This window comes from Indicator indicator, chromosome 2 (genome assembly GCF_027791375.1).
Source record: "Indicator indicator isolate 239-I01 chromosome 2, UM_Iind_1.1, whole genome shotgun sequence".
Lineage (NCBI taxonomy): Eukaryota > Metazoa > Chordata > Aves > Piciformes > Indicatoridae > Indicator > Indicator indicator.
This window is the reverse complement of record NC_072011.1, coordinates 36,381,765-36,503,660: the sequence shown is the minus strand read 5'-3', so window position 1 is coordinate 36,503,660 and position 121,896 is coordinate 36,381,765. Positions and strand designations below refer to the sequence as shown.

At 41.0% G+C, this 121,896-nt stretch overlaps 2 protein-coding genes across 2 annotated transcripts; one reads left to right on the top strand and one right to left on the bottom strand.

Moving 5' to 3' along the window:
- Positions 1 to 5,896: 5,896 nt before the first annotated feature.
- On the bottom strand, positions 5,897 to 21,251 carry DESI2 (desumoylating isopeptidase 2). The gene is made up of 5 exons (XM_054392496.1): positions 21,213 to 21,251; positions 14,103 to 14,175; positions 8,540 to 8,633; positions 7,739 to 7,880; positions 5,897 to 6,130 (listed from the first exon to the last, which is right to left on the bottom strand). Exons 1-5 carry the CDS (start codon positions 21,249 to 21,251, stop codon positions 5,897 to 5,899), a joined length of 582 nt encoding a protein of 193 aa, XP_054248471.1.
- A 25,735-nt stretch (positions 21,252 to 46,986) lies between these two features.
- On the top strand, positions 46,987 to 93,948 carry ADSS2 (adenylosuccinate synthase 2). Its single transcript, XM_054392485.1, has 13 exons — positions 46,987 to 47,154; positions 62,965 to 63,067; positions 65,281 to 65,349; positions 65,955 to 66,005; positions 68,170 to 68,236; positions 76,476 to 76,583; positions 76,874 to 76,955; positions 79,601 to 79,727; positions 82,676 to 82,830; positions 83,211 to 83,335; positions 84,477 to 84,574; positions 92,301 to 92,450; positions 93,199 to 93,948. The coding sequence occupies exons 1-13, from the start codon at positions 46,987 to 46,989 to the stop codon at positions 93,249 to 93,251; spliced, it is 1,356 nt and encodes a 451-aa protein (XP_054248460.1). The 3' UTR covers positions 93,252 to 93,948.
- Positions 93,949 to 121,896: the final 27,948 nt, after the last annotated feature.

Sequence of the window (121,896 nt, the reverse complement as noted above, 5' to 3'; positions counted from 1 at the left end):
GTGACTTCTTCACACAACTGCACAGGCTAGAAGCAGCACAAGCAAGTGCAGCATGCAATGAGCCTTGAGGACTGCAGGATTGACACACCACTCTGAAAAGAACATGAGAACTGCTCCCCACCCATCTTCTGTCTGACGAAGGAGTGGTGTTACCTTAGCGCTGCTTGTCCTGGGCTGCTGCTCAGGGATGGATAGCCTGACTAGTGTGTTTAACATCCCTTTCTAAGGATACCCAGAGATAGATAATAGCCCTCCATTATCCCCAAGACAAGCTAAAAATGCTCCAGTGCAAGAATCTTACACTTCTTTATGGCTAAATCATGGTTCAGATTGAGATATGCTAACCAGATCATGTAAGGAAAATGGCATTCCTGCTCTAGACCAGTAGGAATCAGTTACTGGTGGAGTACAGCTGTTTTCTCAAAGCAGTGCCACAGCTACCCTGACAAGTTGTTATACTGCAAAGTTTGTTTGCTTTAGATCAAAACAGAGAGTATCAGAAGTCAGAAACTGTCCAACAGACATTTCCATTGCATTAATATGAAGCAATGTGAAAGTATTTGTTTAGGGGGAGTGATATGACCAAGGTGCCCTCAGTTGTAATAAAATTTGCCTGTCGAGAAGCTGTTCTGATGACAAATTCATAACATAAACCCTGCACACCTGAAGAAACTTTTAGAGGATTCATTGGAACAGTTCCATTAAACTCAAGCTACTCAACATTAACAAACAAGGCAACACATAGTTATGTATTGATTGCCTTCCTGTAAGTGGCACTCCTGGCCATCAGACGCCACCAGCAAGGTTACTTGGAACTCTCATTAGTTTTAACTGATGAACTCTGTAAAATTTGTTGTTTCCTTTCAATAGGTGCTGAGTTCCTCAAACTCTTGCAGCTTTGCTAATGATTAGCATCCAGTAGCAGTTGGGAAATGAAACACACATCAACCTTGGCAGTTTCTCCAACAGGCCATGTCCTAGGCAATCTTCAGTAGCAGTGCACAGAGAGATGCCAGGCTCAGAACACAAAGCAAGGCAAAACATGTCCCCTTCCCAGGTGCTGGGTAAGAGGGACAGGGCAGCACTAGCTTTGACAGCCACAGGACAGTGCTCCAATTTGTCAGGATCCTGAATGCATAGAGGAGCATCTGTCCTATTAAAACATGTTACTCATCTGCCTTCTGTGAAGCCCAGAGCCAAGGCCACTGGGCGCTAGCAGAGCCCATTCTCAAGTGTGGCTGCCAGGTCTTTGCCTGAGCTTAGGATGTTTGGGGGAACTCAGGTTTGCTGGCTGGATGTATTTGGTTTGGCTGAGCTGGAGTTAATTCTCCTCACAGCATCCTTCTAGTGCTGTGTTTTGCAGCAGTAGTTGATAACACAGCAGTGTTTTGGCTACTGTTGAATACGTATCTAGGCTGTGTCTTCTCAACATTTCCCTGCCTCAAGAGTATGCTGAGGGATGGGCAAGATCTAGGGAGAGGACTCAGCTGAGCCAGCTGACCCAGACTGGTCAAAGGGGTATTCCATGCCATATGACATCAGCTCAGATGTAACAATGAAGTGAAAGAAGGAAGTGGGGAGATTTGTCCAAGGTGTCTAACCTCCTAAGGAACCACCAAGCTTAGAGAGTCCTGCTTCCCAAGACCGACTATTGTCCTGCTGATGGGAAGTAGACACAAACATCTGGTTTTGCTTCTGCACTGTCCATTGCTTTTTGCTTATTATTAAAATTGCTTCTATCTTACTTCTGCCTTTTGTTATATTTTTTCCCCCTTTACCCCTGTCCATTTAAGAGGGGGACTCATAGAGCAGCCTAGCCTCCAGGCCAGGGCCAAACCAGCACGCTGGATCATCATGCAGCCATGCCACTACATCCCACAGCCAGCATGGCTGCTCGGAGCAGCCAGCTCTGCTTCAAACGGCTTCAAACAGAAGTGCAAGGGATTGGGCTAACAATTCAACTGCTGGACTGCCCTCTCAGGAAGATAACTTGGCGGCTTTTTAATAGAATAGCCAAGGGAGTTTCTTCAACCTGGATCAGCACTGGGCCATGCCACCAGTAGCACTAGCAGTGGACAAGTGGGCACAGCACAGGTTGCAGTGGCTTAGACTGGCATTGCCATTGGTACTTCGCCATAGCCTCGGTACTTCTGCTCTGCTCAAAGGAACTGTCAAGGTGTACAAGCAGTCATGGAGCACACAGGGTCTGCATAGTCAGGTGCAAGTCCAGATGAGTGAGTTGGGCTTTCAAGCACATCTGCAGAATATGGCACATAATATCTGCAATGCTACCCAAGCACACCAAGGTATTTGAATACCCAGCATCTGTAGTTAGCACACCAAACCTGAAAACATTTCAAATGTAGTCTGCTACAAACTAGTGGCTCTTAATGATGCCTCAGGCAAAGCAAACTGGAGCTCCTGATGCCCCTGTTGGAATACAGCCTATAGCTTAATTATAGGAACCCCCTGCATTGTTACTGTCCTTTGGAAGCATCTTTCAGAACCAAAGATCAGCTCAGGTGGCACTGACAAAAATGAGCTGTGAGTACCAGGGGAATAACACACACAGCCAATGGTCTTTTTTTTATAAAAGTATTTTTAATAAACTGATGGATTTAAGTTTCAGATGCTAGACAACTTGTTGCCATGTACAGGTAACAAAAGTCAAATTTCTTTGAATTTTATACAAATACTATGTAGTACAGTAAACTTGAAAGCAAGTTTACAGAAAACGATTCAGTGATTATTCAGTTTGTAACCAACTTCCAACAGTGAAAATGATCATGTATCAATGGTGACCAGAATTCCACTGAAAATTTTAGAAGCAACGCAACTATGTTTTTACCAAGCGACTCTGAAGTTACTGGTGCACGCTGACAGTACATTGGATTTTTTTTTTTGGCTTGCTGAACAGAAAATAGCATTTAAATAAGGTGATGTTGAAGAATACATATAAAAGTACGATCTGACAGAAAAATAAACGAGAAAGTAAACGGAGCAGAACCCTGAAATAGTGGTATTTTTTTCTACCCGTTTTGATGGAAAAGACTCCACAGGTGTCCAGCTTTCTCACAGCATTTTGGAGTGTTCTAGTCCTAGCACAGTGTGGTCATTAGTAGACTAAAGTAATCCCTGCTTGGCAGTAATGCTGGTGAAAGGTAACTTGCTCTATTGCTAACAAATCAGAGTAACCACTGGCAGGGTGACTTCTCAGAGGCATCCAGTGGAGGCCAAGTTGACAGTGTGCAACTGAAGTAACAGTACTGCTTGCTTTGATACAATACTCAATAGCCTTCAGGGTTCAGGTGTCAGTTTTGTCACAGGATTTACAAATAGATGAAACAAACAGAGCATGAGACAGTATTTTCACCTGTAGAGCTACTGCTAAAATGAATGTTTTTGTTACGAACTTTCCAGTCTGCTTTATAAAAAATAGTCTTAGTTTTACTTCTAAATAAAAACTGTGCTGTGATCTGTCACAGTCTTGCATTGCACATGCTATAGTTGTGTGTTAATGAATGTGTAGAGATTTGTGACCTAGCACTGGATGTATCAAGAAGCCTAAAAAGCTGATTTTGGTACATAGAAGTTAGGTAGCAATGAAAATTAATTCTATTTATTTTTCCTAAAACCTAGGAAAAGCTACAGTACATTGCTAGATCAGTGGCCTCAACCCTGAGCTGAAGTAAAGGACCTGCCTTGGCCAAGAGATGTAGTCACATTACTACCACAGCTGCACCACAGAGACAACATGACCTGTGGCATGTTGTCTTAGCTGTAAGTAGCACAAGATTGAGTTCTGTAATGCTTGAGAGTTCACTGGAGACCACCATATTCATTTTCACTACAAGAAAAAGAAGAAAGGAGAACTCAAATTCAGAGGTTCAAGTGAAAAAGCACTCAACAAGGAGAGTCAGTATGTCCAGCTTCTGGAGACCAGAGAACATAGTGGCTGACTTGTCTGAAGTGTTTCCCACTGGTAGAGGAAATTATTAAACATGTACCAAACTACAGTCAGATTTCTACTATTATCCCGCTCTTTCCAGAAAGGGTCTTGCTTGATTTTTCTCCCAGAACTGTCTCTTATCTTTGTACCTACACTGCATCACAGGTGAGTGGAAACTTAAGACTGTATGCCAAAGGATTCAACCCAGTGCTGGCAGAAAAACATCATTGCATTTCCAACATCTGAGTTGGCAATTGCATGAATTCTTACTAAGATGCAGCCTATTACACCTTCCTGTAGGGTTCAATGGCACCACCTATCCATCACTAGGAGCACTCATAAATATGATGCATTCTTGCCTCCTAAGAGGACTTTTTAAACAGCAGAAACTGTAGAATCAGAAATTAAATCCAGCAACAGACTAAAAATAAAGCTTGTAAGAGTCCTTTGTACTTCTAGCAATGCACACCTCTTCGTGAGCTGATCAGTTTACAGATGGTATGGGTTCTGTTAATTTAAGGCAGCAAGTCTTTCAAAATACACAAGCTCACTTCCCTCGTTTTTGTGCTACTGTATCCTTCTGTGCACAACAGAACCCTCACTAATTTACACTAATGACTGGAAGAATCGTTAATTCTCTTGGTAAGTGAACAAGAATAAGGCATTCCATTATATATTCTGATCACGAATTAAAATTTAGCTCTAATTACAATCTACCAGCAAACATACTTCTGTGTTTTAGAAAATAACATCTCTTACCTTCAGATATAATTATGTGTGCAGATTAGTGGGTTCTGCTGTGTAAACACACAGGTGCATAAGCAATTTTCAGGTTTTTCTTCACTACATCTGACAAGAAAGTTAATGCCACAGATAGAGACCGTGGGAACATAAATTGGGATTTCTCTATTAATTTGTGCAGATATGCACAACTGGGCAGTAATTAATAGCTCAAAAAACCCAAACAAACCCCAAAACCCAAAGAGGACACATGTTTATAAACTCAAATGAAACAAAATCAGCAGCAAAAAGCCAGGCCATTACCCAAACGTAAGTGGCTTGTATTACACTATTGCAAACTATATGAAACAAACAAACAAAAACTGTATGGAAAAAAAAAGTAGAAGTATTAACTTTTATAAGTTTGAAATCAAGTGAAGCAAACAATGAAAAATTTGCTGATGCTTCTAATAGATGATAGTCACACGTCTAAATCCTGTTGAAAGTAGACTGAACATAGACCGAAGACAAAATGAAAAGTACATGGCTGAGTTAAAAAAAAACGCGGGGGGAGAGGAGGATCAATGTGCATTGTAATGAGACAGAAATTTCCCTTCATATGTGCAAAAATCCACAGTTTCATTAATGTAGAGGCCATAATTCTAGTAACAGATCTTAGACAAAACCAGTCTCCCTACATCCTGGAATCTATGTGTTTACATCAGCCACTTTAAGTGCACAGTACCCTGTTCACATATATAGTATTCAGCAGTTCCTGGCATTTTCTCAGAAATTTAATGTTCACCTGCCTTAAATCTTGAAAACCAAAGGGAGAGTTCATCCAGGGTATGATACCACTGCTTTTGAGTTATACCAACAGTTAAATTCTCTCTTCTTTCAGGGTGGCAGGAGTCCTTACAGGACTTGTAAACAGCAGTACACAATACTGTAAACAAATAATTTCAGTTCCGCTTTATACAAGATGTTAAGCTAACGCAGGTCTACCAAACAGGTGAAAATGAAAAGGGTGGCTTGACACAAAATCCCTCCCTTTTCTCCCAGCAATTCTTTTCACTACATAATCCTGAGCTGAAACAGTGGCTGATGAGAGCCTTTTTTGCATAAAAAACAATCTTCTAGAGTCAGCTCTCATGTTCTGTCAGGAAGTCAATTGCTGGAGAAATCAAAATTCAGTATTTCAAACCATTTGTTACTTTGGAGGAGGACTTATAATTTGGTGTGGCGACCAGTTCTAGACCCACATGCTGAGCTTGCCAAAGAAGCTGATGCTGCGGCATCCTCAGCTTCCTCCAGCTCATCATGTAGCTCCTGGCTAACGCTGGACTGGAGGGCTGCGGGAGTTAGCCACTCCTTCGGCAGGCAGCTCTGGAGAAATGGTATACAAGAGCTGAAGTAGGCAAGGCGATTCACCCATCGTGGAATCTCTTTTCCACACAGAATCTAGGCGGAAAGGGAAAAAAAAGGATTAATTTGTCTTCTAGATTCAGCAGTAACAAAAACACAGTACTATAAATAAAAAGGAAAGGGTGCAGCAGTCGTACTATTTATGTATCACAAACAACAGTCAAGAAGCACTCAAGTTAGCTGCATCAGGACAACTTTATCCATCAATAAAAGCAGCATCCAGTGTCACACAAGGAGACCTGTTTTCCATTGAGAGAGCTTGATTCATGGTTCTACACTTTTTTTTTTTTTTGTAACAAGCCCTAAAAAGTCTAACCACCTCACTGTCTTTTATTAACTTCTATAAAGACACAGAAATGACTTAAGGTATGGTTTCTTTTCACTGCCTATTCCTCAGAAACAGACCCTGAAATCAAGCAGTCAAGATGTCAGTGTTAATACTGTGGTTATGTGAGTTGTGCATACAGCTGAAGCTATTTACTGTGGTGGCCTCTGATAACTTTGCTCAAGACATCACTATTTAACAGCCCACAAGCCAAGCATACACACTTAGGTTCACTGGCTGCTATGCAATGCAAAGCTAGTTATCTCCTCAGAAATACATAAAGCTGCATTAAATACTTGGTTTTGCTGCACATTGGTCACTAAATGGTTTCACTGTCATTATTAAAGGAGTGAGCTGTTTTACTTAGCTATTTCCACATTCACTTCTGGTATTACTTACTCCAGTGCATCATCTCAAAATTTTCCTGTACCACTCAAAGCTCAAACAGTCTCCACACAGGCTACACAGTAAGCTTGCCGTTAATTATTTTGAAAGAAACAAAAACCAACCAACCAAACCAAACAAGTTTTATGGAAGTTCACCATGGAAAAAATAGCCACCCTTTCTTTGGTGTGCTTCAGTGAAACATTAAAATAAATTCTCAAGCACAAAATGCTAACTACTGATAAAAATCACAATCACCATTCCTCTCTTTGCCCTGGGTTGCTTGTTTGTGACCCATTCCCTGGTGTTGATACATGACTGATCAGGCATTCAATGATATTGACAAACCAATGACATTAAAACAGATCTGAGATGAAAAAGCAAGGCTCATTCAACTCCAGAGTCAAATACTTTTCATGTTCACCAGGTTACATGACCAGGATGCAGGTGCTGGCAGACCAGTAACTTGACAAAAGCTTCTCAAGCTTATCATTGAAGACTAACAGTGTGAGACTTCAGTGCCTTTTTATTCTTTAACAGTAGGTCACGACTTCAAGAATTATTTTCAGTGTGATGGCTCTGAGGGGAAATACTGATAAAAATAACATGTGGTTCTATCTTCAGTAGTGATCTCTCAAGCATATGAAATGATTTTGAAATCCTATTAGTACTTCACTTACTAGGTCTCTCAACTAGGAATACACTCCTACTCAAACACAAACTATGTATGACAACACTATTTAGCATTTTTGACAGTAAAACATTGTGCTTTGGCTATAAAGACAAAATGTGAAAAATGGTGACACGTGCACAAGGCACAGAGATTACAGTTGGATAACAGTTTGAAATTTGATCAAACATTCCAAAGGACAAGGAGGAGATAGAACTGTAGCCACCCAGGAAGCACTTTTCTACAGACCTTTGTGTTTGTTTACCTCAGACAGAGCTGAAGAAAAGTGATTGCAGTTTTTGTGCATTAGGTGATAAGCATTTCCTTTGAATTCTTTTCCAAGCTCTTCTACTATTTTTTCTATGTCATCTTCCATGAAATCAGTGCTGCCTAGAACCACAGCCTCTCTAGAAGAGAAAGAGAGTAGATGGTGATCAGCCTTCCATGATACAGATTAATTACTGTTTATACATTGCTCAAAGGTCACCCCATTGTGCATAGTGAGATCTTTCTGCCCTCCTAGACTAACAGATTCTTTCTATTCCATTTTACAGTACTACTTTTATCTTTATCATGAGAGAGTATTTCCTTGCTGATCACCCACATGCAGCTCACTGAAGTTCTTTGCAACTTTGTCAAGCACTGGATGTATTTTCCCCTACTCTCCAAAGGATAGTAGAGACAGGTAAGAACAGGTAAGAGCTTATAATGCAGGTCAAGGCAATCACAGTTGAGAAAGCAGAAGAGAGACATGGGGAAGCCCTGAACAGCCACAGTTTTCAACTTTTGCCTTGAAAAAATTACCCTGTTGTAAATACTGTACAAATAACAAAAACTAGCCACAAACCCACATAATTTGTCCACATTTAGGGAATTTAATGGTATCCTAAAAATAATGTTCTATGTTGCAGCCTGTCTTATCACTCTGTCCATATTTCATTTTTAAGTAAACACACTAATTTCTCAGAAAGTCAGAAAACCTGTAGTATCCTTCAACACATCTCTCTTCAAAAATAAATGTCTTTTTAATACTTCTCAAAAGGAAGAAAATAGGTATTTTTCTTACTTAAATTTAAATGTCTCTCCTAGCTCAGAAGCATTTCCTGGTGAAATTTCAAATATTCCAGAAAAAGGGTACGGATGACCACCATAGGCAAATTCTGAAACAGAAAGCTCAGATTTCACAGAACTGGCATACAATGACAGTAAAGAACAGCAGACCTCACTAGTTGGTATCACAAGAATCTAAAGCTAGAAAGCAGACATTTTATTTACAGGGGTAACAAATCCAAGAAGCTGGGAATAAATAGTTTCACTAGTTACTAGTCAACCCAAGGGACAAAAAAAAAAAATTTCCTATGTTAGTGTACAGGTTTAACTTGAATCAAGTTTATAGTAAGTATATATTGTTTTCATTGTGTAAGTGAGGACTTACAATTAAACTTGTAAGTCTTACTAATGTTCTTTATACATGCTTGTCTTTAAAAGGTGACTTACATACTTAAGAGTTTAAGGATTCAAAGTGCTGCATCAAAGATCTGATAGAGATTCTGTTCAGTGCACACCACAGTGGTAAGTGCAGCAGTGAGTAGTAGCCTAAATAATTTTAATTTCCTGATTTCCAAAAGTTCAATTATCCAAAGTTCTTGACTATAACAAGAAAATAAATCAGTGCATACATGTGCAGTCTACATGTAGCATCTGCTAGTATAAGCACTTGCAGCACAGGAAAATGTCATGGTGTGCTTTAGCTTCCTTCTGTGTCTTTAAGATAATGCAGCAAGCCACATCCTGAGTGCAATAAAAAGCTGTAAGCATGACTTCAAGCTTCCTTTCCTCAGAACTCTTAACACATCATCCAAGTCTGGCATTCAGCTCTGCAGATAATCATTTTTACAACAGGTTAATAAATAAAGTTTGATGTACTTTGAAAAATGCAAGTCATTGTTTTAGCAGGGGTATGAGTTGCTGGATGAAAGAGTTGTTATAATCTGAACAGCATGGGAGGCACATGCATTTGGTACAGCTCAAGAACTGGCTTTCAGGCACAGTCCTATTAAGAGTCAGGTCCTTCTGGTTTGGGTTAAAAGAAATTTTAAGCATTGATTGTATTTTGTCGTTTCCTTGTTCGCAAACCCAGTTACAAAGTGACTGTTAGAGCAGTTGCAGCATCTATTGTGCAACCTGGTCTTTGGATCGCATGCCACGCTTCCCCTCACCTCCAAACACATTCCAAAAAAAATAGATTTTTCTTCTTTAAATGAACTACTTTTAGCAACACTATCACCTCAGAACATTATTGTACTGCTAAGCAGTATATGGCTGAGCCTATGCTACAATCAAAAATGAATTCAAGGCTCTCAGTCAATTGATTGATGGGGCAGGAGCTCAAGTGGTGTTCTGCTCAGTTCCCTCAGTGGCAGGCGTGTACACTGACAGGACCAGGAGAACCCACGTTATCAACAAATGGCTCAAGGGCCGGCGACGGTAGCGGCATTTTGGGTTCTTTGATCATGGGGCAATTTTCACTGCACCTGACCTGCTGGACCTAGATGGGCTGAATCTATCTAGAAAGGGCAGAAGGACTCTGGCACAAGAGTTGGCAGGGCTCACTGAGAGGGCTTTAAACTAGGTTTGAAGGGGATGGATTATAAAACCAGTCTCTGCAGAGAGGAGACAGAGGGAGGTAAACTTGAGTCAGTGGTGGACTCAGCAGCCCAGCTGAAGTCCATGTACACCAATGCACACAGTATGGGTAACAAACAAGAGGAACTGGAAGCCTTGGTACACCAGGAGAACTATGATGTAGTTGCCATTACAAAAACATGATGGGACGACTCACGACTGGAGCACTGCACTGGATCATCCCTGGCTTGCCCCAGGACAGCAAGTTGAGAGCTCTTACTAGCTCTCCATCTCTCTGCCTGTGGAGAGCTGCCACGCTATTTGTCACAAGCCAGCAGGAGGCTATTAACCCCTTCCCCCTTCAAATCTAGTTTAAAGCCCTATCAATGAGCCCTGCCAACTCCTGATCCAGGATCCTCTTGCCCCTCTGGGACAAGTGCATCCCATTAGTTGTTTGCAGCTCTGGTGCCTTGTAAACCAAGCCGTGATTGCAGAACCCAAACCCCTGTCAATGACACCAGTCCTGGAGCCATGAATTGACCTGTTGGCTCTTCCTATATATTCCCTCATCCATCACTGATGTTAAAGGGACAGAGGAGAACACAACTTGAGCTCCTGATCCCTTTAGCAGTTGCTCTAAGGTCCTGAAGTCTCTTTTAACTGATCCTGAGTCTCTCATTGTTGCACTGTCCCTTCCAACCTTGACTGATTCTATGATTCTAAACTCTTTAGGTGAGACAGGCAAGGCAGAAGAGGAGGAGAGGTGGTCCTGTATATTAGGGAAACTCTCAATGCCACATAACTTGAGGTTAAGGATGAATGGATTGAGTGCCTAATGGTAAAAATGAGAGGGAAGGCTAACATCCTGGTTGGAGTCTGTTATAGGCCACCCAACCATGCTGAAGAGGTAGATGAAGTATTCTACAAGCAGCTAGAGGTTGTCTCAAGATCACCAGTCCTTGTGGGTGACTTTAACCTGCCAGACATGTGCTAGAAACTTAACTCAGCAGAGAGGAGGCAGTCCAGAAGGTTCTTAGAGTGTATGGAGGACAGCTTCTTGACACAGATGTTATGTGAGCCTACCAGGGGTCAGGCCCTGCTTGACCTGTTGTTCTCAAATAGAGAAAGACTGGTGGGAGATGTGATGGTAGGAGGCTGTCTAGGGTGCAGCTATCACGAAATAGTGGAGTTCTTAATTTGCAGACAAACAAGGAGGAGCAACAACAAAATCCTTACTTTGGACTTCTGGAGGGCAGACTTCAGCTTATTTAAGCAACTAACCCAGAGAGTACCCTGGGTAGCAGCCCTTAAGAACAAAGGGGTCCAGGATGGTTGGAGCTACTTCAAACAGGAACTCTTGAAGGCACAGAACAGGCTGTGCCCATGTGCCAAAAGATGAGCTGCTGGGGAAGGCAACTGGCCTGGATGGGCAAGCATCTCTTGAAGGAATTAAGGGAAAAAAGAGGGTGTGTCACCTTTGGAAAGGGGGGGAGGCAACTCGAGATATGTTTAAGGATGTTGTTAGATCTTGTAGGAGAAAAATTAGAGAGGCAAAAGCCCAGTTAGAACTCAAACTGACCACTTCTGTGAAGGACAATAAAAAGCATTTTTGTAAATATATTAATGGTAAAAAGAGAGGCAAGAAGAACCTCCACTCTTTATTGGACTTGGAGGGGAATATTGTAACTGAAGATGAGGAAAATAGCAGAAGTACTAAATACCTTCTTTGCCTCAATTTTCAACAGCAAGGCAGGAGGACTTCAGGATGACTGGGCTCCTGAACTGGTAGATGGGGTCAGGGAGCAGTATAGTCCCCCTGAAATCCATGAGGAAGCAGTTAGAGGCTTGCTGAGCCACTTGGATACTCACAAGTCCATGGGACCAGATGGGATCCATCCAAGAGTACTGAGAGAGCTGGCAGATGAGCTGGCTAAGCCACTGTCCATCATTTACCACCAGTCCTGGCTCACTGGAGAGGTCCCAGATGACTGGACGCTGCCCAATGTGATGCCCATCCACAAGAAGGGCTGGATGGAGGAGCCAGGGAATCTACAGGCCTGTCAGCCTGACCTCAGTGCCAGGCAAGATTATGGAGCAGATCATCTTGAAGGCAATCAAAGCACACCTGCAGGATGGCCAAGGGATCAGGCCCAGCCAACACAGATTCAGGAGGGGCAGGTCCTGCCTGACCAGCCTGATCTCCTTTTATGACCAGGTGACCCATCTGGTGGATGTGGGGCAGGCTGTGGATGTAGTCTACCTGGACTTCAGCAAGACCTTTGACACCATCCCCCATAGCAAACTCCTGGCCAAGCTGTCAGCCTGTGGCTTGGACAGGAACACTCCACACTGGGTTAAGAACTGGCTGGAGGGCCAAGCCCAGAGAGTGGTGGTGAATGGTGCCACTGCCAGCTGGCAGCCTGTCACTGGTGGTGTCCCTCACGGACCAGTGTTAGGCTCAATTCTGTTCAATATCTTTATTGATGATCTGGATGAGGAGATTGAGTCCACCATTAGTAAGTTTGCAGATGACACCAAGCTAGGGGCAGGTGTCGATCTGTTGGAGGGTAGGAGGGCTCTGCAGAGGGACCTTGGCAGGGTGGACAGATGGGCAGAGTCCAACAGGATGGCATTTAACAAGTGCAAGTGCCAGGTTCTGCACTTTGGCCACACCAACCCCATGCAGGGGTACAGGTGGAGGACAGAGTGGCTGGAGAGCAGCCAGGCAGGAAGGGACCTGGGGTGACTGGTTGATGGTAGGCTGAACATGAGCCAGCAGTGTGCCCAGGTGGCCAAGAAGGCCAATGGCATCCTGGCCTGTATCAGGAATAGTGTGGCCAGCAGGAGCAGGGAAGTCATTCTGCCCCTGTACTCAGCACTGGTTAGACCACACCTTGAGTATTGTGTCCAGTTCTGGGCTCCTCAATTTAAGAAGGACATTGAGATGCTTGAACATGTCCAGAGAAGGGCAACGAGCACAAGCCCTAAGAGAAGAGGTTGAGGGAGCTGGGGCTGGTTAGCCTGAAGAAGAAGAGGCTCAGGGGAGACCTTATTGCTCTCTACAACTACCTGAAAGGAGGTGTAGACAGGTGGGAGTTGGTCTCTTCTCCCAGGCAACCAGCAGCAGAACAAGGGCACACAGCATCAAGCTGTGCCAGGGGAAATTTATGCTTAAGGTGAGGAGAAAGTTCTTCACAGAAAGAGTAATTGGCCAGTGGAATGGGCTGCCCAGGGAGGTGGTGTAGTCATCATCCCTGGAGGTATTAAAAAAAAGACTGGCTGCAGCACTTGGAGCCATGGTTTAGTTGTCAGGAGGTGTTAGGTAATAAGTTGGACCTGAAAATCTCAGAGGTCTTTTCCAACCTGGTTGATTCTGTGATCATGCTCAGAAATATCTTCTGGCAGTAAGGGAAATTCAAAGTGGTCTGAACAGATCATGAAGCTGCATCCCCAAGAACCACCTATTTAGCAAAACTAATGTATTGATGTATTTATCACAAGTGTATCTTTTGTAAACAATATGCATGACACCCCCTTTAAAAGAAACTGTCTCTTGAAAACAAACCAACCTATAAGTAAGGAATAGACAGTTTTTCCTGAGCATCATGCAGTTTTAGGTGCCTATCTGCAACAGACTTGCTTCTGTAGTTGAAAATTAACTCCTTGCACTAAATGCTGGCCAGATACTGAGGAAACAATTCGACCATGCTTACATGAAGCATACATTTGTTTTAACAATAAGCATTTCAAAACCTAAAATAATAATTTCTATGCCTAGCTGAATAAATTACACACTTTTTCATATCTGCATAGCTTTATACAAGAATTCAAGATGACTACCAGATCATTTGTATCTGAGGTTTTTTTCAATAGGCAGAAGAGATGAGAACTTTAAGAGAAAACTGATGATCAGTTTTAAGAAGACAAACTTTCCATATGACCTGAAGAATGTTTTTTAAATAATAGCATTACCAGAAAATAAGTTATGTTTCTCTTGTACATACCTCGGCCATACACCTCTATACCCGAATGGAACACTCCAATTCCAAGGGAAGAAGTATATTCATTCATCCAATACTGAAAGAAAAGAAGAAAACAAAAAAAGACTCTTGTTTCCATTAGGGATTTGCCTTCTGATAGCAGACTCACACATATTCGTCTTGCACACCAAAAGCATGAAGTCCTACAACAAACCACACAACCCATTTTATGAGAGCAGAACACACTGTTAAAATTCCCCAACTGCATACAGTGAGTTAATGCCATGAGGTTCTGCCCTGGTGCGTTACTGCTGTCAATGTCTGTCAACCAAGGAGGCTGGAACTGGGAGAAATCTCTATCAGCTTTCAATTTGTCACCGAGTTACAAGTTTTCACTTAGGTGGAATACGTTCTAGAATCAAGTGTAGTTATTCTACATAAGCTTTTTTTTTTTTTTTAATAACATCAGAATGTAGGAGTGTAATACAAACACAGCAACTGTCATTTATACCAATGACCACATTCATGGTTATGACCAGAAAAACACGAGAGAGTAAACCAAACTAAAATTACCTTAGTATATTTTGCCTTTGAATACTCAATTGGTGGTCACCATAAAAGAAACTAAGCTCTCTCCAGGCTCCTGATGTATGTATCACCATACATCAGGTATAAATCTTTTGCATAGGTCTAACACTGTTTCCAGTATATCGCTTCTGTTGTAGCCAACAAATAACTGTATTTCAAAAAGAAACCAGGAAGTTATAAAAAAACCACAAAACAAAAAACCACAAACAACCAAACAAAAAAACCAACACCCCCAAACCAAAACCACAAACAAAACCCCCCAAAATAAAACCACAAACAAACAAAAAAAGAAGAAACCCCCTCCTTTCCTCCCTTCCTCTAGTGCTTCGTCTTTTCTTTTTTCACCACTGAGTGCCTGTCAGGAGCTAACTATTATCCTCAAGACTTTAAAGATGCACAGTTTTGGAAAGAGAAAACCTCAGAATTACTGTATTTCCTTGGCTTCATCACCACCTTCAAAATATCAGTCTCCAAGCAGTAAAAAGTTTCAAGTGACACAGATAAAATGGAAATTCAAAGGCTTAAAAAGAAAAAAAAAAAAGGCAAGCCTCAGTTATGTTCTTAAAACTGGAATAGGCTAGCAGGAAAAGCCTCTCAAAATACAAAGAAAGCATTATTTTGCCATTTACTCCAATAGTGGGCTCTTTTCTCCTGGATGATCTGGTCCCAAAGGGCAGCCCTTTGAGCTTCTACAAAGGAGACTTGAAAAAGTCATCTCTCAGGCAGAATACAGACTGAGGTAGGACCCCCAGCAAAGTAATAGCTGTTTAGCAAAAAGAAAGAAAAAGCAGCTATTTTCTTTACACAACCTTTTCACATAAAGGCTTTCTGATGTGAAGTCACTATTAAACCAGTACAACTGATGATAAAAATGTAAAAAGGTTACAGATGTCACACTTTAAGATGGGCTAGCTGGAGTTAGTGCGTAATTTACAGGACCACTACAAACATTATGGTGTGTAATGTGCATTTCTGAGCTAGTTTTGTTCCAATGCAGATACACTGAAGTCTGGATTGAGAAGCTACCAGTGAAAATCAAGACAAGTTCAATGACAAAAAGAGCAAGTCAGGCCAAGAGTTACAAATTTTCAGGCATGAGATAAAGATATGTTTGGCTTTTACAGTCATCTTTATTCTAAGTATCATTAAAGCTAAAATAAATGGTCCCCCAGATTCAGTTAGTAGCAGCTGCCAAACATCATGACTTTTCCAGAGTAAAATTCACAATTATGCTAGCAGCCACAGAACACAAAGGACCATCTGGGTAACAAGATGCTGAGGATTTAATGTTCTTTTCTACAGACATGTCAGTTGTGGGAAATTTTGTCAGCATGAATTACCAGAAGACAGGTTTTACTGCCTATAAAGTTAAGGCTCACTGAGAGCTGAGGACAAATTTTGCTTAAGACTGAACTTTAGCCTTTGCTTTAATTTCTAGCTTTGTCAGTGCATTGCTGTTAGCTAGTGGGGTACAGATGACTATACTAAATTATCACCTTAGTCTATTTAGAGGGCTTCACAGTTCTTTCCTTCCTCCCCCCAGAAAAGAGCAGAGAGCTAGTCTGTACCATCAAGCTACATGCAAAAATATATTAGGTTATAAATATCTAGGTTAGATTTACCTCGTAGAAAGACATAGCAGAGGGAGAGAAACAGAAGAGAGGAAGGAAAGAGAAGGATGTTTCAGACTACCTCACTGAATGGATATGTGAGCATAAAGAAAACATGGATTCTGTTCACTGAACTGAAATCAAAGCCCCCAGGAAAATGGAAGAGCTACTTCATAAACCTGTTTCAGCTTTGAAGCTAGTCCTACCTCACAATTTACCGGCTTTCAAAACAGTTTTAGGTTTATATTTATTGTCAAAACTGTAAGTACCTTCAACACAGGCTTGTTAGTATAGGATTAAAGTGTGTTTGTTTAATGAGGAGATGTATCCAAATGAACCTAATGTAGAACTGAGCTAGAGAGCATCCCTGGTGCTTCTCTCTTCTCTGCTGGACACCCATTTGGCCAGAAAACACTGGGTTCAGCTTCTGAATTCCAAATAACTTACACATCACATATACATTGGATCTCTTAAATGGAACAGAAGTTACACAACATATCCCGTTCAGGCAGGAAAAAAAAAATGGGAAGAATAAAAAAAGAAAAGAAAGAAAGAAAATAAATAAATAAACAAACATCACACTTCTCCCCTCCAACAACTCCATGAAATCTAATGCAAGGCACAGTGAGAGAACAGAAATGCAGGTCACCAACCCTCCTCCATCAATGCATACCAAAGCATAGAAATGCAATGGAAAGCTGCTCCAACAAGGTGCTCACCACGTCCAGTGCTATTTAAAGCACACACTCCTCCTTGCTGGTGGCACCTAAATACATGGGATTCACTAGACTACAAAGCCTGAGCACTGGTAGCAAATTAAACAAAAGTCAGCAACTTTGGAAGAAGTGCCTAAAGCAAGATGGTACTTCATTCAGTATTTCCAGGAAGAAGAGAGTAGGTTATTTGGAGACAAAAGAATTTCAATAAGGCATAATTACTTTTTCCCTGGGAACTGTAATTATATCTAATTATTACTTAATCCGGATCAGCTATTGGAAGGTTGGTCACATTTTCTCATCAAACAAAATGCCTTATCTCACTGAAAAAAGAAACGTTGGACAAATGCAACTTAAAGTATGCTGAGTTTGGATACAGATGAAAACATTACATACAATTTACAAAATAAAGATTGCAGATTAAATTTGAGAGAGAGTGTGTGAATGTGCTTGTTGGTTCAGTAACATGCCCCAAGTTCTACAATCCCGAACCGATCCCAAAAGCTACATCTAAGCGCCCATTAAACAAACTGCATCCCCTTCATGCAGTCTTGATAGAAGTTCCACCATAGTAGATTGTATACAAGCACAATCCCATATCCTCAGTATCTTGCAAAAAGTCAGTCTTCTAAAACAAGAATTTAATGCAACTATCACACAAAAATATTAGCGAAGTATTTTTGTGTGCACAATGAAGTCATGACTGAAATGAAAGAGTATCCCAGTGCGTCAAAAATATCTTCATTACCTTCTTCAGAGATTTCATTTATGTTAATACTTTAGATATTTATATGTGACAAGGGAAAAAAAAAAAGCCATGCTACTCTGCACACACACAAAAAGCTAGACTCCTAAAAATAGCAGTTAGTTAAGAGGAAACTATAAAGTATTGAGGTTCTCAAAACATGATGTATCAAAGTCTTCACCCTACCCTGTTAATGATCATAAAAAATTTTCAAAGGCATGAGATGCAGATTATGAATACACCCTTCAGCTTCTCTCCCCTCTGTAAAGTTACCAGTACTTTACAAGTCTCCTTTCTCCCACAACACACACACGACGCCCTCACCCATCAGTTTTATCAAATATTTTTGCTTTTTGAAGCCCTAAGGACAATGAAAGGGTAAACGCTCCAAACCCAACCAACTCACTCCTGTAAGTAGTTTCAGCAGTAGCAAGGTCACCTAGCATTCCCCTGCAAGCCTGAGCAGCTGTCTGGGAAATTAAACTACACTTAGCACTCAGGCTAAAGCACTCATGTTAAAATACAGCTGTTCGTATGACTGTTGCATTATAGTAGTTTTGATTCTGTCAACCAGGTGATTAACAGTAGTCTCTTGTTCCAAAAAGAGAAACAAAATCTAAAAATCTAAGCTAGGCAAAACCCCAAATCCACCTCCAAGTGGCATGTGATGTCAGAAGCAAACAGTAAACTTGTTGCTGTCTCAACACACAGTTGTCAGGATGTGATGAATAACCAAACTTCAGAACAGCTACTAGGAAGACTCTTTCCTTCTCCCCCCAATTCTTAGTGTACCCAAACAACACTGCATCCTTGATTTCAGCAGGCTGTCTACATGCAGTAATGTAAAAGCTATGCAACATGAAAGTACAGCTTTAGTTTAATCTCCTGCCTCAAACAAGTTTAAAATGGACATAAGTGGAAGACTTTGACGCTGGGTGTACGCTGATATTGACAGTTTTCCAGACACAATAAGAACCTTACTTTTTTTTCCGGTTTAAAGAAAATCTGTTTTTCTAATGCTCAACTGATACAGGCATTACAAAACAAACAGATGAAGTAGGATATAGCAATACTCTTGGCCAGCAATCTCAGCTTTTGCTATATATAATTTGTGGTCATGTACAGCTTCAACAAATACCACAACTGCAGACTAATGCACAAGAAAAATCCGTACATGTGATCAAACATCTGCAAATAAATTGCATGCTTCTTTTTAACCGCAAGTTCCTTCCACAGCGGCTTTAGAGACTATGCTACTTCTTGATGCATGCAGAATCCCACTAATCACAAAAGGACCGTGAGTCCCCCAAGAAGGCCTAAGTAAAAATATAACTCTAGTTTTTATGAGCACAACCTTTCTGTTACTTGTTTCCCCCTCTTGTCCTGTCAAATGTCAGCCTTCCTTAGGATGGCTGGAGTAAAACTGATCACAGTAACTCAACTCTGGAGTTAAAAGCAGGATATGGGTTGCAAAGACATCTAAAGAGCAAGAGATGAAGGAGAACCATGTGAATGAAAAAGTAGATCATCACAAGAAAAAAGAAAGGGCATGCTGAAGTCACACCCCACCAGTGCCATCATCACAGCAATGATTTTCTCACAAACCATGGCATTCCTTTCCAGGCAGGCACTTACATAGGTGGACAGTCCATTCTGTTAGTTTTCACAGCCTGCCTGTGAACTGCGTGCAGGCAACTCTTGGCATAGCTTAAGCAAGTTGTTGTGAGAACACTCGGTCTGCCTTCCTAGTGAGTCGCAAGTGCATCAAACCCTGACTTCAAAGATACTACCTTATATAAAAGAGTCCTGAAACTTAAGTCCTACTTCTTTCTTTGTACAAACATGTACATAAAGCCATCTCTTTTCATGCTAAGAGCTTCTCCAATGTGTATTTTCGAACGGTAGTCCAGAGAAGTCACACATATCCATGCAAGAGAGCATCCTTCCCCCAAGTCTAGTATAAATAAGACATAAGACCTTTTGTCTTATCAGTAACATGTATGAGCTCAACCAAGTGAGCAAAAGACCCCCCTGCTGCTATTTTATTTTATTTTCCCTTTCTCTCAGAAAAATCACTGTAAAGAGACTGCCCCTGTCTCCAGTCTCACTTCATCCTCTGCAATGAAGGAAAACCAAAGCAGTAACAGACTTATATGTGCTGGAGACAGAACTGACATACAGGAGGGTAAGAAATACTTAAAAATCCTTTGAGAGGGACATTGATTTCTGTAAGTATTAGGATATCAGGCTAGTTCATATAATCTCATAAATAATTTTAATTCCAAGACGGTTAGCTTCCTATTGATTGCTATTAAATATTCTAGCATTTAGGCCTGAGTATTCACAAGAAAGCAAGCTGTGTTTTCTGACTAAAGTCTACCCTACGCAGACCTACATCTTTTTAAAACACCAAAAGTTCACTGTAAAATGGTGGTGGTTGTGGTAGGAAAGCCTATCCAAAATACTCTAAGTAATGCAAACAGTTTCCCGAAGTTAGTTGTCAATCTTACTGTCCTTGCATCAGTAGACTCAAAAACAGTCAGAAAACCAGTAATACTTTGTTCTAATTTCCAGGGATGGAAACGCATTAACGGACAATATATTCTTAATATTACTTATCCACAAGTCCTTTTCTGTGCAGGTACTTACACCTCATTTGTTACCATGGCACTTGAGCAGCTTCCAGTTGAACTTAATACAACAGTTGCTGTAGATGCCACAGAAAGACTGCCCCAAAAGGTGGGAAGGTGAGCTCATAGGACTGCAAATCAAGCTGGAGCAATTTCTGTATTTCTACCAAGTTCCATCCATACCAAAACAGTTCCAAAACTCTGATATAGAGAAAAATAAACATTTCTGACACATAGCTAAAAACCTCCTAACCCTACAGAGACAGTGGTTATCCCAAACTACTGCACTAATGGAAAGCCAGCCACTTCTATAGTTTTCAGAAGCAAGAAAGGCTGAGCCTCTCACCTGCTGTGCCCTGGGAGCATTAACAGAGGAGGAACAGTTCGGGGAAATGCACTTTTCGCTACTAACTCACAGCAGGGGCAGCACTTACTCTGCGACAGGCAGTGGTTCTACCTGTCACTGGAAGCTCCGGCCCAGCACCACAGCAAACTTCATCTGCTGGTCATAAAGGATCTGTAGAAACTGACAAACGTCCCAGATTGTCGCCCCTGCCCCGGGTTCGTAATTTTTTCTGTTCCACCGCCCCCACGGGCGGAAGCCCACAGAGCCAACTCACGAAAGGACAGATAGGAGAAAGGCAGAAAAAGTTTGTCCGCTGCCCCCTCCGCCCTATCCCTGCCCCCACAGAACGCTCCGCGCCGCAGACGCCGCGGCTCTCCTGGGAGCAAGATCAGGACCCCCGCCCGCCTGCACAGGTGCTGGGCCGCGCTGCCTCCATTGGCCCCGGGCCGGGCAGGCCTGGCCGCCGCGGCTGGCCCCTGGCGCTAGCCCGGGCGCTCACCATGTCGTAGACGTTCAGAATCACCAGCTGGTTCGCCATCGCCGGCGGCCCGCGGGCGCCCCCCGCCCGCTTGGACGTTCCCACTGGGCGGCGGCAGCGCTGCTCACGCCGGCGGCGGAGCGTTAGGGACCCCCGGGGGCCGCTTCCTCCTCGTCCTGCCTGTTGCTGCGGGGCGGGGGTGGGCGGCGGGCACCATGGAGCCGCCGCCGCGGAGGGACAGGGCCTCGCCCCCGGAAGACGCGCTCAGCCCACGGCCGGCGGCGGGGGCCGGGCGGTGCGGGGGAACAGCGGGCGCGGGCCCGGACCGCCGCCGGTCGGCGCGAAGAAGCGCGGCGAGGCGGGCAGCGGCTCGCGCCCTGCCTGGCGTTGGCGCCGCCGGGGCCGCGTGACGGCCTAGCCGCGCCGCCAATGGGCACAAAATGGAGCCTCGCGATCCCGCCCCCACCTCCCGCAAGGCCTGGGCCAGCACAAACTACAGCTCCCGGCGCGCAACGCGGCTGGCTACGGCTGCCGGGACGGACGATGACACTTGCAGCGCGGGAAAGGGCAAGACTCTCGTGTGCTGCTCACTGTGCGCGTCTTTTTTCCCGTCCGCCCTGGGGAGGTGTCGGGTAGGTGAGGCGGACGGAGACTTCCGGTGCGGGCGGCGGAGCCCACGGCGGGCGGCGGTTCGCACTCATCGCCGGGGCTGGCAGACGCTATGCCCGCGCCGAAGCAAATAGCGCAGCGCTTTCGCACCTACTGGGCTCTGGCAGGCTGCTCTGTTTGATGTTGAACGTGACACACATGTACGTCAAGGCTCTCAGTTTCCAGTGGCAGGAAGGTTTGTTCGGGCCATTTGGGGAGCATCCCCCAGTACCGCCATTTTATGTTTCCGTTCAGTGAAGAATGGGGAGTTGAGCTAGCTTTACAGAACTAACGTTTGAGCGTTTTGAATGCATGGCCACTTGAAAGGCTGCAAACGCCTTAGATGTGCAGTATACTCATAAAGTAACCTCATATGTAACCTTGTCAGGCCATAGCAAAGCAAAATTGCAGTCGGTAAAAGTGTCAACGGGAAAACAGATGCTTTCTCTTTTCCAGCAGCTAACCTGAGGTGCACGTTCAGCTTTATAAAGGCACTATTTTTAGCACTTTTAGAAAGGTGCAGTTCACGACAGGCCGTGGATGCACCGTTGAGACAAAAGGAGGATGTACTGCCGCGGGGATGTTCTGGCTTACACTATCCTTTCTGGATGCAGTTGTTCAGATGTTTAGCCCCTCTGTCAGCTAAAACTCCCTTCTGGCTGCTGACCCCTGCACCCTGGTGTCGTGTTTTTGTGCAGAATGGCTCTGTCCATCCAGTACTATAGCACAGCTGATGCAAACAGGTAAAAATCCATCAGTTTATTTGCTACTTTGGGGAGTAATCTTTGGTTAGAAGAAAATAGTGTTGAAAAAACTTACCAAAGGGTACTGGTTGTCAGAATATGAAACTCAAATACCTGAGAGACTGACCTATTGAACGTGTGGCTCACCGCAGCCATATGAGGACTGTTGGCACTAATGCCTTACTTAACGAGTAAAACAGTAAACTTTTTGACAGGATGTCTGTAACTGCTCTGTGTTCTGTTCATCTGTTCTTTTGGCTGGCAGCTAGGAAACAAGCTGGTCATTATTAAACCAGAAGGTTTTATGAGGAAAAGTTTCTATGTTAGTGAATACTGAGGAAAATAGAACTCTTAAAAACTGTAGGGGTCAAAAACCTTATCTGAAAAGGCAGGCACTCCATTTCCAACTTAGAGCATGCATTCACTGGAAGAGAGAAATAGAGTGCTGGAATGACTTCTAGTGAATCAGGCTTTGTCTCTCCTGTTTGTTGTCTTCACAAGCAACAAACCTGCCTCCTGTACAAGATGCATTGTGTATTGTAAAGAAAAAGAAGAGGAAAACATAACTTCTAGCCTGCAGTGACAGAAGAGAGATGGTATGTTTTATAGCAGTTTGTGTTTATCTGAGTAGTTTGGAGAGTGAGTATGGTATGGGAATACTCCAGGATACTAAGATCAGTTTGGCAGTTTGGTAAAGGGGCAGTGATCAGCAGTGGGCACTGTTACCACAGAAGTATAATGTATGGACCCAGGGACTTCTGCCTTGTAAAACTGAAAGCCAAGCTGCTTGAACCTGTAATAGGAACATGGAAATTTTTCTCAGAGAACACAAACCAGAATACTGTTTACCAATCAGTATGATATTTGTTGTACGCCATGACATTTTCCTGTCCTTGTATGGAAGGAACACCCTTAAAGAGCAGTCTGGTTTCCTGTCTTAATGGAAAATGCCATTGTCAGTTTAATTTTCAAAGACGTAGAAATAGTCAAGATTAAAGGAACACAAATTTTCAGCCACAAAAGAGAACTTAGAGAAGGTGAAGGCATCTTAGAGTCACAGAGACATGCAGAACACCCCTCACAGATGTTGCTACACACCTCCTGTCTCCTGCATTTGGCATACATACAGCTAAGGTGGAACTCGGATGTGCAAATGCTCAAGTGGGAGCTGGAGGATTCTCACGTATGCTTCAGGCCATGGGACCATTCTCAAAATGAGGGCTCACTTCACATTCAGTAGGAACAGACTGTTTTCACTGGAGGTGAAATTTCAAAGTTGATTTCTGACTTTAATATTTTGTTGTACAATCTGTACTGCAGTGTGAATCGTGAAATTAATCAGTAACAAATGATTTTAAATGCTCATATTCTTCATGCCAAATTGCTACAATTTTTATAATATTTAGGAAAATCTTCATAAATTCTGAACATCAAGTAAACTAATTTTGAAAAGTTCAACTATTTACCTGTGGAGCTTTATTAAACTTATTTTAGGACAAACAGAACAATTGTCATTAACTGTATAAACTTCACAAGATATCTTAACTTGTCAGTAAGAAAATTCTGGCTAGAAGTGCAAAAATGTTTTCAGATTCAAATGAGATTCTTGACTATTCTAACATGTATTTTTACCCTTCATATAATAAAGAAGAGAATAAACTTGGGAGGAAATAAAATCCAAATACATGCTTTAAAGATAGAATTAACATTTGTTAAAGAAGTAAAACATACTATATCACCCCCACACATGCACCTTGAGGAACATAAAATACTCCCTCTGGGGACTGTGCTCCTCATTATAGGGAACTGAATCAGCTGTTGCCCCTTGGAAATGTTGCATACATTTTCACACTGAAAAGATAGGTGAATAGCTTAGGTAAGTTAACGGAAGCCACAAGAAAGTGAAGCTAACCCAAACATGAGACTCAAAATTGCAACTTAACTAAGTTTGGCTTGAAAGATGCCAGTTATTAGCCACCACCGACTCTCACAAACCAAAGTTTTATTCAATTGCATGTCCTGGGAACTAAATACATTAAATGATATTGCAGAGCTACAAAAAAGGCTTACAAAACATTATTAAACAATATTTTATCTTCTTGTTTGTTGTGTGGGGTTTTTTTAATCACATATTTTATTGATTGTCATTAGTATGCGAGAGAGGAACATAATGGTCTTTAAGCCTTGTTTTAGTTCTCTTGAAAGCTGATGATGAGCACAACCAAAAAGATGAAGGGCATCATGACTGAACAGAGCGTAATTCTAGGTGTATCTGACCTGAAATGTACATGAAGTAGAATTAAAATCTAGATTCCTGCCTTAACTAGTCAGGAGTATCTCAGATTTCATACCAGCAGTACATTCACTTGGTACAGTAACTCATGACAGTACTTAATTATTAAGAATATCTTTAATCTGTATGATCATAATTCAGAGCACAATAGGAATACATAAATTACTTGCCTTTTCAGTCAATGTCAACTGACTTTTTCAGTCAATGGCAATTCCTTGTATTAGGGAACAAGAATAAAGCCTTCTGCCTTTTTCTAATAAGAGGTGACTATAGCAGGGTCCTAGGAAGTTCATTTGGTTTAAAAAACTATACAACTTCAGGTGTCTTTTGTTGGAATGAGAAGTGGGTAGTTATCCACTGGTTTACCTGGCTGAGGCTTGCAGGCCTGGGATCTGAGGAATATCTCTGAATGCTTCACCTGGTCAAATAAGTTGTAAGAGTGGCTGAAGCAATTTTCTGAAGTTTCTTGGAATGTTGTGGAAGTGCTAATGGGTTAATGTTAAAATCTTTTTTATAGCATCCATGCAAGTCCTGTATTTTTACCAGGAGGCTGTGGAAACAGGATTTCTGCAAGACTAATCTTAAGGACTAGAAATTAGGCTAAGCAGTTGCAAGGGATGTGTCTAATTTTGTGGATCTTGTAAGAACACTTGCATTACAGCAAGCAAGGTTTGACAGGCTGGCAAACTTCCTGTTCACTATCAAATAGAAACTGCATCATTCAAAATGTGTGGATAAATTGTTCTGCCTTCATCTGTTAATCTTCTGCACAGAACAAGAACATGGTATCTTGTCTTTCTGCTTTTGTAGTAACAAGTTTATTTTGCACAAATGAAATAATAACAATAAGACTATACGAAAATTTAATATATTGACAATAATATTTAGAAATGTCTACTAGCTGTTACCTTTCAGTTGCACCATATGTACGGACTGTAAAGAATGCTTTCAAATACAAAACCAGAAACAAATTTTAAAAGCCCTTGTAAGTTATTTTCACAGCTGAGAGCAAAACCAGAGAATCTTGTGAAACTACCCAGTGCCCAGAATCGCCCATCCTTACATATTTAATGAAAAATATAAGTTCTTGATAAGCACGTTAGAATCATTACATTATTAACATCATAAAAAAACTTTTAAAAGTTATAATTAACACTCAAAATGAAGTACATAGTCAATTTTTAATATATTTGCAGTTACAATTACTTTTTCTTATGTAAAAGCAATTTTTTGAGCAGTCATGCATGCAAATGTACTCTACCTTGGAAAAAGCACTTTCTACATAAGACATCCCAGTGGTATCAAGCAGGGATTGTGGAGGTTTAAACAAGAGGTAAACATGTCTCATGACACAAGGGAACATTTATGGCTTTGAGAGAGGTTATAAAAGTTTCCCAAACTGTTTTCTAGATGTTTAGTATAGAGTCATGGGATCAGAATTGTTCTGGTAAGAAAAGACCTTTAAGGTCATCGAGTCCAACCATTAACCTAATACTGCCAAGTCTGCTGCTAAAGCGTGTCCCTAAGCACCGTGTCTGCATGACGATTGAACCACTTCCCTGGGCAGCCTGTTCCAATGCTTCACAATCTTTCCAGTGAAGAAATTTTAACTTGTATCTGGCCTAAACCTCCCGTGGCACAACTGAAACTATTTCCTTTGGTCCTGTAACTTGCTGCTTGGGAGAAGAGACACCCCCACGTTGTTTTCCCCTCAACCTCCTTTTCTTCAAACTAAACAACCTCAGTTCCATCAGCTGGTTCTCAAAGGACCTGTTATTTTTTATTTTTGTAAATGTTGCTGGTTTTTTTTCCTCAAAAGCTATATAAATCTGTACATAGTTCTAAAAGGTAAAGGTTTCTGATAGTTTTATGCATTTATGCAGCAAAAGAAATGTTTTGTAAGTCTAATAATGTGATATGAATGAGGCTAGAAATACCACTGTATTAGCATTTATTTCATCTAGTTACCCAGAAGTAAATAACTAAAACTTACCTCAGCAATAGTTTGCCTTTCTGGAGAGCAGTCAACATAAAAGTAAGAGACTTGAAAAAAATACAAACTTTAGTTTACCCAGGAAACCTTCCAGAAACAAACCTTGTCTGTGTGCTTTAAGGAGTCTGCTTACTACTAATGGGAATAATGGCTACTGCAGCAGTTCTGCACTTCGATTCAGTACTACAGATCCCTTCTTGTGTACGAGTGGTTTCAAATCTTAGTCATCTTGTACACTTTTTCATCAACACTGTACTGTGAACTTCTCTATTCTGCATTTCTAGATAGTGTTTATATTATTTTACATGATGTTAGTTAATTGGAAGGATATAAGTTGGAGTGAAATCCTCCTAGCAGTGGGTCAGTATTTGCTTATAAGAATCTTGAGAAGCACTGTTACTGTTTTTTTTTTCAAATTATCAAGCTAAAGCACCTACCAGATGCTGTCATTTGCATGCATTTTCAAAGATGCCAGGGTGTAGTTCACTAAGGGTTAACTCACTACAAAGTATTTTATTTTGAAATATGTCAGTAGCACCAAAGAAATGAAATGCAGCAATATCAAGGTCATTTCATTTGGAGGCAAGAAGCACCTACTATTATTATTTCTTATTTTATTATCACCTGCAATGTCAGTAACCCAATTTTACTCCCACTGTACTAATACAGGAATCATTGTGGTATTACAAGTGTATGTTTGAAGGACTATGAAAGTCAGTCCTGGCAGCCAGTGATTTTTAAATGCTTACTGATTCCAGATAAAGGAGTTTGACTATCAGACCTCCTGGTTACTTTTTTTAAATAATACAGCAGCTATCTGAGGGCAGACAACATTTTTCAATGTTAGTTTCAGGACTAGAATGCTAGTCCTTGGACTGCTAGAAAAAATTTTGTTTTGGGAGGACAGATTAATGATTGCTCTGAAATGGATCTTTATAGATAACCACAAGTCAAATTAAATTGAGATAGTGAAGACTGTTTAGAAAATCATGGAATCATTCAGGTTGGAAAAGACCCCTGAGACCATCAAGCCCAACCACTGACCCTACTCTACAAAGTTCACCCTTAAACCATATGCCCAAGCACCACATCTAAATGACCTTTAAACACATCCAGGGATGGGCAGCCTGTTCCAATGCCTGACCACTCCTTCCAAAAAAATGTTTCATAATGTCTAGTCTAAACCTACAGTGTTGCAGTTTGATAAGTTTGTTCCATTACTAATTATCTGTGAGAAGAGATCAGCACCAACCTCTCCACAACATCTTTCAGGTAGTTGTAGACAGTGATGAGGTCTCCCCTCAGCTTCCTTTTTTTTCAAACTAAACAGCCCCTGCTCCTTCAGTCTCTCTACATAAGATTTATTCTCCAGGCCCTTCACCAACTTTGTTGCCCTCCTCTGCACTCGCTCCAGCACCTCAGTATGTGAACAGATGAATTTTTTTGTTTGTTTGTTTGCAGACAAACTACATTGTGAAATGTGGAAAAGTCAAGTTTGGTTGGAAGGTTGATCATTGTTAAGGGAGATTTGGGCTTATTATTGAACTCACTAACAGGTGCAGTAGAATCTGTGTGCCAGGTTACACCCATCCCTGGAGGGGCTGTAAAGAACCCATCCCCCAAGTGGTCAAAGAAACCTGACCTAGGTGGGCAGAGAGACTTGGTCCCTCCTCCCAGGGGCAGGGGTCCCCTGGGTCAGAGTCTATTCCACTCCCCCTTCCTGCCCAGCAAGCCAGTTTAAGTGAAGCCATTTTCTTGGTTCGCTCTCTTTCTCCTGCACCTCGCCTGCGTGACACACATACCTGTTACTCTTCTGCTTCCTGCGTTATAACGTGGCTTGCCTCCATGCTGCATCCTCACTTCTGAGAACTGCATCCATTTACATCAAGGAAATCCAATGCCAGCTGTGCCTGATTTTGTATATTTTTTTCCGTTTACCTTTTTCCTTATACCTTTGTAACTTTCCCTGTTGCTCAAATGCTATATATATTTTTTGTTAAAATTACCTTTTTTTCTTCCAAACTAATTCCAGACCATTACTTTCATGATTTTACCTCTCCTTTCTCCTGCCTAATTTGCTTTTATCCTACTGGGAAACAGGGAGAGGGGAGGCAATCTAAATCTGTTGCATTTGGGCTTTTGGACTCCAGGAAAAGATTAAACTACAACAATCTGGAATTAGGAAGATGGGAATAAATAGAATTGTAGACACCTGAATTAAATTTTTGCAGAACTCTGTCTCATGTTGAAATAAGCTGAAGGGCATAAGACAACCTACTGTAGTACTGAAGCTGAAATGTAACAGAGGCTGTTGATTCAGGCAGCACTAAGACAGAATACTTAGCTGGTTGCTGTGATTGTAGTTTTCCGTAAAGAAATTAATCTCAGAAAATCATTGGTCCTTACAAACCATGCTGAAGACAGCTGATTGTATTTCCCATCACTGCTCTGAGATTCTGAAATGTTGAGGTTTATTCACTAGCATTTTTAGCACTCCTTGAAGGAGAATATTAGAGTTGAATTGGAAGCTTGATTCAGAATTTGTAAAGACAGAAGACTTTTGGCAGAACAATCAGGCTACTTTGTCCTTTGATACAGAGCATAGTGATGATTCCATCATATGCACATAGGGGTCTTTATGGCTCTGTACATTAATATAAAGATCTTTGCCCTTTAATCCTGGACTCAAATCAGCTGCATGAATTCTATTACTTGCTGTGGTTGTTTAAGCTGTGCCTAGGAAAATTTTCCACAGATTGAGTAGGAAATTGGTAGAATGTAAATAGATTACCATTGGATGCAGAAGGAAAATAATGATAAGGTCTAAATAATCCCATTGGTCTCATATCTAACATGAAGTTAGTTGTGTACACTAACTCTCTTTTTGATTTCTTTGCTCTAGCAGATACTAACTGGTGTTTCTGCTAGCTTGCTGACCTTGTCCACATTCTTTGTTGTGGCTAAGTACTAGTAAACTCTCTCTCTGCTTCTCAGCCTTTTTCTCTTGTCCTGTGTACAGGGGGGAAGAGGGGGAAGAGGAGGAAGCTGTTGATAACCCCCTTGTTTTGTCCAAGGGGTTTCTTGTGTTGTTTATAAATTGTAAATATACATAAATATTGTATATTTTGTACATATTCATTGCATTTCATATTTTAGATTGTAGTTTTGCTTGTAAATATAGCTTCATTTGCTTTCAACTGAGCTGGTCTGGCAATTTTATGTTGGGGGGTAATATCAACCCACCACACTTGCCAAGAAGCAATCCGTAGTTTGAAATATGCTTACATGAAGGGCTCAGAGATGGATTTACATCATGAAAATTACTAGGAAATTTTCCTACCTGAAAATAAACCACGTTTGACTATATGGGGGTGCTTGAGCAAAACACAAGCAGAATTATCTCAGAAGCCACAAGTCATTTCTGCTTATAAATTAGGCTTGATAAATTTACTGATCTGAGTTAGAAGGAAGCAGAGAAATAAATGTGCCGGTTCTTGGCATCCAGTTTTTTACAGTCCTTCTCCCAAATGCACAGAGCAAACTGAAAGTCTGTGCATCACTATCAATGGTATAGGTGATTGCCATTGTAGTGACATACGGTATTTTCTGCCAAAACTCTGTATCTTCGGAGATAGGAGTACAAGATATAGGGCCTGCCAATGGTAGGTTTACTGATAGGTTGAAGAAGTGAGATCCTCATGGGTGATAGCTGGTAGAGGAATCTAGAAGACTACAGGACAGCTCACCGAAGTAGAAGGTCTGTGCTCACTGCTGAATAAGCTTTTAGAAACATCTAGTATTCTAAACCAATGGTGGGGTTCCTCAACAAGGTGAGGGAGGCATTACCAATGTCTGATGATTCCTGGTAAACCAGTATCTGTGTCAAGGGTTGGGGCTGGACTGGCCACTACACAATGGACAGATGCTCTCTATTAACTCCTCTCCCTCCCCAAAGGGAGAAAAGAAAGAGAATACGGGAGAGAGATTTATGAATTAGAAAAAAAAAATAAACTGTTTTAATTAAAATAATAAAATATGTACAGACCGAATACTGAACCCAGCCTCCCTGAGAGCAATTATGTCACCATCACCTCTAATGCTTTGCCAAAAGTCCCAGACTGGACACAGCTGGGAATCAGATGATGGAACTGGATTCAGATTTAAAGGCAGAATGGACAGAGTCCTCCTCAGCCAATGACCATTAAAGAAGAGAGCTTGACCCTCATGATTCCTCAGCTTTATGCTGAGTAAGATATATATGGAATTGAATATTTCATTGGTCAGTTTAGGGTCACCTGTCCTGGCAGCTCCTTTCTTAAGGTGCAGCTTTCTACTTTTTGCACCTCCAATGCAGTACACAGGATTTAGCAGTGACCTTGGCCTGCAAACCAGTCCTTGGTACTAACTATATACATTGAGTGTTATCACTACCAGAAGCAGACAGTGTCTGTGACCACATGCCATTAATGTCAGAAAGTGCAGTTGCTTAGAAGAGACTGAGTTGAAAAGTAAAATCACCAGTCAGAATTAGTTCTGTTGTAACTCAAACCAAGACGATTTAGATGAAAAAAATAGGAATGAATCCTGGTGTAAGAGCCCCAGTGCCAGTGATTTTAACATGAGTGCTGACTCGAAGTCAAAGAAGAATGGCCATTTTAGGATGCTTAGCCGTCTTTATGGATCATCTGCCAATATCTTTGGCAGGATACTTAAGTGAAAATGTAAAAGGTTTGTCTTGGATGGAAAGGAAAAGCTACTGAAAACAAAACACGATAGAGTCTGTGCTTATTACCAGTTGTCAGACCAGTTTAAGAGGACACATGAGACAGCAAAATAACTTCTAAAATGTTATTAATGCAATTACGGGAACAAATGAAAGCTGATAGTAAGGCATACAAATCACAGTAGTTAGAACTACTAAGCATCTACTCTTGCTTTCTGAGTATCTCAAGGTATTTTAATTACATCCAGATTCTTCTGAAATCTACTTAACTAAAGCATTTGAGTTCTTAGGTGACATATGCAGATTTGAAGCCTCTGAACTAACAGGGAATTGTAATTAATTTTAAACGTAAGAACAAGGTCCAACAACCCATGTTTCTGTGGAATAACACTGTCCCAGCTAGTTTATCTGATATCTTATTCATCTGTGCTCAGACTGATGCTTCAAAGGAGAGTGAAAACAAACACATCTTCACCTCACAAAAAGTAATTTGGCTATTGTGTACTGGGAAAAACATACCTTTCAAATTCTTCCAATATACCTGATGGAACACTTAAGCCTGACATTAAATTACATTCATTTTCTTGTTGCATGTGTTACAAAAATATTGAGGGCAGTGGTCACTTTCTTTTATCAAACATGAAGCAAACTGCCTTCTTAGGTGTCACATTGCAAAACTTTTTTCAGTTTACCAGATCATTTTTGTGATCCTAAATCCTTCTTGAATATTTTTACATTAATATTGAACAGGGTATATTAAAACTGGACACAAATATATTATTTCCAAATTCTGTTCTAATTCCAGAAGATAGATGATGGAATGAAATTAGGGGGGAAAAGATCAAAATATGCCTGCAGTTGGACTTCTAAAATTACCAAGCCAGGCATATCTCACTGCATGTTTAGCAAACACTGAGCAAAACTGTTACATCTATCCAAGCTTCCAAAAGCAGCAAAAGAAGCTGGTAGCTTTGTTAAGATTGGTCTTGTTTCTTTCCATCTCATTTCACAGGAGAATATGTCTCCTGAGAAACTGACCTTGAAATTTCAGTTTTCACACTGATAATCCAGTCTGACTAGGACTTGAATTAGTTTATGAGCTCAGTGCTCTCAAGAGGGATGCTAAAGGAGACTCTTGCATATGATTATTGGATACAGATTGTTTCACTCCAAGCTTATTTCAGTGTTTCTCTATCAACAGATATATTAACTTCCAGACTTATGTCAGTGATTGAAATATCTAGAAATGCAAAAACAATGCAAATTGTGTTCTCATGGATGTGAATGTTATGTGCCACTGGCTTCAATAAAATATGTTCCTGCAAAATAACCAAACATATGTGTGATGATTTGGATGAATCGATAGACTCTCTCCCTTATTCGGAAGAAAACAGATCACTTATTTGTAAAGCAATTTTATTTTCTTTTACTTTGTTATTCTGCACTTCAGTAGTATTAAAAAGTAGCAGTTAATAAGATAGGAAAAAAGTAACACTGGAATTCACAGCATTAAGAAGCAACTCACTGAAATTGCCAGAATGTGTATGTTCCCATCTCGGTGGGTGCTGTGAAAAATGCTAGAAAAAGCCCATCGCTGGTTAGAGGAACTTTTGATATGGAGTGTTGCTATGTTGCCATCTAGTGACAAAATGCAAAAAAAGTACAATAGATAATGACTGAAGACGAGCAACCCAAATCTACATTAAACAATTTAAAGTCATGCTCATTTCTTGCAGTATAATACATAGCATTAATTACATTCTGAGAGTAAACTCCTTAAAAAAGAGAAGATGAAGTCTCAAAAGGGTAGTGAACTTCTTATAACTGGCATTAAGAGAGTGTGCAAAATGGGTAAGGATCAGATGGCAAATATTCAGAAGAAAATGTTTGCAGTTGAGAATCCCTTGTAAAATGTAAACTCAGAGTCATTTGCATTATCCCATGACAAAATTCATCTCTGATTAGCTTCACTGAAGGCCTACAGATAGGATAAAATTTTCCAGAGCACAAAACCTATGGCAAATATCTTTGCTGCACATAACTTCTATTATGGTCACATCAGTATTATTTATTGGTTTGTTCTTTTTTTCTAATGAGCTCACAATCAAATAAAAGCTGTGAATTTTTAGCATGTTGACCTGTTGTGTTTCCATGGAACACTGCAAAATATGGTGACTGCTAAGTAGTCTTAGAAATGAAAAAGAAGTAATTGCCAAAAATGCAGGAAGCAGTGATAAAAGTAGAGTATCTGATGGTATGAGAATCCTTATATTAGTTCTAAGATTTACTGGTCCAAAATGTTAGAAATAACAGTGCAGAAGAGTTCCATCAGAAAAAAACAAACCAAACCAAACCAAAACAACAACTAGGAATTGAAGGGGCAACACTGCCTCAGGAAGCTCTTCAAATATCAGGTTTGTCTGGATACATGAATTGCCTTTTGTGACTATCCAGACTTACCAAAATCCCTTTATTTAATTATAAGAAAATTAACAGTAGTTGCTTGTGAAAAGAAGGAAAGCAACTGATTGTTTTGAATCCCATGATGTTCTCTCAAGAAAAAGGCTCCTACAAATGTTACCTGATGGTGGTGGATGCTGTAGTTTGAGGAGGCTCCAGTATCCCTTTTGTTCTTCCCCCACATTCCAACCACTTCCTTGGTATCCAATTTCTACACAAAACATGCAAAATCCTAGTAAAAGCATGACTGTATTATTAGCAAACATTACAAGAAGGTTTGATACTTTGGATATTATTTTACTGCATGTATTTAGAACCATATTCCTACTGCCGTTGCCTTACTGCTGCTCATCAAGGGTGTAGTCAACTGTTGATTCACAGAAAATGCTGAATTCTTCAGGAAAAAATTAAATGTCTGTGATGTGGTACTTTGCACAAATACCTGAACTCCATCCTTTATCATTTTCACAAAGACTGAAAGTTGACAGAATCACTAAAACTTACTAATTTTTCTACCTCTATGAAATAGACAATAGGTTTCACCTCAGTTGTACCTTTGTTACCGCTGCAGTATTAATGAGAAAAAACCTTGCAAATTTTAATAGAATCATCAATGTTGGAAAAGACCTCAAAGACCATCAAGTCTAACCATGAACCCAACACCACCATGCCCACTAACCCATGTCCTGAAGTGCCATGTCTACACATTTTTTAACACCTCCAGGCACGGTGACTTTACCAGCCTGTTCCAATGCTTGACCACTCTCTCACTAAAGAAGTTTTTCCTAATATCATATCTAACCCTCCCCGGTGCAACTTGAGGCCATTTTCCTAGTACAGTAAAATAAATGTAGTAAAGATGTATACAGGTAGTATATTTCAATATACAGTGAATGTATACATTCCCACTTGCAACTGGTATATTTTCACAAGGCATGCATTTCAACTTTTTTTAAAGTGGCATCATTTCAATGCACTTGTGATGGAATATGTGCAGTGGGGTTCAGAAGCATCTGCACTTTCAGGATCACACTTCCACAAAACTAACCTCGAACAATTAAAAAGAGATACAAGTTGATAGTTGGGTGTTGTTTTGTGTTGTTGTTTGTTTGCTTGTTTTGGTGGTGATTTTTTTAACACTAAAATTCTATCACTGTGATAGAATTTCTTCTAGTGACAACACATAAGGTAACAACTTAGGCAACACATCTGCTGCCAGCTAACCTCATACTTTTGTTTCTTTTTCGTGTGAACATGCAATGAGTAAGGGAAGTAGGTGCTACTTTCTCAGAAATAGAGGAAAGAATAAGAATTTATGCAGAGAATTTTTTTGTCCACTGATGCCATCATACTTCCTTTGAAAGCCCTTCCTCAGTCTCTTTCCATTCTTGTGGGCTATGCAGCTACATACAGCCTATTATGCTGCAGCAAAAGATGAGGGGTTACTCACTGTTGAAACAAAACAGAGCTTCTCTCATGCCAAGGAAATAAAACTGTTATTTAAATGTGCATCATCTATGCATCCATGACTAGCACATCACTGACACACTGCCCTCTCAGAGAAGAAGGCAGCAAACACCTGGTATTTCCATCTCGAGGTACATGTGAGTGGAATAATCATTCCATGAAGCAGACTTACCACTTTTGCTGCAAAGTATAGTGCTGTAAAGATGTGCACAGAGGCAGTTATCATAAAACTGCTGACATGCTGCAAATTTACATCCTACAGTTTGCATCCTGCATTTCCCTATTCATCTTCTCAAATCAAAATGCCATCTTGCAGTTTGTCCTCAGAATAAGGCAAGCTGAGTAATCATGCAGCTGCTTGCTCAGAGGTGGCTGAGTAGAACTTGCACAGGAAGAATACAAGCTTGCTTCCACAGCTGTGAAGTTTAATAATTTTTAGCAAACTACTTATGAATTCAGTTTGTTAGCAAGAACATTTATTTTATTAAAGTTCTCAATTTTCCCAAAGATTGCAGTCTCTCTTACAATCAAAGAGGGGGTGAGGTACAAAATAATTTATGTTATCATCTCTTTATATTCAATTTGGCAGATGCTATGAAATAAGGAATTTTATAAATAAGATTATATTCATTTACTGTACCAATTGAATGTTTAATCAGATTCATTGTATACCACACACATTTTTAAAATCTCAGATAAGTATACAAATTAATGTTGGCTGCCAAAGTCTGCTATTAATCATCCAGAATTTATGTCAAAATTGTTTTCCATAAAAATGAGGGGGAAAAATGGAGAAGAGCTAAATTAAGGTGTTAAGCGAAAGAACATATTTAGACTTAAATTTATCTGGAGAGAAATTTATGGAGAGTGGGTCTGTTCTACAAAACCAATAAAAATTACACATTACTTTATCATTAAAAAGCTTGCTACTGAATCTACTGATTATCTTCAAATTTGCTGAAAAAAATCCGTATTACTACAAAACTAAATTTGCAGTTTTCAAGCAAAGACACAAGTATTTCTAACTAGTGTGACTGAAGTAGAAGAAAAAAGTCTGATCTTTGGTTCATCTAGGCTGAGAGAGCTTGCTGCTAAGGCTGTCTTTGGCTTTGTTAACTGTACTTAGTGCATTCATTACAGCAAAACAAACCAGCAATTAAGCGCTCCTTTCTGCAGTAATATCTTGGAAATATAGGAGGACAATCTCAGGCAATATTAACTCTAATCAAAACAGAAAACATACAGGAAAGTTTACCCTTGAGATGACAGAAGGCAAAAATGTGAGTAAGGGGCTTATTAGCCTACTATGCAAATAAACACACAGAGCAGTAGCATGTGAGGGCAAGAACTTGATGCTTTGCATCACACAGGAATTATTAGAGTAGTTCAAAAACCATGAGAAAGAAAGCTACTGCTATTTATTTTTACTATGTTTAGAGAAACAGTAGTTTGTATACATCTTTTGTAAGCAAAAGTATCCCTGACTAGCATTATGGATGTTTTCCTCCTCAAGAAATAAAGCAAGCCAAATACTGGCAAACTCCATGGATGATATGAATAGAATACAAGTTATTGTTTTCACCTAAAAACTATTGGTTTTATTGAGGAAATCTACAGAACTTTTTCAGTAGTCTTATGACCATCAGACTTTTTCCTTTTTCGTGCTTCTGAGTATAACATGATCATAACTCTGGCAGGGCTTCCTAGACTGACAACCACCAGAGTTCCTGTCTGGTCTTACTGTGTTAAGATACGTGCTTTTATGTTTCACTACTCATTTTTCCTTGGCCTGTCTAGTACACTTGAAGAGCATGCTCTCTCAATCATACAGGTGGCATCTTCTATCCAATTATTATTAATTCCTATTTGTTTGCACAGATGTTTTTTTAGCTGCAGCTTCACTTTGACATAGCCTTCTTCAGAAATGTTAAGAGTGTGTAGGGAGACATGCTTAAAATTCTAAGGTTTAAAAATCATTACCTTAGTAAGCAGAATAAAATACACATACACAGGCAAGAGAACAAAGCCTCTGCCTCATTTTTCTCCCTTTTCATGAGCATTCTTTGGAATCCTGAAACAGCATTCAAGATATTTTTATTTCTACAACTCTAACTCCTTTCAAGAAACACATACTTCTTTCTGGTCCCTGCAATCAAAATCTCCCTCCATTCTACAGCAGACAGAAGATTCAACAACCTTCAGACTTGTTAGACCTATGTCCTCCCTAGACTATCTCTTTTCTTTGTAATCACAGAGTGCTTTGGGTTGGAAGGGACCTTGAAAGGTCATCTAGTTCAACCCACCTGCAGTGAGCAGAGACATCCTTAACTAGATCAGATTGCTCAGAGTCTCATCAAGCCTGACCTTGACTGTCTCCTGGGATGGAACATCCACTGCCTCTCTGGGCAACATATGCCAGCGTTTCACCGCACTCATTGTAAAAAAAACCAACCAAGTCTCCTTTATATCTAGTCTAAATCTACCCTTTTTTAGTTTAAAACCATCACCCCTTGTCCTGCCACAACAAGTCCTGCTAAAAAAGACTGCATCTTTCTTATAGGCCCCCTTTCAGTGCTGAAAAGCCTCAGTAAGGTCTCCCTGCAGCCTTTCTCTTCTCCAGGCTGAGCAACCTCAACTTACTCAGCCTTTCTTCACAGGAGAGGTGTTCCAGCCCTCTAATCATTTTTGTGGCCCTATTCTGGACCCACTCTAACATATCCACGTCTTTCTTGTGCTGAGGGGTCCAGAGCTGGACGCAATCTATTGCTCATAAGCTGCCTTCTGCAATTCTCTCTTGAAACACAGATTTACCTTGGGCAACGGCTAGGTGAGTTTTGTTCGTTGATACATCTGCATCATGTATCAATATCCTTTATTTTTAAACCTGTGCCAAGTAGAAGAACTCCCCTTTTTTACATTCTATGGATTTTAATTTGACATGCAAACAAAAGAGTTGTCAGTTTGACCCACAGATATATAAAATCCAACATTACCCAAAATTCAAACTTTAAAAAAAAAATTTGTTCCCACAGGTCATTAAAAATATTATCCCCATTAGAAAGTGTTACTATTCAAAAGTACTTACATAGAACCCTCTTGCCTGTCTGTGAATCCACCATCATGTACCACATGAAATTATTAGAATGATCAGAAGCAAGCATATACTGGTCTTTACCCTCAAATATCTAGAAGACAGGAACATGTTTTGCTTTGATATACCATTCTTCCTAGTGCTATTGGTTTATATTTTACTTTTATCAATAAATACATCTATATAATGCTTTATTACAGAAAAAGTTTTGATTTGTGAATAGATCAATTGAATTCAATGAGACTTTATGAACACACAAGCATCCTTAAAGCCCTGGTCAATAATTGTGTGTAGGTTAGGACTCATTACAGCACTTCCTACCTCTTGTTCAACCAATAGTTGAAAATACTGGAGCTATTCTGGAATGGCTCAAGAGATACTAGTAGGAATCTAAACATTAAAGGTGACAAGAAAGCTTGAACACATGAGTACAATTTAGGATTATTTACATAGAAAGGATGAGGTGAAACATAAATGGCAGAGAACTAATGTTTTGCACTGTAAAAGGTTCATAGAAGGAGAGAACACTAACAAATAGACAACAACTGTTTTGATGTTCATTAGACTGCAGCAATCCTATCAGGTAAGAGAAAATATTAAATGGAGAGTTTTCTTACATGAAATGTGGTTGGTTTGGTGTGTTTTTTTTAATGCCTATATATTAGATACTTTCTGAACAGAATGCACTGAATTTATGTAGTTTACATATGTTTCTGTGCCATCTTAAATGGAGGTGTAATTGGGAACACAGGCCAAATGCTGTTAACTTCCTTATAACAATCTTCTTTAACAAACAGGGATCCAGCACAATATTGCAAATTTACTTCCTTAATCCCACCCATGGGTACTGAGAGAACTGGCAGATGAGGTTGCTAAACCCCTCTCTATTGTATTCCAAAAGTCCTGGCAGTCTGGGGAAGTCCCCACAGACTGGAAAAGGGGAAACTTTACTCCCATTTTCAAAAAGGGTAATAAGGAAGAACCAGGGAACTACAGGCCAGTCAGTCTCACCTCTGTGCCCGGTAAGATCATGGAGCAGATCCTCCTGGAGGCACTACTGAGACAGAATAGTGAAGAGGTGATTGGGTACAGTCAGCATGGCTTCACCAAGGGCAAATCCTGCCTGACAAACCTGGTGGCCTTCTATGAACAGGTGACAACATTAATAGATGAGGGGTGAGAAATTGATGTCATTTACCTGGACCTGAGCAAAGCCTTTGACACTGTCCCGCACCACATCCTGGTCTCCAAACTGGTGACACATGGGTTTGATGGGTGGACCATGAGATGGATAAAGAACTGGCTTGATGGCTGCACCCAAAGAGTGGCTGTCAATGGGTCCATGTCCAAGTGGAGGCCAGTGACAAGTGGAGTCCCTCAGGGATCAGTCCTGGGACCAGTCTTGTTCAACATCTTTGTCAGTGGCATGGACAGTGGCATTGAGTGCACCCTCAGCAAGTTTGCTGATGACACCAAGCTGTGTGGCGCAGCAGAGACGCTGGAGGGAAGGGATGGCATCCAGAGGGACCTTGACAGGCTGGAGAGGTGGGCACAAGCCAACCTCATGAGGTTCAACAAGACCAAGTGCAGGGTCCTGCATCTGGGTCGAGGCAATCCCAAGCACAAATCCAGGCTGGGCAGTGACTGGCTGGAAAGCAGCCCTGAGGAGAGGGACTTGGGGTGGACGAGAAGCTCAACATGAGCCAGCAGTGTGCACTTGCAGCCCAGAAAGCCAACCAGAGCCTGGGCTGCATCAAGAGAAGTGTGGCCAGCAGGTCAAGGGAGGTGATTCTCCCCCTCTACTCTGCTCTGGTGAGACCCCACCTGGAGTACTGCATCCAGTTCTGGAGCCCCTATTACAAGAGGGATATGGACATGCTGGAAGGTGTCCAGAGAAGGGCCACAAGGATGATCAGAGGGCTGGAGCAGCTCTCCTATGAGGACAGACTGAAAGAGTTGGGGCTGTTCAGTCTGGAGAAGGCTCCAAGGTGACCTTCTTGTGGCCTTCCAGTGTCTGAAGGGGGCCTACAAGAAAGCTGGGGAGGGACTTTTTAGGCTATCAGGTAGTGACAGGACTAGGGGGAATGGAATAAAGCTGGAAGTGGGGAGATTCAGGCTGGATGTGAGGAAGAAGTGGTGAGAGCCTGGAATGGGTTGTCCAGGGAGGTGGTTGAGGCCCCATCCCTGGAGGTGTTTCAGGCCAGGCTGGATGAGGCTCTGGCCAGCCTGATCTAGTGTGAGGTGTCCCTGCCCATGGCAGGGGGGTTGGAACTAGATGATCCTTGTGGTCCTTTCCAACCCTGACTGATTCTATGACTCTATGATTAAAATGTATTGTAGTTCCTTCCGGTCACAATAGTGATCACAATAAAGATTCAGCATGAACTTCTTCAGATCCAAACCCAGTTACAATTCAGATACCAAAACACCAACTACTTTCTTTTCAAAATACTGAAAAAAAATTTCCAAATTAGTATTAATCTCAGGGTTTTTTGTGGCAAACATGGTAGGAATCTCTTGAGAATAGCCACATAATTTGAGTCATTCCAGTGTAAAAGGAAGGAAATACTGTTATTACAAATAATTTAAGAATTAAGACTTCTGACGAACTTTATAAGAAAATGAATAATGTCTACACAACAGTTTCTTATGTGTCATTTAATGTAAGACTAGAATTTGTTAACATTGTCCTGTGCTTTTTTAAGGCTTTAATCATACAACAGAATCAGGTCGCAGTTGGTTTTCTCATAGTTTATTTTCACAGCTTACTTCAGTCTTTACTTTTACTCTGTAAGTCCCAGCAAATGGACAGTTCATTGTTTTGGTGAACTGAAATTATTTTTAAAATAAACACCACAGTAGTGCATTTGAATATCTATTTAGATCAAATCTTGAATATTTAAGATTTTATGGTCCTCTTCATAAGTTTATGTAAGAGAAAAACTCCACATTTTTATTAAACAGAGAATACAATCTAGCAGTTCAGCACTCCAGTGAAAATCTACATCTCTAAGATTGAATGATTATAGTTTGAGGGCATTATTTATAACAACATTGGATCTAATTTAGGGGGAAAAACGGGAGAGAAACTTGAGCCTAAAAGTATGTAAAATATTAATTAAGCTTTTGGCTCAAGGTTTTATTACATGTATGTGAGACAACCTAGCTACTGTACAGTATCAGTGACACTTTGGAAACTACAAGACAACTGCTTTCCAACAGCTATACTTGCAAGCCCCTTAATGACAGATGACTGGCAGGGCACATTTCACAGCCCCTCAGATCTCTAAGAATGTGTTACAGGTCTAAAGACTGCAAATCCTGATCACCTGCCTTTAAGGTCACTGTTCACCCCATTCACCAGTTTAGTCTCATCCTATCTAGTCCCAAAACAGCAGATGGAATCAGTAGCAAAAGAAATTAAGGATTTATCAGGACTCAGGTATTACGGGTTACAGATAAACACAGACAAAAATGTTTATTCTAAACTAAATTTAACAAACTAATACAATCTTGGTTGATGCAATAGCTCTCACTTATAGCCCTTGTGGCACTTTCAAGAGTGGGTGAACTCAGGGTGCTGTTTCAAACAGGTAAAGCTGATATAAACTAGGGCTGCTATGCTTCTCTCTCTTAAACTGACACTTTTGCAATGACCCAGGTAAGGGAAGTATTCTCAAAACACCAGATCTAGGAAAAATGAAAAGCTTTCAGCCAGTTCAAGATCTTTCTTAGTCAATATTGTGCAATATTTGGCACCTTGTTTTTATGAATAAAACCAGCAAAGATGATTCATACATTCCTTAGGCTGCAAATTTTTTCCCTTTACCTAGTGCTTCATTCTCTGATTCAGAGAAACTTATTCTGAGAAATATGTAAGTCTAGAATTCCTGCAAAAAATTAATCACCTAGTCTCTATCACACATTCATTCTATTAAACGTTTAATAGATGCTGTCAAAGGCTAAGAGAGACAGAACACAGTATCTTTGTACACTCTTAACATGTTGTAACACTAAGGAACATGAAACCTATTTGTGCCTGCTTTGGAGGGTAAGCTGCTTGGATCACAAGAAGCAATGAAATTCTGGGGGGAACAGTATACTAAAAGCTAACTTGTGTCATATATGTTTATATTTAACATTATCAGTAAATATTTAAATTGCAGTATCTTACATACAGAGAACTCCATTTATTTTCTGCTTTGAAAGACAACTCGCTGTTCTTTTAGAGAATGGAATACGCAGATCTGAAGAACTAATTTAATTTTTTTAAAATCTTTTTCATTTAGTAGTATTATATAAAATAGTGGTCTTTGCAAATCCTAATTTACAAATCTCATTTCCAAGCAAAGGATTTAGCTTTACAACTTTTCTATGACAGTATTTCATTTTCCTGTATATCTCCAGTCTTGCTACCTCATTTACATTTGCATGTAAAAAAAGCACTTCTGTAGACTGGCAAGGAAATTTCAAAACTGTCCTGCATTATCTTAACTATTCTTCCACTGAATTCGTATTCTAGAAATACAAAAACACTTGCTAGCATGTTCAAATATACCACTTATGATCATATATTACTTTATAATGTCATTAATCTCATTTTTATCATGATAAAAGACTAATGAATGTAACAAAATTAATTAAGGAAATTTTAACTGGAAACAATAATATTAAAACAGTAATAACAAGTAATAAGCAGGGATCAATTACATTAATATACTGTTCAAATAAAATTATGTATGTCTTGACTGTAGAATGATTTATCTTCCACCTAAGCTAAACCCACAGCATTCTAGAAAATCTGAAGTGCTGCAATGTCAACTATGTCTGGCATGATGATTTCTAACTTTTTTTCACTTTTTGGCATTATCAACACACAATATTTTTTGTGAGCTACTTTACATTTTAACATCAGACAGGAAAATACTCTAAAGATCCTGTCAATCAGGAAGAAAAATCAACTTACCTTTTAGTGAATGAGATAAATGTGACAAATGTAAAAATTGTATTGGTTTATTAAGTTTATTCTCTGTAGGACACCTGTAAATTAGCTAGACATAGGTCACAGCCCACCTTTCTGCACCCACTGTTCTAATGTAGGTAAGATCTCAGTGGAAAATACCTGAGTATTACTTCATTGTTACACGCAGAACCAATTTTTACAGAAAACTTATACCATGGGACAGTGCCCTGAAACTTTCATTGCCAAGGGCTATTTCTTTAATCTCAAAAATTGCTTCCAGCAGGAAAAACAGTATCAGAAAAGTACTAAAATTGCTCAGTAGCCCTTTAACACAATTAAGAAGTACTAGTAAGAAGAATGAAATAGCAGTCTATGCCCCATTGGCCATGCTGAGCATTAGCTAATAGTCCAGTCAGTCTTCTTGCTTGTTACAGCATTTCCCCTTCATTTATACTCACTCTTGATTTTCTGAACCACTTAAGTTCTTACCAAAAATCTCTATAACTATTTTGTTTGTATTTTTTTGGAAGATACATAATTGGAATATGTGGGGTACTTCATCAGAATGACTGAAAACAGATATAACAATTCCACGTATCTCTTCAACACATCTGAATAAAATGCCCATGTCACACTGCTTCTGTTCAGTGTTTATCTATTAAAAAATCCTGCCCGATTCTCTTTCAATTAATTGGGAGGCAGGAAAAACAGTCATCTGAGAAGCCTGAGCGTACCCCAAATAGAGTGAAATTTGTGATAAATGTAACCTCGTCAGTTCTTCATAGCCCATCAGTAATATTGAACAATTCAGAAGACAATACGACCTAAACTTTGTCAGCGTACACTTCTACCATGGGTTCAATTTTACGAAGTCAATCCCAATCACCAGTCTGCTAATGCCAGAAAAGGCAGTCGCATTCCTTCATTCCTTGAACATTAACTCTTGCCACGTTGTGCCACCTGTAAATGCCCACCTGACCTCTCAAAGAGTGGGTTCAGCATGCCCAAATATCAAAAAAAGTTAATATAGTCCATACATGTTAGAGGAAACAAACCAGTACTTTAACGTTGCATGCTCTTGCTGATTTTCCTGCTTAGACTAAAATAAGAGCAACTGGGAGTTTCTATACAATTTTATGCAAAGCTCTTCTACTGCATCAAATGCCTGTTTTTGACAAGGGGTATTAGACATCAGTTGTGTTTGCACTTTGGTCAAGAGTTACCACGATTGAGAATTATCCTATAAATATACTAGAATCGTGTCATAAAATGCATTTAATACATTTTACAGCACTGCAATGAAAGCTTCCATTTAGTTTGCAAAGAAAAGGTGGTGGAAGAATGACAGACCCATAATACCATGTGTTAAATAAAAATTCTCAATCTTGCAGTACCAGTCACTGTGTGCTTGATTTCATTGAATAATTATAGTTTTGGTAAGTGAAGAGTTAATTGTTTTATCCACTGGTTCTACACCTACCAAGAAAACATACCAAAAAATAAATCTCAAAACTCTTTTACACCAAATAGCAGAACAACGGATTTGTGTGCCTGAGACCTCTTTGGAAACTGGCATTATAGTAATGCTACATTGCTAGCACACTGCTATGGCAGCCTTGAATTTATTTTGAGATTCAAGGGAGTATTTGTGTTGGGAATGGTGAGGTGTTAATATGATTCAGCTATACTGGAAAATCATGTCGTGAAACATTAATCTAGACCATTGTTAGGGGAGTCATGAGATGATCTATGGCCTCAGAAGTGACTGCAGTGAAACAAAGTTTGCCATTGTGTCAGCAAGACTGGAGAAACTGACTTCATCAGCTCCTTGTGGCTTTTAGTGACTTCCCACAAGCTCTGTGCAGTGATGCATAAATCATGGTTGTTTTTTTTTAGCACAAGCAGGCAAAAATATTAGTACTATGGATCACACTGAACATTTAAGGAACTCTTTGCACTTTGAAGTGTATACACACACTTGTCTCTTGTCATTTGCAATTGCTCAACATCTTTGTACTGAACTGTCACAGCATTTCTTTGTGCTGACATCCAGGATTTAGTTATTTTCAGCTGTTTTTAAAAGTAATGTTCTCTATCAACTTTGCATATAATTTCCTGTTATACATCTTCCCAGCTTTACAAGACAGTTGAAACTTTCCCCCAAAGGCTTTTATATATCATCCAATTCTTGGTTAGAGTAAATCTGAAGGAGCAAAGAAGGAACTAAAAATCGAACTCTATAACCTGCCAGACAGCTGTAGAGTGAGACTGCTCAGTGACTCAGGTTTGCAAAATAACCATTTTAGGAATAATTACATCAGTCAGATTTATGTCTTGTAAACCCAACAAAAACAAACAAAAACAAACAAAACAACAAACCCCCAAACCTTCACCCCCTACCCCCCGCCGTGTTGATTCTGTGGAGCAGGAAAACAGCCACTGAAACCAGTTCCATTTCTAAACCCTCAGTATGTATGATGAAGGCATTGCTCTGCATGGATTTTTTCCATTATTTCCCCCTTTCCCCCCCATGAATAAGCTTGGAGCCATGCTCCGGTATCTCTGGAGAAAAACGACCTCTTACATTTAGCCCCTGGTTCTACAAACACTAATTCAGCAAAACAAACTGCATGGGCAAAGCTGCGACATGCTGCGAACACCGCTTCGCCCACAACAGTTGTAACCTCAAGGCAACAGCGAGCTGCGCTAGCACCGAGAGCCGTACTCTGGCAGGGATCAGAGGCGGGGGCGATGCGGAGACCCCTGTAACATGCCAGCCCACGGGCTGCTGAGTCCCAGAGAGCCAGCTGTGAGGAACGGACAGGGGATCTGTAGCCACGGAACGCAAGACCGCAGCTTAAGCATGTATTGAGCTGAGGCCAGAACTAACACCCCCCCGCTTCCCTGATCACCTCCAGGCGCGGCCGCAGCAGGGCCACCAGCGCCCGCTGGAGCGTCCCTCCTTAGACTCGCGCCGCCGCGAGGGCGCGAGGGAGCACGGGCGAACCGACACGGCCCCGCCCTGCAGCAGGTGCGGCCATCGAGGACTACGCGCCCCAGTATGCACCGCACTCAGATCAGTGCGGCACCCGGCCGCGCAGCGCGCTGGGTAATATAGTCCGCGCTGATAAGGCGCGGGGGAGTGGTGCAACGGCAAGGAAGGAAAAAAGCTGCCGAGAGCGTCTCAGGGGCTCCGGTTTTTTGCTGGGGAGTGGGGCGGGGCTCCTTCTGAGGGCAGGGGTTCGCCTGTCAGGGAGCGGTGGGGCAGGCCGTGTCAGCGCGGCCGATAGGCGGCGGCACCTGGATGTAGCAGCAGCACCACGCTGCCCGCCCGAGCGGAGGAGGCGGGGGAAGTGAAGCCGCCGCGGGCTGCCGCATGTGCCTGGAGCGGAGCCGGAGCGGGCAGCGCGAGCCATGGCGGAGCATGGCGCCCCGGCGCCCGCCATCCCTAACGGCGAGTGCGCCGCCCGCCTCCCCGGCAACAAGGTGACTGTCGTGCTGGGGGCCCAGTGGGGCGACGAGGGCAAAGGCAAAGTGGTGGATCTTTTGGCGCAGGACGCTGACATCGTCTGCAGGTGCCAGGTGAGGAGGCAGCCCGGGTGCGAGGGAGGCCGCGGGTGTCACCTTGAGGCGGGCGTCCCCACCACCGGTCCCTCTGGCCGTCCGCTTCTCTGCCTGGGTCTGCGCAGGCACTTGTTCTCGCCGCTGTTTTTCCCCGAACGCCCGCGTTTGCGCAGGGCCGGGCGGCGGCGCCCGATGAGGCGGCGGGTTTCTGGCCGCTCAGGGCGGGCTGCTGCGGCCGCGAGGCAGCAGAGTGTAATGCGGTGGGGCAAGGAGCCTCTGGTGAGAGCCTCGCCGCTGGGCTCTGCGGCCCTCCTACTCCTTTGTCCCCGTCCGGGCGCCGGGGGGAGGAGGACGAGGAAGGCGCCCTTCTCTCCGCCGAGAACTGGCCTCCAGCAAGAGGAATGCGCCCGGGGTCGCATCCCTTCCCCCCGTCCCCCCAGGGCTGCCGCCTCACTCTTTGTTCTGGGGGGCGCCGGGAAGGGGCCGCGCTCGGCTGTACCCGCAGCATCGCTGCTGGGATCGGGGCGAGGAGCCCTCATCGGTGGCGGCGTGGCCTAAAACCATGCGCACCGCGTGTGAGCGTGGTCGCCGTTCCCGCTCGGAGGGGTATTGCTGGCCCCCGGCACGAAAATGCGGTTAGTTACCGGATGCACGCGAGGGTTACATGTCGTCCGCTACAACTTCGTCATCTTCAGAGAAAACTAGCATTTGAAACACGCTCTAGCTTCAAGATCATTGTTCTGTCAGTGAAATACCATCTTTCTCAGTACGTTTTTTGGGGTTTAAATTTAAATAAACAAATAATACGTTTATTCTTTATATGGAGGTCTTATTCCAGAAAAGAGGAAGAAAAAAGTAACCTGCAAGCAAAGTACTTTCAAATGCCTACGTTGAAGCATCACAGATCTGACATGTTTTTCTTAACATTTCTATTGTGATTCTGTAGGGCACAACACAATAAAGCTATGTCCTTTTTTTCCTTGAAGTTAAGCTCCTTAACTTCAAGGCACTATCTGCAGACGTCATGTAAGCGTTGTTATCTGTATGTTTTTATTAAATACACAAATTAAATTTGCTCTTGAATGTGTTTTGGAAGAGTGCACTGTTTCCCAAAGAGTTCAAATACTGAGGCATTGCATTATCTACACGCAGAACTGGTGTTATAAAAACCAAGTGAGTAGCCCAACTGACAAATCAAAAACTTGAAATTCAGAAACTTTTAATTTTGGATTAAACAAGTATATTCATAAATAGCTGGTTTTGCAAATGAATTACTTTCTGCCATGTGTCTTGGCGATTTACTTTTTTCGTTAAACAAAACAAATCTGATGTGGCACTGTGGCATGGTTGCCCTGCTTTATGGGTTATAGACCACAGTGACTCAGTTTGTCCTTTACAACTTTGTTTTTGAAACGTGAAGGGCACCTAGGTGAGTATGTATGTTTCATTCTAAGAAGCGGAGAGAGAGAGGGGCAGACAGTGAATTTTTATGGGCATATATTTTAATGTATTTGTTACTTGTTTTGAATCAGCTGGGTAAAGTATCAAGAAAAGGGGAAAAAATGTAACTTACCTGAAGCTTCAATTTCATGGCCGTTTCTGCCCTTCTTAAGAGCTTGTTGCTCCTGCTGAAGGAAAGAGTTTTTCTTTCTTCCCTTTCCTGTTGAAGGCTATGCTGTCTGGGTCTTCTCCCATGCATGACTCTGGCAGTTGAACGATTCTATATGTTGAAACTGACCAAAAGGACAGGAAACTATTTTTCATTGGATTGACTTTCTATCATATTAGTATATAAAATTGAATTTAATTGGCTTAATGAAAAGAGGAGCCCAGGACAGGGTAAGCACAAAGAACAGTTTTCTCAGAATGAGAAGGGAAACTAGGAGTATTCTCTTTCAGTAGTACTGAGCATGCAGGCATATTCTAGATGTTACTGCTGTTAATTGAAGCAGCAGTAACAGTGAAGCACTCCTGTGCTTTTCATAGTAGTAAAAGTCCAGAAAGAAAAACTCTAGCATATTTAATCTGCCCCTTGTTAATATAATCTTTCTGTAATTGGAGCTTCTGATTCTTATTTCACCGTTAGGCTATTACTCATTCTAGGGTGGTTCTTTCTGTTCATCATGCCACAGAGTAACAGGAATGCCTGTGGGTGAGATCAAGTATTTTCTAGCATGTTCTTATGAAAAATTTATTAATACAGCTATATTCTTGGAGGACTTAGGAAGTCATAGTAGGTCTAGTATGTCTTGGAAACTTGCATAATATTTGCATAGAAAGTGGGAGCTGTAGTGTGGCTTTCATATCACTGTCCCTGATTCTGTGCAGATGCAGAGTGTAGTAATAGTCCTGTCCCAGAACTGAACACTGACTGTCACTTACTTTTACAATACTTGGTAAGGCATTACAAGAAGTTGTGCTCTGAAATCTAGATAGTGAGTATGCTAGTAACTTTAGTCACTTGTTTAACTAGCTAGCTGTGACATCTGGATTGAGGTGCTTGCTTAGGTACAATCAGCCAAATAAGTGTGTCAGGATATAAGTTGTACTATGGCTCTCATTCTAAATACCACGCCTCAGAGTATTTAATATTAGATTTAGAGGTGGTTGAATGGACTCTTAGTACAAGGAATTTCTTTTCAGGAGACAGATTAACGTTTATTGAAAATAGTATTGCAGTTTCAAAGACAACTGTATGAAAAGACTAAACTAAAATTAAAATGCATTCATGGACTACATGTATGTAGTTGCTGATGCAGCTGCACTGGCAGCTATGATAGTTTCATGAGGGCACTGCTAGTACAGAGGGTTCAGGTACAGTTAATACAAACATATCTATATGGCAGGCAAAGTATGTACTTGTACTTCCACTGCTAAATTTGAATTGTCTACTTCTTGGAAGTATCTGGTAAAATGATACTTTAGGTAAAACAAATGTGTTGCTGAGACTTTTGCACTTAAACCTATATCCAGTTTTCAGTGGCTTACAGAGCAAAGTCTTGTTTATGTGCTTTCATATAAATCATAGTCCAGACAGTAAAACAGAGCAAGAATTGGTTTGAGATTCAAGAGCAGTTGCCAGAAAAACTTTTTATTTTTTGATTGATAGTTTCCTCTTAGTAAGCAGCTAGCCTTTCTGCAGTCAAACCTGGCAATTTTGAAAAGTACACACTGTATTTTTGTCAATACCTCAGGTAATGGAAAATTAAGGGAAAATATTTATTGTTGTTGAGGAACTTCCTACCATTTCAGAATGCAACCAAATTAGGGAATTTAATTGCCAGTTTCATTTGTTAGTGGATATGGGAATGGCAGTTTAATGCAAGCAAATTATTTTAGATAATCTTTTTATCAAAACACTTTACCAAAATACTGTGTATTTCTGTTACTAACACTGCCCTGTCTACTTGATTTACCAGTGTCTGCAGTCAGCAAAAGTAGCATCTGCCCAGTATGATTCTGTTCTCATTTACTCATTTCATCAACATGTTTGTCACTTCCTGTTCTTCCTGTTGGAGGCAGATTATTTATTCAGAGTGTATAGTTTATACAGGTGAATAAGATTTGTAAGTCTTCAAATCATTTTAAAGCCATGCTCCCTATTCTAAAGAATCCTATTCTGCTTCTTCAGTTCTATTGTATGTCTTGTTATACTTTCAAACAGAGTTGCAGGTTCTTACCAGATTATCTTGGCTGGTTTCAGCATGGTCTACCAGTGACTTAACCATTACTGCTCTACTTGTTATGGGGTCACACAATTCCTATTCCTGAACTGCTAACACATGGTAAATGCAGTGTGTTGATTCTTCATACTCTCTTTTTCTCTTCCTCCCCACAAACAACAGTATGTATAGTGATGTGACCACGGATCACCTGATATGTGGCAATTAAAGTGCAGATTTTCCATGTGCAGATTCTTGGGGGTAAGCTGTTACCATCCATCAGCTGGTAACTGCTGGCCAAAGCCCTGAGACCAAAGCTGCCTCCTAATACCTCCATATACTCTCTATATGGCTGCTCCGTTTTTAAAAACTGAAATTTTGTTTTCTTCTGTTCACCAAACCCACTTTTTTTTTTTTAATGTTCTTGTAGAAAAGGTGTTTCACTCTAGAGCCTTTGCAGGCCACACAGAATTAGGAATATCAGAATCAGTAGATACAGACTGGTGCTTTTTTTAGCTGTGCAGGCATTCCATGTGCAATGTCTAACTAGTGCACTCATTTTTAATTGCTGGGTGCACTTTTGGACCTTGTAGGGGTTGGCAGCATGCCAGTAATGTGCTGTGGTTAGGAAAGAGGTCAGTAAAACAAATTTTTTGGCCTGCCCCATCAGTGCGTCACTTGCTTCAGACCATCACCTACAGGTGATCTCTTGTCATTATAAACAATCACACAATGTCTAAATTACTTAAAATAGACACAAAACTGAATTTTTTTTTTTAGTTCATAAAATTTGTACCATTAGCAAAGGAGATCTTAATAGCGCTAAAGAACACATTTACACCTTGATCTACTACTAGTTTCTTACTGTTCTTTCAATCCTACTGGTACTAAAAGAGCTTACGACTGCATTTGGTTGGTTAAGATGCAGTACTCTGTAGCAAGCTTATTAAGATTTCAAATGTTTTCATGTGTTTGGCAGATGTTCCTTCTAAATATTCCTGAAGTCATAGTGCTGGACCAGTCTGTGCTGTCAACATTTTTCTTCCTTATCTGCCCGCCTTACTCAGATCCTTTAGGGGCAGATTAGGTTGGTCTTTATTCTGGACTAGGATAATGAGTATCGTTTCCTACCTCACACACACAGGCTTTGCAATCAGGTGTTTCTTGTAATTAATAGTAATATCCATCTTTCTTCATGTATTTTTGAGTTTTCATTTAAGAGTTAAATGAAAATGTTTACAACCATCTGATGCCAAAGCAACATCGACTTGTTTCTTGCCCAACTTGGCAGTCACTTGTATAGCTAGTTCAGAAACAACAGTGGTTGCCCTGAGCTAAAAATGAATTCTGGGATGTGATAGCAATAAAAGAAACTGTAGAAGAAATTATGGGGAGAGTTGAAAAGAGTGTATGGCTTAACGTAGCAAGAGATAACATCTCTTGAAGCTAGACAACTAATTTCTATTCCTAGAAGAGATGACTTGAAAGACTTCTTTGCTCTGCCCTGAGGCATCATATTTTTGAGATAGACAACTTGGCATCATCACGTCATAAGAAAAGGCAGTGATTGTCATAGTAGTCTTTTGGGTGGTTCTCTTAAATGCATACATCAGTATTTCAGAGCTGCTAAATAGTTTTGTGTTTAATATAAGTATAGGGAACTGTTTACAATATGCTCTTAATAGTAATTTCAGTCTGCTTTTCTAAAATCTTATCTTCCCTGTGCACCTCCACCATTAGGTAAAGTTGCAGTAATGAAGACCAGTCTTGGCAGTTAACAAGAGTACTGCTGTGGGGGAAGCATCAGGGTTTGAACTGCACTCATGTCTTCATGTGTTCAAAATGGATGTTACTGTTCAGATTGTTAATGTCGAGCCTGCCCTTGACTAGTGCAGGTATGCCCTGAAAATGAAATTCATCTTTTCAACTTACGTAGATATGAAATGGAGAAAGGTAAGCTGTTATTTCTCCATCTTAGTTTGATATGCAGTGTATTTTTTATGTTCCTACAGTGATTTCTTACTTGCATTTTCTGTTTATATATGTACATGTGCCTCATACGTACATGTGCCGTGACTGGCACACACAGCACACATACTCTTGCTCCTTTTTGTGTTCTACACAAAGTTTTTTAAAAGCAGATAATGTACTGTTCGTGGTGTTGTGGTTTGGGTTGGTTTTGTGGTTTTATTTGGTTTGGGTTTTGTTTTTTTTTTTTAACAAGAAGTAGATTTTTTTTTTTGCTCTGAGTTTGAGCAACCAACTTTAATTTCCCTTTTGGTTTTGCTGGTTATCCAAGCTGGGATGTTAATGTTTCCTTTTAGATTGTGTGTACTGTTTAAAAAAAAAAGTTTGAGGCTAGATTTAAGATTAAGACAGAATCTTTCAGTGAGTGATGGATTTATTAAGTTTATGCATTTTTCCTGGAAGAGTCCCATGTGCCAGGAAAATGGGAGAACTGCACATCCTTTTCCCTTAAACTGGAAGGACAAGCTGTGAAGTCTTTTGCATACTTTTCAGGTAAATCAGTGAAACTAGCTGCAAACCCAGGTTCAGGGAACTTTTCTGAGCAAACTCACTGCAGGAAGAAGTTCTGGTTCAAGATTTAAGTATGGCTTTGTATCATTTTCAGAGTCTTTTTGGAAAATGAGTTCCATGTTCCCTCAATTGTTGGTTTCACTTAGCTTCAGATGAGCTCTTAAGTAAGCAGGCATTCCATGTAAAATGTACTGGAGCATGTAACTCCCAGTTTGATTTTTAAAATTTTTATATCCTTAGTGATTATTAATATTTTTGAAGTATATTTATGGAAAGCTGAATAAATAGCTTATTAGGAAACATTCTGTTTGTACCTTCATGTTTAGCAGAACCCAGTCCAAAACCCCAGGTAGTGGATATTTCAGCGTCAAGAGTTCTGTTAGCTGAGTTTTGGTAGTGGCTGGTTAAGCAGAATAAACACTGAAGCCTTACCTAGTAGAGTTTCTTGAAGTGTTTTAATTCAGCCAGAAAATAATATTTTTTATTTTTGTTGGTGTTTTTTTCCAGAAAGAGTCCTCCTTAATCCTGACAATAAAGGTCATGATGCAAAAAGATTGCTGAAGTAGTCATGTCTTATCTTCAGAAAGTCTGATTCTTAAGTCATTACTGTTTTTTGTCAAATGAACCTCATTAAATTATCAAGACTGCCATAACGCCAGAAAAGATCGGTTCTTTACTTACCCAGTGAGTCAGCTCAATATGTGAATGTTACTTAGGGGCTTTTGACTAGTACAGTAATGCCATTACAGAAGAAAAATTGCTATTAAATGTTAAGGATGCTGCTAATCTATGCTTTATACAGGATTTGGAAGTTCTTCCGCATGCACAAAGTATAACAAGATAAACAGCTTATTTGCAATGGGAAGATTCAAAGTGAGAACAACACTTGCCTTGCTTCGAGGATGTCCAAACATGATTCTGAGTTTACCAGTTTGGCTCCAGAATACACCTTTCTAAGAGTTATACTTCTAAAATACTGATGTGTTTGTATTGTGTTCATGAGTGTATTGTTTGTAGTAGGTATTGTCTTCCAGTGTTTTGATAGTGGTTTTTTGCTATCAGGAGTCACTTGTTTATTTATTTGTTTATTTATTGGAATTTCAAGTTTGTTTTCAGTAAAATGACAACTAGCAGATAATGACTTTGTATCCTTACAAATGGGTATTTTCAGGCTCTCAAAACAATTGCAAAAAGGGTGTTTCCCAAGATTGTTTATCTGTGGCCCCCATATGTGCAATACTTGCTACTCTTTTTGCTATCTTATGTTTTTTTTGTGCAGTATGACTGATTCTGTTCATATTTGCCAGGATAGGTATGTTTCAGAATAGTACCTTCTTTTGTGTGTAGTGCTGACCAGCCTATCTAAATTGAATATATAGCTGCAAATTCTTAGGTATAGTGCTTACAGTGAGAAGGATTTTTATGTTACTTAATCTTTGGTAAGCTGAAGAAAAAAACTTTTCCCTGCTTCCCCCTACCCCCAAGAGTATTTCAGCAGCGGTGGTTTTGTGGGTTTTGCATTCAGGCATCTAGAAAGAGGTAAATACACAGCTTTGTTACCAGGATTGCTATCATTCTAACAATATTTGTGTGATAATTTGTCTATTGGTATGCACCTTTCTGTTAGAGTTCTGTGTACGTAGCTGTTCCACATGTTGAATAGCTTAGATGTCTTGAGATTATCAGCTAGCAGTTAGGGGTTATATGCTTTTTCAAGGGAGTGGTTCAAGCATTCACACCAGTAAAATTGGAACAATGTCTTTTTAAAAAAGTTTAGGCATTTAGTTATTGCATTCTAAGTTTTGCTTAATGTATTCTAGGTCATGATTTAGCTTACTTTTATTTTCCCACTTAATGATTTATACTATTATTTTAGTGAGAATATTTTAATTTAATAGTGTCAGGATTATGACAGGATCATAAAAGGCTACTGTGTCCTAATAGGATTTTACATTGTCCATCAAAGCATCACACTGAAAAGTCCCCAAACTGAATCCATGTACTGAAATGCTTAGGTTCACATTTGTTGTTCTTGACTTTCAACTGTCTACAAATAAATGAAAAGAAATGTTTTCATTCCCATCTATCTGACACTTTTTTGAGATGGATATGTGCATAAGTTTAAAAAAAAGGGGGTGGGGGGAAGGGGGAAGTAATAACACAGCAAAACAATAACCAAACAAACTCCCCCAAAAGCAAACCAACAACTCTTTGCTTAAAGAGTACTAGGAAGCTTTCATGGCTGAGGTGGGTGTTTGGTTTTTTTTTTTGCATCAATACTATCATTATACCAGCTGTTTCTAAGATGCCCAACTTCATAATTCCATGAATTGTTTGAACTAATAGAGTTGGGGAGAAAAGTAGGTGTTTGTTTCTCCATTCTCTTTGAGCAAGATCATGTTTCCTTCTGTTGTAGGCACAAACTGTTGGCAGTTACTCCTTCAGCATTGCTGGCAGCGGGGTAGGCAGTAATTGGTAATCTGAGAACAGGAGACCAGGAAGCGAACCAAAGTGTGTTGTTTCAGAGTCCTAAGCAGCTGCAGTGGATGCAGATACTGACTGAAAGGCAAAGTCAAAAGTTAAGGAAGGAGGGTGTATTTGTATTACTTTATTACAAAGTTCACTCTCCTGGCAGTTGAAAAGTTGGAGTAATTCAGATGCTGATTTTGAACACTGTGATTTGGTAAAGCTATGGGCTGCTTGAAGTGCTGATCTCTTAGTTACTAGAGAATCCTTAGGAAGAGGAAAGAATACTGAGGAAAAAGATAGGAGAAAACGTAGTACAAACAAAGGAGAAAATACAAACTGAATGCTTTTAACCTTTTTAAAATCCATCTCAAAATACAGTACTAAGAAGACTGATGGCTTCTGAAAATCCAGTTTCAGAAACCTCAGAGTATGCTAAAACTACAATTCTCTGCCTTGATAATGGATGAAGATGCACAAATAGTGCTCTATCTAAGCAAAGTATACTTGGAACTTAAGTCTGTGTTAAGCTCTTGGTAGGTACCAGTATAATGTGTTGTTACTGGTTCTTATTGCTCTTTGTTTTGGGTAGCTACTTTATTGTTAGATGGCGAATCTGTTGTATTCTGTTGTTTAGGAAGGCATGTGCCTGTTCTTCCTATGCATTCAGTTTTCTGTGGTGAAGTGTGCCCAAGTAACAAAATCTGAAGTGAAATGCTTTGCCTTTTTTTTTTAATTTAAATATTTTTATTTAAAAAAACAGCACCCTCTAAGTGTGCTTAGCTAGAATTTAAGGGAGAAGATAATTTGTATTCTTACCTAAATAGCCTAGTAATAACCTAATCTAGAGAGAGATTTCAGTGTTAAATAAGAAAAAATTAACCATTATGCATATGAAGTGCTTAGTCTCTGGTGTAATAGTAAAAAGAATTGATTTTAATTTTTAAAAAATAATTTCTAAAAATATACTTCCCGTTCACAGTATACGATTACTATGTGATGCAGATTTTGAGGGCCAGGAGCACCTCATTTTTTCTTGTGTCTTGTCCTACTTTGTTTTCTTGGTGTGTTTCAGGGATGATGCTGTACTAGGAAAATTTTCAGGTAACTAGTGCATACCTTTTGGCATGACTTCCAGAATAAAAAGACTTTTAAAAAGCTGGGGTATTTTAGATTGTATCTATTGAAATGAGAAGCTCACAGAGTGTATGCATCCAAACTTGAAGTATATGCACAGGGGTATACTTAAGTATGCAAAAAACCCCAATTTATCTCCTTTGTGATAGTCGTATGTTTTAAAAAATACATGCAGTTGTTGGTAGGATAAAAATAAGCATTCATTTTCAAGGATTAATATTTGGAGTATCATGACTTTTATTATGTTTAAAATAAATTTTTTTCTTAATGGCTATTTAAACTGAGAGACATGATATTTGGGGGAAAAAGAAAAAGGTTTTAAAATTACTTTTAAGAGAGTCTTATATAGGTTAAAAACATTAATTCTGCTCTTCTGGCAGATAATTTGAGGTTTTACAATACTGTATCTGATGCTGTAACATCCTGTGAGATACAGCAGTGGAAAAAATAATGCACAAATATGTTTATAGGAAGCAATGTAAGAAACAAGTGGGGGGTTTGTGTGTGGTTGATCTGTTTTGGTGGTTTGTTTGGTTTTTTTTTCCTTAATATGTTAGATGAGTGGGGTTAGTGAGACAACACTTACAACAGCTGTTATTAGAAGGAGATCAGGCAAGTAGAGGGAGAGAATACACAACTTGTTGAAGAGAGTTTATTGGATTTGTGTTTAGCAGATACTTGGATGTTGAAAGCTCTCTGGTGTTTTTTGTTCTCTTACAAGTTTAACTTACCTAAAAATTCAAAGGATTTTTTTTTTCTTCAAAGGGCTTTCTTGCTTGTCTTTGCATTAGGTATTTGTGTCTTTACTGTCTTTCACAGAATGCCTCTTTTGCATGAATTTGGAATAATACTGTATTGTGATACCAAGCAAATAAGGTCTTGAGTTTTATTAGACATTTGACTATGTCATGCTATTTTGTCTTACTGATTTATTTTGTTGTTGTTAAATACTTACAAATTTACTTGTCTTACTCCAGCAAAGCCAGCTCTCTTTTGGCTGCTTGACTTCTTCCCCAGCCCACGTTCCGACTGCTGGAGGTACTCTGCTACTGTTCTGTAAAAAAGGGAAGAAGGCATCCAGTGAAGTTCTTTGTTCAGAGTGCCATGGATGCCACCTTGTACCTCTCATGTATAAGAAGTCATCTTCCCCCGGTCAATCCTTTTGTGCAATCTGTCTCTTTGTAGCCAAATTCAGAGTTGCATTGCCCTAATTAGTATCTTGGCTGTGCTACACTTTTTGGCTTAGCGGAAGGATATCGTGCAGTTGTGCAGGCAGAAAGGGAAAAGGAGCTGCTGCTGCATGCACGTAGTGTGTTCCAGACTGAACAAGAGCATCGTTTGGTCTTCCTGAGCAATTGGCCACTTTGCTGGTGTTGGTCCAAGGTGAATGTTTCAGCTTTCACATGGCTGGGGAGAGCTCTATTAGTCTGGGTACCCAGAAGTTTACTGAGATGTGGTAGACTCATTACTCTTATTTGGTTAACTATGGAGTATTGCCAGCCTCAAGAAATGACTTGCATATCTTAATTTACCTGTGACAAAAGCTGTATACAATGTATTGAAGATCATTTGAGCATGAAGTTTGTTTAATAGTGAAAATAAATTCCACAGTTGTTTAAACATTATTAATGGAGAACTGTTTGAATCAGGAGTGTTAGCTTGAATGACCTAGCTGGTCCCATTTGGTTTAGCATGATGATAGAGGAGCGAGAAATCCAGGTGGAAAGTACTGAAGCCAGGAGAGACTTCATCAGTTTATACCTTGAATTATACCCAGATGCAATAGTTTGCTTACATTGTGAAGGTGTTGACATTATCATTAATCAGGAAGATCAATAATAAGTAACCAACCAAACAAAAAAACCCCAAGAAACCCCCCAGAACAACAAACAAAACAACACACACACAAAAAATACCCACCCATCCACCCACCCAACAAAAACCCCACCACCAACCACAAAACCAAAAATAAACCCTGGAACCTAAAAACCCACCCTTCTACCCCACCAGCACTAGAACTCTGAGTTCAGGTCTCTGTAATTAGTATTGTTTACAAAACCTGTGTTGTGCAATGTCTGAGCACACAACTTGTGTACACTTTTCTGCTAGTCCACTGTAAGTGTACAGTGTGAGCCATTCTTTTAATATGTTACAATTCCTAACTGTAACTATACACTTGCGAGTAGAGCTCATCTGTAAATCAACATCAGAATTTTGAAAACTGAATTTGTTAAATGGAGTTGGTTTAATGCTCTCCTAAAATATGGTTTGAAATGAAAAATGTTTTTCAAAATTACACATTTTGACAGAATGAAATTCAAAGGAGGGTGGGGATAGTCTTAATATTTTACCAGGTGAGTGTTAGTAGCACTTTTGGGATCTAAGCTTTTCATGTTGCAGGCATCATAGCATAAGCAAGTAAATTACAGAATCACAGAATGTTAGGGGTTGGAAGGGACCTTGAATGATCATCTAGTCCCACCCACCCCCTCCCCCTCACCAGAACATGATCACCTATACCAGATCACACAGGAATGCATCCATGTGAGTTTTGAATATCTCCAGAGAGGGAGATGCCACACACCCCTTGGGCAGCCTGTTCCAGTGTTCCATCACCCTCACAGTGAAAAATTTTTTCTTTGTTTCCATGGAACTTCCTATTCCTCAACTTCCACCTGTTGCCCATTCTCCTGTCATTGGGCATCACTGAGCAGAGCCTGACTCCCTCCTCTTGGCACTCACCCTTTACATATTTATAAACATTAATGAGGTCACCCTCAGTCTCCTCTTCACCAAGCTGAAGAGCCCCAGCATCCTCAGTCTCTCTCCTCATAAGGAAGGTGTTCCACTCCCTTGATCATTTTTGTGGTTCTTTTTGAACTGAGGACCCCAGAACTGGACACAATACTCCTGATGCAGCCTCACCAGGGCAGAGTAGAGGGGGAGGAGAATCTCAACCTACTAGCTGCCCATTTCTAATCCACCCTAGAATGGCATCTAGGCCATAAGAGGACATTGCTGGCTCATGGTCAACCTCCCATCCACCAGGACCCTCAGGTCCTTTTCCCCTTCACTGCTCTTCAACAGGTCAGTCCCCAACCTATACTGATCCATGAGGTTCTTTGCCAGACTCTACACTTGTCCTCAGTTTCTCCCTGCCCAGCTCTCCAGCCTAAGTCTCATGAATGGCAGCCACAACCTTCTGGTGTGTCAGCCACTACACTGTGTCATCAGCAAACTTGGTGACAGAGCTCTCTGTGGCCTCATCCAGGTCGTCGATGAATGTTTTAAATAGTACTGCTCCCAGTACTGACCCCTGAGGAACTTTATTAGATACAGATCTCCAACTAGATTCTGTCCCATTGACCACAACTGACTTTCCTTCAACCAGTTCCCAATCCACCTCACTACCTGATCATCCAGACCACACTTCCTCAGTTTAGCTGTGAGGATACTGTGGGTGACAGTGTGAAATGCTTTACTGAAATCAAGATAAACCACATCCACTGCTCTACCATCATCTGTCCACCTGGTTATGTCCTCATAAAAGGCTTTCAGATTGGTCAAACATGACTTCCCCTTGGTAAAAACATGTTGACAGTTCCTAATGACCCCTCTTGTCCTTGATACACCTAGGGAGAGCACCAAGGATAAGTTGCTCCATTACCTTCCAGGGATGGAGGTGAGGCTGACTGGTCTATAGTTACCTGTGTCTTCCTTCTTACCCTTTTTGAAGATCACAGTGACATTCGCCTTCCTCCAGTCCCTAGGCACCTCTCCTGTCTGCCAGGACTTAACCAGAGACGGTAGAGAGTGTTCTGGCAATGACCTCTGCCCGCTCCCTCAGCACCCACAGGTGCATGCCATCAGGACCCATGGATTTATGGATGTCCAGATTGCCTAACTGTTCCTTAGTCCAGTCCTCATCAACCAAGGAAAATTCTTAGTTTGTCATGTCTTCCTCTGGGGCCTCAGGGATCTGGGGCTCCTCAGGACGTTCTCCAGCAGTATAGATGGAGACGAAGAAGGTATTTATTAACTCTGCCTTCTTTGTATCCTCTGTCACCAAGGCACCCACCTCATTCAGCAGTGGGCCTGCATTGCTCCTAGTTTTAGTTTTTCCTGCAGTGTATTTGAAGAAGCCCTTTCTGTTGTACTTGACCTCCCTTGCAAGGTTGAATTGCAAGGAGGCCTTAGCTTCCCTAGATGCCTCCCTACATTCTCTGACAACAGTCTTATATGTCTCCCAAGTGGCCAAGCCCCTCCTTCCATGATCAGTAGACTCTCTTCTTCCACTTGAGTTTGCTCAGCAGTTCCCTATTTAACCATGTGGGTCTCCTGGGTCCCTTTCTCGATTTCCTACTGGTTGGAATGCTCTGATCTTGAGCTTGGGCAAAGTGGTCCTTGAATATTAACCAACTTGCTTTATTTATGCATTCAATATGTTTCACATGTTGTGAATTGAAAATTTAGTGTTCTCTGATGAAGTCACATCATTTGCAGCGAAAACCATTGGTGTCCAGAAATCTATGCAACTTTTCAACGTATTGTTCACTACGTGGGAAAAACTGCATTGTATTGCTAAATCATTTAAACTTTTCTTAAATTCAGATGTCTCCTTTGCTGGGTAAAGGTCTGTAAGTCTTCCCTCTGTTTCTGAAGGAGGTGGACTGGCTGTAAGTCTTCAAATAATGCTGTAAAATGTGAGAATTTTCATTACTAATCTCACTGAGTTTAAGCTTTTACTTGTGCATGTGTGTTTATATGCTGTCACAAACGGTTTATATCTAAGAATATTCTTTATTTGTAATTTCAGATATGTGGCTTTATGTATTGCACTTGGGTTTTGTAAATGTTGTAGAAGTGGTGAGTGGCTGTTGAGCGTGTTGCTAAGGAAAGATCTGTGATACCTTATTCTGAAACATTTCAGAATAATGAGAAGTTTTGTGCTGAAAGAACTCTTAGATTAAAAGTCTCTTTTTCTTTAAAAGTTTCTTTTCTCTTTCCTTCTATGAAGCAGTTTGTTTATTTCTGGTGCAAGGTGTCTGTAAAGGGTGTTCCTTTAGTTACAACAAACAGAACCATTTTGTATGTAACCTTGTCTTGCACAAATGACTCAGTCACAAGAGCGTGTAAGCTTATTTTCAAAAGTACAACAAATAAGGACTTGGCATATTTGGTAACTATTTTGTAATCTTTTTAGTTTCATAAGCCTGTCTTGACCCTTTTTAAGACTTGGTCACAGGCTTCTTTTTGTATATGTGGCATACTTTTTCAAAGTTAAGAAATCTCTGAATACTCTCTTTGTCATAATGAAAAAAAACTAAAAATGTAAAGTGTTAGCTTCTATGTAAATTTTTCTTGTAGCTTATGAAACCACATCATCTTAGTTGCCTCTAGATTCACTGTGTAACAGCATGCTTCAGATATAAACGACCTGTACTCTCACAGGCTGTCAATTAGTAGTAAGACAGATTACTACAGGTACAGGATGAATAAGTTAGCTTTCCTGGTTACTGTTCATAGAAAAACATTCAAATGACTGAACCCAAAATTCATAAGAGCAAGCCCATGGCATTGCCAAACAGTTTGACTTACCTTTTCCAGGAACTATATGCATTTATATATTCAATTTAACTGGTGATTTTTTTTAACATGCTTTCCATAACTATAATAGGAAGCTAGTAAAACTCATGATGGCTTTTAGGAATGTTGGCATGATTTAAAATATTTATGTTTCTATCCAATATTTTTTAGAAATATTTTAATCTTATTCCAAGCTTTTGTACCTTTGATGAACCAAAATACTGTCCAAAGTCCATATGATGCTGAAATTCTCAAGTTTGACAAAATGAGGCTGGGTAATTTCCTGGGAAAAGGAGATCTCTGAAAGATCTTTTGTCAGTAACAGAAATGAAATCTGCAGAATTGGTGCTGGAACCAGTTTGTTCCATCTGTACACCATGTGTTCATTTGCCTTTCCTATCAAAAACTATTAAGACTTTTTTCCTTTCTCCCACCCCAGGGAGGCAATAATGCGGGGCATACAGTTGTTGTGGATTCTGTGGAGTATGACTTTCATCTTCTGCCAAGTGGGATCATCAATCCAAAAGTCACTGCATTCATTGGTAAGTGGGGCATCTAAAAAACAGATAATCCTGTGATTACAGATCTCTGACATAGTAAAATAACAAAATACATCTAAGGACATACAGGATCACAGTTTTTCTTCCACAAGTTCTCCTAAGGCCTGAAATAGTCTACTGTCTTCTTAGTATTTATTGTCTGAACTCAGTTGCAAAGTTTGGATTTCAGAAGTTTATTTTACTGTCTTGGAAATTTAATCCTTGTTTTATCTGTCCTATCAATGCAAACAGCTAGCTGCCTAGCGTATCTTCATTCTCTTATTTTCCTCTATCAACTATATATCTCAGGAGAGTATATTAGAAGGTTTAGGGCTGTGACAGCTCTATTGGATGTCAGGATAAATTATGTTTGTTTCCTGAAAGGGGGCTTAGCTTGTTCTGTCTGTCTCTACAGGCCTACTTATCCCCTCCTTCTATTGGAATCCTGTTTCCAATCCTACATGGGTTTTTATGTTTTGTTTATTTGCTTCTTTTTTTTTTTTTTCATTTGTTTTGTTTGTTTGTTTTGGTCTTGGTTGGTTGTGGTATCTTTTGGGTTTTTTTCCTCTCTCTCTTTCAACCTTTGGATAGCTTGTATGACCAACCTACTTAATGCTGTGTAGCCCTTAAAATCTTCTAAAAATGAGAATAAGTATAAAACATGTCTACACAGCATTGTAACTATGCTTGTGCGCTGTTTCACAAATCAGGTGAGCCTGGGTCACTAAAAGGCTATGGCCTATCAATATTTCCATTCTGCTTTATTGATACCCAAAACTCCTGTTCCTTACACGGTATACTTATCCAATCATGACTGCGTTGCTCTTGAGTCCAGCTTGTAGTGACTGTGTATTCAACAGTCAACATAAACTCTTTACTTGATGAGAATTGGTTAATAGCCTCTTTTCAGCTATTATGTTCTGACTTGGTAGTTGAATAGTTGTGGATCAACTTCCCCTGCATAAATTTCTACAGAAACTGAGCCAGTGGGCATGGAAGTAGATTCCCTCTGCTGAAGGTGAGGCTGGGATATTAACCTGATTCTAGTTTTGAGGGCTATGGCAGATGATGCTACTTCTGTTCTCTTTTGATGTGTTACTGTATTATGTTTCTTTAAACTGTTATTGATTGAAAACAGTAAAAAAGGATGGCTGTTTGATGGATTTAATATTGGGTAGGAAAGACACCATCCTTTAAAAATACAGTATGCAGGAGAGAGATTTTTACAGATCCTCTTGTCTGTATCTGCTGTCTCTTGTCTGCTCTGAAGTTTACTGTTCTAACTTCTTTTCTGGGTCTTGTGTTTGAAATACCTTGTGTTTAAAAAAAAAAGTTATCTGGCTTAAGATTCTGCCCAAAGTGGTTACAGGTTCATAGAATAGGCCAAGGACAAAATAATTAGAGTGTTATAATAAATTACTACTATTGATTAGGACCATGCCATGAAGGTTATAGTGAAGAAGTTTTAAATACTTTGTATTTTAGTGTTTAGAATGTTTTTAACTATGTGTTGTTAGGTAATAGGTAAATAGTTTCAAATGATAGGTCCCTTCATTCTTTTGCTAGATGTCATCATACTGATAGCTGTGGATCTACTGAGTTTTGTATGACCTTAAGATGATCCAATTTTATTACATGGAAATACTCCTTCTTAGGCACTCGGTGATACTGATTAATTGTACAACCTAATAGTCTTTTTTCTGAGCAGTACTGCAGCTGTAGGAAAGCAAGCTTGCTTTTGATGGAGCTGTTTCCTCTGTTATTTTTGCTAGTCTGTTGACAACCCCAGCTCTACCTATAGAGTATTCTGTGTCTGTTTACAGCGGAAGAGCGCCTGAGGGGTTCCTAGTGTTTATAATGATGATAGAAATGTGTGAAGCTTTTAAAAATCAGTAGGGTTATTAAAATGAAGTACAAAGAGGAACATTAATTTTAGAGATGAGGAAGAGGAAGTTACATTCTGGACTGTCCCACGATGCTGTTTACTGTTTGTCCTGATCTAAATTGAAAGTTTGTTGAGTTTATTGAAGAGATTCAAACTCCTACTTCAGGTGTAAATCAGTCTTTTACAGACAAATTCCTAAGAATAAAAATGGAAGTGTCTTGAAAGTTTAAAAAATTAAATATTGTGCATACAAAACATCAGGTGTCTTTGAATTAGAATGTTTTGCCCATGGTCAGTGTAATTGTGTATTTTGTGTCATGATTGTCTTCAGGAAACGGCGTTGTAATTCATTTGCCAGGACTCTTTGAAGAAACTGAAAAAAACTTAAAGAAAGGAACAGGTGAGACAATTTTAAGATACTGGTCTTAAAATAGTTTGTGGGGTTCTCCTCAAAAGATTTAGACAGAGAATGCCTCTGTAGAGGTTACGTACAACATGTTTTTCCAGAGCTCTCTTGGCCTGCTAGTTTCTGACATGAGTCTCACTAGAAGTCCCAAGGCCCTCAGGGGAGTATGGACAGAAGGAATCTCTACAGTTTCAGAAGAGCACATGTTCTAAATGTGAATTATCTGCAGACGTTTTTCTTTGCTTAAAGCACTCAGTTTTTGAATATGTCTGTGTCCATGCTTGGCAGCAGTCTATTATAAGTGAGGTAAATCAGTGGTCTAGATTATTCAAAAACAGTAAGATATTGATTGCTGAAACTGAGGAACTAGTAGAATAGCTAGAATTAATCTGCAGAATACTCTTGACTTTCTCAGCTTTATAGGCTGATGCCAAGTTGTAGTGATTGAAATCTTACTTTTTTGTCCCCTGGAATGTGATTGCTTCATCTTTAAATAGATTACCTGAAGAATAGACATGAAAAATACTTATCCTTTATACATTGGAAGACAAAAATGCTATACAAAACATGATTTGAAGTATTCCATTTTGTTTTTTAAGGTCTGGAAGGCTGGGAAAAAAGACTAATTATTTCTGACAGGGCTCATATTGGTAAGTTCCTGTTTGTGGTTTGATGGTTTTGTTGATTATTTTGTTAATCTTTGTTTTCTCTGAAGTTTCCATGGCAGGAGAAATGAGACAATTCTTAACCATCTCTTTATATAGGTATATAATTTTTTGGGGGTTTAAGTCTCTGTATGTCACTTAGAAAAAAATAATTCGCCACTTAAGACCCTCCCAAGTTTGTATTTTAGAGTCTCATTAATCCAATTCCATAAGCATATCCTAATCAGGAAAGCAGGTTCACTTCCAAGCCAAATATTAGAGTTGCAGAGCAGTTCAGAAAATAATTGGCTGAAGGATTCATTTCCCCTTTTGTTGTAAAAGCAGTGTTGCTTATAGCAACTTTTCTGCTGGGAAATCATGCAGCTGGGTGTGACTTCCAAACTAAAATGAGCTCCCTACCAAGTAAATTGCCACATACTTTAGAAAGGAAACTTTTTGGGAAGGACTCTATAGGGATGGAGAGAATGGCTGCCCTTGTTGCAGGGAGCTCTTCAGTCAAGTGTTGACTCCAGCTTAAGTGTTCCAGGCAGCTCTGCAGTTCAGAGCCTGGGGTAAACCAGAGCCCAAACCACAAACACAGAGTTTCAGAGGCTCTTTCTATATCAGTCTTAGGACATTTTTATTGCATAAATTGATCCCCTAAATTAGATCTTTAGATACTGTAACGTAAAAGTTATGTAACTGCCTGTATTAGGAAATTGTATTACTGCTGCTCTGATAGTTGCCTTCTGAAGATGGATACTTGTTTGTCTTTATCAGATAAAAGCTGGTAACACTGGAAAAAGGTTTTGATTTTGGTTTGGTTTTGTGGGTTTTTTTGGTTGGTTGGGGTTTTTTGTTTGTTTGCTTTTATTTTTCTTTTTAACTGATCTGGAATAGCTTAAGAAGTGAATAAATGTTTTTACTTTGGGGTAACTATTGAGTTACCCCAAAGTACTGGAATACTGAGTACCCCAAAGTATAGTTGAATAACTGTTCCTGAATTACTAAATTCCTTTCTGGAGGACAGAAATCACTGTAGGTGAATTACTTGGAAATTACTAGATTGTTAGAAAAACTGTTTAGCAATGATTAAATTGCAGTTGAAGGGTTTCATAGCTAAACAGGTCGTGAGTAAAAGGAACCAGTTATGGACTGGCGTTTACTGTCATTCTGCTTCAGAATGCTTCTCCTAGAGAAGTTTTGATGGCAATCTGAAGATCTATTTCCATGATAAAATAGGTATCTGATCTGTGATCTGTGAGTGATTAGTCTGCAACGAAAGATCAACCAAAATTAGATTCAAGGGATAATACAATGCTTTAAAATTATTTGGCATATGTGGAAATAAACACAAAGATAAACTGGTAAGGCAAACGAGGTAAACCCACTCTTGTTCTTGAGAGACTAGAGTACTTATTAAATGAGTCTTTCTTGCAAGTTTTCAGCCTTTCCTCTGTAATGTATATATTAGTTGTTTAACTTTTGGCAGGTACCACCTAAGAAAAACAAACTGACTTCTGTTAACCTGCAAAACTCTTGCACCACTGTTTGTATTTGACACGAGTCTTGTCATTTGTCAGATTGTCTTTTTTTATGGTAGACATAATCTTTGTCATTAATAGTATGTAATGCTTTAAAAAATATAATCTGGGTTTCTGAGTATGACTTCTATTTACACAACATGTTGGTGGGAGTTTTTGTAATTCCAAGTGTACTTAAATTGGTGTTGTCATATAAAAATAAAATGTTTGAAGAAATTTTTAGAATGAATGTGAATATTTACATAAGTTCCCACCTTAAATTTCATCAGTATGACATTTTTTACTACAACCTATTCTCCAGGATTTTTTTTTGATGTCGTGTTTTCTTTGTTGTTGATTATATTCTCTTGGGCCACTAGAAAGCTGAAATGGCTTAGTTATTTTGTAGGAAATCTGTACACAGTGTGCAAGTATTACAGAAAAATAAACACTTAAAAAATCTCTGAAAAACCTCAGAGCTCCTCCCTGTTAAAAATGTAACTTGTGAAAGAGGAGAAAAAACTCTTACCATTTAGATTCTTTTTCTTCAGTGTGTGTATTTTTCCCCACACTGATAACCAGGGCTAGAAGAAATCATTACTGATACAGTAATTAGTTTCACACAAATATCTACTTATTTTTCATAGTATTTGATTTCCACCAAGCTGCTGATGGCATCCAAGAACAACAGAGGCAAGAACAAGCAGGAAAGAAGTATGTACTTTTATTTTGTCATATGTTGGATGACTTAGTACAAATATGATTTATAATACATTGGTTCTCTGTTATTGCTTGCCATTGAGGTTTTAAAAAATATTGATTATCCATGTAACTCTTAAATGTGGCGTATGTAACAATCATTTCTTACACTTCTGTCTTCCAGTGGCTAGCAAAAGATTATATTCTTAATGAAAGGATTGTATCTTTGTATTTTGCCTTATGAAGAAGTTCCTAGTTCTTAATTTGCTTTATAAAAAGGGTTCCTGCTCCCTAATGTTTTGTTTACTGGAGGTATTTGGTTCAGTAAAAATACCTTTGTTTTTGAGGATTAAGAACCCCTTTGTCATTCCCAGATAACTAAAAGGTCTGATAGGACTAATTTTCTATCTCACGATGCTTCATTGTCAGAAGTGAATGTAAGTCATACAATCATGCAAAGGTAGGGGTTGAAAGGACTGCTGGAGATTGAGTCCAACCTCCCTGCCAAAGCAGGATCACCTCAGGCAGGCCACAAAGGAACATGCCCAGGTGGGTTTTGGAAGTCTCCAGAGAGGGAGGCTCCACAACCTCTCTGGGCAGCCTGTTCCAGTGTCCCATTACCCCCAGAGTAAAAAAACTTTTTCTCATCTTGAGGTGGAACTTCTGTGTTCCAGTTGGTGTCCATTGCTGCTCATCCTATCAGGGCACCACTGAAAAGATGCTGGCCACCTTCTTGACACCCTCCCTTCTGATATTAGTAGACATTAGTGAGATCCTCTCTCGTCTTCTCCAGACTAAACAGCCCCAGGTCTTTCAGCCTTTCCTCTTAAGACAGATGTTCCAGTCCCTTACTCATCCTTGTACTCTGTTGGACTTTCTCCAGTAGTTTCCTGTCCCTCTTGAACTGGGGAGCCCAGAATTGGACACAGTACTCCGATGTAATCTCACTAGGGCAAAGGGGGAGGAGAGCCTCCTTTGATCTGCCAGCCAGACTCTTATTAGTGCACCCTAGGATGCCATTGGCCTTCTTGGCCATGAGGGTACATTGCTGTCCCATGGATAACTTTTTGTCCAGCAGGACTCTCAGGTCCTTTGCCATGGAGCTGCTTTCCAGCAGGTCAGTCCCTAATGTGTACTGGTGCATGGTGTTATTCCTCCCCACAGGGCTCTGCACATAACCTTGTTGAGCTTCATTAGGTTCCTCTTTGCCCAGCTCTCCAGTCTGTCCAGATCTTGCATAGCTTTCTGGTGTGTCATCCAGTCTTCCTAGTTCTGTATCATCAGCAAACTTGCTGAGGATACACTCTTATTTCTTCATCCAGGTCATTGATGAAGATGTTGAACAAAACTGGACCCAGTGCTGACCCCTAGGGAACACCACTAGCTACAGGTCTCCAACTGGACTCTATGCTGTTGGTCCTGATGCTCTGAGCTCTATCATTTAGTCAGTTCTTGATCCATCTCACTGTCCACTACTCTAACCCACACTTCCTGAGCTTATTTATGTGGATGTTTGTTGAGGCCCAGTCGTCCCCTTACCAACCCTGGTCAGCAGGGGGTGAGGGGGTAGCCGTGCCAAGGTTCATCTGCTTCCCTTGGAGTAAACGAAGAAGAAACAACACCAAGCAGCTAATGAACTGGGTTTGTTAGATTGAACCAGAGCAGAGGGAAATTGTGAGGAAAAAGCAGTGGGAAAAATACGTATTGAGTAGGATGGGTATCCATTTCCTTGGCTGGAGAATCATGGCATTGTCACAGGAGCAGTTCCAAGTTTCTTGGTGGCGGGAGAGCAGGGCCATGTCTCGTGGAATTCTCTAGGCCACAGGCAGTGCGAAGCAAGGCTGTGCCAAGTGCCTTGTCTCTGGGACCCCGGCAGCGAGGGGGTGAGCCAAATGGTGCAGGGCCAAGCGGAGCGGCAGGGACACAGGGCTGTGGCACCTGGCTGCTGCCACTTGCCTGCTGCCGCTTGCCTCTTCCAGCTTGCCGCCGTCGATTCTCTAACTGCTTCCTCCTGGACTACAAGGGGGACTGGTACTGCTCCCTGACCTCATCTACAAGTTCAGGAGGCCAGTTATCCTGAAGCCCTTCTGTCTTACTGTTTAAAATTGAGGCGAAGAAGGTATTAAGTACCTCTGCGTTTTCCTCATTTTTAGTTAAAATATTCCCCTCCAACTCCAATAAACGTTGGAGGTTCTTCTTGCCCCTCTTTCTACCATTAATATATTTATAAAAATGCTTTTTATTGTCCTTCACAGAAGTGGCCAGTTTGAGTTCTAACAGAGCTTTTGCCTCTTTAAATTTTCTCCTACATAATCTAACAACATCCCTAAACGTATCTTGAGTTACTTCCTGCCCTTTCCAAAGGCGATACACCCTCTTTATTTCCCTTAGTTCCTTCAAAAGATGCTTGCCCGTCCAGGCCAGTTGTCTTCCCCGTCGGCTCATCTTTCGGCACCAACCCCCACCTGCCTACAACCTCCCTTCAGGCAGTCATAGAATGCAATAAGGTCTCCCCTGAGCCTCCTCTTCTCCAGGCTAAACAACCCCAGCTCCCTCAACCTCTCCTCACAGGGCTTGTGCTCCAGATCCCTCACCAGCCTCGTTGCCCTTCTCTGGACACGTTCAAGCAACTCAACATCTTTCTTGAACTGAGAGGCCCAGAACTGGACACAATACTCAAGGTGTGGTCTAACCAGTGCTGAGTGCAGGGGCAGAATGACTTCCCTGCTCCTGCTGGCCACACTATTCCTGATAAAGGCCAGGATGCCGTTGGCCTTCTTGGCCACCTGGGCACACTGCTGGCTCATGTTCAGCCTACCATCAACCAGTCACCCCAGGTCCCTTTCTGCCTGGCTGCTCTCCAGCCACTCTGTCCCCAGCCTGTAGCACTGCATGGGGTTGTTGTGGCCAATGTGTAGAACCTGGCACTTAGATGTGTTAAATCTCATGCTGCTGGACTCTGCCCACCCATCCAGCCTGTCAAGGTCCTTCTGCAGAGCCCTCCTACCCTCTAGCAGATCAACACATGCTCCCAACTTGGTGTCATCTGCAAACTTACTGATGATGGAAACAATCACCTTGTCTAGAGCGTCAGTAAAGATGATCAGGATTGGGCCCAGCACTGATCCCTGAGGGACACCACTAGTGACTGGCTGCCAGCTGGAAGTGGCACCATTCACCACCACTCTCTGGGCTTGGCCCTCCAGGCAGTTCTTAACCCAGTGTGGAGTGTTCCTGTCCCAAGCCACAGGCTGACAGCTTGGCCAGCAGTTTGCTATGGGGGATGGTGTCAAAGGCCTTGCTGAAGTCCAGGTAGACTACATCCACAGCCTTCCCCACATCCACCAGACAGGTCACCTGGTCATAGAAGGAGATCAGGTTGGTCAGGCAGGACCTGCCCCTCCTAAATTTGTGTTGGCTAGGCCTGATCCCTTGACCATCCTGTAGGTGCTGTGTGATTGCACTCAAGATGACCTGCTCCATAGTCTTGCCTGGCACTGAGATCAGGCTGACAAGGTGCATTGCTGGGCCTTGTATTAACTAATAAAGAAGGACTGGCTGGGGACATTAAGGTTTGGAACAGCTGTGGTGACAGTGATTGTGACATGGTGGAGTTTAGTATTATACAGTGTAGAAGCAGGGCAGTAAGTAGACTTCACAGGGCTGATTTTGTACTCTTCAAAGATCTATTTGCAGGAATCCCATGGGCTAAGACTCTGGAGGGTAAAGGAGCCCAAGAAAGTTAGTCAATTTTCAAGTGCTGCTTCCTCCAAGCCCAAGATAGGTGTGTTCCCTTGAGTAAAAATTGGGTAGATATGCTAGAAGACCTGCATGGATGAGCAAGGACCTACTGAAGGAAATCTCATGGAAGAAAGAAACTTGCAGTTCATGGCAAAAGGGACTTCTCATTTGGGAAAACTATAGAGAAGTTGTCAGGGCATGTAGGAAGGCAACAAGGAAGGCCAAAGCCCTCTTAGAACTAAAACTGCCAAAGGAAGTTGAAGAGAACAAGAAGGGCTTCTTCAAATATATCAGTCGTAAAAGAAAGAATAGGGAAACTGTGGGCCCACTGCTGAATGAGGTGGCAGCCCTGATGACTGAGGATGCAGAGAAAACAGTTGCTAAATACCTTCTTTGTTTCAGTCTTGACTCCTAAGACCAGCCCCTGTGAACTCCAGACCCTGGATGAAGGACAGAAAGCCTGGAGGAGGGAAGACTCACCACTAGTTAGTGAAGACTGGGTTAAGGATCAGTTACACAAATTGAATATACACAAGTCCATGGGCCCTGATGAGATGCACCCAAGAGTGTTGAGAGAGTTGGCTCATGTTGTCACTCTACCACTCTCCATCATTTTTGCAAAATTGTGGCAAACAGAGAGGTGTCTGAGGACTTGAAGAAAGCCAATGTCACTCCAGTCTTCAGAAGGGGCAAGAAAAGAGATTCCAGGAAACTATAGACCAGTCAGTGGTCCCTCCATCCCTGGAAAAACTGGAGTGGCTCATTCTAGGCACATGTGTCCTGGTTTAGAGTTTAGAGATCCTCGATTGCCCCAAGAGGGACAAAAGAATGATGCTCACACAAATGGATTGGATAGTGATAGAAAGTTAAAATGGAAAAGCAATTGGTATTTTACAGAAACTACAAAGCATAGTGAAAAAGATAACCCAAGGCATAGAGAGTCCCTTACACCACACCCAAAAGTCCCAAGCTTCCCTTCTCCCCACCTGAGGGTGCACCCAAAAGCGCCAGGGCTCTTTCCCTCACCTCCCCCCTGCTAGGCTAGTCTCAGGCTGGCTGGGTCTGAGACTGCCCCCACCTTCTTATGCAGGCATTAGGGCTAAGCAAAGCCTAAGAGGCCTGAGGGCCTGAGATACTCCCCCATTGTTCACCCAATAGGGAAGCATCTCCCATGGGACCAGAGAGGGAAGAAAGAGAATGACTTTGCAGACAGATTTATAGGGTGCAGGATTTATGGGTAGAAATACATTATTTCCTGTGTCCACCTACTGGGTAAACACTGGAGATGTGACCAGGAGGCACCCAGCCGCACCTGCCAACATGGAAGAGAATAAGGTTATCAGGAGTAGTCAGCATGGTTTTACCAAAAGGAAGTCATGCTTGGCTAATCTGATAGCATTCTATGATGTTGTAACTGAATGGGTAGGTGCAGGGAGACCAGTGGATGTAGTCTACCTTGACCTTAGTAAGGCTTTTTTGACACTGTCTCTCATAACGTCCTTGTGAGTAAGCTCAGGAATTGTGGGATAGGAGAACAGATAGTGAGATGGATTAGAAACTGGTTACAAAATAGAGTGCAAAGAGTGGTGGTCAATGGTGCCAAGTCCAGCTGAAGAGATGGTGACTAGTGGAGTCCCTCAGGGATCAGTGCTGGGTCCAGTCCTGTTCAACGTCTTCATCAACGACATTGATGAGGGGACTGAGTGTCTGCTCAGCAAGTTTGTTGATGATACCAAACTGGGAGGCTTGGCTGATACAGCTGAATGCTGTGCAGCCGTTCATCAAGACTTGGACAGACTGGAGAGCTGGACAAAGAGGAACCTAATGAGGTTCAACAAGGATAAGTGCAGAATCCTGCACCTGGGAAGAAATAATAAACTGCACCAGTATAGGTTAGGAGGTGATCTGCTGGAGAGTAACCCCAGGGAGAAGGACCTGGGAGTCGTGGTGGACAAGTTATCCATGGGACAGCAATATGCCCTTGTGACCAAGAAGGCCAGTGGTATCCTGGGGTGCATTCAGAAGAGTGTGTCCAGCAGATCAAGGAAGGTTCTCTTCCCCATCTACTCTGCCCTAGTGAGACCACATCTGAAGTATTGTGTCCAATTCTGGCCTCCCCAGTCCAAGAGGGACAGGGATCTACTTGAGAGAGTCCAATAGACTACAAGGATGATTAAGGGACCGGAGCATGTGCCTTATGAGGGAAGGGCTGAGAGACCTGGGGCTTTTTAGTCTGGAGAAGACTGAGAGGGGATCTAATAAATGTATATAAATATATTAGGGCTGAGTGTCAGGAAGGAGGGGACAGGCTCTTCTTGCTTGTGCCCTGTGAAAGGACAAGGGGCAGTGGATGTAAACTACAGCTCAGGAAGTTCCACCTCAGTGTGAGGAAGAACTTCTTTACTGTAAGGGTCGCAGAGCACTGGAACAGGCTCCCTAGAAAGGTTGTGGAGTCTCCTTCTCTGGAGATTTTCAAGACCAATCTGGATGCGTTCCTGTGCAATCTATGGTCCTGCTCTGACAGGGAAGTTGGACTTGAAGATCTCCAGAGGTCCCTTCCAACCCCTAACATCCTGTAAGGTATCTTCCATGCCAATAACCTTGAAGAGAGTGTCTGATTTGGGCATATCTTGCTTCATGCAGCTTGATACTGAGTGATGCTTTGTCCATTATTCTTACAGTGGGTCATTTTCACACTTGGCTGTGCTGTACCAACTGTCTCATTACCTGTTATTTTAGGAATTAAAAAGTAAACAACAAGAGCATACATACATGCATTTTATGTGTGTGTGTTTGTCAATAAGTCACTCTGCTGTTCGTTGAAAGGAACCCCTTTATTAGTTAGTGTTACAGATGAGAGGGAAAGCCCAATGAAGAAATAGTCAATTTTCTCAAATTAATCTGTTTTAAAGCAACATAGTAAAACAAAGTTACATTAAAATCTGAAAAACTCAGGTCTCTCAAAAACACTGTATTTCTTCTTTCAATGGAGTTATTGAACTTCTGCAACAATAAAACTGTTCTCAGGCTTGTTAAAAGCACTTACAGATTGAAAGCACTAAGTTATCTGTTTCCTCCTAAATTGTAAGTGATACTGCTACAGGTTGGCTAAGAACAGGCTATCATAAACTGGTTATCAAAAGACCATCTCATGTTTTTTGAGGGTGGGGAACTGAAATAGCCTGCTAATAAATCTAACTGTAGATTTGACTGCACAGCATATTTGGTACTAAAATTCTTTTGTGTATAACACTTCAAAATTGATCATTGTAAATAGTAAGTTTTTTGCCCTTTTTTTTTTTTTTTTTTTACTGAATGCTTGTATCTGTTCAAATGTAGCTCAAAAAGTCAGGAGGAAGGCTCACATAGCTTTCCTTGCAGAAAGGTTGTAGAAAAGGTAAATTATGCAGTATGTTGTACTTAAACAATTACTTTCATTTCTGTAAATACAATTATCTGACAGCTTGTGTATGAATTAGCATATCTTAATGAGACAAAATAAATGGAAACTACCTTCTCCTTAAAAAAAAAATCATAGTGGAGGGTATGAATTGGAACAGAGGCTAGAGTCAGTTATTTAAGCCACAATGTCCTGGTGTAGTTAAATAACTGTGATGCAAAGTTGATTAGAACATCTTTCTTTTTGAACTGGAAGCACATGTATTGCTCCCTGAGCTTCATCAGTATTGAGTCTAGTTGGAAGAATTTTGTTTTTATTAAGAGTATTGTTTTGAATCTATTCCAAACTACTAATGACCAAGTTAAAATTAAATATGTATTGATTCTGAACTGTATTTCAGTTCACTCATTTCAGTTTGATACTCTTCAACATAATGACCTATATCTTCTACTTAAAAAGGAATTCCTCTTGAACTGAGTTATGGTATGGGACCTTCAAGGTAGTCTGAAGAAGTCTTGGGTCACTCTGCATATGCAGAATTTGTAATTGAAGACAATAAGTCTCTATGTGTCTGGGGGAAAAAAATGAAAACAATGAAATTTAAACATAAGTGCACAGCTATGCTCAGTACTCTTTCCTGTTTTTCTGGCTCCAACTGATGTGTTTAGAATTAAATGAAATATTTCTTGCATAGAAACTTGAAATCCATTCTGTTCATGCTGTTGCTTCATGGAGGATTTTCTGTAGGTCCTCAGGACAGTTTTTTGGGAAAATTTTTAGTTTCAGTTCAAAGTGCTTGAGAGTGTTGTCAACATTCAGTTCCATTGGTAGAAAAGTTGGGAATTGGGTACAAACAAATATGTACAAGTTCACTAAAATATGAAAGATTTAAACTCAGATGTGTATAGAAGTTGAATATTTTTATGTCTATGAACAGTGACATTCTGAAACTTAAGTTGCATGTTAAAATTATCTCATGTTTTAAATGCTTAAAACAAGGTTCCTAATGCTTGCAATTGTCAGCATTTCATTTTATGCTAAGCTATGTATTAGCTTTAAAGAAAAATCAGCTTAGTTTTATATAAAGAATAACTTGTTATTATCTTTTCAAAGTTTGGGAACTACGAAAAAAGGAATTGGTCCAGTATATTCTTCAAAAGCAGCTCGAAGTGGACTCAGAATGTGTGATCTTGTTTCTGATTTTGATGAATTTTCTGAGAGGTAATTTCTGTATTTTAATGTATGGCTTTAAGCATAGTCTTCAGTTTCCGGGTCATACCCTATGTAAGCAGTTGCGTCTGGTTGATGTTACTTTTTAAAGTGAAAATTACTGTGAAATATGAAAATAATTGTATTTAAAATTTTTCAAATTACATATTTATAATTATTAAATATTTTATTGTTTAAAACCCCAAATAATTGTGGATATGTAATCAGTAAAATCTAAATGTGGTGGGAGCATGAGGAGGAAAATAAACAAACAACCTTAGTGAAGCATTTTTGCTTTTCAGGTTCAAAGTGCTAGCCAATCAGTACAAAGCGATATATCCTACCTTAGAGATAGATATTGAAGGGGAATTGAAAAAGCTTAAGGTAAGTCCGTGTCTCTCTGTTTATGATACAATCACTGTGTGCAGTTATGTTGTGTAAATCTCTTGGTGACTGACACTCAGGTGAGCAGTTAAAATGTAATATATGGGAAGTTGCTACCTATTTATTTTAGAGTCTCCTAGCATTCTTAAAGACACTTTTGACCCCAATTAATGCAGCGTTTCAAAATATGACTTCAGGAGAAAGATTGTAAACTTTAAGAAAAAGACATGTATAGAGAGAATTATTTTTGACTTCCATTTGTTCAGACGTGCTGACGAGGAGATAAAAAACCCACCAAGATTGTAGCTGGGGAACGTATGTTTTGTTGTAAAGTTCATTCCTTATGTCTTTCTGACATGCAAGAACTGAAGCAAATTATTATTATAATTATAAGCCTTAAGGAAAACAAATGTGTAACAGCATAGAAAAATATTAGTTGATAGCAGCAGAACTAATGAAACCTGATTGCTAGTAAAGTAGCCTTGTGGTTAATTATGAATTCTGATTTGATGTTTTCCACACAGCTGGGACAGTTGTGAGTTTTTTCATTAGTATTAATTCCTTTAGTGCAACTTTTTTAATTTTTAGTTCTTATTTGAAAGAAATTTTCAAATTTACCCTTACCCAGCTTTTCTGCTCATATATTTTATAGAAACTTAACTGTATGGGATTTTTTTTTTTAAACCCTTAGAAAACTTCAGTAAAATTTGACAAATTGTTTAAAATCATTGAGGTATGTGTGGAACAGGGGAAGACATGCATAGGTGCATGTTTAATTCTTTCAGAAATACAGGCCAGAGAAAATATCTTTGTATCTTTAGTTGCCACTGTACTCAGTTTACTAGGTCTCAAATGGACTATATGGATTTCTTTGCACTTCTGTTTTTCTTACTTTAGGTAATATCTGTTACCCATGTTGAGTTACGGTATTTTTATTGTTATGTTAACTTAAAAAAACAGTTGCAGTTGAGTGTTTTAAAGTGTTTTCCAGTTTACTTAGTATCACAGTATATCAGAGGCTAGAAGGGACCTCAAGATCATTGGGTCCAACCGCCCTGCCAAAGCAGGATCACTTAAGATAGTCTGCACAGGAATGCATCCAGGTGGGTTTTGAATGTCTCCAGAGAAGGAGACTCCACAACCCCCCTGGCCAGTCTGTTCCAGTGCTCCATCCCCTCACTGTAAAGAAGTTTCTCCTCATGTTGAGGTGAAAACTTCTATGTTCAAGTTTGAACCCATTGTTCCTTGTCTTATCACTGTGAACCACCGAAAAGAGCCTGGCCCCCTCCACTTGACATCCACCCCTCAGGTATTTATACACATTGATGAGATCCCCTCTCAGTCTGCTCTTCTCCAGACTAAACAGCCCCAGGGATCTCAGTCTGTCTTCATAGGAGAGATGCTCAACTCCCCTAATCATCCTTGTGGCTCTCTCTCGGATTCTCTCCAGGAGTTCTCTGTCTTTCTGGAACTGGAGTCCAAAACTGGATGCAGTATTCCAGGTGTGGTCTCAGCAGGGCAGAGTAGAGAGGTAGAAGAACTTCCCTAGACCTTCTGGACACACCTTTCTTGATGCATCCCAGGATCCCATTGGCCCTCTTTGCCACAAAGGCACATTGTTGTTCCATGGAGAACTTGCTGTCCACCAGCAGTCCAAGGTCTTTCTCTGTGGATCTGCTTTCCAGCAGGGCAGCCCCTAACTTGTACTGGTGCCTGTTGTTATTCCTCCCCAGATGTAGTACCCTGCACTTGTCCTTATTAAACTTCATGAGGTTTGCCTGCACCCAGCTCTCCAGCCTGTCCAGGTCATGATGGATGGCTGCACAGCCTGAGGGGGTGTCAGCCAACCCCCCCAGTTCTGTATCATCAGCGAACTTGCTGAGGGTACTCTCAATCCCCTCATACATTAGGGTTACTCATCAAAAGGGTGGAAACATAATATGTATATATGTATTTGTAGCTTGAGGAAAATTACTTGAACTTTTTTATGCTGGTGCACTTGATTCAGTTCTGAAAGACAATGTGTTACATTTCACATGAAGTGGATCGTTGGAATAAGAACTTCCATATATTTTCATGGATAAAAAGCACAACCAAGTGCTTATCTGAACATTACTGGCATCTTACATCCAGCTAGTCAGTGGCATTCAAGCATTTGACCCTTAATTCCAGTAAATGACTTCTTACAAACATACCTGTGTGTATATCACAAGTTACTGCTGCTTTATAATTGTATGCATTTGTTGGCTTCACATGGCTAGTAGTGGAACTCCCCACATGCTGGTTTTGGGGGAAAAATTTTGGGCATTTGGAAATGAAATACCGAATATAGTAAAGTATCATGATTATACTCAAGCTTGAATATTTCTATAATATATTTTGTTTGGGTTTTTAATCCTTCTTTTGCCCTCCATTTTGTTACTTCTTTCAGGAAAAGCATATGTGTCTATTGTGTAATTTTGAATCTAATGTTCTTCCTTCCCTTGTTCATATATTAAGGCATCTTGAGCATTTCTTTGTTTCTTTGTCCTTTTCCCTTTCAAAAGGAATAAGGGAATTGTTACGTGGGATCAATAGCTCTTGTACGATGGCTGGCTTTATTGTAATGAAATTTTGCTATACAATACTCTTTTTGTATTATTCAGGGCTACATGGAAAAAATAAAACCAATGGTAAAGGATGGTGTTTATTTCATGTATGAGGCTTTACATGGACCACCAAAGAAGATCTTAGTAGAAGGTGCAAATGCAGCTCTACTGGACATAGATTTTGGTAAGTATAATCTAATCTTCTTGAGACACATGTTGCTATGTATTTAACCTTGTGAAAGAGGAACACTGAATATAAACTCTTCTGTGCTTACCTGTTCTTATGGCAGTGTTTTGTATTTTGGAAGAACAGTACTCTCTATGACAAGCAAATAAGTAGGAGGGAAGTTTTAACTAAATTATTTCAAAAAGCTTTAGACTTTCCCTAAAGTATTTACTTGAATGACAGTGAAGATCAGGTGACTTTTCTTAAATAGTGTAGCTATTACTTCAATGTCTATTCATTTCACATTAAATAACTCAATTGTATGCATTTGTGGAGAGCACTTGTTAAGAAAAATAGAGAGCTTTGAGAGGGAAAGTATGTATGCAAAATATGTGTTGACTTTTTAAGAATCAGTTTGCATTTTTTTAAACCTTTTACGTAACACTGACTTTTCCACTGTTTCATGATGTAGAGAAAGATACTGGTATTGTGGATAGTTAATGAGGCAAGAGTGAAAAGATTATCCTAGTCTCAAATTATAAGTGGTGCATTTTCCTTAAAGCACTTGAATTTTACTAATAAAATCAGAAGCTTCTTTTTTTTAGAATTATTACCTTTGTTGTTACATTGTAAAGATGGGTACTTTAATATAACTCTGTATGTGATTGGCTCCTGCATTTTGTCACATTTTCTTTGGTCTCACTAGCCTTGTAACTACACCATTTTTATTGTGAGAAAGATGCTTACAACTGAAATTGAAGCCTGTAAGGCCCTCTTTTAAACTCATAGGAGTTCTGATGTTGGGCAGTTCCAACATCATAGTTTAGTTGGAACAATAGTTTGAAAGCCTCTTCTCTTAATGAAAAGTATGCCTGTAAGCATGAAATTTTCCCATAAAAATCTGAATGTTGGAAGAAGCTTCCTTTTTTAATAAGGACAGAAAGAAAAGAAAAAGAAAATAATTAATCAAATATATGTATCATGGTGTAATGGTGGGGCTAAACTCCTCCACTCCTACTTCTGTCTCCTCTCTCTCCTCCTTACCAAGAGATAAGAAAGAGAGGGAAAAAAAAAAAGGCAGAGGGAGAGTTTTCAGTTGATTTACACAGAATGTTTTACTCCTCTGCTACAAAGATACCCGGTTACATCAGTATCTATAGAGAGCAGAAGGAAAAGGGAAAGGAATACCTGACCAAATCCCGTAACAAGCAAAAATGCAGCCACCCGCTGAAGGATTGGAAAGGTGAGAGAGCGCGAGGCTCTCCTTTCCAGGCCCGTAATGCAGAACAGCCATAAATGCCATAGTCATAAATTCATGATTCTTACAGTTGGGAAACCACTACACGTGGCAAAGGTTTAATGCAAAACTGAGATATTTGCAGAAAACTGTACGGGAGGTTGCTTTTTGTAGGTAGGAAGGATTTTAGTTTTCATCTAAGTGTAGGAAATGCAAATACTCTGAAACTCATCAGGTCTGTCTGTAAACATACAGAGGTGTTTGGGTCACTTAGATTTTTCTCCTGTCTGTGCTATGAAATCCACACAATCAATGGTTTTGACACTTGGGTTTACAATAGAGACAAGTTTCAGCCCAAAGATTTGACAATGCCATATTTTATTACCGAGTGTGATGAATGAAGCCATTTTCTGTGCCTTGTTGCATGGAAATCTTAGTACTGAAGTGATTTTTATGAATGTGTGTCTCTTGGCAGTGAAGATCGTAAATCCCTAGTCTTGCAGTCCATCCCACTCTTCTGGAGCACGTAAAGAAGCTCACATGTGTCTGGAGGTGGGGATGTAGATGTTGGGGGTGTGTGGTCTTTTTAAATACTGAAGGAGGATAAACCAATGTCAATAGAGTATGCTGGGAGCTGAAAATGAATAAGGACTGTCTCATTATATTTACCTGTCAGTAAAAAATAAGCTCAACTACTGTGTCCAAAGAAAGACAAAGATTAATTAATGCTTGAAAATGGCTCTTGCATATCACCTGTAAGCCTGTGCTTCTCTTGAGGGACAGGAATTAAGCAAAAGAAGCTAGAGGTATCTGCAGCTAGTCTGCAAAACCTCACTGAAGAGAATGTAGGATTTTGGTTTTTTTAAATTATCTATGTCGCTTTCAGTTCCTTTTGTCTTGACTGTTCCTCTCTTACCCATCTCTGACTCTTAAACCAAAAGAAAAAGATTTCTGAAGTGTAAGGTAGAAGTTTCTTGCTTATATGCAATTATTGTGTGGCTGAAACATTTGTTCACGATTCAAATTAACTAAGGACTGACATGCTCTGATATATCTTCCATTATTTAAAAAAAAAGAAATTAAACATCTCAAAATCCTTAAGTTTATACTTGTCAAGACTGCTTTTAGATTGAGATCTGAATATTTAAAGTAAGAAAAAATCTCACCATTAATGAACTAGGCTGTATTCCAGGAGTCTTTTTTTTTTTCAATTGTGACAATAATTATTTTCATTTGATTATGTCAGCAAAATTTTCTTTCTAGAATTCTAATGTCTTTGCAGTTTCTCATCCTTATCATGTGTTGACCAGTTTATAGAGCACTTTTTTCCTCTCAAAATGAAAAATGCTGAACTTGCATTTTCTGCCCTTTTAATACCAGTTTCTTAAGAGTCTCCCTGCAAATTTTCATACTGTTCTATTAGTGATTATATAGGCATGGTTTTCTGTTGTCTTATTCCCATTTAGAATTGTTACGTAGTTAACTTTGGTCTCTGGTAAGATTTCTACCTTTGTCAATAAAGAATGGTCAGACAATGTATATAGAAAGCTTAGAGGTTCTTGACCACAAAATACATTTACTGTGTGTTTTATTTTTTAGTCTTGTAAAACCAAGGTAAGTGCAATGCTAGTACTTTCCTCACCAGGTTAGATTTATTTATTTTTAACTAGTTTAAACCCAATGTTTTATTACGTTTGGTTTGGGTTTTTTTTTTTGTTTGTTTTAACAGGCACATATCCTTTTGTGACTTCTTCAAACTGCACAGTTGGAGGTGTGTGTACAGGTCTGGGCATGCCACCGCAGAACGTTGGGGAAGTGTACGGAGTTGTGAAAGCATATACAACAAGAGTTGGAATTGGTGCCTTTCCTACAGAACAAAATAATGTGAGATGTGACCTGAAACTGGGTGAAATAACTTGGCCTGCCTGTCTTATGTAGATGATGGTGTGTTTGGATGTTTCATTCTTCTGGTGCTGGACTGCTCCTACAGGACCCCCAAATCTGATTGTCAGTTGCTCAGACATTCCTATGGCTAGAGCAGGAACAAATTTTGAGATTTTTCTCAACTAGCATTCTTTTGATTAAAATTGCATTTTGTATTTCTGTTTTTGTCCCAGTGGACAGCTTTGTGAAAAATTGGGGGAAGAATTTTTAAGGTAATTTAAAATGTTGTAAAACGTTGTAAGTATACACCTGCATCATGTGTTGAAGACTAAAAAAAAAAAAAAAAAAGAGGCTCATGTAATAGTATATCTCTTTGTTAGGAAATTGGAGAATTGCTGCAAATGCGAGGTAAAGAGTTCGGTGTTACCACTGGTAGAAAGAGAAGATGTGGCTGGTTGGACCTTGTATCACTTCGATATGCCTACATGATTAATGGATTTACTGCGTGAGTTCTGTTGACAGCTTTTCTGGCAACTTGACATGAAATCATGAAATGTTGCAGATTACTGTAAACTATGCATACACTATTTAGTAACATTCAGACTGTTAGTGTTGATTTGTTGATTGTTAACTGTTGATTGTTAACTGTTAACTGTCCCTCATTTTTCCTAGCATTAAATGTCTTTTTTATTTGACATTTTCATACTTCTTTTTTTCCCTGGTAGCACATTATTTCTCATTTTGAATGATCCAAGAAGCACTTACATTATCTTAGTGCTTACTTGATGCTTCAAGCTACCTGCCTTGTCATCCCACCAAACCCAAAACAAAAGTATTAGAAAGGCCTTAAAACCTGATACAATTTGTCAGCTTTTGTTGGTTTGGTTTCAAAATAAGAAAGTTGTAAACTCATCAATGTCTTCAGCAATATGTGTAAATATAGGAATTTCAATATGACTTTAGGATTTTAATTAAAATGAAAAATATATGGCTGGAACAAAACTGGTATAAAATATCTAGTAGATCAAACTATGCAAATACATGCTTTACCTAATTTTCCCTGGCTTTCTGGTCCTCTGTGCTTCTTTTTAAATCTAGAATAGGATGCAGCCAAGCATTTACAGAGCCAGTGTTGATTATTTTGCTGCCTTCACTGTAGGGTAGAAACATTTGGCAGAGGACAGGAACAGAGAGCAACAGGTATCATGCTATGAAATCATCTCAAATGAATGGTCATTAAGTATTTTGGCAGCACCCTGACCAAATTCTAACCCCTAAAGCTATGGACCAGTCACTTTAATTAGTACCTGTTTGAATGTTGCCATTTTCTTATAGTACTAGATCTAAGGATGCAACAAAAAAGGCTGTTAAAGTTGTTGGAGGTTTTTGCAGTTTGGTGGGGTTGGTTTTGGTTGTTAAGGTTTGGGGTTTTGGTTTGGTTTGGTTTTGGTTGGTTGGTTTGGTTGGTTTTGTGTATCTTTTTTTTCCAAGTCATGCCAGATAACTGGAGTATGGTCTTAACTTTTTTCTAAGGTAGGAGAATTAACTGCAATGTGCAGGAATCCATTTTTCCTTCAGTATATTTACATTGTGATGAGAGTTGAGTGTTGTTGAACTTGTTTAACCTGAGTAATGTTTCTTTATAGATTGGCACTTACCAAATTGGATATCTTGGATGTATTTCCAGAAATCAAAGTTGGCGTTGCATACAAACTAGATGGTGAAATCATACCTCATTTTCCTGGTAAGTCTACTTGTTTAAGTTTTAGATTTTGGTGAAATGTAATTTGATACTTAAATCTATTTGACTTGTAAACTGTACATCATCAAGGCATTAATGTCTTCCCAGATGGCCCCAGAGACACCTGGTGCCACACCTGTACCCACACGCTAAAGACACTGGTATCAAATACTGTCATTTGTCTACTAGGAAGATGCAAAATGCTATATAAACCTTCTTTAACGTAAATGTTGTTACTGCTTTATCACTTTCTTTTAATACAGACTGCATTACCTTCAAGCAAACACTCTAAACTCAGTGTCTTATTCTCACTGTTACATTCATCCTCTCTTCTGGCAGGACAAGTCTTCATTTAAATGTACTTTGAAGCACTTGAGAGAACTAATCCAGCTGAAAAGCCAGTTTTTTCTCTCCCTGTGTTGTTTTCCTATAGTTTCTAACAGTGTTAACCCTTAATGGTCCACAGAACAGCCAAAAACCTGTTATATAATGGAAAAGAGGGAAAAGGGATGGGGAAAGAAAGGAGTGCTTAGTTTAGGTGAAAGCAAGACTGCCTTCTAAGGCAGGACCATCAGCTTAGCATGAAAGAAACTATACCTTCTGAGGAGGACAGTGGTGATTCTAGTGATCATTTTTACCTGAAAAATGTATATGTATATTCAAAAATATCACAAAACATTGTTTTTATGGATAATGTGTCCTTTTCAGTTTGCTGTAGTAGAGATATTCCAAAAAAAAGGAAGAACATTAAAAATTGGTCTTTCTGATTTTTCTGAGTTTTCTGCTGTGTGATAGCTCAGGGATAGAGGCTTATCACAGGCTACAGTTTTTCATGTGATCTCATCAGCAGAGAACTTTCTGTGGATAAGGAGATCAACTATAGTAAATCAGCTACAACTCAAAGCATGATTTATGTAGTATGGAGATGTGATTATGAGTAAAGGAATCCTTGATTGATCTTCTAGTAGTCCTTGAAAATAGCACATATCTGTTAGGGAAATTCGTAAGGAATTAACAAAAAATCTCTTGGTTTTCCATGTGCTTGAGGGAGTTCTCTAATTGATTTGCCCTCCAGTATCTTCAAACAGAAGTGCCAGTTACATTTTCAGTTGTAAACTGAATGACATGACACGCACTTTTATTCAGGAAACACAGTACTCTTTCACTAAACCAGTGAATGCTTTTCCCTTTTCAGACTCAGCTATTCCTGTCCAATACCTTTATCAAAAAATTAAGGACATTTGTGTGTACTTTAGATGGCCTTTGTACACATTGGGATGGCACATTTGAATTGAGAACTACTCAGTAAATGCTTCATCTGTAGCTGTGTCACTAGCCTCAGGGCTCTTTGGACTGTCTTGCACTCAAGCCAGGAGGACCTTCTCTGGAAGTCCATCATTAAAGATGACATAGGCAGGTGGCCATGTTTTCCAGTGTAAGAGACTTCAGTGATTACTTTTTGTTTTCAGTTCATTGTGTCTCTCAGGTGAGACCAGAATGTTGTTACAACTCCTGAGTGTACACTTTGCTCCCTGTATATGCCCAGGTAATAGGTGGCCGACCTTTGGTCATAGCAGCACAACATGGCTCACCTGCCTAACTGTATTTTTCTTTACTGTATGAGTCTCATGAGGACTACAGACATGTAGTGAGGCTACACAGAGAGAAAAGTAGGAGAACCAAAGCCCAGCTAGAACTCAAAACTAGCTGCTGCTGTTAAGGACAATAGGAAATGTTTCTATAAATACATTAACAACAAAAGGAGGACTAGGGCGAAACTCCAGGAGGAAGCATGGTGAGAAAGGATGATAAAGTGTCTGAGGTGCTCACTGCCTACTTTGCTTTGGTCTTCAGCAGTAGAACTAGTTGTTCCCTGGACTCCCAGCCCCATGAGCTGGGAGACAAGGAGGGGAAGCAGAATTAGGTCATCACAATTGAAAGAGGAGGTGGTCAGGGACCTATGCCACTTAGATACACACAAGTCTGTGAGGCCAGATGGGTTACTCCCAAGAATACTAAGAGTTGGGAGAGGTGCTCACCCACCACACTTTCCATTATTTCTGCCCTAAGAGTGGTGGTCAATGGAGTTGAATCCAGCTGGTGGTAGGTCACAAGTGGTGTTCCTTGGGGCTCAGTATTAGGACCACTTCTGTTTAATATCTTTATCAGTGATCTAGACGAGGAGTTGGTGTGCACCACTACTAAATTTGAGACCAAGTTAGGTGGGAGTGTGTTAAACAATGAACGATATGGCAAACGGGGATTAATAAAAATACTAGTAACCCTTTATTAGTATGAAAGATTATCAAAACTCATTAAATAGGATGGTTGTACAGTTGGAATATATATTTACAGTAGGAATGTACAGTCTTTGGGCAAAATGCAACAACAATTCTATGCAAACGGGGAGGAAATAACATGGAAAGAGAGTAATCCAAGAGTGAAAATGTTGCTCACCCACAGCGTGGTGAGGGGGGAGACTCGGGAAGAACCCTTAAGCCCAAAAGGCAGTGAATTAATTACTCACACGCGATTCTACCCACATGAGGAGTGCTGCTACTATGTTAGCTATGAGGTTTTGGGGCGCTCTCATGCGGCAGTGGCACGGTAGGTTGCCAGCAAGAAGGGTGCCACGTTGTCCCAGGGCTGATCTGCCTTCAGTGGACGGCGGGCAGTTTATGATGCATTCTTCGCGATGGGCACTTGCTTTGTCCTGGGTAAACTGAGGCAAGGCACGATTCATGTTGCAAGGGGAAGCAGGCTTGGCTCCTAAGCTTGTGGCTTCTCCGGCTTGCTGTGTTGTGGGCTCGTGGCTTTATCCCAGGCTTTGGACTGGGCGCTCCAGGCAGGGCCGGGCAACTCGAGGTAGCTTCATGCAAGATGGGTACAAGAAAGCAATTCAAGCAAGGCTTGAACAAAGTTTAAGGGCAAGGCGAGGGCAACCACAAGTCAGCCTGTATATATATCTTGCCCCAGATCCATTTGGGCCAACAGGGGCAACTGAAGCCAGCATATAGCTGCCCAATGAAAATGGTTCTGCCAGGTTGTGGCCATAAAAGGCAGAAACAAAGGCCTTGTTTCTGGGGGAGCAGTGGCCACTACATGTGTTCTTACCCCAGGTAAACAATTTGTTTACCAGACATGCACAGGCCCTGTCCCCTTTGTTCCTTTTCCTGTGTTACCTTGACTTTCTTCAGGAAGGAGGGGAGAGAGGGGTACCATGTCTACACACCTTAGGGTCTGTCTGGGTTTGTGCTGGGCCTGTTTTGGCCCTACCATGGCAGAGTGTTGATCTGCTTGAGGGTAGGGAGGCTCTACAGAGAGGTTTAGACAAATTAGGTCAGTGGGCTAAGATCAGTCGTATGAGCTTCCACAAGGCCAAGTGTTGGATCCTGCACTTGAGTCACAACAATGCTACAGGCCTGGGGAAGTGTGACTGCAAAGCTGTCTGTCAGAAAGGGACCTAAGAGTTCTAACCCACAAGTGGCTGAACATGAGCTAGCAGTGTGTCCAGGAGGCAAATGAAAGCCAGCGGCACTCTGGCTTCTATAAGAAATTGTGCGACCAGCAGGAGTAGGGAATTGATTGTCCCCCTGTACCTTGCATTGGTGAGGCCACACCTGGAGTACTGTGCTCAGCTTTGGACACTTCAGTGTGAGAAAGACATTGAGGCGCTGGAGCAGGTACAAAGAAGAGAAACTAAGCTGGTGAAGGGCCAAGAGAATAAGTCTTCTGAAGTGCATCTAAGGGAACTAGGACTGGTTAGCTTGAGGAGGAAGAGGCTGAGGGGCAGACCCTATCACCCTGTTACAACTACCTGAAAGGACAATATGGAGAGGTAGGTGTCCATCTATTCTCACAGGTAATTAGCGATAAAACAGGAGGGAATGGCTTCAGGCTGCACCAGGGTAGGTTTAGGCTAGACATTAAGAAAATTTTTTCACTGAAAGAGTAGTTAAGCATTGGAACAGGCTGCCCAGGGAGGTGGTTGAGTCACCATCCCTGCATGTGTTTAAGGGTCGTTTAGATGTAGCTTTTAGTGATATGGCTTAGTGGTAAACTTGGTAGAGTAGGCTTATGGTTGGACCTGATGATCTCAAGGATCTTTTCCAACCTGAACTACTCTATGAATTAAGAATTTGGGTAGAAATTTAGTGGAAGCTGTTGTCTTTGCTATTTTCATGCTTTCTTCCTTAAGTGTCAGGAAGGAGTTTGAGCTGAACTTCTGGTAAGCTGGAGTATGCTGACTGTCACAGTACTTCTGTGTTCCACACCTCTCTGCGTTTGGCAGCATTTTCAGCACATATGCTGCTGGTTACTTATTACCCTGCTCCTGCCATAAAAAACAAAAGGTAGCTTTATTCCCGCTCTGTGTTCTGGAGACCACTAAATTATTTCTGATGACTGCATCTCTGCATGCTACACACTTGTATAATTTTTCTTTTTTTAAACTTGCCACTTCAATATTTTGAATTTAATTTAGAAGAGATCTAATCTGGGACTCTCTCTGGAAGGGTATCATTCCCCTCCCTACCCTCCCACTCTGTTGGAGATGTTAGTGATTTACCCTTCTTGTGAAAAAACTGTCTCTAGTTTAGAAGCATACATCGTGCCCACCATCTCAGGAAAACATGCCATATTTCATATATTGTTCCTTCTTCCAGATGGATCAGAGAATCATACAAGTCTCACTCAGGGTTTTTTTTTAGCTTAGATTTCTGTGGGCATTTCCATAATCTCCTGTGAAGACAGAACTGGAAACTACTTTAGTTGGTATCATTGGTCTTTTGCTATGGAACTGGCCAGTGTCTCCATTTCTGTTCAGTTGTTTTTTATGAAAGAATAATAAAACTCTGGGCTACCTCTGAGCTGATCAGTTTGAATGGCATGTGAAAGCTGTGTTCTAGTCCTGCTCATGCCTCCTGTCAGCTGATCTCAGCACAGACAGATACAATCTCTAGCTCAGCAGACTTCAAAAATACAGATCTTAGGAAACTGGGAGATTATTTTCAGGCAGCTTTACTTCGTACTCGGTTTTGGGTTTTGTTTGTTTGTTTTGTTTTGTTTTGTTTTGTTCCTTCTTTTCTTCTTATGCTTTTTACCCTGGACATCTACTGTAGGTTAAAGAGTTAGGACACTGTGCTAGATATAACATTTGTCTCACCTATATGACTGGTTTTGTTTTGAGTTTCTGGAAATCCCTGTAGGGTCTTCCTCTTACAGTGGTGCCAAGATGTAAACTTCAGCTATTTCTGATTTAGATGTAACATCACATCACTCCCTCTGCGAATTCTAGTACCAGACTACTAGATACAATGATACCTGCTTTCTCTGTATTTAATTCAGCTGTCAAGAAAGAATATTCCATAATGCCTAGAAGATAAATCCCATAAGGGAGAGAAATCTAGATGGTGACTACCTCTGTTACGACACTGAGCTCAGTTTATGGCATATCTTTACCACGCATCATCTTTTATCACACCTTCTGGAAGAAAATGAGTGAATCGCTTGAAACAGCAAGAAATGTATCCGTTCTTTTTCTCCTCTCTTTTGGGGATGTAAGGAATTTAACTAATAGAATAATGGAAGATTGTAGGCAAGAGCAGATCAGTTATGAGTGCTTTCAGCTTTGTCTGAGCTAGCATCATCAGAGAGGTTTTAAAGTAAAAATGCCTGTGCATCTCCAAGCCTAGGTGTTCAATCACTTTCCCCCTTCAGAAAAAGGGGGGCTACCATCTTACTCTAAACCATCTCTGCTGCCTAGAGATTAGTTTATGGCTTTGCACTTTGAATGTAAGTGTTCTGTTTTCCCACATACCTGGACAGCAGGCCAAAGTGGTGTTACTTCTGATGACATTAAAGAAAGTGCTTCTCCTTGGTCTCTGCAACCCAACATCCTTAATGTGCCTATCTGTTTGTCATTATTACAAGAAGTATTGATTCAGGATCGTTGGCCTTAACCTGTGAACACCTCAGTCCATAAACTGTGCATTTCTTCACTGTTACAGACTTTGAAGTCTGTAGGGTATAATATACTCTTTCACCCCTTACTCAAAATGTTTAGTTTATAAAGGCTGTCCTTACAATACTGGTAGTGTTGAACTCTTGCCTGCACCAGGACAGATTATTTAATGTGCTGAGCCTGAGTTTGGCTATACACACACAGGAGGATATTAGCTGTGGTTTTGTATTTGCGCTTTTACTGTGCTTCTTGAACCTAAAACCCATTCCCAGACTGACTATCTGTCTTTGCAGGAGTGACTTGATAGGAGAACTGGAGCCTACATGACAGTAGTTACAGTGCCTTTGGCAGAACCCTGTCTTTTTCAGGAAGGCAGGAATGCGTGATGCCTCTTTTTTTCTTCTTTTTTAAATTAATACATTTTCACCATTTTGAGGCTTAAAGCTTTTGTTTTGCTATCCAGTGTGATACCAGCACTAATGTTCAGATAATTACTGGCATGATTCAATTCCAGAACAGTGTGCCTAGCATCTTTTCCAGTACTTGAATCATCACAGCATTCAGAGTTAATGGACAGCATTGTAGGAAGTTACTAAATGAAGGACAAAATGGAATATATTCATTGCTTCTATTATGGGAATTGGAACAGTATTCATATACATGATGTGAGACTCCACACTGGTTGACAGATTCATTGTAGAGTTTGGGGGCAAAGGGTCTGTAGGCATCAGGAGTCTACTATGAATAACAACATCTTAAAACTATTTTATAATTTTAATTGTCTGGTACAAGCTCATAGCTAATTTTACTTTCATATCTCCAAATTCCCTCATAAAGGGGGAGTTGGACCTTGCTATTTGTTCAGAAAACAAAAAAAGTCAACATTTTTGGGAATTACTTTTCTGGAAGAGTTGTTTTCTGAACTAAAAATGTTGTGGTTTACGCAAAATACACGTGTGACTGTGAGTGCTAGAATTTCTAAAGCCCTGATGGTGGGTGTTGCAGTGTGGTAGACTGAAATTTCCCTCCCACACTGACAATAACCAGGCTACCTCAGTCCAGAAGCAAATGAAGCTGTATTTACAGGCAAAACTACAATCTATGATGAAATGCAATGAATATGTACACTATTCACAACATTTACAAATACGTACAGTCAACAGAAAAACACAACAAAGCCCCCTGACCCCAAAGGGGCCATGCTTCTTCCCCCCTCCTTCCCAAAGCAAGCATGCAAAGGGGAAGAAAGCCAAGAAGCAGGGAGGTTTGTTAAACTTAGCTTGTCAAGGTCAGTATGCTATTGTGTGTGTTACTGTCGGTGTGGGAGGGGGATTTCAGCTCTCACACCTTTACATCCAGCCAGAAGAGTAACGCAGAACAGACTGAGAGAGACTGCCCATACTTTGAGTACTGAATCTTAAAACATTTCTCTCTCTTCAATGAAAGTGTTTAGAATAATCATCATTTTGCTTTCTTACACCCAGTTGTGATTTATTTACATTTTTTTGCCTTTCTGCTCAAACTCTGTGAGAAAAAATTAAAGACATAGTCTTAAAATCATCACAGTGAGTAGTTACTGGATTTTATTTATTCATTTTTCTCTGCTTATATTTTCAAAACAGAACACTGAAGTACCTTCAGTGCCAGTGTTACCTTATGAGTACACTTCCTTGTGTAAGAAAAGAATAAAAGCCTTTACAGTTGTGTTTAAGGGTAGAGAATATATAATCTTAGTTGACATTATTTTTGTTCTTGATTGCTTCTCAGCCAACCATGAAGTCTTAAATAAAGTAGAGGTTCAGTATGAGACACTCCCAGGATGGGATACAGACATATCAAATGCAAGGACGTTTGACGAGCTGCCTGTAAACGCACAAAATTACGTTCGCTTTATAGAAATGGAATTGGGTGTTCCTGGTAAGTAAGCCAGATTTTGTTGGTGAGTTTTGTTTGTTTGTTACTAGGTTGGGGTTTTTTTGTTAGTTATTTGTTTTTCCTGCTTCATGAAACCTATATTGTATTTTCCTTAATGAACATTGAAAATACTGAAAAGTAGTTTGTAGCTGTGCTTATTCTGATGTATCTGGTGATACTTGTAATTATCGTTTTACTACTTTTAATCTTATTAGTCGGAATTGAAAATTCTAATATGCGTTCTTTCTTTATAACTATATATATGCATTCCTCTTTTTATAACTAGCTGAAGTGTTTTTCAGGGTGGCTGTAATAGTTTTAGTTCTGCTACCATTGTAAAGTCAGTATATTAATATGATTAAATATGTGACAGTAAGAGATCCTAAATTTAAAAAATTCTCCTATGCTTCCTCATAATGGATGATCCTGTGTTTCTGTGCAAAACTGGGAATTAGGAGATGATTCAAATTGTTACTTTTTTGACAGTTTCTAACTGTCTTTTTTCCTATGATCTGGAAAACTGATTTATGGCAGCTTCAGAACAGTTCCTGCTTTTGTAAGTTACTGATAACATTCTTACTTTGAGAACAACAGTTACCATTTCTTAATGCACTTAAAGTATAGGCAGTGTTTTTTTTTCAGGGTGGTACTTGAGATCTTAAGCACTTAAGAAGATAAGTTTGTATCTTAAGGTACAATCTGATCTTGCTTTGTGTTACTTATACTAAAAGTTTGCTTTTGTCTCCTGCAGTTAAATGGATTGGAGTAGGGAAATCCAGGGAGTCAATGATCCAGCTGTTTTAAAGATTTCAGATGCATGGAAGAAAGCACACTCCTCCAAAGACTGCTCATTCTTAAATGCATTAGTAGCCCGCAAAGCAAAGATGTTGGAGAGATTTTTGCATGGAAAGAAATGCTAGAATCAATACCCCCAGATCACCTGCTATTCCTGAAAGAAACTTTAACATGAACTTGTATCAGTCCTTGTTCAGCTGCAATTTCCAGGACACTTCTCATTGGTGTTCAAGGTGCCATCTAGATTTTTTTTTCTTTACCTACTATTTACTACATAAGGTAATTCCTGTTTGAAAATCTAAGGTAGCATTACTTTCATGACTGTTTGTCTTTGTTATCCTCTCTCTGCTTTTGGCGGTGTTACTTCCCTGAAATTTTAGACAGTAAAAATAATGCAGTTTTGCACAGATAGTTTTACATCCTCATTATTTGTATTCCTAAAGCTGTTGTATTCGTAATGACTGCTCTTGTGAGTGATTAATGAGAGGAATTCTGATTTTTATAATGCTATAAATGCTGTCTAAATTATTGTGTGATCTGTTTTTAAGAAAGGATGTGATGCCAGGCTGTTAAGAATGTCAAGGTTTTTTTAGCTGTATAACACAGAAAACTTCCTCTTTGTAACTCACAGAGGACACTCAAGTGTTTACCAGGGAGTGTGCCCAGGAGGTTAGAAAGTTGATATTGTAAAAAGTTCATTTGCTATTATTAAAGAACTGTTCTGATTTTGAGTTAAAAGTTTTATAATGTTACTCATTTATTTTCTGGTATTTTAAAAACTGCACCTCTTTACTTCCAAGACACATATCTTAAACAATTTCCCTCATTAAATGAATTATATTTAGTAAGAAGTCTTAACATTTTGATGCCCTTTTTAAATTCCTTTCTGCATAGCCAGTAGAAGGTCTTTCTCTGGAGAACTGGCAAAGCAACAGACGTTTTTGTAATTATAAATTGACGATGCTTTAGAAATAACATTTAAAGCATTAAACCTACTTGCTTTAGACACAGGGAAAATAACAAGTATTCACCTCAAGACATATGACATTTTGGCCTACTAGTGTTGGGAAATGTTCTACAATTATTTTAAGTTATAACCATTACCATATATTCCAAAGAATCTGATTTCTTTTGGCACCAATAATTACATATTTTCTTTTCAGAATTTTTGAGAATGACTTTGTTTTTACATGCTATACTACGATATTCATGTGCTTCCTTTTCCAAAATAAAACTTACTTTGTTTCCTAAAAACAAGTTTGTATCAGTGTGGGGCAGTAGTTTTAGATTTCACCTATGCAAATTAATACAAGATTTTTTAAAATGCAAAATAAAAGATATTAGGCTTTCCAGATTGTCTTGCATAACCAGATGTTTCCTGCTGTTGAGGTGTTCAGCACAATGTTTATGTTCTCAATACACATCAAATAAAATTGCTTATTATAAGGGGAGGGGCCAGAGGTTGAAATATAAAACTACTGATATTTAAGGAGCATTTTCTGATGAATTGTTTGCATCTGACAGCAGTTCACAGAGTGCGTATGTTACTTTGTGTGCTATGTGGAAAAAGGAGAACAACACAGGGTGCTGAAAATTGGTAGATGCTTTGAGAGACATTTGTGTAATGCATGCAAAGATCATTCTCTTCAGCATTAAAATCTAAACAACTTCGTATTCTTTTTTTTTTTTTTCCCCTGGAGGGGATGAGGCTGTAATTTTACTGTCAGCTTCACAGTCCAGAAGGGAACCATACCATCCCTCCCTAGATAAAGGACATCTTGAATTAAATTATCTTTCCAGTTCCTTTATTAAGAGAAGGAGGGATATAACTATGTTGTGGTGGGTTGAAAATTCCCCCCAACATTAAATTTGCCAGCCCAGCCCAGATGGAGGCAAATGAAAGCTGTATTTACAAGCAAAACTACAATCTGCAATGAAATGCAATGAGTATGTACAAAATATACAGTATTTACAATATTTACAGGTATTTACAATATTTACAGGTATTTACAATTGATAAACAGCACAAGAACCCCCCTGGCCCAAAACCAGGGGAGCTGCTAATAGCTTCTCTCTCCCTGCCCCCTTCCTTGCCCCCCTTCTTACCCCCTTGAACACAAAGGGACAAGAGAAAAGAGCAGAGAGGTTACAATTTAGCCAAAACAATGCAGCCAAGGTCAAACAGAAGCCAGCAGAAGCACAAAGTCAGTATCTCCCAGAGCGAAGAAGCCAAAAGAGAGAAAGATTGTTTTCATTACTAGCTTATGTTTGTTATCTGTCCAATGGATTGTTTAGAACTTATCATTATTTTCCTTTTTACACCCAATAGTGATTTATTTACATTTTACCACTTTCTGTTCAAGATCTGTGGAAAATTTTAAAGGTACAGCCTAAAATGACCACATATGTAAAACATAAATGTTTAGAAGGAAAACATTCATTTAGAAGGAAAAAAAATTGCTGTTTTCTAGGTGATAGAGGGATTTGACCTTGCAATGTGAACAATAGGTAATAGTTACTAAGCATTCTTGTCTTCCTGTAACTGTGGAGGCACCAAAAGAATTTGTGCTGTCAGTGTCTCTTTAAATTTCAGGTAGTCAAACTTGGCATCTGTAAAGCTTATTATCTTGTCCCTGAATGCCAATTTTGCCTAGGCTTTCCAGGACTGAATTCTTGGCCTGGTGCACAAACACTTTCCTGTTATTGAAGAATGGTTAGAGAATTATTATGTCCTACCAAATTCCTCCCATCCACTTCCAATGCTACTTTTTCTATCTTCTGCTTCATTAATATGGGGAAATGGGCTGGGAAGTATTATCACCAACCTGAATGTTGCAGAAACAAATATTTATAGAGATTGTTGCAAGCACTGCATGCTCTGCTCTTGAAACCATGCTATGTTCAACTATAGAAGCAAGGAAGAAGAGAACATCAGCGTGTTTAGCAGGGGCAAAGTCAAATGGCTTGGAAGGCACTTGCAGTTTCTTTGGCCAAACTTCCCTGCTCTGCTTTGTTTCTCCCTTCATTAGCCAGGAGTCTCAAAGGCTTTTGGATGCCTGTTGCAGGCTAGTGGTAGGCTATAATTAAGGAAAAGCCTTTGTAGTTCAATGACAAGCATGTATTTCTCAGGCCCTTCCTGTATACTCCTCTCTTCTGTTGATAGCATGTAAAGGGAGAGGGTGGCAGCATAGGCTAGTAGTTGAATTGATTCTCTTTCAAAGTGTCCCCCTCCTGCTAATGGGATGCGTTCAGGAGGCATGGATACCTGTTATACCTAACAAGGCTGATGACAGACAAGATATTTTGATCTCATGCCATTCCTGCTGTCACTGAAATATTTACGAGGTAGATTTCTCCTAGGCTTGGGCTGTACTGCAGCATTTAATAGCCCTTATGTCCCTAGGGTTTAGTCACTCTCCCTTACTAACAGGAGGAAAAGTGAGGGCTGCTTAGCTTTTCCATTTGTATTGACATGTAATTGGGTTTTGGCATGTAGCTAATGGACAAAACCTTCAGATAAAGTGGCAGACAGATAATGTTGATGTAATGCATGACAGCTGCTTTTGTCTGTCATCATCCTGGAAATCTTTCTAGTACAAGAGGATAGTTTCCTTTTGCTGTCATAGCCAGCTCTCTTAATGAAACATAATCAAAGGTTTGGCTGGTTTAGAAAAATTAAAAGGCAAAATAGCTAGGAATGAAGGTATCAGGCAGCTCTTGAGTTGTCTCCCACCCATAGTGTTCTAGTATCTGAAACAGAGAAACTTAATAAATCTGGTGGTATAGTAATCAAGTATACTTACTCTGGTGCCTGACAGCTTTGCCTGCTTAAGGCAGACTGCTGTGAATACATGCAGATAATGTGTTATTTCCAAAGACTTAAAATTTTACACCATTTTTTGTTGGTCAGTGTTACATACAACTCATTTGACGTGTCATATTCAAAATACTCTGCATTAAAAGCACATTTAAATGTTTTCCAATCAACTTTAAACAGATAATGTTGATAATGTTGATCCTAATATTCTTTACTGCTGCTCCAGAAATATTAAGTATATCAAAGCAATGTCTTTTCTTACAGTATGTTAGGGTTTTTTAGTGATGAATCAGTTTGTGCATACATTGAACTATTTACTCTTTAGCTCTTTCAATACACACAACTGGCATTTTCTACAGCGCATTTGAGTAACTATTTTTAGATAACAATCTGCACAAGTACAAATAGTTTGCCTTGTTCTCATTCATTGGTTGCCTTCTGCATAATACAGATGGAACTGGGATACCTGAGTGGTGGTGGTGATGGTGATGGTGGAGAAGAGGGTATGACTTTGGGGGAGAGCTGGGGGAAAAAAAAAAGTGAGATGACTTCACTTGTTTTCTCAGTGCAATGTAGGGATAATTTGTTTACAGCAGAGCAAACCTGCTTAGTTCATCTCTTATGCCACTCTTGACAGGAAAACAGCATGAATTACTTGTGTTGAGATATGGCAAGCCAGATGCTGCATTGTATGAAGTTTGTTTATACCAGTCTCTGGTGGTCTTTTTGATTATTTTTTGAAAATGCATGTATTGACTGAGAGTTGAATTGTCAAAGTCAGGTTGGAATGGAGTTTCAGCTTTGTAGTTTACTGGAGCCAGTTGCAGTTTACAGAAAGATCTAGGCAAAAAGCATAAATCATTCTGTAATCTCATGCTGACATATGGTATGTAAATACCATGATCCACCCAAAGGGTAGCCAGCATTATAAATGTACTTTCTAATCTCCTGCTGAAATGAGCACTCAGTATAATGCAGCTGTAATCTAATAGATATTAACAGCCTGAGAAATGTACAGTAAGACCTTAATAATTCAGTATTGTTCAATTGGCTCCATCTGACTTGTAATTAGCATGATAAGGGTTGTGCCTTTTGCAGTCAAGCAACTAACTGCATTAGTTTAATATTACTAGAAATTTTAAAGCCTTAGCTTCCCAACAGAAGTAGCTTATGACATTGAAAAAAAAAAATAACATTGCCTATATTTTGAAGTTGATGTGCAATGCAACAGATTTTCATAGGGGAGGAAACACAATTCTTTTTTGTTAACATTTTTATTTTTTTAATTTCCATTGTAGTTTCTTATCTTCAGATCATGCAGCACTCTAGGTATAGCAAAAAACTTTTGATGTAATTTTGGTTGACTCGGCCTGGAACTCTTCTTGTTCTTCTTGTAGGCCAAAGTAGAAAAAAACAAATAATTTTGATGTTGCCCACAACAGGTATAAAAGAGGAAGGCTTATTCCACAGGTCTTACACATTTACTTTGGCACACAAGTATGGTGGTTGGGCCCTGGCTGGGGGCCAAAGGCCCACCAAAGCCACTCTATCACTCCCCTTCTTAGATGGACAGGAGAGAGGGAAAAATATAACAAAAGTCAGTTATAAGATAGAAGCAATTTAATGATAAGCAAAAGCAATAGACCACGCAGCAGCGAAAGCAGAGAGAGCAGTTAATCTCTGCTTCCTGACAGCAGATGGTGGTCAGTCTCAGGAAGCAGGGTTCTCTATGCTTGGTGCTTCCTCTGGAGGACAGACACCATGGGCGAATCCCCCAACTTCCTTCTTTCACTTCGTTCTTGTATCTGAGGTAAGGCCATATGGCATGGAATACCCTTTTGGCCAGTTCAGGTCAGATGGCTCCGCTGTGTCCCTTTAGCATACTCTTGGGGTGGTGAAATGTTGCAAAAGCACAGCCTGGGTTCTCAGCTCAGCAGCAGCCAAAACACTGGTGTGTTATTGACACTCGGCTACAGCACTGCAAAGCACAGCATTATGAAGATGCTTTGAGGAGAATTAACTCTAGCTCAGCCAAACCAGATACAGCAAGCTTGCCCTGGAGTTCCTCTGGTTGCATGTGTCTTGTGGACCTTCCCTAGTTGCCTGGGATAGAAATTGCAGACATCCTTTCCAGGACAAACAACTGAGCTGATGAAGCAAGCAAATAGAGGACAGGGAAGGTACAAGCAGGAGACTAGTGAGCAAGAATCATACCTAAGCTATGGAGAAGAAATACTTTTGTGTATGAATGCTGTGTGGGTTTTGTTTAGTTAGTTTTGGTTGGGTTGTTTTGTTTGTTTTGGTGTTTTTTTTTAATGTAAGAAGAGCTGGGCAGACCTTTTTTCTCTTTTTTCTCTCTCTCTTCCCCTTCCTCCCTCACTCCCCTTAGTACTTTTCTGCAGTGTAGCCAGGCGTATGTGCATAATGTTGAGTGGTTCACGAGGCTTACCCTGGTGGCAAGACTGGTGCAGGATTTGTAAGCTTTCTTAGTTTCTTGGTGGACTGTGACATGCCAAATTCCTACAATGAAGTGAAATATTTGATTATTTATTTATTTTTCCTGCCAAGGAGCTGCTGACAGACCTAAAATAATTTGCTTGCATAGCTTGATGTGTCAGTCTCCATTTTGGTAGCAAAATCTGCTCTGGAATAGCATACCTATTAGGACTCTCAGGAAAAAAAGGAATCAGTATATGCATGTAAAAATTCTATGAAAGGTTGAAGATTTGAAATGAGTTGTGCAATATTCGTAGCAGGTCTTACGAGTGGAAACAAATGCTGGAACCTGTTAACTTATTTCAACAGTATTTTGTAATTCAGGACAGCATCGTGCTGTTCTGTGACTCAGAGCAGAATTTCTGTGCAGACTGCTTCATTGCATCAGCGTGGGTCTGATGGCCTGCAAGTTTGTCACATTTATGGAATTTGTTTTACCTTCCAAGGAAAGAAGTCTGGTTGCTGTGTATGAAACACTGTCTCATGAGTATTCGGAAAACAAAGTAGGTATTTTCTGTATTTTGTTGCCCATCATGAATTATGTTTTGGCCACTCCATGGCAACTGTTCCACTGGAGTGTGAATTCATATTGCAGCTCCAGGAGTTGGATGTTAAAACTGATTCTCAACAGAGATCTTAGGCTATTGTTTTGAATAATATGACACAGTTGTGTTAGAAACTCCTCAAATACATCCACAGTTCATTTTTTTCTAGAACTAAGACCATTGGATCTTCCACTTAGTTGTAGATCATGATGTAAAAACTCCTTTTCTGATTTAGTCTACAAAAGAATGTATTTTCATGCTTTAGATAATTTCAGTCAATCTTGGAAAATGTAGCTATACAACATACAAAAGTGACAACTCCAACACTCACACACAATATGAGCTGTTGAGAATCACTGTTATATTTACCAACATTTCCATATCCCTGTCAGCCAGTTCTGCACAACTGTTGTCCTTATCATAGTCAGCAGCACCAACAGATTCCTCTCTTCTCCCCAACTGGGGGTGATTCTTCTTCAGTTTTACCCTCAGCGTGGCTTCAGCGGAAAGTGTTCCTCATCCCACATCTTTGGGAAACGGGAGACATTGCATGCTTCTTCCTCCAGCAGGAGTTATGTTTTCAGGTTGCCAATCCAGCTACCTGAGATAGTGCCAATAGTGACTCTGTCTACCACAGAACTGGCAAGTTTTATTCCAGCCCTTGGGTTGCCTGCCTTTCTTCTGGTGTACTCTTCAAAGGCCCTCATGACAGAATTTATCATCTTATTTTGGATGTATCCAAGAATACTTTTTCAATTTGCCATTTGACTTGAATACTTAGGTTATAGTTTTCTCTTGTAACTTTGCATATAAAACTTCATTTACAAGTCTCAGGAGCGTTTGAGACCTGATGTATTAAAATCCCCTCATAATGCTGTAAACCAAAGTGGCTTTGGTCTTAACAGACAAGCTCAGTAGGAAGGAGAGACCCTTAAACAGGTTAAATGGTTAATGCTGGGGCCTGCAGGGAGTCTGCGACAGAGAAAGTAAAGCAATACATCCACATGGAACAACCATACAATTAAACTTGCAGGACCATCTGTAATTTACTGCTCATGCTGAATAATAATCATCAATTAAAAAATACCCTAGTCTTGGCTTTGAAGCTTATTGAGCTTAACACACTAAAACCCTGGTTCTTTTTCCAAGATAAAATTCATTCTGCTTTTGAAAACTGAGGAAGCCCACACCAACGACGGTTATTTAACTAAGTGGTATTACAGATTGGGTGAAGACTAAGACTTCAGTGTAAGCTTACCTTGCCCAGTTCACCCAACGGGATTACAGACCTGGATAAATCTAGGACGAGGATCAGGGAAAGCAAGGTTTGCAGGCACAGTTGTGGGGGCCATCTGCCTGAGCTCCCTTTGCTTAGCTGGCAAGAATGGGTCTTCCTACTTCACTAAGGCTGGCTTTTGATGGTTCCTTCTTTCCTCAGCCTTACAGCAAAGGTGGCAGTCCCACTGATGGCAGCCCTGTGAGTGCATTTCTGAGTGCTGTTTGAATATATACACAATGAAATGGAGTGGTGTCATACTGAAGATGGGGACCTAAGGAGACTTAAGAGCTAGACAACAGGGGAAAAGCTAATATGTAAGCAAATAATTTGAAAACTTGTGCCCCTGCACACCCAAGCTTCCATCCTGAGAGATGCTGCACTTTGGCAAATTAGACTATAGCATCTACTAGTCCTCAGGTTGCGTTCTCTTCAAGTTACTCCTAGATCTGAGTGTAGGAGGGTCTCCTGGCTGAAGTTTAAAGAAGAAAGTCAAAGGGTGGAAAAACAAAGGCTGACACAGGAGGGAATCCAGAGCTGGGTCTTTAAGGGTAAACCTTTTTCTGCTGTGCTATTGGCTATGCTCTCTAGTACATCTTGCTATAGGCAGAAGGTAAGACTTTCTTTAACCTTTCTGGAATTAGAAACGTAGACGTAATTTGAGTCTGGATCTTTTTATGCACCCTTCTGTCATATGAGCTCTGACCTACATCTCAGCACTGAAATAAGGAGGCTTCAGGAAAGATGAGGTGGGGCAGGGAGGAAAGAAGAGCTTCGTTTGCTTCTGAGGCACAGACCCTGGAACCAGGAGGGACCATGAGTGGCCTCGAATCAGTGGCACCTGGGATGCTGCCTTCACTGATCCAGACAGACACTTGCCTAATGTCCTTCCCTGAGACTTCACAGCCTTCTTGATGATCTGCTCTAGTGTTTCACCCTTAGAAAGTTTCTCCTACCATCCATTCAGATTCATCCTGCTGCAATTTAAGCTTGCTGTTCAATGGTCTGTTTGCTGTGAATGGGAAGGTCAGATCAGTCCTTTTTTGCTCTGCAGCAGTCTTTTGGGGGATTTGCTAAATCCCAGTTATTTTTTCCTCAGGCTGATCAATTCTCTGAAGCTCTGTTCTGAGGTAATTTTTAGAGATCTCTAAGGCTGGGGTTTTTTTCTCTTGTCACTGGGGAGTTGGAACCTGAAAAGGGTCACATTTCTATGATGTCTGCAGAGCTGAACAGAGGGATGGATGAGATCATGCATCAGGAAATGTAACTATGGATTCTGTATGATATTCACCATCTTTCCAATGGTATAGCTTTGCTGATTCATATTTCAGTCCATTTTGCATTTGCTTTACTGATTTGTTTCCACGTAGAAACTTGCCCACAGCCTTATTATGTTGCAGCTTGTTTTTCTCAGACCGTTTCTCTAATTTGTTAAAATAATTTTGAACTCTTACCCTGTTCTCTCATGTACCTCTCAGCTTTGCATCACCTGCACATTTACAAAGTGCACTTCCTATACCATTGCTCACTTCACCAGCGAAAGATGGTAATTGTATGGAAGCAGGATCTGTTCACTGAATACATTTTGCTCTTTTGATGGTGAGCCATTTTTCAGGGTGTGATTTTTTTTCTTTTTCTTTACTAATCTATCCCAAAGCAGTTTTGTCTAGATCACATTCCTTTATTTGCTTACAGAAACATCCTGCAAGCCTGAACATATCACCATTTCAGTTGTTAGCAGCAGCTTGCTAATGCTGTCAAGAAAATGTCCTGATCTTCACCTTGTGGTTGCTGAACCTTGTGCCAAACCAGTTCACCTTGTTAACGAGGCAGGAAAAAAACCAGTGAAAAATAAGCAAAGAAGTGCTTATGGTTCAGCAGGTTGACTTGGCCCACTGAAGAATTCAGGGAGGAGCAGAGATGCCAGCAAGGAGGGGTAACACTCAACCACAATGTGTAACTTCACACAGTGACAGGGCCTTGCCAGGCAGGTGGTGGCTGCTGCTTCTCATAAGAAGAAAGCTCGTATTTGCCTGTTGGGTAAAGAATTGGGAGGCAAATGCAACCAGTGGTTTCATTGTTAATGAATTATAACTTTGTCATAACTAATGATTGTCTAAGATGATCACAGATAATCTTAGATTACTTTTTCTGCCACATTTTTTTGTGTGAGAATACCTTGAACATACTTGGTTGGTCACCCACAATTCATTGGTTAGTATGGATGATAACTGTGTACTGAATCACTGAAAAGCAGTTCTAGAAAGGACATACATTACCTCACAGATTCTCTCTTGCTTACTTTGGTATCAAGCTGCCTTGATGGAAAAGGATGGAAAAATGTGTTTTCTTCATGTTGACCACCCTGCTCACTCCAGGCTCTGGCCATCCCCATCTGCTCTCGTCCAGAAAAAGGCAATAATGATTCAGTCCTGGCTTTTTGCAACCCTTCTGTCTTCCTGTTTTCTCCCCTCAGACAAGATTGTGTCAACCTGTTAAATGCTGGCACAGGTGGAGACTGTCCTTTGAAGAGCTGCCTGCAAGGGGTGGGACTGCACAGGAGAGGAAGCAGAGAGTGACAGTAGCAGAGGGCACATGCCTGAGGTGACCCTAGGCTTTGCTGACTTGTTGATTTAGAAGAGAAAGAGCAATTTACAAATTTGGCACAGGCAGTAAGGGAAAAACTGGGATGCAATAGATAAACCTGTAAAGTTCTTTTTATAGTCATTCTTGAGGACAGAGCTGGAATTTAAATGTTTCTTGGCTGACACTGGGCTTGCTTATGTTTGTGGTCAGGTGAGTGGGATATTCCACTCTTCATTGTAAGAAATCCAACTCATTCCTGTTTTTTGTTTGTTTGTTTGTTTGTTTTTTAATTAAAGGAGCAAGAAGAGTCACCTTTTTCATGTTGACTTATACCCCCCTCCCCTCCAAGTTTCCTAGCACTGCACTTGCATTGCAGCTTGCATTAAAACTTTCTCTTCACACACTGCCTTCTGCGAAGGCTTTTTGGATGGCTGTGGAGAGCTGAAGCTTGCTGGCAAGCTTAACACAAGCACCTTTGCCACCTAAGAGCCACCGTCCCCATTCCACATCAAACAGCTTGCCACTCACTGGGAGACAAAGGGAGCCACGTCTGAGCTGCACTGAGGCTGCACTTGCTGGAGGAAACCTAACAATTCTTATTTACCAAACTGACAAAATCCTATCATTGCAATTAAGGGGATATGTAATTAACTGTGTCTTAATTACAGCAGCTGCCACTTCATCTGAATGCAGCAATTTGTGGAGAAACCGGGTGAGATGCTTTAAATTCGTGTGTGTAAACAGCGTGAGCACAAACAGCATGGTGTGTATGGCTCCTGAGGAGCCAATGATGTCCTGCCCTGGGAGACATGGGGTGAAGGCAAAGGCTCACCAGCTGCTAGCCTGCCTGGCTGGGGTGGTCTCTGGAAATCTCTTGAGGAGGCTAAGAGTTTTTCAGAACCCCTCTGTGAAGCTGTTGCCTAGCGGTTTTCAAGCGCTTTGCCCCACCTTGGCTTGCTGAGCTGCAGAGCACTGCCTAACACCACAAAGATCTCACACAGAAATGTTTTTAAAGAGCTTCTAATTCTTGACTCCTGACTGTGAGCTGCATGTGCTGAGATGTATTGTGTGAGATTAGTTTTGCTTGGTCTCTCGATGCGCTTTTTCATGGCTTCATCACTCTTGGCTGGCAGGAGCAGACTGTGCAAAAGGGCAGTGGTAGTGCATGTTCTGCCAGCCTGTTTCTTTTCTTTTTCCTCAGTGGCTGCAGCTGCACTGCAGGGTAGGAGGCTGACCCATTCTAGCTGCTGAAGGTCTGTATGATGTTTTCAAACCTCATGTAAGTAATTTCCCAGGAGCTGCTGTGGACTTCCAGGCTGAATTTGTCTTGCTGAGGTATGCAGAAGGTGGTGGTGTTTGTGGATCCATTGGGATTTTGTTGCTTTTCTTGCTTGTCTCAGCAGTTGCCTGCTCCACTTCCTGCCTGTAGCCAGGACATGGTAACTGGCTGTGCTGGTTTAGAGTAGAGAATTGTGACAGGATGGATGTGGCTTTCTGTTTCTGGAGAAACATGATGAAATTCCCTGTTGTTCTAAGGCAAAAGCTGTGGATTCTTAGGAGGTAAGAAGTGCTGGTGCACCAAGACCTTCTTCTACCTCTGCTCCCCAAAAATGACTCTTCATGGAGATCATGATGAGGAGCTATGTTATCTCTCTGGATCATTGAGAAAATGAAAAATAGAAGGAAAACTTGTTAAACCTTGTGCACATGAATCTCTTAAAAAGCACTTAGTCCTTGTAGATATACATGCTGAATGAGGCTTCATGGAAACTTTTGAGGTATGTTTCTCTTCCAGTCTTCTTTGGGATGGAGTGCTACTTGCATGATCTATTTAATGCCAGTTATATTTGCCATGGATACATAAATGGCTTTATTTCATTGACCTTTGCATTTTGCTGCCCACATTTTGAATAAATAATGGAATATTCTGACTTGGTATTTTCCACAGCATTTATCTGTGGTGCTACTGGTTGTGCTTTAGGCATGGTCTTAGCAGGAGAAATTAAATTAAAAAATAGAAGAAAACAAAGCAGCCTTTCAATTTGTTTAACCTAAGTGGAGTGTCTAGGCAGTAGTGAGGTAATTTTCATAGCTGCTGAGCACCTCAGCTTTCACGGACGTCATTAGCAGGCTCCAGTACAGGCGCTAAGCATCTAGCTTTTGATAACAGGATGTGGAAATGCCACCCATTGCCATCTCAGTGTCCTTAGCAAGGAGGACAACAGCAATGCAGGAAATGCCAGACACAAGAAGAATGTTTAGTTTCTAAGTTCCCTGTTTGATAGGTGCAAGGTTTTGTCCTGCCCTATGATGCTACCATCTTTGTAGGATGCATAAAATGTTGTCAGCACAGTCACATACTGAAGATGTCCCTCAACCCTGCCATAGGCTATGTGAATTACGTTTGCTCTCCCACTCATAAACTTGGAGAGACAAATCTGCAGTTGGTCACACTCAGACAGTTTATATTGAAAACATCTGCTACACAGGTTTTTTAGTTTTTGTTTTGTTTACTTTTTGGTTTTGTTGTTGTTGTTTTGGGGTTTTGTGGTTTTTTTTTAACATCATGGTGTTTGACAGCAGCAAATGTCTAACACCCAGGAGGTAGTATGGCAATGCTGTTGGTCTGTGAAAGCCTTCCCTGCCCTACCCCTGTTGCTTCAGCAGCTGAGATCCCTGGGTCACACAAACTTGCTGTTTTTTAAATAACAAACCTCTTCTCTGACCCACACTGTCTCTGTTACCTAAATGCTGGCCCCTTTCTGCAGGAGGCAGGCAGGGCCCCCAGCTCTATCAAACTGGGAGCTGTGAACAAAGGACCACGAGGAACTAGAATGAGATCACTAAATCCATTGATTTATTTGGGATTTGAGCCTAGGTCTTCTGGGTGAAAGTGAAAATGTTAACCCAATACGGGAGTTAATTCCCTGCCTAGTCATTATTCAGGCATCACTGAAGTATGCATTGTGCTGCAAGTCAAATCAGATTACTGTAAAGAATTTGGAATGGGAAAAATGCTGAGAGTTTTTTCACCAGCTTAAGTGTTTGGTTATCTCAGTGTTTAGCTGTTTATGTTGTGCCTGTCACTGTGGCATGTCACTGTCTAAACAAAGGGATACTCTAAATCTCTTATTATTTTAATGGCATTAATATTCTTCAGTAGGGGAAAAAATAAAATAATTTGCCCTAGGAGATAACAGAGTAAGTGGTTTAACATAAAGAGCAGCTCTGGGGACACTGCTCTTACAGGTTCACCCAGACAGAATGGTCCTGCAGCTCTGCATTGGCTGGCACCAGCAGCCACCCAGTTGCACCTGAAGATGTTGCTGCCGGCACCCTCTCCTAATGCCAGGCACAAGCCCCTGCTACTGCAAGAATTAATTTAACTCTTAAAGAGAGAAAGAGGAGTAGTGCTGCATGACTCTTAAGTTTTCATGCACAGGTGTGAGCAGAGCTCTCCTCTGCAGAGGTAAGCTGGGTGCTTGGTTCAAAGCATGTGCAGTGGCACCAGCTGAGCAGAAGCAACATGTAGGCTGGATCAAGTAGTATTCATTCCTTGGTGAGTCACAGAGATACAACTAGTAATCACAGATCCAGACACATGCTGCCCATACCACAGAAAACAAAAATGCTGGGATAATAGCTCCATGCTGGGGGATCAGTGAGGCAGAAGCAGGAGCAAACAAGGGTGAAAGAAGTCAGCATCCACCTCAGAGAAAGCTGTCTGGTTGGGGCAGCAAGGGGAAAGGACCCCAAAACTGAAAGCGAGTTGAAAATCAGATCAAATTGGTCTATGACTGTAAAATAAGATGATAGTCTCCCTTGGTGGCACATGATGGCTAAGGAGGAAGTCTAAATTCTGACACTCTCAGTACTGAAGAATCTTGGTGTCTAGCACACTTGAGTAAAGAAGAGAAGGGAAGGGCGAGAGCACCATCTGGCTATACTGGGTGTGAGAGGCAAAAGGACCCTCCTAGGGCTGAAAGAAGCCTTTGTGAATTTCAACCTGTGGTTTTCTGTAGCTTTGTTTCATGTGGAAATACAGGCTAAATGATCACTCTGCTAGTTCCCTCCAGATAAATCCCAAGCTTCCTGACCAGTCTGATGAGGGTGGCATTCAGTCCCTGCAGGTCAACTCCTTTATGCCACCAAGTACCTGAGAGTAAAACACAAGCAAGAGCTCAGGTGCAGCATTAGCCAAGTGCCATGATGGAAAGGGGGGTTAATGAGCACCACAAATGCAGATCTGTGCCCTTTGCAATGCAAAATGCATCATCTAATGTAGTCATATTAGATAAGGAGTAATCCAGGAGCAGGAGTTGCAATTGTTGGGATCAAAGCTTCGTACATTAATCTGCCCAGCAGTACCAATTTGTTACTAATTTCAAGCCATATCTGAAATTTCCGTAAGTTTCTTCATCCATGGACTGAAATGCTTTCTGCGTACTTTGAAATCCATACGGGAATATGTGTCCTGAACACATTGCTCAATGCAAGCTCCATCCTCGTTTAGGAGACATCAGTGATGTACTGATCTACAGTGCCCAGTCAGCATGGGAGAACAAGACCAAGAGGTACACAAACCCAAAAGCAGGAGGAGCTCTCCCCTGTCATCGTTGTTAGTCTTAATGTGTGAGGTGCTGCAATAGACTTCCAGCTCTGCTGACTATAAATCTGAGACAGTACTGAAATGGTATATCCAAAATGTCTGTGTCCCTGTAATGCAGGGAGCAGAGACCACTAACACCAGACAAGGATACAAGCCACATCATTTGTCTTTCAACCCAGCATGCAGGGCGCTGGCTCTCTGTGTTAAAGGAAAGATGCCAGTTGTTGCCTCTGTTTGTAGATAGCTTGGCTTTCTTGTCTTTGCCCTGCAGCAAGGAATCTTGGAAGCATAGCATAAGATCACCTTCCCATTATACATATAAAATGCCTATCACCATATCAATAAACATTCTTTGGAACCACTCTTGGTGCATGGAATCCCAGTGGTGAAAAACACTTTGTTCCATGTCGAGGATAGTCCCACTTGCATACACCTGGATTTCACCCAGGGTAGATCTGTGCCCTCATTAGAAATAGGAACCATATAGCAGCTGCATGCTTCTATACAACAGAACACGTAAAACTGAGGACAGTCATGTACTGAAGTGCCAAATGTTCAGGTACTGGAGCAGTCTGGAAAAGTGCCCTCTGTGGCTGCTTTTACCTTCTCTCTGGATTCACCTGGACCACCTCCTTGTTGCTTACCCCTTCATTGACTTAGTGGCCTTTGCCCTCGTTGCAATACTTTTGTAGGATACTGAGAGGAGTCTCCTACTCTGGCAGCTTGTTCCCCATGGTATGTGATGGTATGCAGGGCTGATCTTCTGTCCTGATGGGATGGAAAGCTTGTGAATCAACACATACCTTTGGAGCAGGACCTCTAACATGCAAGTACCTGCTGATCAGCATGGCTTTATTCTTCCAGTAGCATGGATTCATTTTGCAAGGCATACTAGGATGATTACACTCCTATGGTGTTGTTCCTGCCTGCTTTGCCTGCCAGCTCCAGCCTGGCATGTTGACAGGGTCCTGAATTCTGCAATAGTCAGCCTGTAGCAACTGCAGGAGAGTGGAAATGGGACTGCCCAGTTCTTCTGTAAAAGTGAGGCTGCCTGTGAGGTACCTAAATATGCTTGATGCTGGCTGGTTGTACCTGTGGTTATATGAAAGCCAGAGTCCCACTGACAGTCTGCCCTGCACAATTATCGGGCCATTCGTTTTTGTTTCCAATGTTAAAGAAATATTACAAAAAATAATTGCAAATTCAGCCTTTGATGGTGCCCACTTAACACCTTGGTGGAAGACTGTGGTACCTACCTCTTGTTTTTCACTGGTAGCAATATCCAGTGATAACTTTTAAAAGACAGCTGGGGCAGAAGTGATGCTTATGCTGTGAAATAGGTCAAATGTGAGGCGATACCCTATCTGTTTAGTTGTGAACCCCACCATTGCTACTCACCCTTTGTACTGATTATCTGATGGTTTTAAAATGCTCCTGAAACTGTTGCTTGTCACCTTGTATAACTGCATTAAGGACTAAGCACTGGGCCTATGTCCTTTCAGCTTGAAGGATCCAATTATTGTTTTTCATTTCTGTAGCCCAGGAAAAGAAACAGGGCCAACTTAATGCACAAATGGCCTGTGATTTCCATCAGGAGCCATGGGGTTAGGAACAAGCCCAGCAGAGAAAGCTCACCAGCCTTTCTTTTATTGAACTGTCTGAGAATTATCGTGTAGTCAAAATCTTGGCCACATGTGGCCATTAAAGACCCAGTGGTGGTTTTTGCAGGACTAACACTCATGTCCTGAGCACATTTGAGGCAGGGGGCTGTGTGGGGGTCAAAATACACTCCAGCTTCCTGAATCCTACTTCCTGACTAAATTACAAGAAAGAGGCATTATTTTCTTCCTGCACTGAAATTTTCCATAATGTTATTAAATTGTAGGCAATCAAATAATTACTGCATGTTACCCCAGAGCTGGGAGCATTTCCGCTGTGAATTCAGGAGATCCAAATGTGTTGTTTCAGTTTGTGAAATGCCTGAGAACAGCACTTACTGCCTCGAGAAGAGCTCTCAAGTCCTACAGGCATTTTTTATGAGGCTGTAAAATGTCCCTGAGCCTGCTAAAGACTGAAATATTACAAAAAAATGTTAAAATTGAATGCACTTTTAAGTTCACCTTAAATACTTGATTTGTATGAAAAATTAAAACATCCATGTAGAAGCTAAGATGTTGGAGAGGAAGCCTGGGTGTGGTAACAGCAATGGTGCAGTCATACTGTGCTTTGTGCTTCATGTTGTAGGGTGGAAATGTCTGGAAGAGACATCAACCACACTTTAGGCTTGTTCTTCCCCTAATTACATGATTGTTATTGAGAAATATACAAAATGAGCACTTAAAATTAGACTCTGATTGCTCTTGCTTACATGAAGAGACTGTCAATATTTGCAGAGTGATGCTTGGGCTCACCCAGACGGTATCTGAGTACATCGCACTTGAATGGCTGAATACATGGAACACTCTATTCCCTTTCTCTCCTTAATGAAAAACAGAAAGGGGAGACCCTAATTTTGCTTTTAAAATTCACTGTGTTCATGATTTTTCCAGGTGCTCCCAAACTTGTCTTGACTTTTCAGCAACTACTTCAAACAGCAGACTTGGCACAATGGCATATACTGGAATAAGACTATATGAAACACAAAAAAAAGGAGAGGGAAATATAGATTTTTTTTTTTCCCCCAGATGTTGTAAGTTTCTGCTTCTCTAATCTCAGTTTCTCTCTGGGTTGTTAGATGAAATACCCAGAGCAGACATTGACTGGTTCCAGAAGGAGAGCAGGAGTGCATTGCCTGAAGGCTGAATTGAATTGTAACATGGTGTGATCTTGCCAAGATGGCTAGGTAAAGCATCCCATACAACGCCCTCATTTCTTACACTTTTATCACTAAGAACTGATAATTTTGAAGCTGATGGGCATTATCATCCCAGGTGGCTTGCATCTTGTAATGATTTTTTATTTTACTTTGCTGGAACAGCAGGTCACAAGAACTTGGTCCGAGGCAATTTCGTGCTTCTTAAGTAGGGCCAAACTCTGTTGGATTTGTAGTGCTGCAAGCTCAAAGTATCCACAGTGAAGGCTTCTGCCCTCTAATCTTTCTGTGCTCAAAGCATTTCTTATCTATCTTTGACCTCTGATCCCCTTGATAATCTCTGGGTTGTGTAGGCAGCTAGCCGCCCTCCAATGCAAAGCCTTTTCTGTCTCTGATGGCAGGGAGGCTCGTTCCCACTGCAGGGGATATAAAGTTTTGCACTCTACAGCAAGCATGGCTGCTTCCCTGCCCCATTACATCCATCACCCTGCATGTACCTTCTTGGGTGCTTTCACTGGAAACAGGAAGAGTGTGGGTGAGGTCCATACAACAACACTTCCCATCACTTCCATCTGGATCCCCTTTTAACAAAAATCTTGTAACCCTCCGAGTACTTTATAAAGCAGTCTGAATATCGTTATCTTCCCCATACAACTGGGAAAAATACAGCTCAGATGCTTGCTAGAAGTCATACCACATGAGGACCTCGGCTTCCATTTTCCTCAACCGATGTCCCAGCCATGTCACTACGAAGCATTCACCAGTTCCTCTATTTCACACAGCAGGATCCCAGATGTGAGATGTTCCTCACCCTGGGAGTACTTGTTGGCCCATCCGTGAGGTCAGGGGATACAATTTCCAATCCTGATTTCCTGGAACAAACCAGCCATAAAAGCAGAATTATCTGTCAAACTTGGTCTGGCACAGATTGTTCAGTGCAAATCTTAATGCAAATAAGAGAAATGTCAGTGCTAAAAGAAAAAGAATATTTAGGGGAAAAAAGAATCCTATGCTGTTTTGTGGCATTTGTGCATAAAATAATGAGACCAAATATATCACCATTGGATTTGAGCCAGATAAGTTCAGAATGTCTAATCCAGCTGGTGGATCATGATTCCCTTCATTATTTAAAGCAGTGCTGTGGGAAAAGACACATAGCAAAGCTAACAAGGTGGTGCTTGAGCTGCCATACTGCTGGCAGCTGAACATATGCAGCATGCATTTTCTCACACCAGCAGGGAAAGGAAAGGAAAATGTGGAGCTAACAAGGAGCCCAGCATCCCCTCACGACACAGACTGAGCCTCACTCGCTGCCATTGCCTCTGCAGTCTGGCTTTGTTGGGTGCAAGTGACAGCATTTCCTTACTCTTCCTGACCACAGTCCTGGGGTTTGTAAGGCCTTCCTGTGACATATTTTCTTCTTCCAATTCACACAGTCACCCACACAAACTTTTTGGTTCATGGAGATTGTGTCCCTCAGCTGTCTTTTCCTTTCCTGGTGCCTGCCCCTTTCTTGCACTTCTGCCTCCTTGCTTGTGCTTCCTTCATGACTCAGCTGACAGGGCCTCCCAGTTTTTGACCCTGTCGATTGGGGTGTGGTCTACAGGCCTGTCCCTGCATACAAGATCCCTGCGGTCCCACAGGGCCCTTATTACAAGAGCTTGTGGATTTTGCCCCAGGACATTTTGCCATCCCCATCTCCATCCCCATCTCCATCCCCATCCCCATCTCCATCTCCATCCCCATCCTCATCCCCATCCCCCAAAAGCCTCCAGCAGCTTTCAGCTCTGGAAGGTGTCATGATTCCTTGTGTTTAAAACAATGTTTTTCAGGCTGCAAGCACTGTGGGTCTAGCACCACTGCCATGGCAGACAGGGCACGAGGGCTCCACATAGCTCAGGCTGCACATCTTGGTTCAGAAGTGGCCACATGAGCGTGTCTGCATCTTTCTGTATAATTGCAGGGAGATTTATCAGGGTGCAGTTGCATTGGCAAGCATGACTCTGCTTCTCCTCCTCTGTACTTAGGTCTTTCAGCTCTACTTCATCTGTTTGAGAAGCAGCTTTCTGAGGAAAAACTAAAAGGACACCCTTGCTTCATTGCTCATGATATCTAGTTGCCAGAACAAAACATATTTTATTTTTCTAGGTAAAAAGTGCCCTGATCATGACATTTGTTTTTCTTCTGAGGTCTGTTTTCCAGGAATGTTGATTCTTGTCTTGGAGAGCTCATTGGGCACTTCAGAGAGCTTGGCACTTGTCAGTGAGGTCCTTAATTGATGTGTCAACAGGGCTGTCACATCTGTCAAGCATGTCTCACATATATGAGATACACAGGTAAAAAAAAAGTTCAAGACAGAACCAAAAGTACAAAAATACTATTAAGTAATTTCCTTGCAAATAATTTTTTTTCCTGATCTTGCTCAGTCTGACAAGGTCCTTTATCATCTATCCAGGCTTCCAAGGAAAAAAGCAGGGCAAGACAAACATTACCTTCTACTGTAGGAAAACAAATTCACCCCTTTTTGTATTACAGGTGAATGTTTCCAGTTCTCCCTCACATGAAACAAAGAATGCAAGATAATCCACATATTTGTGCATCAGCATCAGAGTCTTGGAGCTCAAACAAGAGGAGACAATAAGCAGGAAACAGAAATAACTTTATCAAACGATTTTGGGTGGAGCGGGTAGAGGCCAGGTCTGGACTGCGCGGAGGGTAAGCACCTTGCTGGACACTGTCTCTGGCACTGTGGCACTGCTGGTCCTGCAGCTCTGTTGGGTGTTTTCAGAGGCAGTCGGGGGTGGTCTTCCAGACTGCCGCTTTCCTCAGTCTCCCAAACCTCAAAGCATGCACACTTTGAGGTCCCCCAAGATAACCACCACTCTCGCTTGTTCAGGAGGGAAACGCAACTAACAGGTGTAAACCAGATGACAGCAGGTACCCAAACACTGCTGCTGACCTGCAAGAAAATCCACACAAAGAGCACCAGCATGTTTGCTGCCCCGTAGGTCTTGTTTGAAAGTCCTTTTCCAGGAAGAAGGTGGCACACTAAACACCTGCTTGCTGAACCAAGAAGCAGTACCTCTCCTGGTAGCACTCCCCCTTGCCTGTGCTGCTCTCTTCTGCTTCCAGACAGCACGAAATACTGCTTCTTTCTTTGCTGGTCACCATGCCCTCCCTCCACCTTCCTATTTTTAGAGTGAACAAACAGAATGCCATTGACATTAAAGAGTAAATTACAACAGACAAGGAACTGCCTTGGGAAGGCCACGAAAGGAGAGATGTGCCCTGCACAAAGCCCTTCTGCAAAAAGTGTGAGTTTGTTGTTTGTTTCAAAGATGAAGCAAGCTTTCTGGGACAGTCTCCTAAGGATAAATATGATGGGGATAATATGGATATGGGCCTTTATCTTGGTGTAGTGTGCTTTGACATCTTAAAAAAAAAGATGCTGCAGAGTTTTAAGACTCATCTTGACAGGGTGCTGGACCATCTCATTTCAACTACACTATCACTTAGAAAGGTTGGATCAGATGATCCTTGGGATCCCTTCCAACTTGGCATTGTGTGATTCTATGACTGTTCCTGAAAAGTCATGTTTTTCGTAAATCTAGTGTTTCCAGTGGTTCAGCTGTGGCTGGTTTGGTGGTGGAAGCTCAGTGTGAAGTGATTTCAACACCCCAAGCCCAGGGCTGCTATAGCCTAGTTTTGGGCTGAGCTTTGGTAAAAGCAACATGCTTGCTTCTGCATGGTGGGGTGAGGCACATGCCAGAGAAGGAGCAGGACAGTTGCCCACAGCATCACCTCTTGCAGTCCCTGTGCCATTACACAAACACAGCCTTTCTACTACTCTCTAAAGCCACTTTTGGATTTTTCTTGAAGGAAATCACTTGACTTCTGCTCTCTTGCTGCTTTGTACACAGCCCTGTGGGCAGGGGACAAGGTGAGGGAGGAGAATGTGGCAGGGAGCAGGGGCAAGAATGGGGATGGCAACAGGGACATGTACAAGAATGGGGATGAGGAAGCCCATGAGCACACAAGATGCTGCTGAAGCACGCAGGAAAAAGCCAAGCAGCCTCCAGAGCTCCTCCCTGCAGCCACCTGACACAAGTAGTAGTGTATGTTTGTATGGACATTGGCTGTGTTAAAAGTTGCAAAGTGATGGCAGCTGCCCAAGCACAAACTCTCTCGCCATTGCTCCAAAGAAACGCCAGGCATCCATATGCCCTCCCTACCTGAGGAAGATGTCGGCTAGGGAGGCTCAGCTCCGTTGCTAGTTGGCCCAGCCTGCCAACTACCCGACCTGCTGGAAGTTTGCTTTTGCAAGGTGGGGAGGGCCCCAAGTGGAGAGCGGGGGGTGAACCTGACTGTGCAACGTCCCTGCGGAGAGCTGGATGTTGGTGGAGAGCAATGCAGCAAAGAAGGCTCACAACGGTGCACGAACAAATTTGTTGTTTACTTTCATTTGCTGTTTCCTGTCGAGGGCAAAGGACCCAAAGCTAACGGCTGCCCACTGGCCGTTCCCCTGCAGGGGAGGTAAAGGCTTCTTCCCATCTCCTGGGACCAGCGAATTCCCTCCGCGTCGCCGCGGACTCCTGCAGGGGCGGCACGGACGCCCACCTCCCCCAGCATCCACGGACCCAGGCCACACGGCCCCGCCGCCGGGGCCCAGAGCAACGCGGGGCGGGGCAGCAGAGCAGGCAGACTATCGGACATGTGACACAGAAGGGACTGTGGGCGGGCGGTAGGTGGAGCCGCGGCGCCGCTGCGGGGCTGCGGGCCCGGCCGAGCCGGCGGACGCTAGAGGTCTCTCGTCGCTCACGGTTAGGCAGTGCCGGGCGCAGGAGTTGGGACCGTGGCGGGCGCTAGAGCGGGCGGGTGCCGAGGGCCAGGAGCTTAAGGCAGCCGCCGCCGCCGCAGTTGCAATTGCCACTGCTTTTCCTTCCGCGACTGGGGTGGCAGCCCCGCTCCGCCGGCCCCAGAAAGCGGCCCGCTGGCAGCTCGCAGGTGCTGCGCGGCTGCCACCGCAGCCGGGTCGGTGGCGGCCAGGGCGAGTGAGCAGGCGGTGGACAGCGGCTTTCAAAGACAGTTATCACAGGAGGCATTAACGTGCCTTGGGTTTTGCTTTCTTTTTCAACCGGCTTCTTAGCTGCACATGCAGATGTCTTGTGCCTGACAGAATAAAGAGGTCTGCTGAAACCTGCGATCAGTGGGGAGTGATGGCACATCGCTCTGATTTCCTGCCCGTCCGCTTTGTTTCTTTGTTAGCGACCCGCCATGCACACGCCATGCCAGCGCACCTTACAAGGGAAAAAAGAATTAAAGCAATGAACAGTTTTAAAGGGGATTGCAGTGGCTGATTTTAGGGCTGTGACGAGTCCAGAGTATAACCTGACTGAGAACTGAACGACAATCGAGAGTGCAGGAGGGGGGTTATAATTTTTTTTTTCTTCTTTCCCCCCCCCCTCCCGCCCCCCCCCCCCCCCCCACTTCCCTCAGAGACTCTGGGTTTTGTTTCAGAAACTTCATAGGCGTAGGCGCTGGCTGCAAAGGTTGAACCAGATCTATTCCAAGTTTTATCTGCCTCACAAAAGTCAATTTGGCAGCCTGGGAACCGACAAGACCTGAATCCAAAACCCAGCAGAAGTTGCCTGCTAGAAACTTTAGAGCAGCAAAATGTCTAGCACTTTGAAACAATGTAGGCTTTCATGTGAAGCTCTTTGCAAACTTACAGTAAAAAGTTCTTGGATTAAACCCTGTTTCTTTGCATCACACCCTGACACCAAGTCCATGTTCCCATATCCAAGGTGCAGGGCCTGCAAGAGTGTGCAAAAATTGGCTCTAAGTGCATATTTGTGTATGGCACCAACACAAAAAAGCTGTGACAAGCAACTGAATGAAGCAAATGCTTCTCCTACCAGAGTACTTCAGTGAGTGCATCTGAGGCCATTTCTCCTCTCCTTTATAGTCTGACATTTTCCTGGCCCCATATGCTAATGGAAACCATCCTAAACTAGCAGGTATCACCTGCCCCTGCAGGGAAGCAGCATCTCTCTCTCCCAGTACTTGCCACAAGTGAAAATTTCTGGAAACAAGTGAGAAAGCTGAGTTAAGAAACTTTATCTTGCATTTGTAACACCGCTGCTGAATGTGATACAGACTGGTGAGAATCTGAACCTGTTACAAAACTGCTGTTCAGCATAGAAGTGAGTTTCTCAGGCATCATGATGTGTTACCACACTGCCCTTATGAAGTCCCCAAAATGAGACTTTCCTCTTGCCAAAGATCTCTTGGGTGGGTCAGTGACTTCCAGAAGAGGAAATGATAGCCAAGAAAAGTACAATTACCATAGTGCAGACAGCACTTGTGTGTCGCTAATTCCCCTTGAAAAATACGTTCATTTTACTTGTGATTGGAATTCCAGCTGCAGTTTGAATTGCAGGACCCTCTGTGCTGCACCATGAACAACTGCATAACAAGATAGTGTGTTCTCCACTTGACTGTGATCTGAGCAGGGTGCTTCCTCATACCCTGCCGAAATGGTCCCCAACTAGAGCCCGCCCTCCTGGTTGTGGGGCAGGGAAGCCAACTCCACTGGGAGCTGAGGGCACAATAATTTGCAGGAAAGAGAGCAGGAAGAAGTGCTCCCAGTTTGTGAGAAACTTAAAGGTGTCTGCACCTAGAGGGCTGCAAACCTGAAAAGGCAGTCGTGTAAAGGATAGTGCTGCAAAGAACAGAACTGGAGGATATTTGCTATATATCAGACTGCTTTCAGCCTCATGGGACTGAAGGTGCATGGTAGCCCGGATGTGTATGGACATCAGGACTTTGGGAGTGACATCTGGAAGCTATTCTCCAAGTTAGTCTAGGAAGACTGATGATTAAAACCAACATTAACCTCCATGACTGTCTGGACATGGCAGATCTTATAAGGAGAGTCTCTTACATAAGGAATCAAAATACCCTAAGGCATGACCTCATGGCATATGGGATAGCAGGGGGGGTTAGTGCTGGCAAAGGTTCCATCTCTGAGGCTGAGAAAGTCTCATCCCAGTGCTTTTTCTAATGGTATATTTACTTGCTTATGTGTGCCAGGTAAAGTGCATCGAAACATTTTAATCAGCATCTACAATAAATGTTTCATGCCCTGGCCTGAGAAACCTTGTCTGCATTCTGTTTCAGCTGTCCATCTCTTCCTGTCTAGTAGTTGTCATGCAACAAAATTTAGATTTGAAAGCAAGAAAACTGCAGGGACAGAAGACACAGAAACTTTCTGGACGCATGATCAAGACAGATCAACTTCTTTGGTGACTTGTTATATTTCCTTCCCTGCTTTATTTTTGAGTTCACATCAGCAGAGCTTTCTTATTTACCTGCTTTAACTATGATGTCTCCTTCCAGGACTGCTATTTAATTATTTTCCTGTAATACACACCTGGAACCACTGTAGTTTCTTTCCTCTGCTTTACAGTGCATATGATTTGTTTTCTTGCTATCCAACTAGATCATACTTTTTTAGAGGTTCACTGAAGTGAGAATCCTTTCTCCAGCTAAATGCTGTCAGTTTAAGAAATCATTCTCATTTTATGTGCAAAAGGATCTTAAAGCTTACCCAGGCAATGCAAGGTAATCAGTGTTTCCTTCTTGGTGAGGTGTATTTTTTTTCCAAGTTGTTTGTGTTGTGTCAGGGAGAGTACTGCATACTCTAAAGCTTAATCACAAATAACGAGCATACAGAAGTCATGGCCATCAGCTGAAGGGAAAAAAAAGAGAGAACAAGCCTGTAGCTCCTTCCAAAGCTAAGTGTCATCATCAACATCTGCCCCAAAGTGTTGGCACTCCTGATGGATTTGTGCTTTCCAGAGAGGGTGCTCCCAGGCATAGAGAGTCCATTCCCTGACACAGTGATGCTCTGCCCACACTGCAAGATAGAGTTCAATTTTGAGGCAAGAAATTCCTTTAGTACAGTAATATGGATAGATATCACAAACTCATGGATGCTAGAGCCACTCTTTATAATTTGAAACTTTCCTGAGACCTGTACGTGGACAGCATGCGCTGAAGATGAAATGTCAACTCAATCATTCTTCAGTGAGACGTTGTTGCATTTTTTTTTCTAAAGAAACATCTAAAGAGCAATTAATTTGCATAACTTTTTCATATCCTTGGTCTTGAAAAGGCTTAAAGAGCCAGAACGGTGATCTGAAATGTAGTATTCTTATCTTTTCTGGTGGCAGAGGCCAGGGGGAAATGTCATTAAAAATATCTCAGTTCTCTTTGTAAAAGAGTGTTGTGTAAACTAGGAAAGACAGTCAGTTAAGGGTTAAAACAGTAAATAGTGCTACAGGGTTTTTTTGGTGGGTTTTTTATTGCCTTACCCTAGGCATTTACTGTGGGTTCTCTATGCAAAATGTGGTGGAATTATTATGAAGACATTTTGTTTGAATATTAAATATTAATGTACTTCTTTTGATGGTGAAGCCAGTATTGAACCCTTTAATTTTTCATTAAAGCACCTAAAGCCAAATTTGTTTAAACTCTCAGTTTGCAGTCATCTTCGTAATAGAAAACACCAAGTAAAAGCCACACAGACTTGAGAATAAACAGGAGTGAAATGTGGGAGCCAGCTCCACACTTCCTCACAGAGCAGACAGGAGATGAAGAGGAAGAAAGAAGCAGCAGGAGGGGAAGGTAGAAGAAAAGCAGCTCTGGAAACAGACATGAGGGAGAAAATGCTGAGCATATACAGAGCAACAGGAAGGGGTTTGTGAGTATTAAACATGCCAGTATGGCAGCGTGGCTCGTAACATTTCTGGTTGGGCAAAAGGCACAAGGTCGTGTTGGGTTGGAGACAGGTTGGCATTGTGAGATACCACATACCCATGCAGATGAGCTACTGCAAGAGCCATGGGCTTTCCGAGCTAGAGTTGGTGCCCTCACAGCATTGCCAGCAGGAACTAAAGGTTGTGATACTTCATGACTGAGTTTGGTCCCAGGTGCATTATTTTGTCTTAACATGAGAGCATGATGTGTAAGTCGGCTTCTGCTCACTGTTCCTAACATTGAGGGCTGCAATGTAAACGCACATCCAGGTGGGAGCCTGTACCTTCACCGTTTTTTTCTGATCACCAATAAGAAAAATAACTCACAGAAGGTGTTTGTGTATGATCCTTTGGAGCATAAAAAATGATTTTAAGCTGTGGTTGGCGGGTATGGGAGTGGCTGGCCAGGGAGATGGAGTAGGAAGCTCTGGATAAGGCTACGTTTGCCAGGCAAGGAGAATGATTTTACAGTAATTGAGATGTGAAATGCTGAGAGTCTTGACAAGAGTTTTAGCTGTACAGATGGGTAAGGGAGACCATATCTCAGAGATGTTATGGAAAAAGAATCTGCAAGCAGCAGAGCGAGCTTGGATGTGAGCCCAAGGGAGGCACCCATGGGAGCCGCTGCCCAGGTGACTATAGAGCAGCAGCACAGAGCGATGGATGGAGGGATGGGTGGAGGGATGGATGGAGGGATGGGTGGAGGGATGGATGGAGGGATGGATAGAGGGATGGGTTGGTGTCTGAGTGGAGAAATGGAGTTGTGCAGAGCTATCAGAAACAGTATCTACAAAGAAGGAGAGGCAAAAGATGGGAAGCTGTATTTTAACTCTGCTGTGTGCAAATTGATGGCTACTTGTCCACATATAGCTGAGAGACTTCAGATTTTGATAACCAGTAAAAGCCCCGGTTCTAGGATACAAAATAACACATCTGGAGGGCTAACAAAGGACCAGTACCCCTCACCCAGTGAGATTTCCAGCTACACAGATGACCAAAAAGCAATCCATTAATATTTAATATAGGCTAGTTTATTATTGGAGGAAAGAGGCCCATATTTAACATTGCTTATTGGAATCTTCTTTTTAAACACCACTTTTCCATTGTTTTAACCAGTCCAATTAACCCTGAGGGAAAAGTCCCAGCTGATTGAATAAGGGTGACATTGACAAAGACTTCTAGAGATATTATAGAATGACTGCTGGGAGGTTCTGAATGACACTGGTAGCTTAAACTGAGCTGTTGGCACATGAGCACTGAAATAAACAGGGCAAGCATGGATGCTGCAGCAGTGGGATATGGTCCAGCCAACTAGCGGGACAGTGAGGGAGCAGCGCTAAGTTTTCTTGGATTGTACAAGGCAGCCCAAAAAAACATCTCTGCCACTGGTCATCTTTTATGCTGGAATTATTTAAGCCCTTTCTTGGAAGGATCATCTCTCTGTATTCTTCTCCTTTGCTCTGTCCTTCTCTCCATGCCTGTTTTCCTTCTCTCTCTCCCTTATGTGACCAGTTTATTTGCAGCATTTCTGCTGCAATCCTGCCGAGATTAATTTTCACTTTTTTATTGAAAAATCAAAATCTTTAGAATTAAAAGCTCCCAATATTGAATTTTCAATAACAGGTGAAAATTGCACTCTGCATGACGATGAGAACTATGTGCTGAGCTGAGAGCGTGATTACATGGGTGCCAAT

Coding starts and splice junctions, on each gene's coding strand:
- DESI2 (XM_054392496.1), bottom strand. CDS start 21,251: ATGGCGAACCAGCTGGTGATTCTGAACGTCTACGACATG. Junction 14,176..21,212: donor TTCTGAACGTCTACGACATG/GTGAGCGCCCGG, acceptor CTTTTCTTTCAG/TATTGGATGAATGAATATAC. Junction 6,131..7,738: donor TTTCTTCAGCTCTGTCTGAG/GTAAACAAACAC, acceptor CTTTCCGCCTAG/ATTCTGTGTGGAAAAGAGAT.
- ADSS2 (XM_054392485.1), top strand. CDS start 46,987: ATGGCGGAGCATGGCGCCCCGGCGCCCGCCATCCCTAACGGCGAGTGC. Junction 76,584..76,873: donor TTTGATGAATTTTCTGAGAG/GTAATTTCTGTA, acceptor TTTGCTTTTCAG/GTTCAAAGTGCTAGCCAATC. Junction 84,575..92,300: donor AATCATACCTCATTTTCCTG/GTAAGTCTACTT, acceptor ATTGCTTCTCAG/CCAACCATGAAGTCTTAAAT.